The sequence below is a fragment of the Corvus hawaiiensis genome, chromosome 10 (genome assembly GCF_020740725.1).
Source record: "Corvus hawaiiensis isolate bCorHaw1 chromosome 10, bCorHaw1.pri.cur, whole genome shotgun sequence".
Taxonomy (NCBI): Eukaryota; Metazoa; Chordata; class Aves; order Passeriformes; family Corvidae; genus Corvus; species Corvus hawaiiensis.
In genome coordinates this window covers 16,108,014-16,250,531 of record NC_063222.1, presented here as the reverse complement: position 1 = coordinate 16,250,531, position 142,518 = coordinate 16,108,014, and the positions used below count along the sequence as shown (strand labels likewise).

General features: G+C 46.3%; 7 protein-coding genes and 2 long non-coding RNA genes across 15 annotated transcripts in view; 2 read left to right on the top strand and 7 right to left on the bottom strand.

Annotated features, from left to right (window-relative positions):
- Positions 1 to 4,431, bottom strand: part of LOC125331099 (platelet glycoprotein Ib alpha chain-like) — a 5,731-nt gene extending 1,300 nt beyond the window's left edge. The window contains exons 1-3 of one of the 2 annotated variants that reach the window (XM_048314983.1): positions 3,394 to 4,431; positions 291 to 1,905; positions 1 to 251 (exon numbers count right to left, since the gene is read on the bottom strand). The exon at positions 1 to 251 is cut by the window's left edge and continues 1,300 nt beyond it. In XM_048314983.1, coding sequence (XP_048170940.1) covers positions 1 to 251; positions 291 to 1,905; positions 3,394 to 3,476 — 1,949 coding nt within the window. In that variant the 5' untranslated portion in view covers positions 3,477 to 4,431. Of the gene's footprint in view, positions 1,906 to 3,393 lie in introns of both variants that reach the window. The other variant, XM_048314982.1, reaches the window with a different exon arrangement.
- Positions 4,432 to 5,446: 1,015 nt separating this feature from the next.
- Positions 5,447 to 9,286, bottom strand: LOC125330989 (carboxypeptidase N subunit 2-like). Its single transcript, XM_048314781.1, has 2 exons — positions 8,202 to 9,286; positions 5,447 to 7,275 (listed from the first exon to the last, which is right to left on the bottom strand). The coding sequence occupies exons 1-2, from the start codon at positions 8,214 to 8,216 to the stop codon at positions 5,659 to 5,661; spliced, it is 1,632 nt and encodes a 543-aa protein (XP_048170738.1). The 5' UTR covers positions 8,217 to 9,286; the 3' UTR covers positions 5,447 to 5,658.
- A 97-nt stretch (positions 9,287 to 9,383) lies between these two features.
- Positions 9,384 to 14,642, bottom strand: LOC125330988 (leucine-rich repeat-containing protein 15-like). The gene is made up of 2 exons (XM_048314780.1): positions 14,267 to 14,642; positions 9,384 to 12,657 (listed from the first exon to the last, which is right to left on the bottom strand). Exons 1-2 carry the CDS (start codon positions 14,283 to 14,285, stop codon positions 10,922 to 10,924), a joined length of 1,755 nt encoding a protein of 584 aa, XP_048170737.1. The 5' UTR covers positions 14,286 to 14,642; the 3' UTR covers positions 9,384 to 10,921.
- A 7,163-nt stretch (positions 14,643 to 21,805) lies between these two features.
- On the bottom strand, positions 21,806 to 28,286 carry LOC125330717 (platelet glycoprotein V-like). Its single transcript, XM_048314221.1, has 2 exons — positions 25,394 to 28,286; positions 21,806 to 24,565 (listed from the first exon to the last, which is right to left on the bottom strand). Exons 1-2 carry the CDS (start codon positions 25,455 to 25,457, stop codon positions 22,611 to 22,613), a joined length of 2,019 nt encoding a protein of 672 aa, XP_048170178.1. The 5' UTR covers positions 25,458 to 28,286; the 3' UTR covers positions 21,806 to 22,610.
- Positions 28,287 to 28,379: 93 nt separating this feature from the next.
- Positions 28,380 to 86,753, bottom strand: ATP13A3 (ATPase 13A3). Of its 6 annotated transcripts, none has more exons than XM_048314219.1 (33): positions 86,664 to 86,753; positions 65,472 to 65,565; positions 63,552 to 63,725; positions 62,840 to 63,010; positions 62,472 to 62,542; positions 58,775 to 58,855; positions 57,985 to 58,054; positions 57,014 to 57,148; positions 56,170 to 56,242; positions 55,292 to 55,423; positions 54,085 to 54,264; positions 51,084 to 51,241; positions 50,235 to 50,423; positions 49,254 to 49,315; positions 48,501 to 48,651; positions 48,290 to 48,406; positions 47,246 to 47,263; positions 47,001 to 47,154; positions 46,795 to 46,915; positions 45,495 to 45,619; positions 44,431 to 44,609; positions 43,853 to 43,975; positions 43,692 to 43,771; positions 42,962 to 43,004; positions 42,755 to 42,864; positions 41,817 to 41,913; positions 40,861 to 40,933; positions 39,881 to 40,058; positions 39,022 to 39,209; positions 38,503 to 38,591; positions 38,226 to 38,306; positions 34,422 to 34,511; positions 28,380 to 32,945 (listed from the first exon to the last, which is right to left on the bottom strand). In XM_048314219.1, exons 2-33 carry the CDS (start codon positions 65,520 to 65,522, stop codon positions 32,748 to 32,750), a joined length of 3,762 nt encoding a protein of 1,253 aa, XP_048170176.1. In that variant the 5' UTR covers positions 65,523 to 65,565; positions 86,664 to 86,753; the 3' UTR covers positions 28,380 to 32,747. The 6 variants fall into 6 exon arrangements, with proteins under 6 accessions (XP_048170176.1, XP_048170174.1, XP_048170173.1 ...); XM_048314217.1 differs by having other exon boundaries at positions 65,472 to 65,567; positions 86,626 to 86,720; XM_048314216.1 differs by having other exon boundaries at positions 86,619 to 86,710.
- A 2,525-nt stretch (positions 86,754 to 89,278) lies between these two features.
- Positions 89,279 to 92,904, top strand: LOC125331148. The gene is made up of 2 exons (XR_007205872.1): positions 89,279 to 89,692; positions 90,059 to 92,904. It is a non-coding gene; the product is annotated as an uncharacterized LOC125331148 (long non-coding RNA).
- Positions 92,905 to 108,048: 15,144 nt separating this feature from the next.
- On the bottom strand, positions 108,049 to 120,399 carry LSG1 (large 60S subunit nuclear export GTPase 1). The gene is made up of 14 exons (XM_048314766.1): positions 120,284 to 120,399; positions 120,092 to 120,209; positions 119,694 to 119,814; positions 119,033 to 119,119; positions 118,077 to 118,163; positions 115,912 to 115,972; positions 115,039 to 115,215; positions 113,539 to 113,958; positions 113,134 to 113,235; positions 112,178 to 112,321; positions 111,748 to 111,871; positions 111,059 to 111,138; positions 110,258 to 110,431; positions 108,049 to 108,965 (listed from the first exon to the last, which is right to left on the bottom strand). Exons 1-14 carry the CDS (start codon positions 120,362 to 120,364, stop codon positions 108,786 to 108,788), a joined length of 1,956 nt encoding a protein of 651 aa, XP_048170723.1. The 5' UTR covers positions 120,365 to 120,399; the 3' UTR covers positions 108,049 to 108,785.
- Positions 120,400 to 121,694: 1,295 nt separating this feature from the next.
- LOC125330935 lies at positions 121,695 to 137,285 on the bottom strand. Its single transcript, XR_007205764.1, has 2 exons — positions 136,672 to 137,285; positions 121,695 to 127,195 (listed from the first exon to the last, which is right to left on the bottom strand). It is a non-coding gene; the product is annotated as an uncharacterized LOC125330935 (long non-coding RNA).
- FAM43A (family with sequence similarity 43 member A) lies at positions 128,976 to 131,145 on the top strand. Its single transcript, XM_048314695.1, has one exon. It carries the CDS (start codon positions 129,156 to 129,158, stop codon positions 130,242 to 130,244), a length of 1,089 nt encoding a protein of 362 aa, XP_048170652.1. The 5' UTR covers positions 128,976 to 129,155; the 3' UTR covers positions 130,245 to 131,145.
- Positions 137,286 to 142,518: the final 5,233 nt, after the last annotated feature.

Here is a 142,518-nt window from a genome sequence, read left to right as displayed (position 1 = left end):
GGGGTGGTGATGGAAGCCTTAGGCATCTCAGCTGATGATGATGGTGTGGCAGTGGAGGCCTTTGGCAGCACTGGTGATGAGATGGTGATGGAGGTCTCTGGCAGCACAGCTGGTGATGAGGTGGTGATGAAGGCTTTTGGCAGCATAGTTGTTGATGGTGTGGTGATGAAGGACCTGGGCACACTGGTTGTTGATGGTGTGGTGATGGAGGCCTTTGGCAGCACAGTTGTTGACGGTGTGGTGATGGAGGTCTTGGGCTTATTGTTTGTTGATGGGCTGGTGATGAGGACCTTCTGCAGAACAGCTGGTGGTGGGGTGGTGACAAAGGCCTTAGATTGCTTGGTTGGTGACAGAGTGGTGAAGGCAGCCTCCACTGGCATGGCTGGCAACACGGCAGAGGTGACCACAGGTAAAAGAGTGGTTGGCAGTGTCCTGATGGGAAAGGCTGCCAATGACAGCATGGTTGGTGCTGCTGGGGACACAGCTCCACGTGACAGCAGTGTTGACATCCTTTGTGATGGCGTGGTGTTAAACGGCAGAGTACCTGGGCAAGTCAGGTGTTCGTCCCTCAGCAATGTTACTGCTTGCCCTGCCAGGTGGGGTGGGCTCTTGCAGGAGACTTGGGTGGACAATTTGACCTTCTCCCTGTTGGCCAGGATCCAGCAGTGCAGGTACCAGAGGTTGCAGTCACATCTCCATGGGTTACCACTCAGATACACTGAGCTGAGCTTCTTCAGGGGGTCTAGGAGCCCACGGGGAACACTCTCCAGCAGGTTCTTTCGAAGGTTCAGGGTTTTCAGATTTGGGAGAGAGGCAAAGACCCCTTCATCCAGAGCAGAGAGCTGATTTGTGTCCATCTGGAGATCCAAGAGCTTGCTGAGCCCAGTGAAGACTCCTCTTGGCAGGGCTGATAGCTGGTTGTGGGACAAGATGAGTTTGCCAAGGGATGTGAGGTTGACAAAGATGCCATCTGGAAGTGTGGCCAAACTGTTCCTACTCAGATCCAGCTCCCGCAAGTGTGGCATGGTGTCAAAAAGGCAGCAGGGGAGCTCCATAATATGGTTTGAACCCAGAGTCAGCAACTTCAGTTTGTTTAAACCAAAAAAGCCCTGAAGTGGGAGAACCCTGATGAGGTTGTTGTCCAAGAAGAGTTTCTCCAGGTGAGGCAGGCTCCTCAGAAGCATAGGTGGCAGTGCCCTGAGCCTGTTCCTCTGGAGGCTGAGCTCCAGCAGCTCCAGCTGACTGTCTAGCAGTCCCTCTGGGAGGTCCTGCAATTCATTCTCATACAGCCGGAGGACCTGCAGCTGGGTGAGTTTGCTAAAGGCATTCACAGGAAGAGTTGTGATCCTGTTTCTAGACAGGTCCAAAAAAGTTAGATTGACAAGAGAATCAAAAATGCCTTCTGGAAGAGAAGGGATTGCATTGATGTGCAGGGAGAGCTCTCTCAAACTTTCCAGCCCATCAAACAGGCCTTTGGGGATGGATCTGAGCTGGCTGTCTCTCAGCTCCAGCCTCTGTAAACTTGGGAGGTTTTGGAAAGTGTCCACAGACAGTTCTTCTAAAGAGGCACCAGAGATGTCCAAGTCCCTTAGCTTGTCCAAATTATCAAAGGCTCCAGGTTCAACAGTCTTGATTTTATTGCCAATAAACAAAATCTTGATCAGGTTGGGCATGTAGCTGAAGGCACCTTTCCTTATAGCAGTGATGCTGGTTTGCACAAAGATCATCTCAGAAACAAAGGGTTTTGCAATCTTTGGGATCTCTTTGACATCATTTTTTGTGCCTCTGTAGACCTCCTGGTGGTCTTTGGGCATTTCATATGGATCTTCACCCAGGATTTGATCTTGGCATTTATAGGGATTGAAGGAGAGGAGGAGAAGGAAAAGGAAATGCCAGTACATCATCCTGAAAAAAAAGGTTTCAAAAACCAGTTATGAAGAACAAGAAATCTCTGTCCACAGCTCATGAACTGTGGTACCACACTGTTGTTCAGCTCTCAGGACTCTTCTATTCATGTATCATGACTCACTTCATCAGAAAAGAGAGACTGGACAAGCAAAGATACACTGCATTTACACAAGTTCACTGCTGTTGGTACCAAGGGATGGAGAGGCAAAGCAAGCCAGCTCATGGCTTGCCCTGGGAGATGCTCCAGGAGGGACAAGGGCCGGACAGCCTGTTCTCTGGCCCTCCTTCTCACATGTTTGAACTGCAGGCTCAGTCTGCCTGGGTGAAGAAGGCAAAGTGCTGCTGCCCATTAGTGCTGCCCCAGTGGGTCCAGTTAGTCAGCAGGGCAACAGCCCATTCATGCAACAACAGAAGCAGTCAGCTCTGCACTTGCTAATGAGGGATCAGCAAGGCTCCCAGGAGCCAGCCAAGACCAGAGGACGTTGTGTCCTCAGAATTTCCACACTGTGCTGGGTAGACTTGCTATTTCATTGCTGCTTCTTTGAGTTCAGGGGGCTGATTTAAAACATGGTTTCTAAGCATCTCTTTTTCAGGGTTCTTGCTGATTGCACCGTATTTTGGCCTGGTTATACAGCTCTGTCAGACAGAAATAGTTAACCTGTGAACAGCAACCAAGCTTAAGAGCAAGGCTCATCGAAACCTTGGAATGTCCACAGATTAACTCTTTAATACCTAACATTTGAGGCTCTGATCTTGCAGGTAGGAAGTGAAGTCACTGATGCACACCTTCTAGCAGAGCCCACTACTTCCATGGAAACATTTGGAAACACTCAGCTAACACATTAGCTGGGGTTTAACTGCCATGACCGTATTTCCAACTTTTGATTCACAGCCCTGGGAGCAGAGAAAAGACATATGGGTTTCTTCTTGGGTGTCCATCAAAGCTGACCATGCAAAAAAACTTATTCTGGGAGGGTAAATTTGCTATGAAAAGTTATTTTTTTTAAATGTTGAGATGTCAGCAAATACAGGAGAATAAAAGCCACTGGGTTTGAAGAAAAATGGATGGGAGGTGACATCGGTTGTGCAGGCTGCCCCCATGGCTCCCAGGGCAGAAGCCACTGCTGATCTCTGCCTCTCCTCTCCCCAGGGAGACTCAGATGGGGGAGCTGGGGCTGTGGTTGTAGAAGTGCCTGCTTCACATCTGCTGCAGGGGCAGTGCAGTGGGTGAAATGTGCAGGTGGAAACGTCTGGGTATGTGGAGATGAAAATAGACAGTTTTGAATTGCAAAGCCCTTTTAAAACCCTCACTGTGGTCCCTTGCTTGTCCCCAACTCCAGCCAGGCAGAGTCATGGAGGGATGGTCCGAGCTCATGGCACTGCATCCTCCCCTGCTCCTTGCTGCAAGGAAACAACCAACAGCCCTCCACACCACCCCTCACAGAACATTTTATAGAGCAAACAAAAGCATTTTGCATCACTTACCTGGTTGAGCACTTGCAAACGAGTTCAGCCACCGGAGCGAGCCATGCCATGTGAGGAGTGAGGACACTGGATGGGGGTCTCATCACCTGGCCAGCCCTTTATCCACGTCCCAGGCACAGGGCTCGGTTTCATGTGAGGTCAGGACACAGGCCTGTGTGGGGAGATAAGGGACGGCCAGGGAGCCAACAGAGGAGCTGTGTCCCCAGTGCAGGGGGCCACGGCAGAAACCCCTTGGAGGGGACGCAGTCACGTACTCCCCAGGCGTTATCTGCTGGCACCACTTGACTCGTAACATCCAGGGAAACCTGAAGATCTCCAGGCCAGCCTGTTTTGCAGGCAATGGTCTCTGTGGTCTCATATCTCCACCAGGGTAACTCACCAGTTTCACAAACACCACCCCCATCGACACAACAGACAGCTGTTTCGTTCCTCAGTATTCGCCTTATGCAGCTAAAAGAGCAGTTCTGAAACCATTTTTTAATGCTTATAAACAGTGAAACATCTGTGGCTGGACAGATAAGACAACACCTGGGCTCTGTGCTCAGCCCCACAGCTCCACACCTTGCTGGCCCTGGTGTTGTGTGCTGCACCCCAGCGCAAGCCAAAGACCCTCCCACGGTGACACCCAGAGCTCCTGGCTGGTGCAGGGCATCTTGTGAGATGCTCTTTTTGATGCAAAGACTTAAACTGACAGGATATCCATTGCTTCCCCATGGGTAATTGCACTGATTGCATTTAAACATCTTCTTCTGTTTTCCTGCGCCTGCAAAAGCTCAGCTTCTGCTTGCTGGGTTTCATTGCACTTTTCCTGGCAAATCTGAAAACGAACTACTGCACATTTTCAGCAGCCTTACCCCTTTCCAACATCAATGTCGGACGCACCCAGGTGCCCACTGGGTACTCCCCCGGCTCTGCCGGGCCCGTGGAGCTCTGTCCCGACGGCCACGAGATGGTGCCGCAACACCACCACACCAACACGCACGGACACGGACAGACACATGGACGCTCACAGACATGCACTGACACGGACAGACACAGGGACACTCACAGACACACGTGGGCACGGACAGACACACACGGACACGGACAGACACAGGGACACTCACAGACACACATGGACACAGACACAGGGACACTCACAGACATGCATGGACAGACACAGGGACACTCACAGACATGCATGGACATGGACAGACACACACGGACCGGCACACACTGACACACAGGGACACAGGGACACGGACAGACACACACAGACACGGACAGGCACACACGGACACGGACAGACACACGTGTGCTCTTACACCCCTGGGTGTGCACCCACACTTGCCCTGCCAGGGGAGCACACGCCTTACCTGTCACCCCCTGGGTGGGCAGCGCTGCCAGGACTTTGTGCCTCATCTCCACAGGTCACAGAATCAGAATCCCAGGAGGGGTGAGGTCGGAAGGGACCAGTGGAAGTCATCTAGTCCAACCTCCCCACTGAAGTAGGGTTCTCTGGGTACCCAGGCTCTGTACAGATGGCTTTTGAGTATATTTAGAGAAGGAGACTCTACAACCTCGCTGGCCAACCTGTTCCACTCACCCTCACAGGAAAATTCTTCCTCTTGTTTATGTGAAACTTCCCACATTCCATTTTCAGGCTGCAGGGCTGCAGACTAAGCCCTGACAGGGTAGGGGGGCCCTGCCGGTGCACACCTGGGCTGGAGCTCACCCTGCAGCCAGGCAGCTCATGCCCCTTGCTGGGCAACCAGCAGCACTCACCCACACCTCCCCTGGACAACACAAACCTGTGTCCTGGGGGTTTTGCCAGGCTGCAGCTGGGCCTCTCTTCCCTCTGCAGTGCCAAGGGACGGTGGCTGCAGCAGGCAGACATGAGCACACCATGACCATGCCAGAGTGGCACCTACTCACCACCAGGCACTCGCACCTATGCCACACTATGCAGAGCCCCTGACAAGATCCCAGTGCACCACATCGACCTTCACTGCCTCTCCCAGACACACAGACAGTGGTGGAGGAACAGAACGAGTCCTCCCTCTGCCATGGGAACTGGTAGCACAGAAGTCATAGATACATTTTAATTATATTTGAAATACACAGGAAACACATAGCTGAGAGGATAAATACCAGCAGGCCAGCTGTTGTGGAGAGCTCGGTGACAGCTGGTGACCATGGCAGCGGTAGCAGAGCGAGATGGAGAGCCGTTTGTTTCCCAGGCTGGTTCAGAGGTCGCCAGTGCAGAAGCAAACGCCTGCCCAAGCTCTAGGGCACTGCGGGGAGACCTGGGGACGTGGCCTCGTTGCTGCTCTGTACTGTGACAAGGACACTGACCTGCAGCGTGCCACAGCGGGAGCGCAGCACCCAGGCACCCTGGTACGCTGGCCCCAAGCCCTGCTCCTGAGGGAGGCGAAGGCTGAGCTGCTGGCAGGCTGTGGCATTGCAGGCCATGCTTACAGTGCCCTCGGGGTTGGTGTAGGTGCACTGCCCCGGGGCGTCTCTGTCCCAGCCTTCCTCTGGTGGGACACCGTGTGCTCCTGGGCACTCCAGCTGCCTGCGGGGGACCTCCAGCAGGGACTGGCCCTGGAAAGCAGCTGGACTGGTGCAGAAGGCTTGGCCATGGATGAGGGGCTCAGCAAAGCTCTGGAGCCAGCGGAGGAGGTAGGAGAGGTGGCAGTCACAGACCCAGGGGTTGTCAGACAGCCCCACACGCACCAGTTCATTGTTGGCATCGAAGAGCCCCGGGGGCAGGCGGGCCAGGCGGTTGTGGTCCAGCACCAGGGCAGTGAGGAGGGGCAGCTCAGCCAGCAGCCCCGCTGGCAGGCTGGAGAGGTGGTTGTGGCTCAGCCATAGCTCTATCAGCCGTGCCAGCCCCTGGAACACCCCAGTGGGCAGGTGATCAATGGCGTTGTGTGAGAGTGCCAGTGTTTCCAGCACTGACAGGTTAGCAAAGAGCTCCTGGGGCACTGTCTCCAGCCGGTTGAGAGCCAGTGAGAGGTGGAGGAGGACAGGGGTGCCAGTGAAGAGGGTGGCAGGCAGGGTGGCCAGGTGGTTGCCCTCCAGGCTGAGGACAGTGAGGTTGAGGAGACCTGCGAAGATGTCAGGGGCCAGGCTGCCCAGGGTGTTGTGCTGCAGCTGTAGCCGCCGCAGCCCCCCTAGCCCAGCGAAGATGCCGGCTGGCAGCTCCTTCAGCTGGTTGCCATCCAGGTGGAGCTCAGTCAGCTGGCCAAGGGTCCTGAAAGCACCAGGAGGCAACCGTGCCAGCAGATTGTCACTGAGCTTGAGGACACGAAGGGCAACAAGTGGGGCCAGCAGCCCATCCGGCAGCTCAGCCAGGGCATTCTGTGAGAGGTCCAGGGCCTGCAGCTGCCGGAGCGGGTGGAAGATGCCTGGGGGCAGTGCCTCGATCCTGTTCCCCGACAAGCGCAGGTCCTGCAGGCGGCATGAGGCGGTGAAGAGCCCCGGCTGCAGAGTGCGGATGGCGTTGGCACTGAGGGAGAGCTTGCTGAGGCTGGTCAATCCTGCCAGCGCCCCAAGGCTGACAGCTGGCAAGGGGTTGCCTGACACCTCCAGCTCGGTGAGGCTGGGCAGCCCCTGAAAGGCACCAGCCTCCAGCTCTTGGATGTTGTTGTTGATGAAGACCAGCTTGGTGAGGGTGGTGCTGGAGCCCAAAGCCCTGCTGTGGATGCTGCTTAGGGCTGTCTCCACGAAGAAGAGCTGGGTGGCACTTCCCGGCAGGTCCTCCGGGATCTCCTGCATCCTTTCGTTTGAGCAGAAGACTTTGGAGGTGTCATAGCACTGGCAGGTAGGGGGGCAGGATGGGGGCAGCCCCCCCACCAGCAGGGACCCCAGCCCCAGCAGCATGTAGATCACCAGCCTGCACTGGAGAAGGAACCAAGCCTCACCCTATGCCCTGACACAGCAGAAATCTGCACCCACAGGCGGGCACTGCTGGGGAAAGGGCTTCTGCAGCCAGAAATACAGCAGGATCAACCTCTGGGACACCACCAGCACAGGCAGCTGCCCTGGCCATGTGGCATCCCTCCAGCCCCAGCTGCCAGCACCTCCCCAGCACTCCCCTTGCAGGAATGGGGAGCACTTCCCTCCCAGATGTCGCCCCAGGGTTTTTACTCTGTACCCCAGCCCACCCTATGAAAACCAGAGTGGTGCCACCCTCACCAAAGGTGGCGAGCAGCCACATCCTGCAGAGCAGCAGCTGCGGTGGGACCTGTGTTGGGTCCGTGGAAGTCTTGGGGGGAATCTGTACCCTTGTCAGACGTCTCCACAGGCACAAAGCCAGGCTCTGGGGCAGGAGAATATGTGAAACACAGGGCTGTGCTGCACACACTGGGTAATGGGCACAACCCTGCAGGGCTGCTCTGAGCTCAGTGGCAATAGGAGTGGGCTCCACCACTTGTATTTCTAATTGCCTGTCAGGTGCTTCTTTTTCCACAAGCAATCAGAGCAGCATTAAACCTGCTGGAGGGATATTCAGCCTGATCAAACACCTATTCCCAGCCCACAGAGGCACTTTTTGAGGCAGTGGCCTCCAGACCTCTGCCAGTCCCTCCCTAGCTGGGATACATGCCGGTGCTGCCTTGTGATGGGGGATATTGCCCGCCCCACAGCAATGCCCACCTGCAGACACCCTGTGTCAGTGGAGCTCTCCTGGACTTACACCAGCACTTGAGAGCAGCACTGGGCTTGGCATTTCCTTTCCTCTATCCCACTTGTGTTCACCAGAGCTGACAGTGGCTCCCATCCATCCCAGGCCCCCAAACTACCCGAGCAGTGTGGGGACCACTTACCAAGTGTGACATCATGGGGACGGTCGCCGAACCTGCAGCAGACTTGCAGGGATGCTGCTTGCTGGGACAGTGTTTTCTGGGGCGGATGGGAAGCCAGCCGAAGCCAGGGACAAGCTGTTCCTGCTGGGGCGGAGCTGCCCCTCACTGCTTATCGGCAACAACAACCCGTGTCCTTGGAGCACTTTGAAAAATAACCCGGCCCCAGGAGGACTAGAGGTGAGGCCAGAGGCAGCCGCCTGTGAGCATCCTGGCAAGGAAGTGGGGTCCTGGCCCCGGACATCCACTGGTGCAGGGATGGTAGCAGGATGCTGCTGTCACGGGTGGCTCCAGTCCCACACCAAGGTCAGCATGCTTGCTTCCAGAAGCCCCCTAAGAGAGCCCCAGGTCTTTATTAAATCTCACTGGGAAATAGTGCTCAAAATATCTCTGCCATGAGAGAAGAGACCAGGTGCAGCTTAGCAAGGCAGATGAAGGTTGAACTTGATGTTAGAGGTGTTTTCCAACCTTATGATTCTATGGGGAGGGGACTACTGTGGGACCATCATGGTGGTCACCAGGGCTTTTACATCCCAGCCAGCAGTGGGATGGTGAGGATGACTCGCGGATCAGCTGAACTCCCTAGGAGTTTCAACCTGCCTGGAGGAGCAGCACACACTGTCATAAGAGCTGCATTGCAAGGGCCTGCGTTGAAACAAGCTGGGCTGGCAGCAGCTATGGAGGCACCCCCAGGGGCAGGAGGAGGGATACTTTACTGCACTCAGTCAGCCTCATGGAGCAGATGGTGACACATGGAAAAACTCAGCTGACACAATCCAGTGGCAGCCAGCTCTGAAGGGAGCCAAGCAAGTTCCCTACCACCCCAGCAGGGGACTGTGCAGGAGGCAGTCAGTGTCTCCATCGAGAAGCTCGCTGAGGTCTCAGCTCATTCTCCAAAAGCCCACCCACTGCTGTTGTATGGCTTAGCCCTCCTTGGTCCATCATCCCAGGCTGGAGTCCAGGGACCAGCAAGGGCTCTGCAAAGACAGCCCACTAACCCTCTACCAGCCTCACCAACCCTGAGTCAACAGGCTTTTCCTCAACATGGTAAAAATCTCTGAGGAGTGGAAATCAAGTGCAGCCCCTGTCCCTACTGGGCCATTCCCTGCTGCACACCAGGAAGGAGTGAAAAACAGCTCTTGGCACTTGGAGTGGACAATGGCACTTTAATGGGAAGGTCACACATCAGCACCCAACAGCCCCGAGACACAGTCCTGTGTCTTCTGTTATCATGCAGGCCCCAGCCCAGAGGAGTGACCCATCATGTGCACCAGCATAGAGCTGCTTGTGCCAGCACTGGCTACTGAGGTGCTGTGAGCAGCCAGCACTGCAGGGTGGACACCAAACATGCACCTTGTCCCACAGCAGCAGTCCTCAGGCCGCCTGGTGCCACCACGCCACACATGGGGATGAGCTGAATCCCCCCATGGCCATGCTACAGCTGGAGAAGGCAGCTGGATATAGGTGCTGAGGGGGGATGGCGTGGCACCCATTTGCAAACTGCAGAGCAGCCAGCACTTGCTGACCCCCCACTCTGTGCTGCCAGCATCCACCTGCCCAAGGGCTGCCACCAGGCAGGGGCACTGGGCACACACAGGAGGGCACTCAAGGGAATATGAAGAGGATGAAAAAGCTTTGCCAAGCAGAGCAGGACCAGGTTGCTCACTAGCTGGCGGAGGGTATTAAGGAAATGGGAACCAGGGAAGGGGAGGAGTAGAAGCAGCCCCAACATGCTCCAGCAGCCCAGGGGCACAAGCACAGGAGCTTCTCCCAGCCCCTGCAGACACTGCACACCCATTGTCCCACTCCTCTAACTACCCTCGCAGTGGGGCCAGTGCAAGCCCCTGGCACCCTGTGGGGTTGAGGCAGGGCGCTGCAGGCAGGGGCACGGCCACAGCACGGTCAGCACCAGCATGCAGTGAGGGCTGGGAGGCTGCTCCTGCCCGTCCCCAATGCCAGCACCCTGTCCCGTGGCTCTCCTGGCTGCAGGTGCACGAGGGGAGCAGGCAGATGCTGGGACCAGGGGACGGTGCTGGCTGTGCTCTGGCCTGCCCTGCCTACAGGCAGGGAGGGCAGCTGGGACACAGCTGAGACACTCAGGGTGTGCCAGCCTGGCAGCAACCCAGCCCGGCGGGGAGCCCTGCCCAGGCACCCGTGAGTGACGGAGCAGCACGATGACATGCAGCTCTCCTGGGGCCAAGGTGCTCGCTCGGCTCCTGGCCCAGCATGATGGCTCGCACTGCCTGCCCAGGCAGGGGCAAGGGGGGAGGCATGGCGGGGGCAGAAGGTGGGGAAGAGGCAGGCAGCACGAGGGCAGCAGCACTGCAGGGAATGATGCAAGGTGAAGGATGGGGAAGTCCTGTTATTTGGGGTAAGCACCATCGTGGCCAGGCTGTGGCTCCTGGCTCTGCATCCCACAGCTTAGCTGCTGGACCCGGGCAGGGAATGAGCACAGAGGCTGCACTGGAGGCAGTAAAGGCTGGGGATAGTGGGCAGCCATGGGAGGTCACTCGGTGGGGAGGCCCTGCTGCAGACCAGGGGCAGAGCAAAGCAGAGCAGGACAGGGGTACACGCAGCACACATGGTGATGTTGTCCCATCCCAGTCAGCAAGGGCAGCTGATGCAGAGCCACTGTCATGTCCTTGACCCCACAAGCACCTCTGCTCTCAAGGTCTGCCAGACACTCAGGCTTCATTCGGAGCCTTCATCCTCATGAGCACAACGTGGCTCTTCTTCCTACAGCCGTAGACCACCAGTGCCACCAGAGCTGCCAGCAGGGCCACGCACACCAGCACAACGACTGCTATCACCACCCCACTCTGCAGGCGTGTCAGCCCCCACTGCCCCCTCTCTTCCTCCTCCTTCTTCTCCTCCTCCTCCTCCTGTGGGGAGGCTGGCAGCCCCATGGGGGGCTCCATCGAGGCATCCTCTGGGGATGCTGCCTCAGAGGTGTGAGCAGGGAGCAGGGTGCTGGGATAGGGAGCAGCAGTGGGGGGCTGGGTGTCGATGAACTGGTCCCGTGGCAGCCCGGCAATGGGGATGCCCTGCAGGGCAGGAGGCTGGGCACACAGCGGGGGTATCTCACCCACCTTGTGAGGGTTCTCCTCCAGCCAGCCCTGCAAGGGCAGGATGCCCTTGTCACAGCGCCAGGAGTTGTTGTGCAGCCTCACCTCTCGCAGGGCAGTCAGCGGGGAGAAGATGCCGCCAGGCAGGTACTCCAGGGCATTGGAGTGCAGCTGCATGTGCCGCAGCCCAGGGGTGGCCCCGAAGAGGCCCCGTGGCAGCACCTGCAGCTGGTTATGGTGCAGAGAGATGTTCTGCAGCTTGGGCAGCCCCTCCAGTGCCCGGGCATCCAGGCGGCGCAGGGCATTGGAGTGCAGCGACAGCTCCAGCAGCTCCCCCAAGCCCTGGAAAGCCCCTGGTGCCACCAACCGCAGATGGTTCTTGCTGAGAACCAGGAGCTGCAGCTGGGTGAGGTTGCTGAAGACGGCAGTGGGGAGGGTGGAAAGCTCATTCTCGTAGAGCCAGAGCTCCTGCAGGTTGGGCATGGGCCCAAAGGCACTGGGAGAGATGTCCTGCAGGCGGTTGACGTGCAGGGTGATCTTGGCAAGGGCGTGCAGGGGCAAGAAGATGCCGCTCGGCAGAGTAGTGAGGAGGTTGTTGGACAGGTAGAGCTTCTGCAGATTGGTGTTGTGTACAAAGAGCTCTGGGGACAGTGTCTCCAGCTGGTTCTGGTGCAGCCCCAGCTCCTGCAGCTCTGGCAGCCCATCAAAGGTGCCCACCGGGATGTGCCGGAGCCGGTTCTCGTAGAGCCGCAGCACCTGCAGCCGCGCCAGCCGCTCGAAGGCCCGGGGCGGCAGGCGGTCGATGTTGTTCCTGGCCAGGTTGAGCTTGGTGAGGCTGGTCAGCTGGTCAAACACCCCCTCCTGCAGCTCCTTCAGGTTGTTCCCGTGCAGCTGCAGCTCCTTGAGGTTGCTCAGATGGGCAAAGTGGGAAGGCTCGACCTGGAGGATCTGGTTGCTGGAGAGGAGCAGAGACTCCAGCTTGTCCAGAGGCTCAAAGACCTGCACAGGAAGCTCCTGCAGCTTGTTGCTGGCCAGGCTGAGGTAGCGTAGGTCGGGCAGGTTCTGGAAGGCCCTGGGGCTGATGCGCGACAGGGCGTTCTTCTCAACGCGCAGCCCAATCAGCAGGGAGGCGTTGCCGAAGGCGGCGTCGCCCAGCTCGGCGATGCGCGTGTTGATGATCTGCAGGGTCATGGCATTGGCAGGGATGGGGCTGGGGACCGTGGTGATGTCAGCACCAAAGCACTCCACCTGGGCGCTACGGACACACTGGCACTGCTCTGGGCACTGGCTACTGGCCAGCTGGATGCCCACTAGCAGCAGCAGCCACCGCTGCCATCCTCCCTGCTCCATTGGACCTGTAGAAAAAACAAAGGGGAGGGGTTCAACCCCTGAGATTTCCCAGCTGCCAGGGCCACTGCCAGGGATGGATGCTGCTTTTCCTCTGGAAAAAGCCACTGAGGCTGTGGCCATCCTGCTCCCAGCACGGCAACGAGGCAGAGGAGGACATGCGAGGAAGGCTGGGGGCAGGCAAGGCTTGGCACAGCCCAGGCAGGAGCTCAGAGCAAGACAGAGCTGGGGACCATGGTGCTTGGCTGCCATACCACAGCTATTAGTGGCATCCCTGGCGTCCCAGCTCTCTTGGCTCCTCTGGCAGCCGGGAGTGTGGTTTCCTGTTTTACAGAGTGTGGCGAGCTGCTACCAGCAGCACTGGCCTCCTGGCACCACCAAAGAGCCAAGACCTTCACCAGAGCTGGCTTGTGGCACCCACAGCGGGTCCCAGCATTGCCCCAGCACCCCAAGCACCCTCCTAACTCTGAGCTCCTGTTGCAAAGCCAAGAGCAGTGCCTGGGGATGCTTTAGCTCCAGTGCTGCAGGAGCCTGGGTCAACAGGACCCTTGCCAGCTCCCAGCAAAGGCTGGGTACTGGGTGGCCCTGTGTTCCCCCCATCCCCAGCAGGAGGTCTCAGCCTGGCCTATTTTTGCCATCAGTGTCTGATGTGGGCACGTGTACACAGGCTGGTGCCAGGGCTGGTGCCAGGGCTGGTGCCCAGGGAAGGGAGGGCCTTACAGCACAGTTCTCCATTACCCCACAAGCACAGATACCGTGGACACCCTCTCCTCCCTCCTCTGGCCTGGGAGCTTACTCCCTCCCTAGATTAAAGCAGCAGCCTTGTGCCAAGCGGGCATGGAGCAGCCCCCCTTAACAGCTTCGTGTGGCACAAGGGTGGGAGAAAACCTGCAACTCCTTCTGCTCTGAGCACAGCTCAGCCAGACAGGCGAGTCAGGCAGCAGAGGAGTGTGGCCACAGTGCCTCAGCTGGCACCCTGGGTGTTGGGGCACAGCCCCTGCCCTCCTCCCCGCCCTCCCCCCAGGGAACCCTCTTGCTCTCAGACAGGGAGGGAGGAGTCCTCCACAAGCCAGCATAGTTTATGTTTCCCATATGGAAACAATCTGCATCCAAGAACAGCTTTGTTTATAGCAAGACATTTATAAACTTCCCCAAAAGCTTGGCACATCAAAAGCCCTGTTCATGTCACTCCCTGCTAAGGCAGCACTGAGAGCACCCACACTAGAGCAACCTTCAGGAAAGGCAGCTGGAAACAATTGATCTCTCTTTTTCTTCTAGGGACAAGAAACTTACAGACCAAGAGGCTGAACATTCTCTACTGCTCAGCCCCTCAGCATCCCACTGCTCCTAACACTGGACCCCAAAATGTTCCTGTGCCCCACTTAATTTTCTCTGTTGATCATTGTCTGGGATACATTGCCTATGTAACTCTTTCAGCTCCCACAGCATCCAAGTGGTCTCACTTTTTCAGAGAGCCCTTGCAAGATAAACATCTCCATCAAATAAAAAAATGCTGAACATGCAGATCCCACCACTCCACCACCAACCCTCGGGGCTGCCCTGGGAGTCCCCGGGATCCGTGTCCACTCACAGGGGCAGTAGGAGAAGGAGACTTACCCGAGTGTCCTGCAGTCATGAGCGCCGAGCGAGCACAGCCCCGTGCTGGCAAGAGAGCAGAGTGTGGTTCATTCTTCCCCTCCCAGTATATAACCCGTCCAAATCAATGAATCAGCACAGGGGCAGTGGCGGGGTTAGGGAAAGCGCTGAAGCAGAGCTGCTTCCAACTCCTATTTCCTCAGCAAAGCAAGCATCTCAAGGATGGAGTTTTGGGTTTCCCCCTCCTGAACCCCAGTGCTCTTGTAAGAAGACAAGCAGAGGGTCCCTGTGAACATGCTGCTCATGTCAGCCAGTGCCCAGGCAGCAGCTTGGCCCTGGGAGCCCCCCTGGTCCTCAGTGGGACACAGCCAGGTGCCCTGACCCATGGGGGCAGACAAGGCAAAGCCAGAGCCCTGGGCACAACCCTGTCCTTCCCTGGCACGAGTTCGCACCAGGGCTGTTCCACGGCACTTCCTTGGCACAGGCACAGCTCTTGTGTCCCTGTCTATGGCTCCTGTAAGTGTTAGGACTTCTGGCTGTGCCCCAGCCCAGGGCCACCAGAGCAGGCAGACCCCTGGTGCACTGACCCTGCCCGGATCACACCTCTCATTGCCCCCAAAGCCACAGATGCCAACGGGCCACAAACCCACTAGCAGCCACTGTGGGCTTTGTCCTTTGGGCACCACAACCACCGCTGCCAGGAAGAGGGTACCACGCCAGGGTCAGCAGTTGCGTGAGTGCCAGCCACAGGCCAGGCTGCTTCAGAGAGCCCTCAGTAAGCCAGAGCATTGCCCATGAGCCATGAGGATCACCTGGGTGCTGAGGAACCCCCTTTGCAGGCATCCCTGCAACCCCAGAGCAGCACAATGGCTGTCTCCCAGTGGGTGCCACTGCTCTGCCCCCTCAGCACTCCTGACACACAGGTGATGGAGCCTGGTACCCAGGGGTGTTTGGAAAGCACCATCGACTTGTTCAGGGGCACCTGCTGCCATTCCTCCCCTGCTCCCTCCAGCCCACATCGGTACATTGGGGTGTCCTTGGGTCCCATCACCCAGCCCAGGTCTTCCCAGCTCATCCACCTCCTCAGGGCAGTCCCAGTCCAGCAGCAACCGGGAACAGATATTCGGGAGGAAGCAGCTACGGACAGTCAGCGTGTGTGGCCCCTTTGGGCTTCCTGGAGAGCCACTGCAGTCGCCTGCTAAGCACGGAGCAGCTGGAACTTCCCTGAAGGCATCTAATCCTGTCTCAGCCCACCCATGTTTCCGCTGGTTGCAGCAACCTCTGCTCATGTTCCGGATGGTACTGATGAGCTGCTCAGGATGGGAACAGCGTGGGGCTGCTCCTGGAAAAGGGAGAGGAAACGTGTCATGCTGTGAGAGGTGGGAGCGTGCAGGGCAGTGGAAGGGACAGCTACCTTGTTCAGAGAGGGGGCCAGACTAGAATAAACTGCAGGGATGGAGAGCAGAGTTCCCAGACAGTCTCAAAGGAAGGAGACAGGGATCGTGGGAACATGGTAGGGAGTGGGACCTCAGCTGGAGGCCACGGCCACCACTGTGTGAGATTGCATGGGAGGCTCATCTGCCATAGGACATGCTGGATGGCCACGGACCCCTCTCTGGCTGGAGAGTGAGTGCAGAGGCTGAAACTACCCCTGGCCGTGCTTCCTGCCTGCTCTGGGGCAACATCCAGGCATTTGGGCACAGAGAATGGGCATTTTGAAAACACCACTCACCAACTGCTCTAGTTCACACTCTATTGACACAGCAGTTCCCCAGAACCATTCTTCCCAAAACAATCTTCCCACTTCTGTGACAGCAGTGCAGCTGGAGGTCAGGCACTGGGCTTGGGAGCTGCGTGCTCCCTGCAGCCCTGGGACAAGAGCAGGGCTCTCACAGCCTCATCACCGGCTCTGTCTGCCCACTGCCAGTGCTGCTGGGCTCCTGCCCGCTCTGACTCACCCAGAAGCTCACAGCTTTTCAGCGAGGCAACACAGAAACTAAACCTCAGCACTTCCGATAAACCACTGCCCCAAGCCCAGTTCGTCAGAGGAATGTCAGACTCGCCTCTTTCCAAGCAGTGCTGCCCCAGGGCAGACAGGGAGGCAGTGGTGGGTACCTCAAACACCCTGCCCCAAGAGGGGTGGTCATCAGATTATGGCCCCTACCACAATGCAAAGTTTCAGAGCAGTAGAGGTAACAGTCCTGACAAAAACCCACCTGCCTCTACCCAGGCCTCAGGAAACTGGCTTTGTCTCCTGGCCCGAAAAGATTATTATTTTCAAGACATCGCTAAAAATAAAGAAGGGCTGGGTAACAAATGGCACAAGCCTGTGCACCATTTCTGCAGCCACTCCCGGAGGTGAGCGCATGGGAGCTCGCCCCAGGCTACTTACAAGGGAGAGAAACACAGTGCAAGAGCTTGGGACAGCAGCACGTATACACCCCGCACATCTGGAGGGGAGAGGCAGCTCCTGAGACAGCAAACGGATGTGATTGAGGGTGATAAGCATTTTGCAGGGAGAGGCTGCTCTGCAGAGCCAGGAGCTCACACGGTGCTGGATGGAGTGGGCTGGGTCTCATGCTGCAGGAAAGCTCCAGGTTCAGCATTGCTTGGTGGACCTTTCCCACCTCCGGCTGTACCAGCCAGAGGCTGAAGCCCCCCTGACCAAGCCCTGGATGGTGTGGAACCACTGTTGTACCCCTGCACCTTCAAGGAGACGATGGAGCCCCAGAACAGCAGCATCACTTATTGATGGAGATGTCTGCCTTGCTACAGGACAGCAGGGCAGTCCCGTGTCTGTCTGTCCCTTCTGGCACACCTCCAGCACATCCCCACGGCCAGGGTGGTGGATGCAGCAAAGCTGAGTGGCTCTGAATCACCGAGAGACTCGAGACTGCTTGGAAAAATTCATGTAATCGCTAAAATTAGCAGCTTGTGGGCTTGGCTAGGAGAGCACATTGTTCATCTGCCAAGCAGCTGAGTATGCTCACCCACGCCATGCAGACTCAGCTCCCCCCTTAGCCCCTGCTCCCTGCACACCTCCAGCTCCTGCCTGAATTGGCACCCTGGGCAGGATGGGACCTCCCCATGGCCTGCTGCTCCCTGCAGTGCAGTGCTGGGATGCCCCCAGTTACTTTGCACTGCTGCAAAGTGCCCACCCTGCTATGAGAAACCCCCCCAGTGCTCACAGAGACCAGCTGGTCCCAGGCATCAGGCCAAACACCTCCAAAGCAGAGAAGGAGGGTGGAGGGCTGGGCTAGGGGCCACAGAGGGGGTCCTCCCCATCTTCCAGCACAGGGGGACACCTCTGGGCCTGAGCCCTGCAGCAGGACCCACAGACTCAAGCTACGGCTGAGGGGTGAAGGAAGGGGCATTAGTCACTCAGGGACTGGTGCTGGGGCCACCTCCACCCTTAGAGAAGCACCAGCAGCCCCTGCCTCACCACGGGCCCACCCTAACCCTTTGAGGAACCCAAATGAGAGAGCTTATCCATAGGGCCAGTGATCCAGCCACAGGGACATTTTCCTGTGGAAAATGCAGGGCCAGGGCTGCCTCACTGCTCATGGCTAGATGATGCCATCATCTGCCCCAAGGGATGGGGACATGTCCTGCCTTCCCTGGGAAAGTGCTTATGCAAAGTGGGAACTTTGGGAGGGAGCAGCAGCAGCTTTGGTCCATCGAGGACGGTCAGCAGGTAAGGCCATCAGGCTAACCTCCATCCAAACACCAGCACCAGGCCCACCACAACCCTCCTGGAGCTCAAGGAAAATGGCATTTAGGATCTCGGGCTCCAGTGGGGCTCACCCCAGCAGCAGAACAGCCTCCAGGCTCGGCCCTGGCCCGAGCGATAGCAGCAGCACGCAGGGCTTGGCCCAGGCTCAGGGCAGCGCTAGGCTGGAAGGAATGTGGGGCCCACAGCCAAGTCCGCCTGCTGAGATAATCCGAAGCGGAAAGAGCTTGTCCTGTGTGTGCTGTTTAAGGGGGGAAGGACCAGCTGGGGCGGGAGGCGATGGCATGGGGCTCACACACTGTGAGGTATTTCCTGGATCAGCTTCATCTCTGTAAAGCTACCTCTGGCACCGTGAAGTGCCCCAAGCACCTCTTCCCAACACACAAAGGGAGAAGTGGCCTCATTTCTTCCCAGGAGAAGCCAGCAGAGGAGTGAACAGCAGGCTGCAGAGCTACTGCCAGCCATCGCTGGCTCTCTGCCCTGAGCTTTTTCCATCCAGAGAGACACAAAGGCACAGCTGGAAGTCTGGCATGCCAGTCCTACAGCAGCAGCAATGGCACAAGGGCTGAGCCCAGTAGTGGATGGCTCTGGGTGCTGCTGGAACAGAAGCCCCCACCCTGTAGTGAAGTAGGACTCACCCCCCTTGGCCCAAGTAAGAGACATGAACACCCACAAGGGAGTGTAAACCCAGAATTTGGCTACAAAAATGGAGGCATTACACCTCCCTAGTTTGCCGCTCCCTAGAAGGGACAAAGCAGGAGCTTCAGGCCTTCCCCTCACTGTGAGCCTGTAAAGAAGCCTTGGCCAGCGGGTATGTGCCTTTGGCTGCGTCTCCTCCCAGCTCTTCTGTCATCCCTAGGAAATGCTCTGATATCAGGGCTGCCAGATCAGCAGCCCCAGGCAAGCAGTACTGGTTGGAGGCCTGGAGGAGACACAGCCAATGCTCCTAACGTCAGGCAGAGGCTCCCAGGGCTCCTGCCTCACAGCCAGCAGCCGCATGCACTCCTGAACCACGGAGCACTGCTCGGGCCTTCTCCAAGCACATCCACCATCACTCGACTTCTCTTTGCCATCAGGAGAGGGAAGATCCAAGGTGCAGGCTCTGATCGTGCTGCTGTGTGCTGGAGGACTGAACTGCATTTCACAGGCAGCAGCCTGAGCTCACTGCCCTCTACAAGCAGTGACCAGGGCGGGCCCTCCAGCAGTTCCTGGTCTCACAGGGCAGAGGTGGTGGGATGGCAAGGACCAGGACAGCAGGGACACAAGGAAGGGATGTGTGTGCTGGTGACTCGGAAGTGCTTGCTGCAGCGGTTGTGAAATGGGCAGAGCTGCCAGTGTTTATGGCAGCAGTGCATTCATTCCCTCACCACCCTGTGCTTTGGGGACTCTCTGGATTCAAATCCCGATGAGCAAAGGAGAATGGCATTTGTAGTGACATCAAGGTGGAAACACAATGAATACTCCCATGGCTTGGCACAGGGTAGGTCAGAGCTCCCACTGCTCCAGGATTTCCTTAACAGAGAGAACAGGAGCAACTGCTACAGCAACAGGCATTGGAAAGGACTTCAGCGAGCTATGGCTGGGCTGGCACAGCTGGCCTAGTGGTGATGTACCCAAGCACTCCCAGCTAGGATGCAGTCCCGGAAGCAGGTCCTGGACTTGGAGGTCTGGATAACATGCAGGGCTGTTAACCATGACTCTGCACCCCAATCAGGTGCCAAGAGAGCAGAACCAACCCCTTCAGCCACTGTGTGCAGACGTGCTTTGCATTCACCCCTTCCCCAGTATCCAGGACCCGCTGGACCAGGAATTAAGTACCTCCAGTTTCTTCCAGGCCACTGTATCTTCAGCCCAGCCTGGTGACAATGGCTGAGCAGTAGATGATGCAAGCGTGGGCTGCAGGGACTGAGAAAATCCTTGCACACAAGAGAACAGTGATTTGAGGCAGCAGCGAGGCAGAGCTGCCCAGAGAGGGTCTGGGGACCAGCCTGCTGCCTTCCTGCTGGCCACAGCTGCATCATGCTGCATCAAGACTATCCCTTCTCCAGGAAAAACAGAAATGGGGTATAAATAAGGATATCCTTGGATTTCTCAGGCCATGGAGTTTTTCAGGAAGGGCTGAGCTCTGTTGGGCAAGAAGCAATGAATCAGAGGCAGCTCCAAACAGTACACCTCAGAGGAAGAGTTAGTAAACCATCCCAGGCACTCATTGCTCCAGCCTTTTGTTGTCTGATGACTTCACTTCCCCCGTCTGGCTCAAGTGTGGGGAAAGCCCGATGACAGCATGTGAAGAGGAATCATCCTGGGAAGAGGAATCATCCTCATCTTAGCACTTGACTGTACACAGCTCTGTGCCAGAGCCCCCACGTGCCAGAGCTGGAGCTCAGCGACTGCACTGGAAGCCAAGGAGCAGCATGGGGGCTCAGCTGGCTCCACTGCAGGGCTGGGGCAGCCAGAGCAGGGTTCAGAAAGGCAGCCGCTGGTGCTGCCCCCGGGTTGGACATCAAGGTGCCATACCCATGCCATGAGCAAACAGGTGCTTTTCCTTAGAAACCACACACTGTGCATCCAAGTGCCCAGAGCACACTTCCTTCACTGAGGGGAAGGATCACCAGCACGGTTTGTAGAACCATTTCCTCACTAGTCCTGATTATACTGATCTGCCTGCTGAGAGCAGATGCCTGCGTGGCACCGTGTGACAGCGCTGCAGCTGGCACAGCACAAAGTGGTCATTACAGCTGTCCAACCAAGAACCTAAATTTGTAACAAATGTCTCTTCTTCAACACTACATGCAGCCACCCAGAACCACCACCGAGAAAGCTCCCTGTTGGTTTTGTGCTTCTCTCATATATATTGCAATAAATATTCTGGAGCATCTGTTTATGAATCCAGTCACAGATTGCTTCGCACCACTTGCAGCGCCTCGCACTTCTGCTTCTTTAGAGATGGCTCTAACTCCCATTTAGCCAGGTTTGCTAAATTTTGTTAAACCTCACCAGCAAGACAATTGATCATTTAACACTACAGAAGCACATAACTTTCTTTTCACAGTCTGGAAGAGGATTTAGGCCCCACAGTAGAGCACCCTGGAACAAAGCAGTCACAATTTATTCTCAATGCCTAGAGTAACACACAGCAGGGAACCAACCATAAACCTGAAGGAAATGCAAGCTTTCTTCACCTCAAGTCTGTCATGTGTGTTTAAAGGACATCCAGGAAAATCCTTAATAGTTAGAAAGTCACTAAGGTTACAAAATGACTCCTGGAGTAGAGGCTCTCGAGCCCAAGGAGCCAAGGAACCACACCCAGAGGTTTTAAAGCATGTCAGAGCCTTTAAGGGCAAATGAAGTCCTATAATGTAGATAAAAGCTGATAGTTAAATCCAGGAGCTATTAAAGCACAGGCAGTCTGACAGCTACCAGTCTACTTATGAACTAAAATATCCATACAATTCAAAATATTAATATAATGTCAGTATAAAGACCAAAACCCACACTATTGCCTTGTAGTTGCCTTTGCACATCAACACTTGAAAGGGCTGGAAGTCAGGAATAGCTCTATGTAATAAGGTAAAAAACAGTGAGACTGAAAATGCGACTGAACACTCCAAGCTGATGGAGTTGTGTATGTTCCCCAGCCAACTTCAAAATAGAGGTGACACTTTGTGGCCCTCAGTTGAGGCACTCCCTGCCCCTCGGCTGCATGCTGCCGTTTTGCTAGCCAAGCCCAGGAGAGACCATTCCTTTCTCTCCTAGCTCAGTCAAGACCAGCTCTCAAACCAATTCACCCTTGTGGAGCCCTGGGCATCCACCTGGTACTGTGGTTTCAAGATTCCCTGCATCATGCAACCAGGAACACCTTATTTATTCAGACCACTGGCCAAAGCTTAAGGATCAAACTGTTTACTTAAAATTCAGAGTTGTAGTAACTTTACAAAGTTTCCAGAAAACCTCCAAGCAACCAATAAAATACATGAAGGTTATACTTCCTAGCTCAGCATCTTCCTCTGCTGTTAGCTTTAACTGGTACCCCTTCCTCACGCCACATCCTGGAAAGGGGCTGGGGACAGAAAGCAAAAGTTAAGACACTTGCACCACACCATTCTGCCCACATCTCCATTGTTTAAAGGTCCTTCCAAGCATCTCCTCCCAAAAATACCATTTGTTTTCTCAGCAAGGAGACAAAACATTGCAGGCAGTATAGGGCATAATAGTATTGGAGTACTTTGGGCAATCTCTAAAGCACAGTTGAAGCCATGTTCCTATGTGAGAGTATCTACATTGATGGCACTGCATCTGAGCAGTGAACACTCAGCAGGCAGCAGTCTCTGGCAGGGACAGGGCTGCCCTTCAAAGCAGGAAACACACAGTGCACGTGTAGAGGTGACCACAGATACTTTCATTTCGCCCTCTGGGTTCGTGCACCAAGAGCTGTAGCAACTCACAGTGATTACAGCCACTCTTGGCAAATGCTGCGAGGTGCATAAAACTCATTTCCATTATGTTGTAAAGACAAGGTCTTTATGGTCTTTGCTATGAAGATTTGTAATCCAGATCTGAATCGAGTATTAGCTGCTGAAATGTTCAAAAAGCATCCAAAGCAACACTTCTAGTTCTTTTCTGGGCTAGATTTCTCTATCTTCTTAATATTCTTATCAGAACTACAGGCTGAGCAGGAATATTTCTGGAGTGCAAGAGTTGCCTGGTTTTACCCATCACATACAGACTGAGCACAATGACTACAGTCTGGAGTGTTAAAATCAAACTGTGAAGGCACAAGAATATCTGGCAATAAGTCACTCTGGTATTAAAATAGGGTTGAGCACTGCTGCAGGCTGGAAACTCATCCCACCCGACAAGAGTAGTTAAATCTGTCCCTCTGACACTGTTGGTTCGTGCTATGATGCTAGGAGAAGTTTGGACTGGAACATCTGAGAAATGTAACCCAGGTTGTCCAACATCTTCAACAGGGGAGGAGGTAAAACCTGGAGTTGCAGGAGGAACCGATGTGGGTATGCTGATGACTTCCGTGTCGGATACTACTGTTACAGCAGTCTGCCGAGATGATGTGAAGTGCTCTGTCACAGGAGATGTCAAAGTCTGGGAATATGTTGAGCTGAATGTCTGATATGTCATGGCTGTGGTTGGCAGGCACTCTGGGTCATCGATGCTTAGAGACACAAGAGAAATATTCTGCAGTGCCATTGGGCTGTGGCACATTAGAGACAGCACATTTCTAACTATTGTCGTGCTCTTTTGGAGCCATTCTCGGAAGCCAAGAATTTGGCAATCGCATTTCCAAGGGTTGTCATCAAGGACAACTTCTTCCAGCTCAGGTAAAGCAGTAAAGAAGTCTGCAGGAAGAGACTGCAGGTTAGTACTATTCAGGTACACTTTCTGGAGGCGCTTGAGATTATGAAAGAGGTTTCTAGGAAGAACCCCAAGTCTTGTATCAAAGAGGGAAATGTTCTGCAGTTTCTGAAGGCTCAGAAAGATTCCCTCTGGCAAACTGGAAATATTACTTGTATGGAGAGAAAGGCCCCGCAGTTCATTCAGGCCACTGAACACATTCCTAGGAAGAACCGTAAGCTCTGGGTTAAAACTCAGCACAAGAAGCTCTAAGCTTGTCAAGTTACTGAACACAAAATCTGGTATTGTTGAGAGCTTTGTGTGATACAGCCATAGGCTACTAAGATGCCTCATTTCTCCAAACAATACCTCTGGAAGAGACTTCAGTGGGTTCCTGTACAAGGTCAGTTTAGACAGGCCATGCAAGTGCAAAAAAAGCCCAGAAGGCAAAACCTGAAGCCTGTTTCTGGAGAGTGTCAGGGTTCTCAGTTTACGAAGACAATGAAATGCATCAGGGGCAATGGAATGGATGTTATTGGAATGCAGGAAAAGCTCCTGCAGCTCCTTCAGGCTATCAAACATACCAGACTCTATTGAAGACAGCCTGTTAATATACAACATCAACCTCTCAAGCCTGGCTAATGCACTAAATATATTTCTAGGTAGTGCTGCTAAGTAATTTCTTGACAAGTTCAGTACTCTGAGTTTGGCGAGTTTCTTCATCATGCCACTGGGAAGTGCTGTTAGTTGGTTTTTGTTCAAGTAAAGCTCCTGCAAACTAGCCAGTTTGTCAAACAGATTTTCCTTGATCGATTTCAACCTGTTACTTTCAATGATCAGTTGCTGAAGCTGCACCATGTCATCAAATGCTTCTGGGGGAAGTTCAACCAGCTTATTATCCAGCAGTTTGAGGACTTTTAGCCTTCCCAAGCCTTTAAAAGCCATTGGTGAAACCAGAGCGATGTTGTTTGAAGACAGGATGAGATGCTGCAGTTCCACCATCCTAGCAAAAACATCCTGCAAGTATGATATATTAGCGTTTGTTATGTGAATTTCTGTCATGTTGCAAGGCAGATTTAACAACTCCAGGTCTTTTATGTGGGGGCCAGAGCAATGAATTGCATTTTTTGAAGAGCAGTCGCACTTCTCAGGACAAACAGATGCATCCAACTGGAAGAAAAGCTTGATCATCACTGACAAACGAAACACCAACATCCTTGTTGAAGTGCCAGAAACATTAGCTGTTACAAGAGATAAGAGAGAATCCGGATTTGATCATAGGTAACTTAGCAGCTCACAAAGATGTGTGATTACATCATAAAACCTGCAAATGTGTGCAAAATTGCCCTTGCCTTGAAAGCAAACTTCAAAATCTCTTTTATTGTTGACTGCCAATATTTCTAAAGAGCTCAGCTTACACTGAGAAGTACAGATAAATTTACTTTTGTAAATCAAGTATTTCGTGTTTGTATTTGTACTAGTTAACTATAATAAAAGTATACAAAAATCATGATGAAACAAGTAGTCAAAAGACATGTATTTATTTGAACAGAAAAGCATTACAGAAGGGTTTGGGTTGGAAGGGACCTTAAGGATCATCTATTTCCAACTGACAGGGACATCATCCACTAGACAAGATTTAGTATATTATACTAAATTACATGCCAAAAATATTTTCAAAAATTATCAAAAGGTCCTGCACTCACAGTGTTTTTCCATTGTAAGTTATCTGAGGTTTAAAAATAAAGTTTAGCCTGCAAAAATAGACAATGGAGGTAAAAAGGTTGTCCTGTACTTTAAGTGGTGAAAAGCAAAACAGCACTGTCCAGTTAAATCATGCCTCAGCATTTTCAAGTGATGGCTTCTTGGAACATCCCAGGAACACATAAGAAGGAACAGGCTATTTTTGACACAGCCTGAAATAACACAGAAGACCCCATGTGGCACAGGACAGTAGTGAGCCTCTGATAACCAACAAGTCTCATTTCAACAGCTTAACACAATACTGTGCTATCAGCAGTGGCATTAAAAGTACAGTGAAATGAGAGGAAAGAAGTGCACAGAATTACCTGGGAAGTTGTAGCAATAAAGATACATCTGCATGAAACACACCACAAAGCTGGAAAGTTGCATACATTTCTAAAGAAACAGGAAAGCAATCATTGTAGGTATAAATGGTAATATTTAAAAGAGAAAATCAAACAGAAACCCATAGTCTAGAAATACTTTCTCGATGAAATCAACAAGTCTAAGTGTATCAGAAACCTGGAGGCCAAGGACCTGGCTGAGCAGCAGAATAAGCAGCAGCTGGACAGCTGGAATAGCTACACAGCTTCCACAGACATAACTGGAATAGCTGACACCATCAGTCTTCTGCACCAGGAACATGGAGGGAGAGGAAGGCTCCATCCCCACCTACCCTTTTTCAGGGGCAAGGATGAAGCTCTCCCATACCAACCCCACAGACAGACATGGGTGCAACCCCCATCACTTAAAGAGAAGTCAGGAGGGATAGCAGAGCTTCTCATGAACCTGAACTGCTGACAAGAAGACACCACAATTGACCCAAAACTGCTGTATGTTCAAACCAGCTACTGCATTAAAATAATAATAAAAAAGGCAAAAGTGAGTGCTTTAAAAAATATCAAAAATTTTATTTAGGTTCAGAGTACTGAAGTCTAGTAAAATCTCCATCTCTCCCTCGGCAAGGGAAGGACATGGCATTTAGTGCTATCAATGACCAGCAACACAGTGCCACAAAGCAACATCTCAGTGGGCTTTCCACAACTCACTGAATGACATATGCATCGCCAAAAAACAGCATGAGGTATCACTCTTCCAAAGGTCTTTTACATGTCAAACAAGAACCTTTCAGAGAACCTCACCCACCTAGTAATCCTCCCCACCCCTAAACACTCTCTCATAAGCCAGTGATGCTTTTACCTCCACAAATTTCTAGCTCACCCTGTCCCTGATCCTACCTATCCCGATGAGCAGTCCTCCATCCAGAAACACATTTAAGAAATTTCTGTTTCAAGCCCTGACTGGCATCTCAACCTGCACCAGATTACCTCAAGACCACAGCAGAACTACAGGATTCAGTGAGACAAGAGAAGTAACGATCTAGAGAACCAAATGGGGGAAAAAAACCCAATTTATTATGCTAGAAACAGCAAAAGCAGGTCCCTTGGAAGGTATGACTACAGGCCAGTCTGTAAAATCAGAAACACACTAACACTAGTTTGTAGGTTAGTGATGTCTGTTTTCCTGGTCTTATAGCAAAAGATAAGAGAGTATACAAGAAGACAAGGTTAGATGCTCAGAAGTGCTAGAAAGCACTAGTTTTGACAAACAAGCAACAAAATGGTAGAAATTCTTTGCAAGATATGAAGGCTACAAGTGCTGGCACAAGAACTGGATAAGCTTACAGGTCTCAAACATCTAGAGCTGCTAACAGCATTTTTTGAAGAAATATTTAAAGATTTTAACAGTACAGAATACAGCAATACCCACAATAAAGATTGTAATTATATATTGTCATGCATTAAAATTTTCTTGAATGCTCACGTGAGACACCTGGCATTCCAGAAAAGGCACCAGTCTGTCTGGTCATTTACCATGGTCTGGTCTACAGCCCCTTTCCCTTTCAGCCACCCCTTAATATTTCTCAACTACAAAAGGATGCCAGAAGCAACGCATTAATACTGTTACTATATTAAAAGTCACAAATCAGTTTTGAACTTAGTTTTATAGAACACTGAGTACATGTACTGCTTACAGTGGTGCTTACCTCTTTTACTGTCTTGCAAGTTCCTAAACTCATACAAGCATGAAAAAGGAATTTTGAGCTGTACCTTAGAAACTTATCTGCTTTTTAAAGGAACTTACTAGGAGCAGAGCAGGCAATCAGGCTTCACCATGACACTGCACTTTAAATGGGAAGTAAAACAGCAAAACGCATCCTCTAGATAACACTTTCACCCGTTTTTCCCCAGTTACTGAGACAGGCCAAAGGCCAAACAATATTGTAAGCTTCAGAGCAGATTTTTGCCTACAATTGTGCAAGCAACCAACTCCCACAGGTTGTATGTAACTCCAAAAGCACAGCTTGAAGCTGCTCACATAACAGGAGAAAGTTTTAAGTCACACACAGAAGCACAAAACCCATTTGTAGCTTCTTTGGCAGTGATATTGGAGTACGTGCTTCAGGCAACCTGAAGCAAATCTGGGTCAAGTCAGAAATCCACATTTCAATGTGAGATGTGATCAGAAATTTCAAATTTGTTAATATAGTTCCACCAGTCTGCTACATAGGTTTTGAAGGAGTGGACACCTCCACTCTAAACAACCAAGTGCTTGTACCTTCACAAAGCTGCTATGACTTCTACTTTCTTGCAGAATTGAAGTCAAAGCAATTTCAGTAGGGAATGAAGGGGATTTTTATTTAGTGCTTTGGCTAAGCATTCCAAGGTTGACACATTTAGTTTCTGCTTCTCCTCAAAGTCTTCTGGACTGGCAGGCCAACAAAACCTAAAACCTGTAAGATTCTGAAAGAGAAAAGCTAAGTTTTTAAAACAGAAGCTGAAATTGAAAGATTAAGTTCTTGTTATTAAGTAAAAAGATATTTTAAGTATCTTGTCTTCAAGTTTAAAATAATGTGCTCTGCCAATGACTGTTTTGATGGAAGGTGAGCCACAGGATGGAAAAGATGTCTTCATTTCCACGTGATTTTTCTGAAGATGACTGTGACAATGGTGACAGCTCAGATCATGCCTCCCACATGCCCAAACAGAAGGAACATCTGAATAACTGAAGGCAGAAACAAGCTGCTGTCACATGTACAAGGTCTGGCTATAGCATGGCTCCCAAAAGCCACCAGGTAAAGCTGCAGTCAGTGTGATTCCCCTGCAGAACACCAGCACAGCATCCACCCTTCTCCACCCCCATCTGCAAAACATATCCATGCCATCAGAGGGAGTAAGTCTGTGTTCTTCAACAAACTTTGGATCTAATTCTATAAAGAATATTTAAAAACAATTTCATGAAACTAATGAGAAGAGTTAAAATATCCGTTCATTTTAATTTTATTTTCAAAGAGCTTCAGTCACAAAAATGATTTACAAGTCTATTTACAATTCTATTGTACAGTTATTTATGTATGCCTCTTGACAACAGGGTACCATTCTAGAGCAGCAATACATATTTTAAATACAAAGATGTAGTATCATTTCAGATTTAAAAATAAAAGGAAGCTGAGCTTCTAGAGAGCGCTGTAATGATGAACATTTTAATCTGTTAGGCTTGAGGAATTAATGACAAACTAAGTAGTTTCTGGTTCACATAATTATTAAACAAGCTGCAGTTTGTTGAAAATAGTTTTAAAAACCTGAAGCTTTACTGTATATAAAATCAACATATTCAAGACTCTAAAAATTGTCAAAAACCCACAGCTTTCCCTTAGACATACAAAACCCTAAGTTTACAATTCAGAATTTCACGGGAGAAATCCTACAGGACTTGAGCTCTCTCATTTTGTGATGACCAACATAAGCATTAAAAATTTGCAGCATAAAAAGGACTCCACATCTGCTTAGTATTATACTGCATACACATATACAGTACAGGATTATTTACCCAATTTGGGATGACTGTTCAGCACAACCTTCATGAAGAAAGAAAAAATAAATAGAATTAAAAATCCAACAACTTTTTTAAAAGTGCAACAGTAATAGTTTCCAATTTAAAGTTAAGATGAATATGGACAGTTCTGTGGGTTTTTTTAGCTGCTTCTATTCAAGCATTATTTGCAGCATTTTCTTTTTACAGTAGATTTAGCTCTATAGTACATGAAACTAGAGTTACTGCTAATTGAATCTGAAGGGAAAGGGAAAAAAACTTTAAAAACAACCCTGAGGGATATACAATTTCATGATCTTGTAATTTATTTCTAAAAAGTAATATTTATTATTTAGCAATTGCTTTTCTGGATAGACCAGTCCTTTAAGTATGTGCATAAATAATATTTAAAAATCAGTAATATGTACAAATCCTAATACATCAAAATAAAATACGTACAGATTAAAGTCTGCATACACAAATAATTTAATAATAAATCAAACTCCTCAACATAAGGCCAAAATATACAGCAGGAAGAAAATGTCTACCCAGTATCTAGTGGAGCTCACTAACTTGGTCTGTTCATCTGAATCTAGATTTCCAAGACGAACTCTAAAAGAGATTTTTTTCACTACGAAATGAATTTTACCTTACTTCAAAACAGAAACTGAATACACTAGTGCAGAACTAGTTTGCTGCATTTCTGAAAACCAGAAAAACTAAACTGCTCAAAATGAGAAAAATTATAGGTGGTCAAATTCAGCTCTTGGGCAGGAAGGCATAAATCCCAGTAATTGCAGAAAATGCAAAAGCTGATTTTGTGGCTGAACTTGCAACAACAAGACGGATTCTCAGAAAAGCTGATTTATTATTCTTGACTAAGCGTCAGAGCTCAAGCACGCAACCTCAGGAACATTTACCAACCCTGAACGCAGACCTGGAGGAAACAAGCTCCCATTTGCAAAACATTCAAGTTTACTGTGCTCATGAGCCATCAGTCACTCGGTTAAGTGGAGACACTTGGCAATTTCTGTTTTAGTAAGAGTTCCCTAAAATGTTCTCCAAAGACAAGCCCACTTTAATAAGCTGTTTCCTCCTCGCTTTCTAGGTAAGTCTAATAAACTAGAATAAGACTGAAAAACTAGCTTCAGAAACCAAACAAGCTGAGAGAAGTTATCAGGGAAATTATTAAGCAAAAGCATTTAAAAGGGGAAGACAAGTATTTTCTTTCAGTTCTCACGGAACAGCGAATCTAAAATGGTCAGTGAAATGGAAAGCAGAAGCTTATGCGTTTAAGGATAAGTCACAGCTCCCAGGTCCAAGATGCATAGCTTCACAACATTTTTCAACTAAAGTATTATTTTTGTTTAGATTTGAATACTACTTACGCAGCTAAGAATTATTCTTCATCAGTTATTCCATGCTACAAAGGTTTTGTAAAATCAACATCGGCAGAAATTAGCCAACTGACTCAGGTTCATGACTAATATATCCAAGTCCACAGTTGCAGACCCCTTAAAAGCTACCAATGTTGTTCAATGTTTATGACCGTACAAAGCCAGGATAATAAGAACATTGCTCTGTTGAATGAATGCTAAGAAAACCACTTCCCCCTTTCCCCCTGCTCCACTCCTCAAAAACAAACAACAACAACAACAACAGAAATCAGGAAAAGAGTTGACAGCTGGACTGGAAGATAGTATACCATATGCATACTATTTAGGAGGAGCAATAACTTCAACAACCAAGTTCTAGGAAAAGGTCTTCCAAACCATTTAGCACCACTTTTAAATTCCTTGTTGGCACAGTATATTCAACACTGCAGAAACCACAACATGATTGACATTAACATGGTTAATGGTTGGACTTCATGATCTTAAAGGTCTTTTCCAACCTTAATGATTCTATGAGCAGCAGGGCACTGTCCATACTGCCTTACAGAACAGCACAAGAGAATAAGGCTTGATCTGAAAAGTTCTGCTTATTAAAACAAGGCTGGAATGGAATTGTCTCCACAGGAATTTAAAAGAACAAAACAAAACAAGACAACTCAGAAAAAAAAAAAAAAAAGAAAAAAAGGAAACAAAAAACCCCCATTAACATCAAAACCTCAAATTCCATCATCAGAATATACACACTTCAAAACAATCCCAGCCAGCCATTGAGTTTGGGGCCCTCATTCCACAACTGCTCTAAAGGACCCGACTTCCTTCTCTAAAGGTTCTCTATCAAATCATGACTTCTTCAGACCCCAGATCCTCTCCCAAAGCTTGGAGGTGTCTGGACCAGTCATTTGCCTCTGGTCAAAACCAGACTGATCAAGACTTAATATTTATAATCTTCCCAAAGACACAAAAGAACACTTTTCCAAACATTTACAAAGTTGACAATGGTTTGGAGATCAGTAATTTGTGGGTTAAAAAAACCCAAAAAACCAAAACAACAAAAAAGTTTTAAGCCTTGCAAGTCAAAGCATTGTCTGCCTCTACTTCTTTGCAGACCTATTTTTCTAGTGGTCTTGTGTTCTGATACTGCGCATGGCAAAATGATATATGGCTACCCCTAATGCTTAAGCAGCATTAGTGGTGATACAAGCTTTTATTTTTTCTATTTTTCTTTTTTTTTTTTTTTAATAAATAAAATCTGCATAAGCCTTACAGTTCTGCAGCAAGACAGACTTTAGCTCAATTTTCTCTTAATTTTGTTTCATACAGCTACATGTAGCACTTAAGACACTGGCAGACTCTTTGAAATGCCCATGTCCTTAACGTGCACAAATCCCAAGCGTGGGCATGTGACAATAGACCTCCCTCCCACTCCCGTATCACTTGCAGCAGTAACTCTGGTCTTACCACTTCAAGGTATATAGGAAAATTATCTTTAGATTTACAAATAAAACATGGTCCACAAAGGGATAATCCAACCCTTCTGCTGGAAAAAGCAAGGTCTATGGAGAAATGCATAGCTAAATGTAATAAAACATGACATAGAAGAAAGTGTTTAGATTCTCCATCCTTCTTTCTCCAAAAACTTTAGAGTGTAGCCAAATGGCTCCTCCTCTGGAGGCCACCTAAGCCCTTCCTTGTGGTTAGCTAGAAAAGAAGTCAAGAACCCACATGAAAGCAATGTGCTTATTTCTTAAGGACAGAGCATATTGCTTCTACAGCATTCCCAATTCCTGCTGTGGCAGACTAAACAACTGAAATTAGAACCCAAACATTACACCTGGAAACACTCCTTACTAATAGAGACAAACTTAGAGGTACACACACACACACGAACTTTAGAACCGTTTGAAGACACAAAACTTTTCATCAGTCATATAAAAACCAACCAACCAAACAAAATAACCCCAACCAACCAAAAAAAACCACAAAAAACCCCAAAACCATGACAAGGCTATTATGCACCTCTAGTACAGCCATGAAACCATTACATCATAAGGTTTACATGAACACGTGCCCAGATAAGCAGGTTAGAACAACTATTAAGATACTCCAGGCAAATAATGTGAACCTGTTTTAACTGCCCTGCAGTTTAAACCTTCAAATGCATCTCATTTAGGAACAATGAAATCTGAAAGAAGGTGGAAGGAAACACAATCATTTTTGTTCTGCCTAAGGTGACCTACATTTTTAAAATGTATAGCCATAAGACACCTGGCTCTGAATTTTGTATTCAGAGAGACGAAACAGTTGGAAATATCTGCATTAGAATTTGACATTTAGCACACTGCAGTTTCAAATAAAGCCTTAAAATTACATTCTTCTGAATACTACTGAAGATACATGCCACCAAGATCCACTGCTACGTTACAGTGATGATTTGATATGAACCATTTTCTTGGGATGGTACTTTTGCTTCTGTTGTTGTCCTGGGTTTTGGTGGCCATTCTGGATCAACCAGCAGTTCCTGAGCTAGGTGCATATACTTGGCTTTTGGTGTCTTCTCTCTACAACCAAATAGGGAAGAAAGCAAAGAGACTCCACAGCGGTCCCCAGCCTCCTGCAGAAGTGAACAGATTTGAAAATTGGATTACCGTAAGAAGAAAATAATGTCAGTAACAATACAGTAAATCACTAGAAGAAAAACTATTATTTCAGTCTTTGATTTACTGTTTCATTACCACATTGGATTGGACCTGTAGTAGAGAAACTCTTCTGCTGTGTCATCTCTTCTATACTATTGTAGCAATGACATTCAAAAAACATTAAGAAAAAGCAAGTGTTCAATATTATCATAACATCTAAGACCACCAACAGTTTTTATGCATATTTTATAATCATTTCAATAATCACAGATAGAACAGGCAACATTAAATGATTTTACTATTGGAGAATAAAATCCTGGTCTAGAAAAAGCAAATTCCCCAAATCTCAAAACACTTCTTAAGCCATGAATTGTTAAACTGAAGGCAGCCAGTCAGACAAAAGTAGCAAAATTTAATTTGCTGATACTGTGAAATCTTAATAGTGCAGGTATTAATAGCTACTTAAAAATACACAAGTTATTGAACTTAAGTCTTCGTTCCTATGTTTCCTCTCCCAGTCTAATGCATGTAATTTAATTAGCTGGGGAGGAGAAACACTACTCCTCATTCTCGAGACTGAATCCCTATAATGTCTCAGAGAACACCTATAGTCTGCAGGGCTGACATCTTAATGGTAATATATTCTGTAGTTTTCATCATGCTCTAAATTTCAATTGGTGAACTGAACCAAATGTGAGCCTTGAGAACAATTTCCATTCTTCAGTGAACACAAAACAATTTGTTCTACGACAGCCTCAAACTGACAACGTTAAATCTGAAGTGAATACATTTAATAAAATTTAGTGCTGAGAAATAAACCATTGTAATTCTAGCAAGCACAAATGTACGATCACCCAAAAGTAATAAGCCAACAGGCTTAAAGCTAGTTTTTATGGGATTCACAGAGATTTCCTTCATGTATTAACAGCAGAGGGGCAGACCAGGCCAAAATTCATGGTCACCTGAAAAATCTTTCAGTGTCCTAAACCATCTGAAGTAGTAATAGTGTGTTTTTGTTTGCCATCTTGTTTTGTTTCATTTGTACATGCTAAAAATTACTGCTCTCAGACAATGACCTAAAACTCTAAACCAAATTAATTTAATTTAATTGCTTCTAAGCAAATCAAGATGTTCCCAGTCCTAACATGCTAACTTGTGACACCACAAATAAAATTTGCTAAAGTGGAAACTAAAGATAAAGTGAGAAAAGTCTTAAAGCAATACTCTAGGTTTGTGTCACAGTTCTTGCACACACACTAAACTCCGTAAGTGTCAATAAGGAAAAGAATATAAACCCAAAATCCTTTCCTTTCAATATTTTAGTTACAGAAATCTAATTTAAGCAGACTTAAGCTAAAGATAAGGCAACAGACACTTATAGATAATTAAGAGACAAAACTAAATGAATCCACATGCACTCAAATGATGACAGCAAAATACTCGTCTCCAACCTGAGGCGGCTGGGGTATGGTGAGGCGAGATTCTCCTTGTTTGTCTCGATTGAACACAACCTTCCAAAGGATCATATCAAGGAGGACATTCTGTGAGACATTACAGTGAGCGGGAAGAGTTAAAGAAACTAATGATCATTTGTTGTTAGTGTGCACATTACAAATAAAACCTGAAATAGTGCTTTAGGCATAACTAATTCAGTGGCAAGCAAAACTGAGTTTATGCTGCTTGCTGGTACTTTTGTGATAAACATTTTCATTCGTAAGTGCTCATACAAAATTTAAGAATATGAATGTGTACTTCAAATCAACAGCAAACTAAAACTGCATCCATTGATATGGGTAAAAATCATAAAGACACATTCTTAACGTGTTTCAATACTCTAAAAACCTGTGAAGCACCACATGAAGATACAAGTGCTTAGAGCAGTTTCCCCATAAACCATCTTTAACATTACAATGTATTTAATTTTGGAGCTATGCTTTGTTCACAGTCTGTTTTAAACCAGTGACATTCTCAGAAAAGCAGCAGTGGGGTAGCAAAGCTGAGCCACCAGCACGAATGAAGGAATTTGGTAGGCATAGTTCCAGGTTTTTAAAAGAGGGCAGAACTTGAATAGTATGTTGAGCACATCTGGTTATCCTCATACAGCTGCACAGGCGGACTCAAGAGCTTTGAGCAAATCTGACAACACAGGTGTGAACCTGTACCTTCCATGGCCTCAAGCCTACAACTCTGATCCTTGGACAGATTCCACTTCTAACATCTGACTAACCTCTGCCATTGAAAATGGGGAGCTGATTAGTCAGACTTTTGTAACAGATTTTTATAATGCTTATGATTTTGTAATATGCCAGAATTTGATAGTGCTTTTATAAAGCATTGGCCAACAAATCTTCAGCTTGTTAGATGTTCATTTTTGAAGCCGGTCTGGTTTAAGCATGTCTACACCAGGCATCAGGGGTAAGGAGGAACAGCTGCTAGGATCTGCCTTTGTTGTGCAGTATTTTCTAGCATCTGGTAGAAAGAATCTGCATGCTTTGTGAATCTAGTCTGGCACCCACACAGAAAGAGCAAAAGCATTTCAGAGCATTTCAGACAACATGTTTGGGACAACCACAGTCAGAAACTATTCCTGTTGTAGAAGCAAGGACAAAACTACATTATGACCATAGCGTGACACAAAAGTGTCATACTGGCAGGTGTGACTAAAGATCCAATTCCTCATGTATCTCAAAATTATGAGACTTAAAGAGGCAGTTCCTGAGGGATAGCTCTCAGCAGAACAAACTCTAGGTGAAATAGAGTACCTCGTTAAAAGATGGAAGGAGCTGCCACCAGCAGCCTCTCCCAGATTCTCAGAATGTGACATGTGCACCAAGTCTGTAGTGAAAAGTGTAGGAAGCAGAAAATCCAGCCAGGCACACAAGGAGAGAAAAACAATGAGATACTGGAAGTGAAGGAAAGAAATAGCCTGGGATTTTCACACAACACACTGGACCCAAGGAGCTGGCACCACATGGCAAAGCTTTAGGGAGTATGGAGTAACACTGCTGGAATTGGACAAATGCAGTTCAAGAGTTGGGCTGAAGTTATGGAAGGTGTATTGTAAAACAAGGTTTGGGGTTTGAGGATCACTAAACAACAGTCCTGCTCGGACCCTGCTGTACAGTAGAACAACTCATCTGCTGTAACAAAGCATTCACCTTACACTTACAAAGTGGAAGAAACTTGGTTTAAGACAAAGCATAACAGCCCAAACAATTAGGACCAAGAACTAGGTACTTCTATTTTATTACTAAAGTACAGGCAACAAGATAAATAGGGAAGTCTGTTTAAAAGAAATGTGCCAAATCACCCCTGCAGTTTTGGTAATGAAAGTTAAATGACTGAAGTGTAAAAAGATGCTAACTCAAACCTGCATAGGAAAAAGAGTGGGGTGAGGTTTGAAATACTGGGTGAAAGAAAACAGTCTCCAGGTAATTATATTGCTTAGGTGATGCTTAGTGGAAATTCACAAGTTTTCAGGCTGATGTGACGACCAGCAAGGCCCACAAGTGGAACTTTATGAACACGTATTTAAACCAGAGGAGAACCATTTGTCCTCAAGAGTGACGTGCTGAAACATGAATTGGCACACTGTACAGACTTTCTACTGGAGCCCTTACGCATCCAGAACAGAAAGAACACCAGATTCTATAAAAGTTGCAAGATCATCTGCACAACGAAGAAATTTTTCAGCAGATGGTAAGCTTATTTCTCTCAGTAATGTTTATCACTGGACTGAAAATTAAAGTTGCATAGGAAAAAGTATTTCTGTCTAGGAGGTTTGTTTTAAATTTATCAGAAGACAAAGAAAGCCATGATTCTGAAGCTTCAGAATAACTATTTTGTTTCAGTGGTAAAGACAGCAATATACATAAAATTTGACTTTTCATAAATAAAAGGAAGCAAAAAAACCCCACTATTAAGTATTCACTAATACAAAAAAATGAAAGAATTCAAGGGCATAAAGGAAAAACATCACAAGAAGGGTTAGAGTGCATACAGGATAATGTAAGAAAGGCACAGGAGCTTTAATAGTGGATAAACTTGTTAACAACAAGACAGAGGCCAAGAAAATTAGTATCTACTGCCATGTTTTGGAAAAGACACGTTGTCGTCTGTCATGTGAAAACACTGAAAAACATGTTCCAATAGGCAGCAACATAAGAACACATTTTGCAAATTCTATTTGGAACAACATTTTAAACACAAAGCCTTGATAATTTTGATTCAAGCATCTGAAAAAAACCTTTGAGTTAATTTCTACTGGGTCACAAATAAAAGGGAAAAACATGTTAATTGGACAGAATATTAATGCTGTAGTACTCTTTGAAGGCCAAAATTATATGATCCAAGCAAATATTATGCTGGTTACATTGACAGCAATCCCTCACATTTTAATGGAAATACTGATTAGAAGCTGTAGAAAATCTTACACAGTAAAAACAGATAATTGTAGTGTGCAAGCACTACATAATGTTGGAAGGCTTTTTCATCTTGTAGGAACGAAATGTGACTCATGACTGCAACCAAAACCCAAATATATTCAGGTTGGAAATGCCACCTCAGTTAACAGGGAGAAGAACTAACCACAGGAATAAAAACTGACTGTGAATCCAGACTTCTTCTGGAAGATTTATCTGTCAAACTTTGATTCTTGGAAACAAAACAAGGCACTCGGATGAAAGGTAGGGCATGTTTCTGCACACATTAACTCTGGAATTACAGCAGAAGAGGTCAACATCCAGAGTGACTGACTTTGGACAAGCTCAGTGATGGAAAAAGCAGATTTGCATGAACATCTCTACTTCTGAACTTTGATCATATCAGACAACTGAGTTACACAGACCTACATTATTCTGAACAATAAGCTATATGTACAATCCAAATGGAGTACAGGGGGCTCCCCTAGGGATTTTATATAGTTCTCTAGTACATTGTTATTCTGAAGTAACACAGAAAATAAAAATGGAGTATTTTAATATGAAATAGTTGAATTATTAAGTCTTTCAGCTCCCTCCCTGCTCCCATTTTTTAATAAAAAAAGATTTTAAAATTACACTTTTAACACAGAAAATCTTGACACCTTAAATCCAGCCAACAAGGACATTTGCATGTCCTTAAGAAATACACACTTAACAAGAAAACAGCAGCCACTCAGAGTGGCATGCTGTGAAGAGAGACCTTCTAAATAAAAGATGAACACGCACCCTAAAAAAGAAACACTTAGAAGCATTTTTTCCATTTGGATTTCTTACCTCCGTCAGCACAGATACAACAGCATTTAGAATAACGATGATGACAATTCTTAGGCGCCACTCAGGTGGCACACACACAAGCTGTGGAAACAAGTTGCCAGAGGTTAGAAACACACATGTGAAATAAACACACATCCAAAACAGACTCAGCATTATAAATTCTCCCGCCCCACCCAGTGACATGATGCTAAAGTTCTGCAGGGGTCACACCTGCCCCAAAGGCAACCCATCAGCTCCCCCAGGAAGCTGACACACCCACAGATCTGCTGGCTCTCACCTCAAGAAATCCGTCAACAGGTTCAACAGGATGCAACATGATGAAAAATATGAAGACATAAAGAACTATAACAGATAAAACAAACAGAACTGTAAAAGAAGAAAAAAATATTTTAATTGGACCATCTCACAATCAAGAGTTTTAGACAGTTTTAACAAGTATCATGAGTTCATCACTCCCTGGACACAACCTCTCTTCACCCTCTAAACCCCTTCCCGGCAAATTTTGGCAATACTAGTTGTGCTGATAGCCATAAAGAGACAGAAGGCCTGAGTTTTTCTCACTGGCTCACTTTGAAATGTATATACACATATACTTCTACAAACAAAGCAACTATTAAGACAAATTCCTCCATACAGTTTAGTATTTCATTATTTCTAGCTGTGATGATCAGAGGATAATTGCACTATGATCTCCTAGCAACACTACTGCTGCTGAATTGGCATAACAGAATTGTCAACAAATGCACAGTCACTTGGGAGTTTTATTTGGAACTCTAAATACCAAGAAAGGACTTACAATTTTTGTAGCATGGTTGTCTAAAGGGCTTTCCTTTAGAAAATACAATTGCCACTATGAGGTACTGAAAGCTGGATATAAAAAACAAAGTTGTGTTTTCATAATTTTTAATGTAATGTTCATCATGAATAGTCTCATTCCCGTGGTGTGCAGAGCTGGTGTTCTTGGTGTCCAACACATTACATGCACTACAACATAAAAGCATTGAACACTGAGCTATGGAGAAGAGGCAAATAAGGTCCACTTATTTACAAAAGTAATGACAGAACAAATTGCTACAGTAGCAAAAAAGCTTAAACTTGAGAACATATTACAGGTACTAAGAAATAACTCAAAACTGTGGCAAGGAGGTAGCAATTTTTTTGAATTCAGAGCTTCGAGTTCTGTTATGCTTCCAGTTTGTAAATTTTCCACGTGAACCGTTTAAAAACTGTCATTGTAGACAAACTTCAGAAACAGGCAAGAAAATATTGCAATCTAAAAAAAAAATTAAAACACGTCTTCATTTTCAAAAAAATGAATTTGATTTACTGTAACTCTTAACAGTAAAACAAAGCTTTATAATATGAAAGAGATAAAATAGATCTGAACCATTAATTTCAAACTTCTACCTCATCTGTCCTAAAGTTGAAGAGTCATTAGACCAAGCCATCTGACTCTGACCCAATTTTGCTTTTCAGCCACTGGGTAGCTCCCATATATTAGTATGCTTTTCAGAAGAAATCGGCAGAGTAAAAAGCTGCCATACAGAAGCTTTATTTTCAAAGTCCCCAAAGGGGGGCAAGAAAGAAGAGAGCAATTATTGCCTATAGCTTTCCAATTACTACTGTACCCTGCACAGAGCCACTGAAACACTTACTCAGAGTCTGCTGTCCAAGGCTCATACCAGGACTGCTGTTTGACCCAAAAGAACCCAAAGGTTTGGAAAGCAAGGCAGATGATGATCTGAGACAACACGGAACACAGAAGTGGACCTGAGATAAGACCTGATGGAGGCCTTTGTGCAACAAGCTCTGTCCAAGCAGGGTTCAGACTCACTGCAAAGAGAACAAAAAACAAATGACACATTACATCATTATGGTTTTCAAGAGTTATCCTGTTCACATTCTGTGGAATTAGAATGTCTTGCTCATGACATCACTTTAATATTTAGTCCAGAACTGCAAATGTGAAACTACCTTGAAAAGATCGTAAAGCCCTAGAACAATGCCACAGTGCCTTCTACAGGCTGCTTCCCCAGCAGCACAGCATAGCAGGGGACAGTAGCACCATGAGACTTAAGGAATTAGTAGTGTCTGGCCAAATTCCCTTTGTCTGGCCCAAGGACTTACAGCTTGCCTCCTCGGTTTTGGACTGCCATTGCTTCAATGAAGAGGTTTTTATTAAAACTTGAAAATAGAATTCTACTGCTAGCCAGTGAATTGAAGGCTAGGCTCATATGTGGAATCAAATGTTTCAATAGGCAATACTTTGAATGTAACATTTTGTGGACAGAAGTTCAAAGTAAGAATGAAAGGAATCAAAACATTTGAGCAAGATATTGCAATAACTCCTGTTTTGATTCCAAAACCAGCTTCCTGTACTGTGAAGACTTAGTTGCCCAAGATCGTGCCCATGTCCTGCTTCTTGTATGAGGACACTTCACAAGTTTCATATGAGTTTAATTCAATACACAGTGGTGGTTTGGGTTTCTTAATGCACAGATGTAATAGTCATAACATCTTCACTGTATGTCACAGTGTTTTCTCAAAACCACATGTAATTAGGTATTGAAGAAAATCTGACCAAGCAAAAAGTGGTTCACAGAAGCCAGCAATAGTCATTCAGTACAATACTTACTAGTGAAGACAAGCACCAAAATGATTGCCAAATCAATGAAGAGAAACTGGAAATCTCCCAAATTGCTCAGGATCTAGAGAGAAATCACAACTGAAACATTGGTAATTTCTTCACACCCCAAAAAATTTACAGTGATACTCTTACGGCATTAATTCTTTGAATTTCACTCTATAAACAAGACAGTGTCCTGTCAAACTGGCTTCCTTTACCTGCAGAAACCCTCAATACTCTACAATTCACGGAACAATTCCTGAAGTATCACGGTATGAAACCATTTCAAGATGGATAAGCTATTTGCAATTGAAATTTGTTTGTAATCAAAATTACATTATTGAATCTTATATACCAATGCAATAGCATCTTAGGCCCACAGTTCTTTAAACACCATAGCCTCACTAGGTACTCATACAGCTGTCAAAATTTCCACCTCAAAGGTCCTTTAATACTCTGCAGCTATAACTGACTCAGAATGCAAACTAAAATACAAGATTTCTACCACATGCCATTATTATGAATCCAATCATATTAACAGGAAATACTCCACTTTGCTTCACCCGCTGCCCCCCCCCAAAATCAGTACTTCCAACTTCTTTCAATTCTAACATAAAAGGAATGCATTGCCCTTTAAAAAATGTTAGGCTATTTCAAACTGCTGAAAGTTTTTACATAATTGAAATTTGTATTTTTGCTTTGTTTATATGCTTATCTGGACTTCCCACTGTAGAGACTTTCTTTTCACAGCCATTGGTTATTGTCTTTTCTAAATAGATACTACCATGTATTTTGTACAGTTAATACAAAAAAACCCAAAATACTAACAATACTTTTAGTCTAAATGTATTTTTGAATGCATGTGTTGTACTCAAAGGGACTTGCAACAATTTGCATTAAATATCTATCAACTTTCAAATTTCTGAATTGTGCTGACACTGCATAAGTATTTAGAGAATACTTACAGAATATAGCAAAGTAACAGTGATGTACTGGATGATGCTGTATAATGCCATGAATTTAAACACACAGAAGGAAGTTATTAAAGCAGCACGGCCTTCCCTGTCAAAATAGATGCAATCATGTAACTACAAAGCTTTCTCTGCAAGCAGTTCAGTTCTGCCTACCAAAACGTTAGCTGCAATTAAACACACCAGAAAACCCTTTGAGGGACATTAGGCTGCAGACAGAGAGAGAAACAGGAGTCAGAATGACACACTTCCACCAACATCAAAATTGTGGGCTGCCTTCTGAACTCAGCCACCACCTAACTTCAGTCCTCTTTGGACTTCGTGTGGCTTTCTAACAGAGGTTTTAAAATGAAGGTTTTTCTACAAAAACATCTATGAAGCATTAGTTTACTGCATGATTGAATGAACACAGAGTCAGCCACAGAGCTGCTGACTTCAGAAATGTTTCTGATAATGCATTACTTCATTAGTACCCCACAGATCCCCAGATTCTTCTTTGGCTGACCTTTATCCAAAAATCATTACCTAACTTCCAATTCAAGAGTAAAAAATTGGTCAAAACCTGTTTAGAAATTGTCTTCTACTTTGTATGGTGCTGAGCAATCACCTGAAGATTTTTACTGCTTGCAATTATAACAGCCTTTATGGAAACTAGCAAAGTCACTATGACAAAATTAAAGACTAATGTGTAGAAGTTTGGTCATGCTTTGAAAAATTAACTTTACATGGACAAAGGATTTTATAACAAAATAGTAAATCATGCTGTGGCAGGGTTATGCTCAGAGTACCTTCAGTACAGAAACAGAACCACTATAAATGTATGGATTGTTCTGTAATTCACACTGGTTTCTTACAACATCAAATATATACTAAAATAGAGCATGCAAAATGAGTTACACAGACACACTGAAGTTCACGGTCAGTGGCATTACCTGATCAGCTTTGGCACACAGGAAATACTGGGTGTCCTGGAAGTGAATGGTGATGCCACAGAAGCCTCAAGTTCAGACAGAGATATACCACCATGTGCCCTCTTTAGTGCCTGCCAGGTAACATTGAAATAGAGACCATTTTAGGACTTGCTTTCAGCTGTACAATTTAACTGAACAGTTCTGTATGGAAAATAAAAATATACTTACCCCACAGTCATTTGCTCCATCTCCACACATGCCCACATAGTAACTATAAAAACCAAACAGACATCAGCATTCTAGACCATTCTCCAACCACAGGCCATTTAGCTTATTTCATTAATTACTTCTATATTGCTTTGAGTTATTCAGGGTTTGCATAACATTATGTGTGATCATTAATGCTGAAATCAATTACTGTTGCTGTTATACATATAAGGAAGTAGACAGAAAAGTAACACGACTGACATGTCAATCAAAGCAATAATGGTGAATTAGCTCTCTATCAGACAAGGTGGTCTAAAGAACAGAACCTTTGCTCTAGGCAATGACACTTCTGTAGTATCTTGTAGAGCTGCAAGGCCTGACACCAACAGTCACATATTGATCAATGTGAACAGAAATCATCCTGATAATACTTCTGGTAATACACAGAAGATATTTGATGAGTTTGTTTCATAAACCAAGCAACTGCATTAAAAAAATATGTTAGTCACTTTATGCACATATTCCTCATTTAAAACTTCATGAAAAGTCTGCAACTTTCACAACTAGCCAGCAGATGGTACTACTCTCATTCTGTTGGATCAGCTAATAGGCTGATCTACCAACACAAGGAAGTTCCATCAGCCCAACCTTTTTCTTCAGGCACAACAGCTAGCAGCATGCATAATTTTTGTCTCCTATCACACCAAACACAGTCAACCCTCTCGCTTTCTATGCTTAAGCAAATACTTACTCTACATTTTGTAAAGCTTCCACCAACTGCGTTTTCTGATCAGGCGCCATGCGAGCAAACACGGTGCCGTGCAGCACGAGCTGGAAGAGAGAAGAGTTCTTAATGCTCACAGGGCAGTCTGTTCACCATTGAAAGTACCCATACTCAAGTAAAATGCTCACCTTGGGTACCAGGTCCTGAAAATGCTCCAAAATCACCGCGAATGACTTCCCATTCATTGCAAAATGGTATTTTGTCATCTGGAGATCCTCAAGGCTTTCATGGACCAATTTAACTGGAATATCCTATCAAAAGTAGTTTAATACTCCAGCTGTAATGCATTACACAGATACCTTGCCATTTCAAGCTAATACTCAGAGGGGTATTCCTACAGATCCCACACAAGCGAAGGTTTGTAAGAATGTCACTTGAAAAATCCTCATATAATGAAAACACTTACTTATTACTAAGAAAATGTGGTTTAATGTTTCAACTACAAGCAGCTAGAGCAGTCTTAACAGATTGAAATGTTGGGAAAAAGCCCTGTCTCCTGCACAAGTGAAATGTCAAATGTTATACCACAGTTGAAAAACTACCTCCCTCAGCTGCTTTACTAGTCTTTGGTATTTGAAGATCTGAAAGTTAACTAGTATATCAATTCTGAATTGACACTTAACAGAAGATTTATTTAATGGAATAACATAAGAAGAACAGTAAAACTAACTGCTTACACTCTAAGGGCATAATATAGTCATGTTACCTCTGAGTTTATGGCTGGTGATGAACTAGTGCATTTTGCGAGGGTATCTGCATAATGCCAGTTGATCCTGGCAGCCTGCCCATCCTTTGGAGGTAGTGCTTCAGCAATAATGACCTTATCCTGAGGTAGAATCATTCCACAGTCTCTGGCCACAGAGATAGCAGTTAACATGTTATCCCCTGTTAAACAATTGCATTTAAAAGGGCTTCAGTCAGAAAAGAATCAATCATACACTGATATTCCCCATAAGAGAAAAGCTAACAAAGCCAGTTTAGAACTAGAAGGAAGACTGCCCCACGTACCAGTGACAACCTCAGAGCAAACCAAGCCTACAGACAACAATCAAAGCCTACCAGGTAAACCCCCTACCCTAGAAATTTTGTGTGCTACTTGGAGTCATAAAGGTCTCTTATTGACCAAATCTTAGTGTATATGGAAAATCAGGCAGAAAACATGCAGCCATTTAAAATACTGCTTTTTACACAGTCACAGAACATGCAAACAGAGAGTTGTATTGCTAGCCTAGCAAAACACTCCAAAATCACACCACCTGTGATTTAAAAAGCCAACACATATTGTATGGAAAACACTGAGCACAGACACCTAGCACACTTACAAGGACCTAAGTCATTCTCCCCAAAAAAATCCAATGCAAAGTGACTTTTCATAGTATAAATCAAAATGGTAGGGACCCTCAGGACATCCAGTCCAACCTCCTGCTCAAAGCAAGTTCAGTCATAAAATTAGACCAGGACTTTCACTTAGCCTAATTTGGAAGACTTCTAAGGGTTTTCATCCTCCAATTCAGTATCAAGTAGCTTGTACACAGAGCTAGGGAGCAGAAACTATGAAGTGGAATTAGAACCTCTTCTGCTTTCTCTGACTTACCAAGCAACTTGCACCCAAAAAGAAATAAATTAGTGTCTGTATACTTTCGTAAGTTTCTAAACTTCCCTGTTGCTATAAACACAGTGTAAGCCTACTGACCCTAAAATTTGACTTCATACACCATATCAGAACAAGACCAAGAAGAGATTGACCTTTGAGTATGTTTACATGCTAACCTGTAACCATGACAGTGCGAATGTTGGCTTTATGCAAATCTTCAAGTACAGCAGGGGTTTCTTGCTTTAACTTGTTTTGCATTATAATTAACCCCATAAAATCCATGTTGCTTTCAATAGCATCTCTGATGAAAAAGAGACAAGGAAGAGATTATAAGATTTACAATTATTAGATGAAGCCTTAAAAGCCTGATTTTCTGCTTATTAAAGAAGAATGTGTGGTTTTTTAACCATGAAGTAATTTGCTTTATAAAAAGTGATGTGAGAGATACCATCACAATAACTTACACTTATTTCCCTTGTTTTAATTGAAAACCAGTGTGAGAAAATGTTGTTTCCTCTCAAGCACAATTTTCAGTTTCTTCCACAAGAATGCTTTCTAAAGGAAATTACAGTCTCAAAAAGGTTATAGCTAGAAAACATGCTCTGAAACTAACTGCATTCACAGGCCAAATATTAAGATATGTTTAGAGTGCACATCTTTGTTTTCCAAATTAGCTGAACCTTAACATAAAAGCCACCACATTATGTTACAAAGGCATGCAAGATTAACAGGCACTACCTAATTAAACAGAGAAACTAATTAACTTTGGTTTACATAAAAACATCAGCATATTTTACAGGTCTTGGCTACTGCTACTGTAAATTTTCACACCTGAAACTGGAAAACTCATTTCTCTGCTTTGCCAAATGTTCACCTTGTACACAGGGCTGATACAAAAGAACACAGTCAAAGCTGGCATTTTCATAGCTATGCTACACATTCAAACACTGTGGGAAAGACTACATTATTCACAAAACTAGGCTCAGCTGAAAAATAACTAACAGGAGGTTAGTTGAAGGAAGAAACCTTTCTACCTCCCAAACCTCTGACAAGCTCTGCAATGTGAAAATGGACATGCTGCCTTTAGAAGACAAAGAAACTGCATCAAACATGCACAGGAGGATTTCACCTACTTGCTATTATCCTTAATAAACAGAGATGACATAAGTATGTGCAAGTAAATAAATCAGATGAGGTTTACTGCCACAATAGTGTAAATTGGACACCATGAAAATAATATTCCAGTTCATTTCCAGCTTAAAGCTCATCCTCTGAATTCACTTCATTGCAGAAAAAACTTCCTTATCTTAAATGTCCAGGCCACAACTAAAGGATGCACAGAACTATGTATGTCAGGACAGAAGAAAGCTAAACAAGAGTAGTAATTGATTTAAACAAAAATACACATTACATATTAATTCAAAGCATGCAGCTTTTAAAGCCTGTTACTTATTAAAAAAGTGAAGTCACTCTTACCTGCTAATAGTCTGGACTTTATGCCACGTAAGCTTAGACTCCAGTTTTCTGTGAGCAAGAGCAATAACTCGGAAGCCCTGCTTAGTATATTCTTCCAGGACATGCTCGAAGTCAACAGGAACTTTAGAAAGATCAAGTTTAGAGTTATTAAAATATTCATCTTTCAGCTGAGCTATAGAAGAAATAAAAATAGTTTGCCCCTTTACCTGTTTCCTGCTTACACAAGCTGGCAATCACTTCTGGGGCACCTTTCATGTAAGCATCCATTCTCTTTTCCCCTAGAACCCTGGCTATTACACACATGCGCTGCAACACCGAGGAAAACGGAAACTGGCGCACAATTCCAATTTCATACCCAGTCTGTGTCACACAGGAAGGAAGGAAGAAAAGGGTTACATCCACATACATCTTAAGAAAAATAGGTATGTTCCTAATGGAAAAGTGCACTTACCGACAGCTCAAACAATTCCTGAAAAAAAAAAAAAAAAAATACAGTCACCCTAAATATCAATTTTAAGTATTTCTTCAGCTACAAATTATTTCAACATAAATCAGTAAATGAACCTGCACAGCATTCTTGGTATCAAGTCATATTGTATTTTCAATGGATTTCATAAAAGCTAAATATAAATATACTGCATCTGTTTAATATCCTTTACTTTAAGTGAGACACAGTAGAACTGCAGAGCTTGATTTCTTTATTAGAATTTGCAAGACCCTTCATAGTCCAAACTATCTGTTTAGCCTTTGTAAAAGACTGAAGTACAATGATGTTTCAGAATGAGGCCACGATTATTAAGTATATCCCCCAAAAAATCATGTAGTAAGTTTCAAGAATGTTCAGATGTCAACTACTGCAAAGTAATTGCTGCTGTGCACGTGACACTGAGCTCTGAACAAAAGAAAGACACTTTTATGTACTACAAAATATGACTCATACAGATGAACTGACCTGTTATACTCTCCCACTACCCTGTGATAATCTGGATATACATTCACATGCTTAAAATTTCCCTTCGTGAAATATTTAAAAATACTTCAAAATACAGCTAGAACGAACTTTTAAATCTGCTAAGTACATTTTGTTTTTTTACTCAGCACTTAATATATCTCTAAGGTACAACAGTGGCAGAATTCCACACCACACAGTGACGTTAACAAATGATTGTTGTAACTGAAACTGCAAGGTGAGCACACCTAAGCACCTCATTAACACAGTAGGAATTTGGTAACAACACCAATATTAAAAGGTGTAAGCTCAAAAAGCGTTTCTGTACTTTATAACCAGTCTGTAAAGGTAATAATGCTGACACTGTTTGCTCACCTTGAAAGTGGCATATACTGAACCACTACCTTCAACAACGGTTTAAACATGCTTGTTGTGTCTTTGCCATCAAAACCCTCACAGTTCTGATCCTGTTTCAGTTTTATCAGCCAGAACCACAGCATACAGTAAAATGTGTTTCTTTAAATCAATTGTTTTGAGTTTTTATACCATTTCTTGATCTGTTGCTTGCTTGGATTCTGGGGAAAGTTGTTTTGAAGGTCGAACCACTGTCGGCATGATTTGATTATGAAGGGCTGTTTCCTCTTCAGTTGCTTCTTCTAAAATCTGTATTTAAAAAAAAAAAAAATCAACTAATTTATACATTCATTAACTTTGACTTGTTCATAATGCAATTTTCAGGGAAAAAACCAGCACTTACCCATCCTATTGCTTCAAACATCTTCAAATCAAGCGGATCCCCAGAAAGTACCCCTTCAATTTTTGTAAGGGAATGACAAGTTGCCATGCAAGCAACAAACTCTGACTTCAGCAAGCTCTCACTGCAAGCCCTCTCTTCCGGCAAAAGGAAACTGAAACAATGAAGTAATAACATACTTAGGGCTGTAATTATTTATTATGAGCCATTTCAAAAGGTTTGTTTAGATTAACAGAAGAAAATTGACTGCACAAGTCCCTTCACTTGTATTTTCACACATCACAGAAAACAAATTAGGACTCTGGGCTGGAATCTTCAGAAACCATGACAACTTCTTCCTCCTTCAAACACTGCGTGTTCATTCCCTGTCTAGGTTGATGTCTCATACAAAGCCCTCTTATCACTTTGTACTTAACTTAATTAGCTAATTCAGCTAATAAGATAATTCATTTTAGCAGCCTGAAAAGTCATCGCTTAGGAGGACAGGATTAAAGAAACATGCAACAGTATCTGCAACAGTTTTGCAGTATGACCCTAATGAGGTCTCAGACTCTAACAAATAAAATTCTACCTCAGCTTTGCTGGGGAGTTGTAACTTGCACTACACCTAAACCACAGTTTAAGTGGCACCCCTACAGCTCATTACAGAAATGTAAACATATATGAGCTCACACTGAATTTTCTATTCTATTCTGCTGAAGCTGTTACACTACAACTGAGGATCATATTTACTATCAGCTCTGAGCTCATCCTTACCGAGCATTTTCCACCCGCTGAATTCCCCAAAGATCCAAGCCATCCTCAGTAAGTGTGCCAGTCTGCAAAAGAGACCAAGGGGCATGGCATGAAGAAAAAGCCTTCAGAAATAAATTATCTTCAGGCAAAGCAAAAATTAGCAGCTATTTAAGCTAATTGCACTTGAACAATATATTTTCTTTCATTTTCACATACAAATCAAGACTACGGGACAGAAAATACAGCGTAATACTTGCTTTTTGCTAGTAACTGAGTTCCAAGCCTGTTAAATAACTTTAAAAAACATTCAAAGCAGTCATGCCCCTCACTAGAGACAGGACAAATTAAAATCCAAAGATTTTAAGGGTCTGTTTAATCATCAGTATACATCATCTCAATATCCAGGGACTGGGGACAATGGAAAACAGGGACTAAACCATTAGTACTATCTTACATAGTTAGAACAGTAACTGAAATGTATTTACAAATGAAATAATACATTTAGTATCAGATTTTATCTCAAATAATAAGTATAAGGAGGAGAATGAATTTTATCTAGGAAGCAGCCAACAGCAAAGAATTCTGTCTAGCAGCATTACTCTTTCACTCATGTTTCGTTGAGGAATCTTAACAAAATATGCTCACTCAGCTTTTCATTGAAATGAGTAAAAATGAGAAAAAGTCTGACTCCACACTGAGTTCTTCAGAAGCTTGTGTTCTAAACAAACCTGTTAGTAAGCCTCTACTCTCACATTTCTGACGTGCCAGTAGTTAAGATGGGTCTTGGAAGTCTTAAGGTAAGAAAGCAGCTCTATTACAACATTTTAGAGAAGATTAAATTAAGAGACTTAACAGATGGTAAACACTGAATATCTGGAAGCTAACAGATCACAAGTGTTCTAACTTATATGAAAAGTAATGTGTTTTCCTTTTTTGCCTACACAAACTCCCTTTTCTAAGACAATGCCCCTCCAGGTGGCAAGTTTTCAAAATTCACCTAACCTTATCAAAACACACAAGGTTCAGCTGGCCACAAATATTTATCCTTTGTGGGCTGATGCAGAAGATGCCAATTTTTTTCAACCTTCTTTGTGCATAAACAATGCCAGCAGTCATAGCAGCAGGGAGTGCTGGAGGCACCGTGATAGTGATAATGTCAAGAGACTCGATGATGATGGTATGAGCTGGAACCTGCAACAGAGGTCAGAGTTAATGAACAAGAACTCACTGCTTACAGATTCACTATCCCACTGAAGTGCTACCAAGAGTAAAACCCACGCATTGTTTTCCCCAGTACAGCGTGTTCTGGATTGCCCAGAAATTTAGCACAATCTTCACCCAGCATCAGCAACCACAATAATCCAGTCCTAAATTATCCACAATGCATAACTTCAAATTTGCACTTTATCCCCTGGAAATATATTACTTTAAAACATTAGCTGAATAATGCAGAATTTTTTGAGACGAAAAAAAAACAAACCAAAAAAGTTAACAGTTATCAGGTTATTTTTTGATAAGGATTTTTTTTCCTGCAGCATGTTTTAGATGTGCTGTATCCTATTTTTTCCAACTGTATATAAGTCAGATAGTAATCTTACATATAACAAAGATAAAAATCTAGTAATTGGATCAAGAGAAATCAAGGTAAACTCAAATTTCTCTGTAAGATATTCAAATTCTGCTTCTGTGCTGAATTGTATTCTCAGTAACCTTGTCTCATTTCATTGATATAAAACAGAGCAAAAAAAAATCACTTTAAATCAAATTGCTTCTCATCATCTTAAGTGTGATGGAAGTCATGGTCACTCTTTTCTAAAATATGGCAATTCTGGACCAGAAATGAAAACATACCTCATTTAAGATGCTATTGACAATTGTGTAAAGAAACCCAATGCCTGCCACCACCACCAGAGACAGGAGAAACAAATAGGCATCTCTGTAGAGCTTGAAATCAGTTGGCTTTGGATACAGTATGGAACGAACAAGCTGTCCTTTAGCAGTACTAAAGCCTAGAAATAAAAAAGGAGTTAAGTTATTAAAAGTATAAACAAAAGCAAAGCTATTCAAATATATTAAAAACCTCAGTAAAACGCTCAAGCTACTAATTTCATTACAACTGTGTCTCAATATGCATAGCAGATGTTTTGCAATACTGTAATTAAGGTGCTTTAAAAATGTACATGCACATCCTACTAAGAGCTTCTCTCCTATGGCAAGGACATGCAGCTGATGCAAACAAACCCCTCAGCAGCAGCAGCAAATCCTCACATGGTTTGGCCTGGCAGAGTTTGTTGTAGTGCATTTTGTCCCTCACAGTGCAGAGCTAGTGGGTATATTTATTATCTAATTAAGCCAGTCCTTGCAAAAAGAAAATTAAGATATTCAGAATCCAACATTACATGCTTAAATGGCAAGTCTCCATAAGGTCCCTTGACAGCCAGAATGAAAGATTCAAAAAATCTGCAATGCAGGGAGTCATCTTCTGGAGAAATCTACCTCTTGATGGCATTTTGACAACTAAACTCGGAGACTACCCTTCTAAAGGTCTTACAGTTGAACAACCAACAGATATCCCAACGTCCTCCTTGAACCTTTGCCTCAATGGCTAAAGAGGCCAACATTAATGCCCAATTTTGTGTGCTCAAAACATTTTCCATCTGCTTAGACTTCGAAGTCTATTACTACAACCTAACATCAATGCCAGGTCTTCTGGCATTAGTAACAGCTCCCTGACAGCTTCTCAGTCTGCAAGCCACCATTGCAAAGGCTGAGTCCTCCACTCTGACATTTGGCATACAGGATTTTACCAAAACAGAGCAACTATGGCATCACTCTTAAAGTGGATGAGCTCATCACAAGAGGAAAATGCATGAAGCGTCCAGGCTTTGAATCTGCTACTGTAGAATACAAGCCATGGGCCTGTTCAGAGAAGTTCACCGTGTCTGTATGTACTTGAGAATTTAGCAATGAGTGTTTTGTAATTCAACATAGTGGTCAACAAAAAATCAGAACTATTTCTACTTTTTCTCACATGGTTTTGCAGAAGGTTCTGCAGCTACACAGGATAGAGCAAAACAATAAATGCAAACCTCATGGGATGTCTTTGGAACACACTGGATGTACAGATAACTTTAGTGGACAATTCTGTTCTCTAAAGCAAAATAACCAGTTTTGAATTCTTTTCAATTACAAACAGGAGCTACAATGACATCCATCAACTGAGTTTTAGAAGGAAAGAAATGAATACGTTTTATGTGTATTTCAGCTGTAACATCAAACATGTCAAGTTAAAGGCTTAACTTGAAGAGTACTATGAGTATAGTCCCAGCAGCTCAATCTTATATCCTGGTTTATAAAAAGATTAGGACTACATGCCTCTGCACACAACCATATAGAGTTCTGTTCTCCTAGATCTTTTAAGGACTAAATTTTAAAGTACCTTCAATTTTGTGGCATTTCCCTCCCTCATACAAAAGGATTTTTTCTGGTCTCAGTGTGAGAGAATTACTTTAGTTCTTACTATCAGACATCTTAGGAGCAAGAAGCTACAAGTGCTGTGACATCTATCCAGTTCTGTGGAGAGGGAAATTCCCTACTTGCCTAAAAACTGTTCCTGTAAACCAGACAGGAGAACAGAGGATTTTTTATCACTTTGCTCCTCTCTCTATACATAGCCACAGCAGGAAAAGCACGATTGTGCATACATAAAACCTGAATAAAGCCCATAGAGCGGAATTCATCCTGTTTACAACAGGAGCTAACTCGGACCTGCCATGGGCAAAGAACATTTTACCAACTTCCAATGTCAGGGCAGTAAGACTCAGTGTGCTGGGAGCAATTGCAATGCTCCTTGTAAGAGTTACAGACCACGGTATCAGACTTTAAAAAAAAAAGGTACTATCCTTCCTGCAGAGCAGAAGTAACAGGCCTTCAGCAGCTCATTTCTGTTGCTGTTTGGGCTCACTTTGTTGTACATGCACACCAGGCTGGGCACAGGAAATTTATTTAAGAAACAAAACAAGTTGAGATGGATATTATTAAAAGGCAGATGTGTTCAAGGGAAGGAAAATATCTCTTTGAAAGATAAGACTAATAAAAGCCTCAAGAAAGAGAATAAAACAAAAAATCGTAACTTTTACTTCTAAAGCAGACTAACTGAAGGTGAAAAGAATACACCAGAGTTAGGAAGCAGCTAATTAGGATGAAGTTATTTGTTGGAAAATTTGCTTTAAGTAGGAGTCTAATCAATGCAGTCCAATTTCTTCTATCTAATTCTATTGTACCTAGATTATAGCTTGCATTCATTTATTTTGTGGTAATTTTCTTAAGATGATCTTTGTAAAGCAGAATCCTACAATTGTACTGGCCTGTACAATTGGTTTTCATAGAATATCTGTATTAATTAACCCCAAATCTCTAACATATGAATTAGCATTTCTGTAGACAAATCAAATTCATTTTTTAAGCAAATGTTATGTACTTTGAAATAAGTATAGGCAAAGATAAACATTTGGCATGAATGTCTGTTAAAATAGCTGTTCCCCACTACCCACCCAATCTGATGGTATTTTCCAAGAGGCACATGCAGTTCAACCAATGCACTATAAAACAATATCAAAAGGACATGAAAACCTATTCAAATAAGTTTTAAATTGATGCTGAAGACTGATTCACTTTCTTGCTTACCAACTGTTAATCTTCAGACCATCATCTGGTTTTATTATGGTTTTAAGACTTTTATCAAACTATTTGGGGTATATTCCTTTACCCAAGCTTAGCAGTATCAGCCAGTTGACACACACCAACAAACGGGAGTAGTACATTAACAAGGGATAAACCCAACAATCAATACCTGTTCTCACTACCAGAGCTTTGACCAACTCTCCAGTGTAGAACCGGGTCTGAATGACATTGGTTCCACAGAACAGCGTGTGCCGCTTGTGCACTTCGGGACTGTAGATCTCATCTCCCACTGCTTTTGGATATTCCGAAGGATTTGGCAGATTAATCTTTGTGACAGGAACACTTTCACCTTAAAGGAAAGAAAGTCTCTAAGCAAGATCAAAGAACAGACATTTTTTCATTCACAACTCTGAGTAGAATAATATAATCTCACTCCACCAGCATGCAGGCAGAATTATGGAAGTAATCTTCCTTTCAGCATATTATTAGGTAGTCCCTCACCTATTAGCCTCAGCTCAGCAGAGTCCTTACCCAAATGCTATTTAACTCTATTCCTTATTCACCAATACAGCTTTTATGCCCCTTACTTCAAATCACACAGATGTAAAACAGAGTTCATTAAACAAAACCAAGACAAGCTTCCTTCTCTTGCTGAAAAGCATCACCCCATCTTTACTCAGAAAAACTAGAAGCTGAAGAAAATTATTCTCACCTCCTTTGGTGACCAAGTGCACTCAAGCTAGGGCTGCAATCAATTTTTATCAGTTGCTAGCAGCAGCAAGAGGATCAAGTATATTCAAAAAAACTGAATATGACAGAACACAATCTCTGAACTACAATCTTCTAAAGGCTGTCAATTTGGACAGATTATCCTAAGAGTAACAAGAAGTCCATTCTAGTCACTGAAGCTGTCCTTTAAATACATCAGATCCCTGATTTCAGAGTATGCAGGCACAACTTGAGATAATAATTTGTGGTTTTAAATACAGTAGAACATTCTACTCACTACCTTCATTTTTGGAAGAAGCTAAAAAGTTTGGGCAAAAATTTTCTGAAGAAGCAGGCTTCAGAACTCCGTCTGCACTGAGAACACCAAGTCAAGAGGCAGGAAGACAAACTATCAAGGAGAAATCTTTTTAACAAGAAACCATCATTCATTTTTGAAGTTTCCAAGCAGTATCGGGGTAGCTGTTGCAGATAAGCAGGACACAAGTATATAAGTTCTTAGGAACATGTCTAATTGTAAGAACATACACATTTCAAACAAAATAAACATATCCACTTCTGCTAAAACATACTTCAAGTAAGAAGCCACACTTATTTTGTATAAACTAATACATTTAGCCATGCAGCACTGTGTATCAAGTTTACTTTACCTGTTAGCATACTTTCATTTACAATGCAAGTCCCACTGAGCAGTACTGCATCACAGGGCATAATTGTCCCATTGGATGGAATCAACATGGTATCTCCAGGCACGAGGTCGGTGGAAAGGATTTCTTCTATTTCTGAATATTAAAACACAAACAAGTTTACTCGAAAACAGCCACCATCTACAACACCTGATAAAGATCTTCACATCCAAGATCCAGGTGGTGACAAATAAGACTATACTTCATTTCATTAATGGCATGAAGTGATTTTAAAAATATACAGAAAAAGCCATTGATTTGCTCCAATTCCACCACAGATTAAACTAAACTCCAGAGCACACGGATAGAGTTCATCAGGACAAATGAAAGGAATCAAGCTTATACAAAAGATATTAACAATTAGCTACAGTGTAACTTCAGTATAAAGACATGAGTCCAACAGAAATGTATGTCTTAAAAAACAATACCATGCATCACAACCTTTTGGATACCACACCTTTAACTGCTGTGGTATCCAAATCAGCAGAAGTTCAGAAATCATCTTGCAGTCTTTGTTGGCTAATAAATTGTAATGGAGACCCAACACATGCACATCTTTAAGTCAAGAAAAAAACTAGAATGACAATTACATAAGTGGAATGGTAGAGAATGAGAAACAGCAAAAGGACAAGCACCTAATCTAGAACAAACCTGACACTCACTGAAAATACCATCTAGAAGACTAACCCCGAAAACATTACACTAAATCCCACTTTGAACTCCTTTTCCCATGCAATTTTGCTAAGGAATGCAAGCATTTCAAGAACAGATGCAGAACCACTTTACACTCACACTTCACAAACAATTTAAATTCAACCTTCCAAGCCACCAGTGAAATTTACCTTGGTTTCCTCTGCAGACAGAGACCCTTACAATGCTGTGAGCTGCTACCATGTCATGTAACATAACATATTGCTGCAAAGGGGAGAAAAGTTCATTATTCAAAAGCACAGCTTATCTTCTTCTAAATGCACATTCTAGCTCCACAGTTAAAAGTGATGAGATTCTCTACTAATGTTCTTTAACAACAAAATGCTACTCAAAACATTCACTTGAACACAGTTTAGAAAACTTGTGGGCAAATAAAGTTTGAGTGCATCAACCTGTACAGGCTCCTATTTTTAACAGCATTCTGGAAGCAAATATGCACTGTCATGCAAAATCTTATAAAATCATTTGGTCATTAACATAAAAAAGTAAAAGCTGCAGTGATTGTATGAACTTGAATTAAGGTAAAAGTTGTTTGGGTTTTTTTGGCTCTCGTCTGAATTCAGAGATTGCAATTTAAGGATAATTACTACTTTGATTTCCATCAGCTAAGTCTACAGAGAAAATCGAATCACCAATTTAACAATCCACACATTTCACTGGTGCTCAATTCTGTAGGGCCTTTTCAAACAAGGAAACAATGCAAGATGGAATCACTACTGTCAATAAAACTTGGTTCATAAACTTGTGTCCGGGTTTTATTTAAGCAAGGTAGTGTTTCTGTTATCTGAGGCCAACCTATTGTCTGCAAAGGTCTCAAAGAAAACTATAAATCTTTCAGCTCCAAGAGGCAAAATGCATAACAATATTCTACCTGTATAGCTCTGGAAAATTCTTAAAGATTTGTAGGCAATTTCACAACAAAATAAGGCAATCAGTAAGAAACCAAAAAGATGCCTCTATTTTCTTTGAGCTTACCTTTCTAATGGTGTAGAGTGAGCTAACAATGGATATTACAGACATAATCACAATTGCTAATGCATAGTAGTGATACTCATCAGTGATCCACAGTATCACACTGAACAACTGGAAAATGTAAAAAGGGTTGAGAACCTAGAAGAGTGACAGAACATTCAAGTTAAACCAAAAGGTCACATGCGTTCTCCATCAGAACAAAGCTGAAATTACCCTCCTCCAGGGAGGAGACAGTTTTAGTTCCTTATACATAATTTTTGTTTGGTTTGCCAAAATGATCCTTTTTTTCACTACTTCCTCAGCCCCTCAAAAGCACAGTTCTCACTAAAATAATACACAAATACAGACTTTGAAGACTGCATGCATTTTCCCCTACACCTCAAAACAAGGAAATGGGAATATTGCATGCACCTTAAGTGACAATTCTTAAACCAACTGGGATGTTATTTTCTATTTCTTCTTAATAAATGCCCTGCCACCTTCAGTTCTTACTCCGCTTGATCAGATTAGAGAGTTTCTTTGTCCAAAAGTTCTACTGTGCATTATTATAACAAACCAGGTATTGAAATCCACCTAATACAAGGAAAATGGAACAAATCCAACAGAAGTATATACAACACCACATTTGATTTGCTGCGTATGTTGTAATACACAATCCCTGAGCTCCTCATGGAGAACACAGCAATTTCATGTTTTAAATTAACTACAAAAAATAAATAAGATGCTGAGCCTTTCAAAGAATTCTGACATGTTTTCTAATGTCCTTACTAAGGCACCAGGCGGTGAACTCTGGAGAGCTTGTAGCTGGGGCTTCTTTGATCCTTAGCTCTAAGGAGAGCTGGACAGCTCAAAAAAATTGTCCATATGATTTTGTCTTACAATGCTGGGCTCTAGGGGAAGGTTTCCAATTGCACTTGAAGCAACTTTCAGTGATATACCTTTTGTCTTTAATTTTGTTAAGGAAAAGATTTTACCTCCTTAACGAGAAGCTTAAAAATGGAAGGCACTTTCACAGCAATTTCATTTACTCCATAGAATGCTTTCCTGCATTAGAAAAGAAAAATACCAAAAAAAAGTTAAGATTTTATTAGGAGTCTTACTGATGTCAAAGTAATTCCACTAATATGATAAAGTATAACATGTCCTTAAATCTGTGACTCCCTTCTTATTTATCATAGTTTCAAAAAGTGCTTTTCAGAAAACATTTACCTAGTGAGATGTTCCAATACAAAGATAATCATTTTATACTTCAATTTAAACTGTACCTTATTTTCAGGTTCTTTCATAACAAGATTTCCCTGTAAACTCTGTATGGGTCCAATGTTATTAAATATGTCATTCTGAAAGCCAGTATGTAATTCTCATTAACTTAAGCCTAAACAAGTGTTAACTCTTACCCTGCAGTAAGACGCTGTTTTCAAGGTCCTGTATCTTAGTTTTATTCTTACAATGAAAAAAGGCAAATCCTGAAAGGGGGAGCAAGAAACCAAGCTCTGATGGGATCTGAGCTGATTAAATGACAGTGACATGAAAAAGCCCTTAAAATTATCTGAGGGGAAGGTTTTTATCGTAGAAAAACACACAAATTACCAGAAGATGAATTGATGAGCAAGCAGATGTTTCCACATTTGAACCTGTATGAAGGTCTTATTTTCAAAAAAATCAGACACTGATCACTCCGTTGTCTTCTGGGCTTTTTAACACTCTGAGCACAGGTAATGAAACATAAACAATTCTTCCCTTTAAATACTACTGCAATATTACCTGTAATCATGCATTCCCTTTGTCAGTCCTGTGCTGTGTTCGTTATGAATTGCAGAGCAGAAGGTAGATTCATCTAGACCTCTAAGTAAAGGAAAAATCAGTAAGTTATTTAAGAAACCTGATATTTATAATTAAGTTTTCAGTGACTCAAAAGAGCTAGGTCTTTGTGAAGAGGTATACACTGTTTTACACAACAACTGCACATACCAGTGAGACATTAAAAGCAGTCTTCTTGTTGATATATCTTACTCTGTAGGATAGTCATACCAATTTCATATAAAATGGAGACACTTAAAAAATTAAGTAGAATACTAGCATAACCAGTATTCAAAGGTCTCTAAAAAGTGAGCAAGTTTTATAAAACATTATACGAAATCAATAGAGATTCACATTTCTTCAAATTATCTTTATCTGACTCTAAGTAGCAATGGAAGTATTTTAGAAATAATTATTAATCAATTTATTAAATAAATCCATACCACAGCTATTTTGCAGCATCTTACTATCACAGTGTTATTCATGACTAGGAAAAATACATTCTGTATTTTCAGTTCTTTCTTATCACCAGAAGACTGATTTTCACAGGACTTCTCCACATGCTGTGAAAGCCAATGCTGTGCTTCAGGAAATCTGCAGACATGCAGAAGCACCTGAAACATCATTATGTTTACAGCTATGGGATTGTGTTAACTACGAAACTCTGTAAATCAGATGTATGCTGCCCAATATCCAGGCATTTTCTTATGGACATACTCTGGAAGCACAGGAAAATATCATCACCTCCCAAAAGGCTTTCACAGATGCCCTGACAAAACCAGCACTATTTCACACAAATCTTTTTTATATTGGATATCTATTAAGTTATCTATCAAAAATGATTCGGAGTCGTCCCAGTAGAAAGAAAAAAACCACCCAACTCTTTACTGTGCATATTTAGTAACAATTACTTCCATTCTCTGTAACACAAGGAAAGCTTTAAATATCCTCACTACTGCAAAGCCGAGGATCACATTTCCACCAACTGCATGTACAAGAACAGAAGACAAAAATTATGTGCCAACCTGGCCCTAGGTTTACAAAGTTTCCCTAAAACTTTTTAAGTTCAAGGATTGTAAAAATACTATCTTAGATTTAAAAATACACAAAACTCTGTTAATAGCTGTGTCTTTCCTCCCACTATCACAAAAAAAATCTTTCTTTTCCTGCAGGAAAAGAAATGTAACTGGATTTAAGGAGGGTCCCTAAATTTAAGTGCTTTATACACAAATATGCATACCTATGTGTGCAATGTCTATGTAAAGACAGAGCTTCTAGCAGGACGTTCTCTGCTTTTTTTTTTTTATTCAGTCTGCTACAGACTGAATTCCCAGGGCATTAATAATAATAATAAAAAAAAAATCCCTGTGTGCAGCATTTAGTATATAAAGCACTCATCAACCCACTCAGAAATTCAGTTGACAGTAGCTAAAACAAAACAGACATCCAAGGTCAGAGTTGCATCCTCTTTGGCTATGTGACCAAGCCTGACTTAGTCCAAGAACAATTACACGTGCATTTCCTGTGTTTAAAACAGTGATCTTAATATTATGGTAATATAAAAAGAATGATATGAAACTCAAGCTCTCATAACTGAATTAGTTGCCCAAGAAATCTTGATTTGCCTCCCTTCTGTGTCATGCTAAGCCTTTCATTATGTGATCAAACTGTTCTGTCTCTGGGTACTTGCGTAACCAGCTGCCCAAAGTGAATGTTCCTCATGCTGCAGTGTTGTGCTTAGACCACAACTACAGGCGTGCTGCCTGCCTTAAGGGTTTTACTATAAAGCCTTCTGTCTCACAGACTCTCTCTTTACAAGTATTAACTTGATTCTCTACCATGTTATTAGGTGATATCAATTTTTGGTTTATATATACAAACTGAAGAGCAGAGTAAGAAAACATATCTTGGAAAAGGACAAATTTTTTAAGACTTCAGAGCATTTATCATTCACAAGCTCAGATACTACTTTGCACATGGTATCTAGTACTTCACCACACAACCACTCCTTTAGAGAGAAGTTGTAACAAACTGGCATTTTTATCTGACCTTGTGGAAAAGTGACTTAGTGCTCTAACAGTATCCAGTATGTCTCGGATCCAGTTCTTTCTCCTCTTTATTATTCAATAGCTAAATAATCAGGTCCAGCTCAGTTACTGTACCTGACTAAACAAGTGGCCAGGCTCAGTCATGGTTAATACACCAAACAAATGAAAGTTTGGCTTATCAGCAAGAATGTGATTGAATAAATGCTCACATAACTTCACAGGCATATCTGAGATTTTTCCAGGGCTTACAAATTGGCTGAGTTATCAGAAGAACATCAAAAGGCACAGTCAAACAGCCACAAATGCCAAGTTTCAAGTCACTGCTTTAATGCTGAGGAACAACACTTTTTTCTAAACACATGGAGTAGTATGATTTTTTCCCAATACCTGTTCTTAACATACAAATACAGTTTCTTAATCTCAGCTGTGGGAACTATTCCCTTTGAACAGTTTAAACTAGGAGCACTATAGGCATGAAAACAGGAGCCCGCAATGCAAAATGACAAGTGTCGCTACCCACACAACTGTATTTCATGGGAGGCTTAGCAAAAAAAATGCATACAAAGCTTTTAATGATTTACTCAAGAACTGAGACATTTCCACCCTCCCAGATGAAGACTGTTCAGTTTTGTAATTGCTTGTGTTATAATAATTTCTTAAAATTGTTTTCATTGCTGATAACTTTCCATATTATTTGCACATACTTTTTTTGGAAAAAACAACATTGGCAAAGTATGTTTCTTCTAAGAGAAATTTTGGCTGTTTTGCTTTCCTTCAGCCACAGTCATGAATTTTTTCTATATGTAATGCTTGAACTTCTCCACATGATGGTTCAATGCAGTGAACACTGATTTAAGTTTAAAAGAGGTTATATTTCTGATCTGAATTTATCATTTTAATGTGCAGTTGCCAAAAGTGGACAAGCCTGTGCTCATTTAACTTGTGGCACTATGAGAAGGCCTTATCACAGAAAGAAAAACTTTCTTCTTCAACACTAACATCATGCAACAGTGCTGCTGGATAAGAGAAAATACAGTGCATCACAAGCTAGTACTGCCCACTAAAAGACCTTTTTTATCAGCGCAATAGACCTGGTTTTGTTACTAAAGAGTAACAAAAGATGGATCAGATCCAGCTCAACTGCACTAAAACATAGCAGCAGACCCACACAAAGATGAGCAAAAACGGTATTTGCTGAACTCCCCTTCTTCCTAGATACTCCTTACGGGTCTAGCTCAGCAACACAAAAAACATAAGTTATTCCATCATAAGCAAAGTTTTTGAGTGTTTATAGAAGCAGTACTACTGTCTATGAACGGGTGCTCTGATTCTCAAATAACACTCCAAGAAAAGGCAAAAAGCCTGCAGAGGCATGCAGCCTGTCGCCCTACACAACTCACGCTTGATAAAGGCAGATTAAACAAACACCTTCTTTCCAAATTCACACCGAGTTAAAATCACCCTGCACTCACTGTGGTTCAAACAAAGACTCAAAGAGCTAAAATAGCTGGTCAGGAAATAACACCAATTTTCAGCATATTTTTAGGCATGCTATTGTATTTTTTTTTAAATGCAGTTTGAAGCACAACGTATAAGAAAAAAGGATTTCTTACCGTACAACATCAAAACTTTGAACTGAATCATTCCAAAAGTACTTCACACTGTGATGTGTGAAGTAACGAATCTGTAAGGGCAACAAAACATAGATGTTAAACTGGTATCACTTAACACCTCTCTTCTGACTTTATTCTCAGAGGTGACAGAAAGTGAATTTAGAAAAGCTTCACTGAAAAATGAATACTTTTCTTTCAACATAATCTTTCAAGCTTTCCACAATTTCCAGAAACAGGTTATTGAGGAGATTTCTGTTCCATGAGTTAGCCTTTCAAACAAAAGTAGCAGCTCACATGTACTGCACTGTGTGTATTTATTCTCAATAGTACTTGAGAATTAGCCAGCATAGTATTGCAGGTTTACTTACAGGCAAATATTTTTTCGAATCATTTTTATTCTCTTCTGCAGCAGATTCAGAGAAATGAACAGCATGGCCATTTGAAACCTTGTGCACTAGAGGGTTAGGATTCCGTAAAGGATTGGCTCCCAAAGAAGGCATAACACGAACCTTTGCACAAAACCATATCTTGAATTCATCCTTAAAAAGAGGGGGGGAAAATGATCTAGTCAAAAGAGCATTTAAACAGCATTTTACTACAACAGCTGTAGCAAAATCACAGATAATAGATTAGCAGAGCCCATACAGAACTACAGAACATTATCTCCAAGTTAATATCAGCTACCTTAAGAATAACTTACTTTCTACAATTCTAAAAGCGTATTTTTTGCACTTGGGTCAGCAGTTAACACCTTACTTCAACAAATGTATCTTTGCTGAACAAGGGAGGGGAAACCATGTTTCAGCTTATATGAACAAGGTATTTGTTCTGTAACTTTTGATGACAACAGCATTCAAGTATTTAATTCTTAAAACTGCACAATAAACTATTTGCTATGCCCATTGCAAACAGCTGTCAGTCTTCCCACAGAAGCAGCAAAGCTACGCACAAGTCCCAGGGAGCAGAGTTCTGCAGTGCTGTAAAACACAGTCATGTCTACACTGCAAGGCAAGGACTGGAGTAATCTAGCAAGCAGAAGGACCTGAAAACAGGGAGAAGCACATCCCTCTGCACACTTACAGTTGTTCTCAGCAGAACCACCTCACAGTCTTTAAGCGCGCTCCTTTTGCACGTTGCTTTCACGCGCCACTGGGGCATCCAGTAGAGGAGGAGGAGGAGAAAGCCACCAGAACAGATCACTCCTACAGTAACTAGCACCAACTTCCAGCGACACAGATCATAGCCATAGATCTCCTGCATGGAAGTAGAAACAAGTAATGATGACTCTCTTTAATTATTCTGGCTCAGGATGCCAACATTAGTTTTTCATAATGTGCAGTATTTAAAGCAAATCAAATTTCAAAACCATTTCCTCTTTTTTCTTTTCTGGGGGAAGGAAAGATTTGAAACACTTAATACACGATGGAGTGGAAGCAAAAAGGAACAGTTTTGCTTAGTCAGAAATATAAACATCAATAAAAGCCTGACAGAGGCAGATCATCCACACTGTGTAAAACATTTCATGGCAGGACCTGTCTCCTCTCTGCACTGCTCCCTAAGGACTGACGTTGCTACACAACCTGCTCTACCTCCCAGAGAACATTTCTGACCATGACACAGCACAAGTTAGCTGAACGTTTAAGAGCAAAAGCATGTGGTTTTGCCAAATGCTAATTTTATGACATAGCATTTGATCAGCTAGCATTCACAGTGAATTATTACTGCAGGCTGAATTTTATACATTCTAAAAAAAACCATAAATACATCAAACACCACTTTTTAGTAGAGAATCTTGCTTATATTGCCTGCCATTTAACAAGAAATGCTACTTTACAAACTCCAAGCCACACTCAAAGGTTCTGTAACTTGCACCAGTTAGAAAAATCCTTCTCCCATTAAAAAAACCCCAAGTATTCAGCGTGCAAGCACCAACTTAACTTGATGACAACCAGGAACAGAAAATAATTTAGTGATTTACTGGATACTGTGTTACATTCCTGAGTTTCACATTACATCATCAGATTATATTTCCTGCTGTAAAAGGGCGATGAAGTTTCCCATTGAGTCCCACCCATTGTTCATATTGACATTAACTTCTCAGATTTTTTCACTTTTCATTAAACAGTGCTGGAAATTGTTTAAACTCCTTTCCTAAGAAAAGGCTTTTCAAAAGTTTGTTTAGCCACCTTCTCAGATGACAAAAAGCAGAGATAAAGTCCATTCTCTCTTGCCCCCAAAACATTCCTTAGCAATAAAAATAGGAGAGTGAAAGATGGTGAGAGAAGTTAATACTTCTTTTTAGGACAAAATAAAATTATTTCCTCAAAAAAATATTTATTTTAGTGATCAGGCCATAAGCATCTCCTGTTCTAAGATGCATTTGCTTACTCTCTGTATTAGAGCTGTCTAATGAAGAACTGCTTTTCCTAGCAGTGTGCACAAGGACAGAACAAGGACTTCAATTCACAGAAACCTACCATTTTAAAAACAAAAATCCCTACATATACCAAATGGGCTAGAAAAATCCCTATGAACCCCAAGTGGGCTAGAAATCAAAATATTAGCTGCTAGTACTTCCCTGTCAAAGCTTACTGCTTTGAGTCACATTATGAAGCATTAACCTGTTTTAACATTCAACAAAAAATCTCCAGGATTTGGAAGGAAGAATCCCCAATTTACCAAACAACAACAAAATAATAGTAATAATAAAAAAACCAAAACACAACCCGTTTTGTTTCCACTTTCATGTTTAAAAAAAGAAATGTTAAGCATCAAAATGTGTTATCTATTGGACTACTGACCTCAACAGAAACCTTTCCTATCCCATGACTAATTTCCTAATACCAAAAAATATTGCCAAGGATAACCTTATAAAATTGCTAAATTGATTTAAACTGAGACAATCCACTTCCTGATGTAATATGCCCCCCTTAAAACAGAAAAAACACCTGAAAATGTGTTTCTTTCATTATATAAAAACAGATTACCAGAATTCATTACCATCTCATCTTCCTCTGCTTTATTGACATATTTCTTTTCTTCTTTCTCCATGTTTAGTATGATATGGAACTTCTCAACTTGAGATATGGAAGACCTTCAACAACAAAAGAATTAAAAATTGAAGCAACAGTACTGATTTTATACCTAAGTTTTAGGTTGTTTCAAGTTACTTCTGGTAAATGCATCTACATAAAACACAACACTGACTCGGTATCAATATTTATCTTCAATTTGCACTGTTACTAGTTTCTAGAAGTAACTATCCAAGGAGTTCTATAAAGCTTTATGATTGAACATCAGATGAATACAAGTGAAATACTGCATAAACAGCAGGCTTTAAAAGAGGGGGCAGAAGCTTGTACTAATTTAACTTGGCTACATTCTACATGCAGCAAGCAGTTTTTGGTACATGCTACAAGCTTCATGATGGAAATGTAAATTAATCCTGTAAAACAAAAGCTTAAAAGTAGGTATCACTCTATATGTAGTAGCTCCAATCAGATGCTTTCAGAAGTCAGGCTATCCTTCAAGAGGAAAGGCACAGTACCCCTGAGATCTACACTTCTCATCTGAGCAGAAGAATAAATACATGCTTGAAAAAGTTTAGTCCCCAGTTTATTTCTAAATCAAGATATGTTTTTTGGTCAGTCTTTTCCCTTCTTTCTAATTCCTCTACTATTCAATTTGCATCAAAATCTCTCAGAGTTGCTAATCTTGAGAAGTGCTTTGAGGACAGATTATGATCACAATTTTCATGAATAAGGAAAGGAATGGAAAAAATATGGCACTGTCTACGAGATGAATGTAGTGCACACAGATACTTATTCCAAAAGGGGAGAACTACGAACAAAGGCTACAACATACTATGAGGCTTATCAGAATTTTCCTCATCACATAAGCAAGTAAAATCAAAAGTACCATGTCAAAAAGCCAAATTTTTGAAATTAAAACTGCATCTAACCTTCATTTGGGCACCCCTGTACCTGTTAATTGTATACAATTCATAATTAATGCACAGGAACAAACAACTACCACAGTTAAAATCACTAAATAGCCAGTGCTCACCTGCCAAGACATGGATTAACTACAATTCTCTGCACTGACATGGTACAGTCTTCAATTTTATTTACTACACATACATAGATCTCTTGGAAGACAGCACTTGCTACCACAGCTTATAACCAGTCCTCAAGTATTAAGTCACAGCACAAGCAGCTACTCTGATTGTCATTTTTCAGGCTGCTATTAGTATTAAGTAGACAGTAAGTACAATCACTACCAACTTCTCTGTCATTAACTCCCCAACATTTTCACAAACCAAATCACTGGACTCCAAGTCAGATCCTCTCAAAGTCAGCCCCCGGATCCATGCACTTACAATCACCAGCAATGCCAGCTTCAAAGGGTCCCTCCTCCCAACTCCTGCAGCTTATCAACAGCATCACATCCGCACGTGTCTTCTGCAACCTACCATCTCCTTTCCAGTTAACCCAATAAATGAAGCAGGAACCCAACAGGAAAGGTTTATTTTGCTACCCAGATCTGGATCTCCTCAGAAATCTATTCCCACTGCTGAATAAGGTCCTAGTAGAAGAAACACACACTCGGAGAGAACTGCATCACAGCACAGAACTGAGTCTCAGGTGAGAAGAAGCTCAGTACTTCATAAATTAAGTGCTTGATACAGTTTGCATTTTGTTCTGAATGGAAAGAAGCTAACGTGGCAACAACTGCCTCCTTTGATTGGAGCACCAGGTCACACTTCCCTTCCCTTGTTAAGCTGAAAATTTTCTATTGCTATACTATAATTTTACTGCAGATTTATTTGGAAATTAAGCCACACAAATCATTAAAGTTCTAAACCACACTTTTGTTTAAATTGCCACTTTTCTTAACTGAGCAGCTTTCTATTCTGGGAAAGATAGAGATAATATATAAAACCAGTTAAAATCTGTCCTAAATCTACACAGGATTGCTAAGAAAGCTCCTGAGGACAATCTTTCAATTAATCACATCAAACAACTTTATATACACCATACAGATCACATTTTCAATCAAGAAGCCATGCAGCCAGACAAAGTTCTGTGTATTTACAGAATTATACTTCTAATAGAGTTCACAGCTCCAGGAAAGAATTATTAGCTTAATCATACTTGAACTAGTCTGCGCTTAAACAAACACACACTTCCCCACTGTAACGTACAGTAACATCAAAAAGGGTGCCTGCAGGCAACTCTCCAACCTTGATGGACATATCAAGCAGGAACTTGATACAGGAAAGCACCAGGCAGAAAAATAAATGCAAATAGCTTCCAGATCAATGGATCTCAACTGAGATTTCAATATGGCCAATATGTCAGCACAGGGACCTTATGGAACATCATGACAGTATGAGAGAGAAGTGCAATTGCCTTCATTTAGGGTTGTTCCACTGCCAGGAAGGAACATCAAGTTGTGGGTCTGAAGAAGTACGAAAGGAAATCTCAGCACTAGCAATAATGCCTGTGATTCAGTAAGCTCTTTGAACAGCTGGGAAGAATCAGACAGGGAATACATGAGGAGAATTAGGAGGCTATTTCTGACTCACATCATTAGCTCCATCTGCATTATTTCATACAGACTCATTTACTGAACAACCTTCAACTAACACACATTCTCAACATGGCACATACTGCTGGTAATTTTCCATATTAAACTCAAATTCAAATCTCTAAACTTAAAAAGCATTATAGAGATAGTTTCTTTGTTGATGGGTCACGAAAATTATTCTTATTCCATAGCAAAGAACTGCACTCTTTTGCCAGTCTTATCCCTTCTGGCACACCATCAGCCCAAGCTTATCATCAAAAGCTCAAATGCTTAACTGCTTTGGGTTTGTCTCCCATTGCCCTGCTGAAAGTTGGGGTTGAACACCCCCACATGGACTCCCCAGGGCTGCCTCCTTGAGTGACTTCAGGCTGCTGGGTCAGACTGAAAAAACCTTACCAATACAGAAGAGACTTTAACAATCTGCATTTGAGTTTTACTTCCTTCCTTCTATAATATGATGGGGAATTAAACATTTATCTACTTTAACTTTTTAATTAAAGATTTAAATATAAACCTTGGACTTTTCAGACTATGAGAGAGTATGACATTTTACTAGTACTCAAATTGAAGTGAGGTTGAAATCCACTTGCAATAAGCAATATGAACATGGGAATATCCAAATATAATGTGCCTCTGATGCACATTACAAACCGCCACTCAGCCTCTCCCCAGGCCAAGTTCCCTGGAGTGAATAGCTAGAGAAATCCTCTCCCCCTTTAACAAACTGAGAATAGGAACCTTTTAAGGAAAGAACTTTTAACCAATGGAAGTGGTGAAAGTTACTATCATTACACTCATAATTTTTACTTACTGAGTTGCTATTGTATAGCTAAGCATATTCTAAAGTCAGAGAAGTCAGAAATACCAAAAGGTCTGTAAAAGAAAATGCTGTTTGCCACTGAGATTAACAGAATGAAATCACTTGCAACATTTTATAACAATGTAGGTATAAATTTAACAAATGGTCTAGAGATCAGCTGAACAGTGTCTGAACTGTAAGTACTTCTAAGAGCATACATTTGAGTCACAAGCTTAAACAGTAAATCTGCAACTTTGCAAAATACAGTATATCAAAATAAAATAGCATTTGAACAGCATTTCCAATTTGTTACTGTCCTGAAGAGTATGCAGCTGTGAGCAGGACAGCACCTGCAGCTTCAGACTTAAGTTGATACTATTTTGGAGCTAAAATAAATCACAAATGGGATCACTGAAGAAATTACAGCAGAGTACAGAGCTTAAAACTATACGCATCCCTCACAGTGAAGACAATGCTGCACCTTTTCTCAATTACTGCCCCACTCTGCATTTGTTCATCTATCCTGACTAAACAACGAGGATACCAAGCAACTGTACCAAAATATTTGTAAGTAACAAACATTTGTATCAACAGCATAAAAGGTGCAAGTGAACTCATGGCATGTTCATTAAGGAAATTGTTCTCAAAGCACCAGAGCAAGTCTCCATCAGTACACCTGAAGAGTTCTGCAAGCCACACTTTCGAAGGACTACTTACTGACTTACCTCAAGTCAGTTTTCAAACAGCTGGCATCATCAGCAAACTATTTCAGTGCACATTTTACCCTTAGAGTTTGATTTGGGGGGTGGGAAGCAAAGACAATCTTCCCTCGTTGTCCTCAACATTTGTCCCAATTCCACAATCCTTAAAAACTAATTCATACACACATTGTTGCCCTCTATTTATTCTTCCAGCTTTTCAACATAAGTGGAAGTTTCATAGCTTCAAGAGAAAATCTTTAAAGTATGGACAAATTACAACTACAAAAGAAGAAACTTTTGATATCTCCTGCAATCACTGGGTAATTTAAACCCCAGATGTCTCAAATTAAAATTAATTTTTAAAGATCAAGTCTTTAATAAAATCCATGTATGGATACACATAAAAATTATCTATTACTTTTTCTTATGCTCTTGTCTTCTGTCTGCTTAAAATGCATGAGTAAACTTACACATTTGTATCTTAAACACTCCCTATTTTCTTCTTTTCAGATATTTGTAAAAAGTCCTGTGATAACTAATAGTTTCTCTTACCAACAAGCAGTCCAGCAGCTGTCCTCTGCACTTGCTTTTGTTACCATGAGTTAGCGAGGCAGTTCTTAATAACAGAGACCCTATCTACAAGGGAAGTCCTGACAAATGAACTATTTTGTCTAAAATCTAAAAAAAGTCTCCAAGGGCTTTTCAAACTGTTATCAAAAGATTAACATATCAAAGAAAATTTGGCACTGCTTGGAATGTTGCTTTTTTTTTTCCCTCTTCCCTCCAGTGTGGCTGAACAATTGCAAGACTGTGGCCGGGCTGGCGCGGAGGCTGCGCTTCCAGGCATCAGCCGCCCGGTCCAGCTCCTTCTATTCAAACGACAAATGCCTCCCCAGGAGCCTGCAGACACTTGCAGGGCTATGCACAAGCCCTGATACTATCTGCTCAGCTAAAAGCATCTATGCTTCTGACCAAACCCTTCCTTGTATTTACAGCGGTTGCGAGAGAAGACAACAACATCCATACTGAGGAGCTCCAGGCAGCAGGTCAGAAACGCGCACATTTCTCACTCAGCATTTTGCAGTTTATCACAGTACATAATGAAGCGATCACACACACCAAATCAGACGACCTTTACAGACTGAGTGCTACAAAGCTAAAAGTGAACTTTGTCACTACCTGAACATCACAGAAACAAGGTACTTTTCTGTACAAGACAAGCCTCAACCAGCTCTGCTTTGACAAGAACACTAAAGGCAAATGAAGAGATGTAACAAGGCAGACAGAAAAAGCAAGAGACACACACATGAGAGGCCAAACTTCAAATTCACCTCTGTGCTAAGAGTCAATCTTCCTCAGCACCCTATGCAATCACTCTCAATAAATAAATCAAAGTAAACTAATACAGAAAGAAAATTAAGAAAAAAAAAACTTGACTGACCTGTCTAGAAAACAATCAAACACGATTCCTATTCCTTACATCTGAGATATTGTCCTAGCAAGTGACTCTCCTGGGTCCAAACAGGCTACTAAAGCACTAAAACTCCTCTTCCAGAACTTATTTACAACAACTGCATCCTCCAATAAGAGACATCTTACACCTCTGTGGTTAAAAATTAAGTTTCTAAATAGTTCAATGTCATTAAAAGCTTTTCAAATTTCTGAATAAAAAACACCTTGAAAGTCATCATCTTCAACTGTATCCCAACTAGCTGCCAAAACACAGGAAAAAAAGCGGGTTTTCTTCCAACTGGGAAGCCAAACATTATTTAGGTCACTCAGAAATTCAAAATTTCTGCACTTTAGAGCTATACTTTCAACAATTTACCCCAAGAAGAAATCAACCCTACAAGGGAAAAGACCTTACAAAGGCAATGTTTACCACTAGGGTAAACCACTAGGATAACCACTTATTCTTGTTACAGTACCATGAGATTCCCACACACTGAGATCAGTTACCAAACAGTCCATTTTTTCCAAACGTTATAGTAATAAAGTTTTCTTTGATTCATGCAATGGGCATAAAATGGAGGTAAAAGAATTGCTTCACATACACAAAACACCAGCTAATGCTCAATCTCTGCCATACTGGCAGTAATGAAATTAAAACTGAAGAAATACTCAAACTGGAAGAGCCATAACAGGCCAGGAAGAGGAATGAATGTATCTTCTAAGAAAATATTCCATCTGAAATACATCCGAATTCTTAGGAAAGATGAAAACTCAGCCTGGGTGATAGCTGACCATTAGCAGAAGAGGATGGCAGTTCATTTTCCTAAGTGACTGACAGAATGATCAAAAGTATATTCTTTTGCCCTGCCACAGAAGCTGCCTTTCTACATCCCCTTACAAGGGCTGTGCATCAGGTGTTGCACAAGACCATTTGGCACATCCAAGGAGACAGTTCTGCACTCATACATACCTCAGGCCAAATGCCAAGATGCTCTGAATATTAAATGTATTTCGAAATTCAAATGCTATAATATGCCTATCTGCATAAAAAACAAAGTACCTCTTACCTAAATACCAGCAGTAAAAAACAATGAAAATGCTTCTTCAAAATTATTCCAGAAGATTTAGAACTTCTTTTCCATGGGCCATGAAAACATTTCTAGGCACACTGAAAAACCCTGTTCTTGACCCAAGACCTCCTCTGCCATTGTGCTAAAGAGACCTCTTGGTCTGTACAACATTTGGCAGCACTGGCCATGCAAAGTTGCATTCGATACATCTGCTTTCAATGCATCTGCAATATTTATCCTCATGTCAGAACTGCCAGCAGGCAAGGAAAGAAGTTCTAGGTATAGCTTAGGAGACCATGATTCAGAAAAAGCACACTTTTAAATGGAGCTATAAAAATAGAAGGAAAAGTCTTATCAGCTATTACTACTTGAGTCTGCAGCTCCTGCCCATGCCAACTGCCAATGAGTTCCACATACAATACCTGAAAAGCTGAACCTAAAACACAAATTTCAATTAAAACATGCTGTAAAAATAAATAAATGGACAAGGACACAAGGTTAAGGAAACGTAAGGATCAGGAAAAAAATATTTACAAGCACATTCTTCTCAAAATGTATTTCATAACATTGCACATGCTAAAAATCAATCACCAAAAAAGCAAATTTGAACACAACATTGCAAGGGATGGAACCAAAATTTCTGCCCACAGTGTCTTGGACATAAGTCCTATATTTACGTTCCAGTCCTTCTCCTTTACTTTTTTTAGCATCTATAAAAATAATGTATTATTTCCTAAAATTTCTCCACTGGCAGCTTTTGAAACAGACGGGCAGAATTTGCAGCCACTCAGAATGAAAAAAGGACCATTTAATACACTTGCAATTAAAAATCTTGAAATCTATTTAAACAGCTATAATAAAGTCCTGCTAAAATGCACCTTATGACATCTTGTCACCAAACAGTCTGTAATCAGGATTCATCATTAGTCTCTCTACCTCCTCAAAGGAAAGAGTTTCCACGTTGTTCTTTTTGGTTTCTCAGTCTCCAAGGAGATTCTGTATACAAGTATGCCTCCACTCCACATTTTTTGCTTCTCTGGTATGTACCACTGTTGCAGGTACCCAGGACACCATGGTGTGTGCCAGGTGGATTTTGCTACTTGGAAGGATCCATATGTCTGAGCTGCAGCACAACGCTAGAGATGTCTCACACCACCAGGCAAACCTGATACCACATGTGAGAGCCTCTTTGCCTGTCCCCAAAACATAAAACCCATGTCAAAGACCGCCCTGAAACTCAAACAGATCCCTTTACAGGTGATACACCACTTAGTCAAAGGCCTGGGGCTATCACACTTTTGTGACCATAAAGGTTATGACTTTTACTTCAACATGCACTACCGTGAGCTTACACACATAGTTTAAATGCACCTGTAAAGCTTTCAGTATTATTAGAACGTATCTGTATTTTTATAAGCATGTGGTTTACAAACACAAGAAATACTCTACTTGAGAGGCACCCTCATCCTGAGAAATGCACCTTACAAATACGGGAACTGATGCAGTTTATGGCTCTCCAGTAACTTGCAGCTGAACCCTTAAATACAAAGCTATCCACATAATGTGCAACAGATGCTTGGGTAAGACATACAAACTAAAATAACTATGGAAGATCAAAAATCCTTCAACTATATTTTGAAAGGAGTTAAGGTTATAATTTGTACTACAAACAAAGCTTAACACTTTAGTCAACTAACCAAGCTCTAACAATAAGAATGACATAATAGTTTAATGAATACATGGAAATTTTACAAGTACACGAGCTAAATTTTAACAAAGCCCTCCACTCAATACCTATTTTATCACTTCCCATCTTAGGCTTTCTGTTATAATACAAGCTTTTGTTTCTGTGTTTAGGCTTAAGGAAGACCATTGTATCCAACAATCACCAAACCAAAATTGTATTTACATTTGTAGAGTGTATTCTTTGTAAAGTATACTTTTTGCAGGCTGTAATAGCAATTGCAATGTTTACAGTAGAGTACAGGCTACATTAAGGAAAGATAATTCTACATCTAACAATAAACTCAGTATGTCAATTCATCATGATAACAAAGTACTATAGCCAATACTACACTCAAAACTTACTTTCTAACCGGTCTTCAGATCATTATTTTCAGACCACTTAGAAATTTGTTATCAATGTAGCAGCAATGCAGAGGTTGAAGATAGGTTGGAAGAGAATTTAGGAAAGCTGTTGGTCATCTCAAGGACATTTAGTTAACCATTTTACCACCTAACCTCAGCATCTCATTTATTTTACTTCAAGCAGCAGCTATTCATATTAATGAAAATTTTAAACTGAAAAACCAAGCACCAAAAATCACAATCAACCAAAGCTTGTTCTTACTCTCAGGCTCACAGAAGCAGTCTTTACCTGTTTCCTTTCAGATCTGGATCTCTTACCTAGCTGCCACGAGGGAAAGAAGACACGTCCCACAGTCAGGGAATCCAACAAAGCATACATTTATTTTGGACGCTTGTTAGCTCTTTTCTCTCTTGGAAGAGTATACCAGACATTTGGGTTAGAATTCACAGACTGTGTTTTGTTTGTTCTTGGAAGAGAAAGTTAAACTGTTCCAAATACCTTGGGTAAGGCATGGCGCCATTACACCCAGCGTGAGTTCTCAATAGCTGAGCACTGAAGCTGTTTCCAAAGAAACGTTCCTTTCTCACACGAGGCGTGAACTTTACTCAGCCCTTCTATGTGATTAAATAACCAAGACTATTATGGTCAGATAATGGGGATGGCAAAGATGCCCCATCCCAGCACCAAGAGACCCGCAGCCATTCTAGAGGAGAACTGGGAGTCTGAAGACCTGGACCCAGCAACAATGGGTCCTTTCAAGGAAGCATTTCCCCTTAGGGGCCGTGCCAAGAGCCCAACCTTTCCTGTGTGGCTGCCGCCTTATTGTGCGATGTAGAGTATCTGTTTCCTGGGATATATTTGCTTTTGTAGTATGGATGCTCAATAAAAGGAGGCAATGACTTTTTTTCCTCTTCCTCTTATATTCTTGGAAAATACTTTTGAGGTTAACATAAGAACATTTGAATTAAATTTCTCTTCATCTGCAAGGAGATCATCAAGCACAACCAGACTAATCACAAGAGATGAACTTTCCTCTAAAGTTTAGACATTTAACTTTTGTTTCCTCAGAAGCACATATAGTGGCATACAGCTATGACTACAGCAGTCGTACTCATTGTAAGCAAGCAACTGGCTTTCACGTCTTCCTTTCCCAGCCTAATTATGACTTAGTACCTTTCACTGCTTTCAGCCAAGCATGCTCAGACAAAGCAGCACTATTTCTTCAGTTTCCTGAAGTCAAAATGTAAAACTAAGGGAGTCTTAAGTTCAACTATATAACTACTAAACATACACAACACAAGAGTATATTCCAGAATAATAGAAATAGCATCAAATTGTACTCATTTCTAAAAATGTATTCTGTAAGAGAATCTATATATTAAACCTGGGGTTTCTAATGCTTACTGAAAGTACAATTTTTTGAAGTAGTCAATAAATTGACAAAGTCTGAAGTATGTGGCACACTCACTTTACTTAGACCAGAAACACTTCAAGGAAAGAGCTCTTGTGTGCAAACAACTCGTCAATCAATAGAAATACTGTGCAAGACAGGAATCGTTAAAACTCTAATATCTAAATATCATATAACAACACTAAATATTCAAGTTAAAAGACTCTGTGAAAGACTTAAATTCAATTTAAGATGGCACATATGACAATTTATTTGTCTTGATCTCAAAGTAACTGAAATAATTCCCAGAAAAATCTGCAAAGAAGTTCCATTCCGAGACTGGACTGCTGTAGAGGACAATTTTCTTATGCACAGGAATTTATGGGACCTCACAGCTTAGCTCCTGAAGATGATTAATTTACTCTCAGAACTACCATATGAGGCAAGGGGGAAAACTTGCGCTCCCTGTTTCCAGGAAAAGAAGTTTGACAAAGTCAAGAACAGAACAGACATACAGGACTGTAACATTTAACTCTATGCTTCCATGCCTGTAATGTAAACCTTGTCCCACATCCATCTAGCTACTACGTCCCAGTCATTCAGACCAGTCCTACAAATCCAGAAGAGCTTTAGCGATTTAGTAAACAGTTATATTTCAGAGAAGGACTTCTACAATCCATGAAATTCAAATAACTCCCCGCATTCTACTACATTTCATCACTACCTTAAATAGCTCAATTTAAATGACACTGTGCAGTGCTTCTGTGCCCCTTGGGAATGACTTCTACAGCATCAGCAGTGGGAGACATCTCCTGTATAATGGAAACAGACTGCAGAAATCTGACAAGGAATATCCCTTCAACTGCTGCAATGTTCTCAGTCCTAATGACCATCAGTAAAGGTCTTGAGACTTGCTTCTCCCATATGTAATAGCTTTTGCTTATCAGTCCATTTATAGTTAACTTTCATCCTGCACGCTTACCTTAAAGGAAAAATTCTGCCTTAACATATCTTGTCTAGAGCAACATTTTTATCTGTTTGAAATACCTTTTTCAGAACTTTTCTCTCTCTCCTAGCCTATAAGATTTTTTATAACAGTACTAAGAGGTGTAACTGTATCCATCTTCTCTTTGTGGAGGAGGAAAGCTAGTTTCCTTAAAAGCAAGACTGAAATGTTTCAGGTACATGAAGTGTATCAAGGAGTGCTTTTTCCTCAAGCATTGACCTCACTAACTGAAATATCATCACTGTCTAGCCAAATATTCTGAAGTAGCCTCTTCCCAGATAGCTCTAATCCAGATGCTCGACTCAGCTTTCCCCCTTCAGCCTTGCTTTTTCATAAATGTTAGGTGAAAACAGAGGTCAGCTTCCTAAAGCACCACTGAGGACTTGCCACTTACGTTAAATGCCCAAGTAGCTTTAACTCCATACCCTTTGTATCAAAGCCACAGAAGAACAGAAAGCTGGGCTGAAGGCTAAGAGAGCAACAAAACAATAGGCCAGAAAGGTCAGATAAAACGTGCATTTCCCCTGCCATCAAGGAGACAGCACAGATAGAATCACGTAATGATGCTCCCCAGTGCACAATCTCCAGTCCCAGGGACTTTTAGTTCAAGAGCTTCATGAGCCAAATACCCTACCAACTTATTTAGTACTAACTGGACTTTTCCTGGGGTTTTTAAAATTATTTTGTGGCACATTTTAAGCCTGCCAACATTATACACAGAACTCCTGAGTTCATAGAGAAGGATTCATTTTTCCCTTATTTTGACCCTCAATCTATTAACTTTATGAGCGTGCACTTCGGTTTCTCCTTGGCTACAGCATTCGGAAAAGGAAACTGCCAAACAACTACTTAATCTGAATATAAGCAAAATAATAAAAAATGCTTTGAAAAAGACTGAAGCTCTGAACATTACCTTACTTCTATGGGAAATTAAGAAAAGAATCAAGCACAAGTCATTGTATTTTTACTATCTTTCAAGTTGATATTATAGGTACCAAGCCCTTTTTCATAGCTGTATATACTCCCACACTTTCAAAATTAAAAAACACTAACCCAGCTAAAATCAAAATTAGTATCCAAAGATCCAGGTTGTTCACTGATAGAGGGATGCAGAGATACAAAACACACTCTTCAGGAAACTAACATAGGTAAGATGGGAGGATAGAGCAAAACACCATGCAGATGATTCACCACAAAATACTGCCTCACAAGCTTAGCAAACTCAAGTGCCTGGGTATAGCTCAATGTCTGCACTACCAAAAATTACAAGTCTCCAAGAACAGTGAGCTTTACAAAAGGTGAACTATTTCCATTAAGCTAGGCCAACAAAAAGTTATTTTCTTAGGGTGCACACTAAAATATTCTCAACCCAATGCATTCTTCTTTTGCCAGTACCTCATCAACCAGCACTACTGTTTGACTATAGGCTGTGTGAGTTCTTCCACCACACCCATCCGTGTTACATACAAGTGTTATCACGCTTCAGCTACAACAGACAATTATGGCATTTAAGATACTGTTTCTTCACAGACATTATGCCAGCAAAGGATGACAGCAAGCAGAAAACTGAGAATATACATTTGTTTTAAATGCAAGGTGCAGACTACACTAATTCAAAACACCTTGCACTGAAACCAGAGCCAGACTCCTATGACCTGTTCCAGAAATGGACTTATGTGGAACAGCATCTCCAGCAAAGAGACAGCTGCTAGTTAACACAGCAGATAGTCACTACTGAAATGAGCACGGGCTAAGAACTGGGATTACAAATGCTAGCAGCATACCAGTACCATCTTAAGGCATAAAAATCCTCCACAATATACATGCTCAGAATGCAATTATGCCAACAGTCTTCCTACTGAAAAAACCTGTCTCTCTCTGGGGAAGGGATTTTGCTGGATAATGGAAAGGGTGGCAGAAGGAAGAGTTCTATAAGGACACCTCCATCTGCACACTACTGAGTAAGGACTCTGTCAGGCTGACAAGACTGTAAGCTATTTTTCATTGTGCTCTTGCCCTACAAAAGGCATGCAACTTGCATGGTGAAATTTGTGTGTTCCTACATTTTTGCCTGTTCATTACTAAAGTTATTTCTGCTGGAGAAGACAAAGTTAAAAAAAACCCGCAACCTATACTGCTAACAAAAATTAAAATTTGCAGATGAACTAAGGAAAATTAAGAAGTTAGGAGCACAAGCAGACTTTCAACCAACATTGAAACGCAACAGCAGTTTTCCAAGTGCTTCAGTTCACTCAGACACATTACATGTGCCTCTGCTCCAGACACGTCCTTCACCACAGGTTGATCTCACCCAAGCAGTAGAAAGCCATCACAGCAGTACAACCGTAACGAACAGGCAGAAGCTGTGTTTCATCCATACACTGTTGGCATTTAGAGTCTGGCTGTCCGAACTGGACTCAACACCATTACTTCTTACCACAACACACATCTTCTATACTCCCAGTATTACAGCCCAGTAGGCTGCCTCTAGCAATAAAGCATGGCAATGACGCAGGGAAGTAATGTCGAGACCCTCCCTCAAAGCACTACTTAAGGTTTTGAGGTCCTCACCAAATGGACCAACTGAAGATAGGGTTAATCTAAAGAATGCACTCTGCAAGACTGCACATTTGACAGCCCTTTTATGTTTCCATTTGAATTACCAGTTGGTCTGAAAAGGACTTTCTGCTGGCTTGTCAGCAGATCAGGAGTACTGCTCTAGTGACAGAAGCACCGCTTTCAGACAGCAGCACCCTCAGCCAAAGACCACTCAAGCCAGTGGAACAACCCTTTGAATTCACTGGGCTTTGGATCAAGCCTTCACAACTTAGTGACAACTGCAGGTATGTTAAGAACCCTCCATGCCTCTAAGATAGAAATAGTTCCCCTGATTGAGAAACAGACGTAAGAAAAATTATCCCTCTGCTCAGAGAAAAAAAAATTTCTAGCAAACAGTAATAGGACTTTTCAGGAAATGAACCTGTACACAAAAGTTCTACAGATCAATAAATATTATTATGGGGTAAAGGTAAGGTCAGGCAGGTAGTGTAACTTAACTGTACAGTCTCCCTGTTGGAGGCCAACCATTACCCCTGTCATTGACCTTTCAGCTCCTGCTATCTACTGCTGCATTAAATGTAGCCAGCAGAAAATAAACTCTTGCTATTGTTGATGTGAAACACCATGGCAGATCTTAAGGGCAGAGTTCATAAGGGTAACTGTACTTTTCTTCAATGATTTGGAGACGTGCGTGGTATGACAGCGAAATGCACAGGATTAATTGAAGTGTTTTCACACATTCCAGTTATGTTACAAATCAATTGCTGAAATAGAAGGAATAGCTGGATCCTTTGTTTTGTCATGCAGTCTACTGCAGACAATCAAAAGCAATTATAACAGTGCATAAAAATAATTATATATAAAATAGCATGGCTATACTTGCAGTTGGACTTTCCAGTTTGCAATGGGTCCATTCTCACTTAGGCTCCCTGTAGTGGTGAATATACCACGGTAGGGGAACTGCAAAGAGATCTTCAAAGCCAAAGGCAGATCTTTGTAACTATGGATGAGAAATATTATAAGATTATCACCTGAGTCTAAAGCAGTAATCTGAAAGCTACTAAGACTACTAAAATGAATGGAAACTCATCAGTGCTCTGCTAGGCTTAACTCGCACAGACATTGCGACCATGTAGTACCTTCACCATGGAGGTTTAGAACATCCTGACAGCACAAGAAAACTTGCTCCATTTGCAGGAGGCAGCATCCAAGAGAAGGAAGTAACATCCAGTACATCATACGTTTCCAAACCAATACAAGCACCACAGTTCTAACCATTTGAATCTGTACAAGATCTTCTAAACACACACGATACTACCAAGAGATTGACAAAAAGAATCCTGTGTATTTCTCCCCCATTGGCTCAAACTTGACATCAACTAAAACTAGAATCCTATAAAATGAGATTAAAGGGACATTAATAGTGAGTTTGTCTATTCTCCAACCTAAACCATATACCAGTCCTTCTAAACACACAAACTTGTTATTCATGGCCACAAGTAAAGACATCTTAAAGTACTATTTCTACTGTGAGAAATGTTAAAAGTATAATTGGTGTTTTCCATGATGAAACTTAATCCCATTTCAACCTGTCCATCATGGTCACTGAAAATAGCATTTCCTTCTTACAAATCTTTTAAATACTTGAAATCTCTTACATTCCCCCTAAACTCCTCATCTCTTGCCAAAATAACTTGGATTTTTTCCACATTTATGAAGTTGTTTCCTCGAACTCTGATCACTCACTTTCTCTACTCTGAACTCCTTCCAAGTGGTCCAAATTCTTCTTGAATCTTGGCACCCAAAACAGATGCTGTCTGCACAGACTGTACATCAACAGCAAATAAAGCCAACGGATTTAAACTTTACATCTCTCAGACAATACTCCTGTTTAAACTTTCCAGTAAGATATTTGTCTTCTCTGCAAACAGCATGACACTGACTCATGTTCAACTTGTGATCCAGTACACCCCCAGGTCCTTTTTCTAGTAGCTAACCAGTTATTCCTCACCCTGCATCTCCACAGCTGGTAATTTCTGCCTAAGTGCAGTACTCTGCATTTGCCCCTATTGAATGTCACACTATGTTTCAGGTTATTTTGAACTCTCATCATGTCCTCCAACACACAGGCCCTGAGAATTTAGTAAGCACATTTAATCAGCCAGTTGACTAATGTTTTCATTAAAGGCAACCATACCCAGGACAGAATCCTTCAAGATAACCTCTCACTTCAACACTGGATTGTTAATTACAGTTCTCCAGATAGGATCATCTACCTCCAGATCATGCCTTCATTTACTTATGAGGCCATTAAAATGAGGAAAACTTTATTAAATCAATCAATTAATTCAGGAGACAAAACCTCCACTGCCTCTGCTACAGCCACAGAGCCTTCTGCTCTGCAGTAAAAAGGTATTAAGACTTCAGACACAATTACTTTTCCCACAAATCAGTTCATGCTGCTGTATCTTCCAAGCACTTGAAAACAGAATGTTTGCTTATTAATCTCAACTGATGGAAAAAACTGAGACAAACTGAACTGTCAGACTGCAACTCATCTTCCTCAGCTCTTTTCCCTTGTAACTGAAGACTCATCCTTTCCCAGTCTTCTAGTACTTCTGCACAGTTCTAGATAATATTTTTGAGCTGTTTTGAGAATTGTACAGTGAAACTTATCAGGGCTAATAGACACAAACATCTAGTGGAAGTACGCTGTAGTGCAAAATACTACCTTGTCACAAATATTCATAAGATTAAGCACCTGCATGACACTGTGAAAGAAGACAAGCAAAATAGGCCCTAAGCATTTCAGATGTCCTGCACCTTCTGTAGATACATGTGCTCCCCATGAATCAAGTGAGACACTTCCCAGTCTTACTACTACTACTAACATGCTTTTACAGGTAGCTGGCTTTTATGTCTCTTGCTACTTGCCATTTCATTTGCACTTCAGCCTTTGTGATATCTGCCTCTACCACTCTTTTACACATGTTCTTCACAATGTGACTCACTTTCACACTATACATGTATTTTCTTCTTGCATCCCAAGTCAGTAAAAGCTTGCAATATAAGCTGCTCTTACTACTCCCTCTCTCAAAAGCCTTCCCATTACACTGTTCTGTCGCCTATCCTTTAAAAGAATCAGCTCTGATTTCACAGCCATTGCCATTTATCACCTTCCATTTTGACATCTTCTAGCTAGAATAAAATCTAAAGGAGCTGCCATTTTTGTTGCTGCATGTACCCTCTAAACTGAAAATATCACTGCCATATAACTTGGCTAAAGGTCAAAAAAGAAAGAGTTGGGTATTTTGATTTTGAAGGATGACCTTTTAATCTTAAATACCACATAAAAAAAATCTCAATCCAACTAAAAAGTAATGAACTTGCTACCAGTTCTACTACCACATCCTCTTCCAAAGAGCTGCTTTAAGATGAACCATGCAATGTCACAATTCTAATAAAGCAGAACCACACAAAAAAAAGGGCTAAATTCTTTCAAATTAAAAACACACAATGAAAAAATGAAAATACAGAATGAACGCAAATGCAGCTAATTCTGGTAAGTTTGACAGGATTACAAATGTGATTGATACTGCACCACTTCAGAGCAAGCAGCAAGATTCCATGGCCAGGGAGAATCCTTCCCAATCCCAATCCATGCCACAGCGCTCCATGAAGATGGTGCTGAAATGATACATTTTAGAAAAGGAGCAGCAAGACACAGCACTTCAGCTTTTTGTGCAGATCACATCCATAACTCCTGAACAGAGACTGTGAATCACCCATCCTTTTGTATTTAAGCCTGCTTTTCAGCCACCAGAAATTAAAGTTTACAGTCTTATTTCAATCAGGAATAAAGGTGTCAGACTTGGAGCTATAATACAAATACAGTTTACTATAAAATGAACTTTTGTTCTCTCCTATGCAGATTATTTAACAAAGGAAGCAGCTTTTTTATGAATGAAAACTATTTTTAGCTCATTGTGTAACAGTGAAAGGGAAACATTTTAGCATTACAGTTATTTAAAACATTTTTTTCCAAGTTTTATTGTGAAATTAGGATTTTTGAGCTAGGATTTGTCTTGTATGAACCCTCTCATGCTAAACATAACCAGATCCAAGCACTAGTCAAAATGTTGTGGTTTTTTTCACCACTGAAAGTCCACAAAACCTACTCATCTGTACAACAGCATGACTCCAGACCCAAAGCAGGTTTGTCCATAGTAGATGCCATGCTGTGGAGACCAGTAATCCCTGCCCAAAAAACATGCATTTAAATACAAGATCTGTTCTCCAAGGCAATTCTTGAAGACATTCAAAAGATGAGCCTGAAGACACACGGCAGAACCACGTATTTTCATGTTATGTTAATAAAGCTTGGGCACTGACTAAATCTAAGGAAACCTTGTATTTCTAATTTCCAGAACTCAAGAGTTTTAGAAGATTTAACTAAAGGACTTTGTTTCACAAGGCAATAAAGGAATGAAACATCTCTCCATGCTAGCTACCATCAGGTTCATACCACACAGACATTAAATAAGAAAAGTGTTACAACCATGCTCCCTGGTCTGCAGTTAAAGATGCCTGAGCACAACACTCAACAGAGACATTTATCACAACAGAAGTAATAATTTCTACAACAGACCTTGGACAAGCTAAGTTAAAGTAATCCCCTGTTGCAGATTTCTGTTGTGTACAGAAATAAAGCAAACGCTATCTGAAGGTTTCCAGAAAAAGGAACAAGGGTGCAATGGTCAAAATGCTTAATGAAAACCTGACCTTCCATGCCAGTTCCCAGTTCTAGTGCAGATTTCCTCTACAACCTGGACAATCCACTTGGATCTGGCTTTAACAATAAAAAGTTATTTTACTTTCACAGAATAAAAGGAATTTGTCTTCCTCCCACAGAAAATTAATGTCTTGTTGGCTGTTTTATACTCCACACAGAAAACAGTAGGATACTACCTCCTCAAGGCAAATGAGAAGAAATAATCTGAGGGTTCCATGTCAATACAGAATTTTTTTTAATTTCCTTTTCCAGAATAATTTATTAGGAACCCAGCAAAATAGCTTGTCTGACGACCCATGCCTGTCACATGGCACAGGAGCAGAACAGGCCTGAATCATGAAGTTTCTCAATCACTCAGACATCATGATGCAACTTCCCTTCCTGCTAGGCAGCCCCCACGCTCCATTGCAGACACTGCAAGCTTCCTGACCAGGCAGCTGGGACCTTTCACCCCTCTCTCTCCAGGTTATGGATGAATCAGTGCCTAACAATGCCATGAGGTCCTCCCCAGACTAGAAAGAAATTAAAAAGAAATACAGGAACAGATGCATGTTCTAGAACACAACTAACAAAAAAATGTAAGGGGGGAGAGCAAAACGAGTTCAAAGTCTAGAGAACACTACTGGAAGACACCAAACAGAGCTTGGAACAGCACCACTGCTCTTGGGAGGTATTTGGGAAGGCAGCAGCTGCTGTCCAGCAGCTCTGCTGGAGTCTGCAGAACTGCTCAGACCCTTTCACTGCTTATACCTCCTTGTGTCATGAACAGTCAGCCTTGGTCAAAACCAAAGTTAACAAGAAGATCTCCCTTACTCATTTTCTGAAGCACTTTAAAAACTGATAACCTTGCAGCACATCACTTTTTCATAGCTGACCTAGGTGCTCACACTAGAACACTCCATGTAGCCAAAAGCCAGTGTTCTTTCCCACAGGTGAGTACACCAACAATAGATGACATTTTTGTTTCACTAAGTCATGTTAATGATATGCTTCTTAGAAGTCAGGAGAGTTAGATCAGTACCAATAGATTTCCAAGTCAATTGTACAGTTCCAAGTTGGCAGAGCATATTTTCTTTAAAATTTGTGGAACTGTAATTAACCAACAAGAAAAAGCAGCTAACAAAAGCAGTAGTACACAGCCATCAATGTCATGCCAAATACCAAGACAAACATTTCCTCAGTATATGTGTAATAAAGATGCACTGCTTCACCCATGACACTGATACAGGGACATTAAGTTTATGAGGACCACACTTATACCACAGAGTAAATTTAAATAATGCCAAAAAAAGCCGTTTCTCCACAACATCAAGAAAATCAATATTCTACAGGATGTAACGGTGTTGTATATAATTTTAAAAAAAGGTAAAAGTGGCAATTCTTTCAAACATGATGGAACTGAGGGCTGAAAAATATTGCTAACCTGTCTGAAGAGCCAGTGTGGGGACAAATCTCATACATACAACAGCCGAGTCACCTACTACAACAAAAAAAAAACCGACAAAAAAACCAGAGTAATGAATAGGCTAAATGGAACATAATCTTGATTGCCCTTGCTAAGAAAACACCATACAATTCCAGTGACTGCATACAGCAAAGAAAACACACTAATGAATTCTAAAGCTGGTGCAAAACTCAGCAACCTCAGAAGAGAAAGCAGTCAGACAGCGTGGCCAGACAACTACCATCACTCATGTTAGAACAGTTTAGAGTTAACCATCTCCCACTGCTGGAGGCAATGCTGTCTCAGCTTCTTGAAGGGCTCCAAAAGTATCTTCCAACTACAGCACCTGCAGGGATACACTGATCCCAGCAAGCAAGCCAGAGCACTGATGGTAGTAGCAAGCTTTCAGAACCAATACTGTAGATACTCAAGTTTTTCTTCACCTTAAGTATCAATTCTGTTTAAATTCTCAATGTTTAATTCACCTAGTAGCTGTTTATCCCTGAACAAGCATAAACAGGCCTCCTGTTAGGGATGACGCAGTGGTTGTCAGAGGTGCTCACATTGCGAGATCCCCATCTCCATAGCTCAGCTGATAGAAGGTGCTCTATAACCTTCGTCAGCATCAGGAAAACGCACTGACTCATGTGCTGAATAAAGGATGAGACGCATTGAGTCCTCGTCTTGGGATTCGAAAGTTTCTCTTTGGTACACGATCACCAGCATTCCCCACCGACCCCGCCACTGCAGAACACGCTGACGTGTGCCCAGGCAGCGGAACGCGCGGTGTTCGGCAGCCGGGACCGCCGGCAGAGCTGGAGGCTGGGCTGAGAGGACAGAGGAAGCGGCACGGGAGAGCTGCCCGAGCTGCCGAGGGTGCCCGACAGCCCGCGGCGGCCCCGGGGCAGCGCGGGGGGGCGGCCGGGCCGCTGGGCCAGCGCCGCACGTGTCCGGACACCGGCGGCAGGGACACGCCGGCGGCAGGGACACACCGGCGGCAGGGACACGCCGCCGGCCCGCGCCCCCGGCCACGCGCGCCCCTTCCCCGGACGGCGGCGCTGCCCCGGCCGCGGGACCCGCTCCACGGCACCGGCCCCGCCACGACCCCCGCGCCCGCGCCGGGCCGCCCCGCGGGGGCTGTCGCGGGTGGAGAAGCGGCCGGCGCGGCCGAAGGGCGCTGCGGGCGGCCGCGCCGCGCCGCGCCCGGGGCGGCGGAGACTGCGAGCGCCGCTGGAGGCCCGCGGACCCTCCCTCACCTGCCGGGCCGGGCCGTGCCGTGCAGTGCCCGCGGCCCCACTCACCGGCGGCCTCAGCGCAGCCCCATCGCCGGCGGGGCGGGCGCGGGGCGGGCGCGGGACCGGCGCGGGACCGGCGCTCCCCCCCCACCCCGCCCGCCGCGCGCGCGGCTGCGGCTGCCTCGCGAGGCGCGAGCGGATCCGCCGCCAACCGGCTGCACGCGCCGGCCGCGCTGGGCGGGGCGGGCGCGGAAGTGACGGCGGCGCGGCACGCGCCAGCCCCGCCCCACGCCGGAAGCGCGGGGTGTCGCGCGGGGCCGGGGGGCGGGGCCGGCGGGGGCGGGGCTTCGGCGGGGGCGGGGCGGGGGAGCACGTGAGGACACGGCTGTGGGGACATGGATGTGGGGACATGGATGTGGCGACATGGATATGAGGGACATGGATGTGGGGACACGGCTGTGGGGACATGGATATGGGGACATGGATATGGGGACACGGCTGTGGGGACATGGATATGGGGGACATGGATGTGGGGGACATGGATGTGGGGGACATGGATGTGGGGACATGGATGTGGGGACACGGATGTGGGGACATGGATATGGGGACATGGATGTGGGGACACGGCTGTGGGGACATGGATATGGGGGACATGGATGTGGGGACATGGATGTGGGGACATGGATGTGGGGACACGGCTGTGGGGACATGGATGTGGGGACATGGATGTGGCGACATGGATATGAGGGACATGGATGTGGGGACATGGATGTGGGGGACATGGATATGGGGGACATGGATATGGGGGACATGGATGTGGGGACAGGGATGTGGGGACATGGATGTGGGGGACATGGATGTGGGGACACGGCTGTGGGGACATGGATATGGGGGACATGGATGTAGGGGACATGGATGTGGGGACATGGATGTGGCGACATGGATATGGGGGACATGGATGTAGGGGACATGGATGTGGGGACATGGATGTGGCGACATGGATGTGGGGACATGGATATGGGGGACATGGATATGGGGGACATGGATGTGGGGGACATGGATATGTGGTGACATGGATATGGGGGACATGGATGTGGGGACATGGATATGGGGGACATGGATGTGGGGACACGGCTGTGGGGACATGGATGTGGGGACATGGATGTGGGGGACATGGATGTGGGGACATGGATGTGGCGACATGGATATGAGGGACATGGATGTGGGGACACGGCTGTGGGGACATGGATATGGGGACATGGATATGGGGGACATGGATGTGGGGGACATGGATGTGGGGACATGGATATGGGGGACATGGATGTGGGGACACGGCTGTGGGGACATGGATGTGGGGACATGGATGTGGGGGACATGGATGTGGGGACATGGATGTGGCGACATGGATATGAGGGACATGGATGTGGGGACACGGCTGTGGGGACATGGATATGGGGACATGGATGTGGGGGACATGGATGTGGGGGACATGGATGTGGGGACATGGATATGTGGGGACATGGATATGGGGGACATGGATGTGGGGACACGGCTGTGGGGACATGGATGTGGGGGACATGGATGTGGGGACATGGATGTGGGGACATGGATATGGGGACATGGATATGGGGACATGGATGTGGGGGACATGGATGTGGGGGACATGGATGTGGGGGACATGGATGTGGGGACATGGATATGTGGGGACATGGATATGGGGGACATGGATGTGGGGACACGGCTGTGGGGACATGGATGTGGGGGACATGGATGTGGGGACATGGATGTGGGGACATGGATATGGGGACATGGATGTGAGGACACGGCTGTGGGGACATGGATATGGGGGACATGGATGTGTGGACACGGCTGTGGGGACATGGATATGGGGGACATGGATGTGGGGGACATGGATGTGGGGGACATGGATGTGGGGACATGGATGTGGGGACACGGATGTGGGGACATGGATATGGGGACATGGATGTGGGGACACGGCTGTGGGGACATGGATATGGGGGACATGGATGTGGGGACATGGATGTGGGGACATGGATGTGGGGGACATGGATATGGGGGACATGGATGTGGGGGACATGGATGTGGGGGACATGGATGTGGGGACATGGATGTGGGGACACGGATGTGGGGGACATGGATATGGGGACATGGATGTGGGGACACGGCTGTGGGGACATGGATATGGGGACATGGATGTGGGGACACGGCTGTGGGGACATGGATGTGGGGGACATGGATGTGGGGACATGGATGTGGGGACATGGATGTGGGGGACATGGATATGGGGGACATGGATGTGGGGGACACGGATGTGGGGGACATGGATGTGGGGACATGGATGTGGGGACACGGATGTGGGGGACATGGATGTGGGGACATGGATGTGGGGACACGGCTGTGGGGACACGGATATGGGGGACATGGATATGGGGGACATGGATGTGGGGACATGGATGTGGGGACACGGATGTGGGGGACATGGATGTGGGGACATGGATGTGGGGACATGGATGTGGGGACATGGATGTGGGGACGTGGATATGGGGACATGGATGTGGGGACATGGATGTGGGGACATGGATATGGGGACATGGATATGGGGACATGGATATGGGGGACATGGATGTGGGGACATGGATATGGGGACATGGATATGGGGACACGGCTGTGCGGGGCTCTGCAGGGCAGGACTAGGGGTCCTCTTGGGACGGGGATGGCAGTGGGTGTTGAGCTGCAGGACCCCACCTCAGGGTGGGAGTGGGGGTTCCCGGGGGTCCTCCAGGCCATGTGTGCTGCCCATGGGCTGTCCTGCAGGCACTGGGGGCCGGGCGTTGCCCCTAAAAGCTGCAGGACAGACATCTCCGTGGAGTCAGGTCCAGCTCTGCCAGTTACCTTGCAGCGGTGCCTCCGCTCCTCCATCGCCATGGGATGGGGAGCAACACCAGGCCAAGACCTTTACAGCTGCTGTTGGAGGCTTTGGCTCCATCCAGCACGAGTGAACACCATGGCAGGACTGACAAGCAGCAGAGGCGCCAGACGAGCAGCTCTGCACATCTACTCAATGTGACCACTAGGTATGTTATGTAGCGGTGAGAGAGGGTGGGGATCACCCTGTAAGGCATGAATGCCCTGGGGCACCGCCACAGAGGCAGCACCGACTGAGGGGCTCCATCGCAGACCCCAGCTCAGGTGTTGGACACCACCCCATCCCCGCAGTGGGTCACTCAGCTCCTCTTCCCCTCAGCCTCACAGAAGTGCCAAGGGGTCTTTCCTATTGTCCTATCAACATCTGCTTTTAATAACCCATCTCTGCTTCTGTCAACTGTCTGCTCAATTTTGAAGAGCACTGCAAATCGTTTAGGGGATTTTTAAGCTACAATAGGATCTATATTTATTTTCACACAGTACTATTTTTTTCCAGTAGTTCTTCTCGATTGCAGATGAATGTTACATCTCATTGCGTGCAACCCCAGCAGTGACTGAACGGGGGTTACATCCATCTGGCAGAACATCACATCACCCCAGCAGCTCTCTGGGCTTCCTCAGACAGCTCCAGTGACCCCACAGCTCTGGGGTGAGTCAGCCCAGCACAGGAATCCAGCTGGAAATTCTGACAGTAATGGAAAGAAAAGACATAGTTTTCTGTTGGTCCGGTGAGTTGAGCTCATTCACTCATGTGACCACTGTTTAAGGGAATGAGAGGGAAAAAAAAAGAGAAACAAAACTACCCCTTTTGGCAGCCACCCACACATCAGGCATAATACTGAGCTGCTCTGACTCAAATCAGATGGATGCCTTCCTCTACTCAAAAAAACCCTAGAAACACCTATTTTCTGTTAATGTGCTAACTCCAGTACTGTCACAGTTCGATTCTCTGTTGACTGCACACTTCATTGACCACCTCCCCACTCTTGCCAAAAGCTGGTGTCAGCCTGGCCAAGCTTCTGTCCCTGCTTACCTGAGACACACCAGTTACTAGGTTTTATGTAATGACTCAACAGTTACTTCCCCTAATTCTCTGGAAATCCAGTGATACAGTAATTACTGAGAAATCAGTCCTAAGGGTTTGGTGATCTTCTCAGGCAATTCTTAAAATACTTTTGCATGAAAGTTTTAAAGATGGGTATTAACCAGTGGTTTTCATTCACTCTGGTTACACGTGAAAGACAAACATACCTCCAATTAAATATGGTGACACCATTCTGTCCATTTTCCAAACAAAGAACAGAAAAAAATACTGAATAATTTCAGGGTTTTTTTTTTCATTGAATTGAAATTGTTGTCCAACATCCAGCCTAAATCACTGCTAGGATTTTCTCTGTGCCTCAAGGAAATGCCACTGGATGGTGATCAATGGTACTGGCCAATATATTTTCATTGGATTTCCCTAGCTAGTTACCTGTTTTGCAAACTGCTAAACTACCTATCACTATCAGCTTGCCAAATTCCCATCTATATATGTCTTTATTGTTGCCTATTTTTCCCTTTTGACCAAAATGTTTTGTTTTAAAACCAGAACAGCCTCCTTTTTATGCCACTGAAATTGTGAGCATTTGAGTCACCTAACAACACAATGATGAAGGACTCCCCCAGTTTCCATTTGGATCACACTGAAGTATTTCCTCAGGCTCACTTTTGCTCATAACTCCTCTTAGCCTTGCAAACTGCTAGCAGTGTCCCCAGTAGTGTCGTAGGAATGCGGGGAGATTGAAATGGGTACCCTTCTGCCTGGGTGTTGGAAAACAAGAGGTAAAACACATTAGTAGAAATAGCTTTCTAGGTCATACAGACCTAGAAATTACTATGATGAGGAGAAGCCAAGGAGATTTCTTTTTGGATCAAGCATTGACTGGTAAAAAGAGCCTACCATATGACTCAGAGGTAAAATATTATGAAGTTATTAGTGCTATTAAACAGAAGCTCTTATTCTGTCATTCCCTGTTAGTAAAATGAGGTAAAAGGTTTGCTTTGATACATACATTTCTATGTTCTTCCACAAAATTCCTTTAGTAATTTTCAATTAAAGATCAATTTCTCATCACATTTTTTAACCCATTGCATATTCTAATGTATTATCTTTATCCCCATTAGAAGGTTTCCCATAACACCTAATTGCTTTTCTTTTTCAGTCGCTGGCAAATTTGAACTCGTTTATTGCTTCACAAACCTCAAACCATGCAGGCTTTTATTAACTCAGAGATTAATTTTGTGGTTGGCACACTCCCTGCTTTCCAGCTCTCTTGGCATCACTCTGGTTTGTACTGCTGGAAGTGCCTGGCAACCTCAGCTCTCCTGCAGCATTCCTGGCTGCAACTTCCCTAGGGAAGGGATGGATCACAGGGCATCATGAGTTATTTCTAGGTATACACCTAGAAATCACAGCTTCAGTGCTTTTAAAACATCAGGTGTTTAACCTGGTAGAAAAAAAACAAAAGAAAATAAATTACAAGAGAAACTACAAGAAAAACAACAATTTTTCTCTGGTCAATTCACCTTAGAGAGATTGGTTAGCAGGAGGAAATGAGCCAGAGAACACAATCCAGCATTGTCAGCGCTTCTGGAAATGTTACGGCCGTTCACAGCCTGTGTAATTCCTCCAGACTTTGCTCAGTGGGAGGAGGTAAGCAGCTTGGGGCTTGAGGACAGACAGAATGGTAAGTCCTGCAGCCTTTCTTAACGGGCTTCCCATGACTATGTTGATTGCATAGTTACGTATGTTCCACCTGAACCTGAACTGGGTACAAGTCCCACAAGAAAACTTACAAGTCCTTTACAACTTTCTGTGACCAGAGCATATCTTACACATGACATTTCTCAATTGCTCCCTCCAACAACCTTTTCCCCAGTGTCAAGGGCATTTGCTGTTTTCCAGCTTTGCCCCACCAAACCCTATTCTCTCTCCCAAGTGAGGCACAAATGATCTGAACAATGCTCATTAAGTGAGTCTCAGACTGACTAATCACATTTTATGTGCTTTCCCAGTCTGACTGTACCCACTGTTATCTCTCATCTATAACAGTAAATCCTTCAGGGCAGAGACCAGCATTGTTACCTGATGTATATTACCTAGCTGAAGGAGGCCAAGGATTTTATATGCTTTGGCAATAAACAGCATAAATATCATTATGCTTTAAGAACAGTTGTGAAGTATTTCTCCTTTGTGCATGGTTTCTAAATCAGCCAGGACATGAACCTATCTGGAGACCACATTTGTGTATGAAATCTATCTTGTGCCAAAACTAAGATATCCAAGTAGCAGAGAAAATAAATCAAAACTTACTGTTTATTTATTCAGTCTCTTTAATGTGTACATATTAGTGTGTTCCACCCTGCCTTTTCTGGTAGGGCTGTATAAATATGTGCCTTAGCTCAGAGGAGGTTATGGGACCCACCTCCACAGTGTACCAGCAGCCAGCTGGCCACATGTGGTCCCAGATGCTGCAAGCACACCTCTGCTAGCCCTGTACCAACAAGTCCTCCCTGAGGACAGCTGTAGGGCCTCCTGTGGGACACCTCTGGCCCTGTTTGTTTGACTTTCCTGGCAAGGGTTTTATATAGGGGGTTAAATCCCCATAGCCCAATCTCTCTAATCCCCATACATCCTTAGGCAAACAAAAAGAGCCTCATAAGAAAAGGGGCTGAGAGAGGACAAGGCTCCATGCCTTGGCTGTGTGTGTGGACATGACATTCCTCCTCCTACCTTTATGTGTTTTCCCTGACCTCAGTTGCCTGCAGGCTCTGCCAGCTTTGATTTTCAAGTTCAGTAGGTTGGCAACAGCAGTGGTATCACTCTGGGCTCTCGGACACAGCCATGGGATCTGCATGGCAACATCTGACTCTAGTTCTAGAGTGCCAGAGCTCATGAAAGCATAGACAGGTATATGGTGACCCATTAAACGGTGGTTAGCAATTACAGTTTCACTCTTCAAGATGATTCACACGCAGTTGAAAGCCGAAAGTCTTTAAAAGTTTCCTTTGAAAGCTCGTTAAACTACTTCGGCAAGCCTGAGTTGTTGAACAATTTATCACTTCTGTGCCAGATGAGCTTGTGAAACTGCTTTAAGAGGAAATTGTATAAAGTGCCCAAGATTGTCACAGATTAAGTTTCTTTTCTCTTGTGCCACTCAATCCTTTTTCCCCCATTTCCCAGACATCCAGTTCTTCTTGGTTTAAAATAGGCTGGCTAGTTATTTCCATTACAACAGCAGCATATCTAATAAGTCGCATGTCTTCAGCAGCAGTCAGAGCAAAGGAGAATTCATTGCTCCATTTACTTGAACAAGATCTTAAAAAGTCACTTTTTATAGTAGATGAAATAAATAATACTGTGCTTTCCCATTCCTCTTGCTAGCCCCACGACTGCCATGGGAACCAGTAAAGGAGGTCACACCTGTCTCCACATTACTTCTCGGGTCCTTTGAAGACTACTCCCTCCACAGAAGTTACCTTCCAAGCTCCTCTCCTAGCTCCCTGCTGCCACAAAGCTGTAATGGAATCACTGTAGAGCTACTTGGCACATCCTTTTTGTTGGTACTTGTCCTTTCCCTCTCCCTTCTTTTTTTAAAGTAAGGCAGAAGTGTTTCAGTCAGTAGGACTGCCAGCCTTCGCCTAGCTCATGTCATACCTAAGGAGAAGTGGGATCTGAGTGCCTTTATCTGTTTTCGCACCTCCACCATATCATTTCTTAAAGCTGCCATGCAGCACACACACAAAAGCTCACAGAGGGATTGTGTCCACCGAGGACACCAGCTTCCTGATGGCTTGCACAGGGTTTGTCACATCCAGCCTACAGACTGGGCTGAAATCCCCGGGTACCACATCACCACTGGTGATGGTAACAGCAGAGCAAAAGCTGCCACACTATGACAGAGGGTTAAGTGTGGTAGCAGTTGTCCCAGCCACAGGGAGAAGTTGCCAAGGGAACTCAGTAGGTACCTGCAAAGCTGCTGACTCCACTGTGTTCCAGTTAACAGCAGGAGTTTCACCCTCACCAATGGACAGCATAAACCCCATACTAGGTAACCTATTTACAGCTAAACTTCCCCAGGACTGCTAAGAAAAATAAAGCAGCTATCTAAACAAAGCTAAAAACTCCCCACATACAAGCCTTGAATAAGAGACTCTTGAGAAACCATCACTTCTACCCAGAAGAATACAACAGGCAAAGGGCAAGTGTCTGTGCTTTTTATTATTTAGCTCCAAGTATTTTACTGTGAAATTAATCTGCTGCTCACTGCCCACCCAGCACAGAGGACAGATTCAAGCTCTCTGGCAACTTTCCTAGCTGAAGAAGGTGATATCCTCTCCAGCTGAAGAATGCACACACACCACTAATGGATCTCGCCATCTAGCAGCTTGATGTTTTGATTTCATATTAGAATTGCTTGAAACTAGGACCTTTAATATGTCTATTGTTGTACATTTCTCTCTCAAAGTACATTTAAAGGACTTAATCAGACTCATTTCCTTAATTTCAAGCATATCTCTGAAACTTATTATCTCAGGCTGATGGCATCAAAGAGTGAATTAGGAATAAAGCCAAGTGAATAAAAACAAAGATATTTCCTTTCAGTTACTGTGCAGCCTTCACAGGCTGCAGAGCATTAGAGCTGCTGAAATACCACTGTCACATTCTTCAAGTCTGTGAATTAGTGCCTTGCTCTTATACCCTTGGCAGGAAGCGAGGACACGATCCCTGTTACACTTCGCCTAACAAAGCTGTGCTGTGATGAGCAGCTTTAGATGTGTGGCACTGGAAAAATGTCTTTGAACTATTGCTGTTTGGGTTCCCAGTTTCTGAGGCATATTTATCACAGCAAAGTTACCTACTAAACAAAAGAAACCCCCAAACCGTGGACTTGATTTCTATAGCACATGAAACCCTTGATTTCACCTTCTGTCCTTCAACATCATTAGCAGAGAAGCAGCAGATCTTGCAGCTGTTCTGGGCCAGGCTGGAGGTCCACACAGGGCACTGTCCTGGCCATCTCTGATGGCACTAAGGAGCTCTGAAGTGCTGAAGTGCTCTGAAATCCAGGATGAGGAGATACCTTGCACACCCTCCCACCAGGTAGCCAAACAGAAATCTCTCTATTACAGCCAAGCCACTGGGAACTGCAACATGGGCAGGAACAGGGGCATTTGGCATCCACAGCTTCTCCAGGACTTCATCACAGATCCCATATCAAGATGCCCCTGTCCTGCCAGGTTAAGGAACAACTCATAACCCCTGCTGTACCTGGAAACTGGACACAATATTAGCATGGTCCAGCGCAGATCAAGCAGTTATTGCTGAAGTGATTTCTGCAACCTTGTTGTCACAGCACCTCCTGGGAAAGCACTCAGCAGACTGGCAGTCAGTGCTGTTACAACAAAGCAGAGGGGCTGGGAAGCCTTTCTTCTGCTTTGTGCTCTCCAAAGGCTCTGCTTTCAGAGAGGACAGGAACCAAAGCCTGTGTACAGCTCTTCTCCCTGGCATGGCGCCTCAGAGAATGAGGCGGGTTATGCTGTCTGGTCATTTGACCCACCATCAATCATCCTCAGTAACTTTTTCATCTCTGTTATTTCAACTAAATGGGCAAAGTCCATGAGTTTATTATGATCTGAGACACTGCTTCTGCAATGCCCTCTGATGTCCTGGTGGCTCCCCATCCGCCCTGCAGACTGGCGGCATTGCTGCCATCAGGACTGGTGTTCCCTGCCCACATGGCCCGGCACCAGCTGGAACAGGGCAGGAGCTTAATGTGCTGATGGACAAAGAACATCTTGTGCAAGGGCTAGAGAAGATCGGCTCACCTTCAAGACACTGAAAAGCAAAGCAGGGGACATTCACAGTGTGGTGGCCCAGTACCCCCGCATTGGGGACACTGGGTTTGCTGGTTGGCAGCAGCACCCCACAGTGCCAGGCAGGGTGGGCAGCAGGCAGAGCTGCACAGCCCAGGAGCCCCAGGCTACGGCCAGCCCCGTGCACAAACCAGCTTTACAAAGCACAAAGTGAGACCACGTCAGACTCATTTTGCTTTTCTGAAACTACCGACTTTAGAAGTTACCTGTGTTTCCTTTGCCCTCTGCTTTCCAAGCCATACTGCTCAGGCTCCCTCCATCTCTCCAGGCTTTCCTCGGCAAGAGCCAGGCCTGGAGCAGTGCTGTGAAGAAGCCAGGAAGGATAGTTACTTGCTGACAGGAGCCAGGGTTTGCGTGCTCAGCCGTGGCAGCACCCTGACAGACCTCGCAATGCTGCTGCCTGACAGTAATGGGCAGTTCCGTGCTTTTTCCTTTCCCAGCTCTCGCCAGAAGATGTTTTCCCCATGCTCTCTCTTCGACTCTGCAGTGTGGCAGCTCCAAAGCCACGACTTGGAAGTAGCAGCTAATGCTGAAAGAGAAGCCGCTGGATCCTTTCCACCATTCCTTGCCCTCTGGGGTCCTTTCTTCTCTATCCGTGAGGTTTTAGAATAAGAAAGGGCTAATTACTTTTGCAGCTTGTCATTACTTTTGCAGCTCCACCCTAACTGATGCCTTTTCCTGGTCTTAAAATCAAGAGGCATACACGGTTAGAAGGGGAAAAGGGATTTTACCTTGGTATTTATTCTCAAGGATCCTTAGGTGTACACGTCCAGGTCATATGCATCAAGATGTACCCCACCGAGTCTTTCCCTGTGTCTCTGTGTCTCTCTCCTCCCGTGTGTTTCCGTGTCCCCCCAACATTGGGTATAACACTATAGGCTTTTCTAATTAGCATATCTATCAAAGATTCCCCAATGAGAGGTTCAAGTGAGCCCCCCCCCAAGGAACCTTCCCCTGGATGGTTCTATCTTGGTTTACAGAATATGTTCTGGAGAGGACCTTGGGGTCTGGGGCACACGGATCCCTAGCTACGAAGCCTCTAAAATGTTTAGTCTCTTAGCTTAACAAACAAGTCTAAGAATGTAGGCAAAAAGCACTAGGAATACAGAAGCTGTAAAAAGGTATAACAGGGGTATAACAGGGGTATAAAAGAAAAGGCAAAAATCTTCATGGCATCATAACAAGCCAGTGCGTCTGCCTCCCCAGGACAGATCATGCCCTGACAAACACCTGGCTGCTTGATTGCTCCCCACAGCTCTTGGGGTTCTGCCGACACCCCGGGCTGAGTGTGCGGCAGGGTGCTCTTGGTGGCTGGGGAACCCAAAGGGAGGACGGTGCAAGGAAGAGGAGTGCTTGTGTGACAGCACGTCTCCCTCGCACACGTAGCCGTGCAAAGAAACTCACTCCTGTGTACTGCACTGGGGCTTCTCGGATCCTTCCCTAGAGGCAGCACAGCACAGAACGTGCTGATGGAGACCTCCCAGTGCGCCGTGTCCGCGGAAACAGTTCTTGGGGCCCTTGATGGCTTCATCCAAGACTGCCTGACTGCCAGGAATCTGGCTGGATCCTCCTGCCCTACTCTCCACAGCTACAAAACTGGCAGAGATGATCAACAACAGGGGTGTTTCCTCACATCGCAAAGCAGGTGAGCTCCAGTCACCCCACAGAGCAGAGGATACCCAGCAAACACGAAAACCACAAGGTCTGCCCAAACCTGACCTGGTGCCACCCCTGTCCCTGGCCAGGCTGGTGACCTTGGCTGAGCACATCACCCCCCACACACCTCTCAGGGAGGGGGAGTTGAACAGGCAGATGCATCTGCAGCCCCTCAGGAAAAGCCTCCTCTAAAGCTGCACCCGCTCAGAGCATTCCCACCCTGGCCATTGTTTTGGGAATGACTGGAAAATGTCAGCAGGGCACTGGGTGCGGGTGGGGGGTCAGGAAAAAGGAAAAAGAGATGATTAGATTTTTTTTTAAGTCAGCCAATAAATTATATTAACTTTTCCATTGACCTTTTCTGGGGTCACATTATCAGACTAGTGAATGTGGTTCACGAAGATAGGATTATGCTCAGATTTCAAACTGTGCAGAAAGTGCATCCCAAGCAACATGCCAAAATGGAAATGTCAGCTCTGCCAGATGGGTGTGCTTCTCATTATCCTCCCAAGGAAAGCCAGACCCAGCACCTACAAATATTGTATATGTTATTTAAAGGGTCTGGCTCCCAGGGAGGCTGGGAATTGTGTACGGTCTGCCTTTGTCAATAGTGCCGTTTACTCCTTTCCCCTTGAGACTGTGGTGGCACTGGAGCTGCCTGTGGAAGGACTGGCTTGCTGCAGGCATCCAAGAACACTTTCCTGCCCATGCTCAGCCAGCTTGCCATAGAGCAGACAGCTGGGAATGGGCAGCTTTCCTTGGCCAGGGTGTGAACACTGGCCTGGCGTCCTGCTGCTGCCTTTAGGATGGGATAATGTTCAAAGCATGGGGCAGGGCGGGGGAAAGAGTGTGAGGGTGCAGCTACATGTGCTGGGTGCCTGCAAGGGAAGCACTGCTGCCCATGGCTGCCCCCAGTGTCTGACAAGGCTTACCAGGTGTTGGCAGGGCTGCAGCACTGAGCCACATCATACCAGCTCCCTATCATGGAGCCAGCAGCAACAGCTCCTTCTGTAGCATCTTCCAGGAGTGCCCCAGAGAGGAGGAAGTGTGCCAGCCCACAGGGGCAGTGACCCTGTTGTCCGCAGGCTGTCCTGGTCCTCGGGGCTTAGAGAGTTGCCCTGTCCCTGTGGCCCCGGCACAGACAGAAGCCTCCTCTCACCCCCTGCCAGCCCGGCATGACCAAAATTAGCTTCCCCTTCGTGTGTGCTGGGTAGAAGAGCCACGATTGTATCTCGGAAAAGCATTATTGTATTCCTCAAGCCCTATCTTATCAGGGAAAGGAAAATGGGACTTTGACAAATTGCCTCTGCAGCAGCCGGGGTAAGCACATGATTTTCGGTAATCACCTGCCCTGTGGTCGCCAGTGGCCACTATTGTTCCCAGCCCCGGCTGTGCCCTGCGGAGTCTGGGCAGCCATGACCCTCCCGAAGGCAAGAGAACACACAAGCCCCAGCCACCCTCACCTCGGCTGCACCCAGTACATTGCGTTTGCAGGTGGGGATGCAGCTAAAGTCAGATGGATCCCTTTATCAGGAGCCTTCAAGTGCTGATAAGGTGACATCACCTGCATGGAGCAGGGACTTGAACTCTCTTGCAAGGGGAGATGGTTATCAGCAATCTCTGGCAGGGCTGTGCTGGCTCTGCAGCCTCACAGCTGGAAGCAGAAATGCGCTCTGAGCCTGGGACAGATAGGAAGGGTTTGTTTTGCTTTGCACAATGGCTGCTCAGATCCTGTCCAACAGCGGAGCAGAGAGCACAGCAGGGCATTTCAAAGGCACTTGGCCTAGTGCTGTCACCACGCGGGGAATCCAGCATGGCCAGTGGCCGTCCTGCCCCTGGGACAACGCTCAGCCTGACCCCAGGGATGGCTTGGTCCCTGAAATACCTGTTACAACAGGAGACATTGTTCCCAGTCCCAGGACAAAGAGGATCATCACCTGAAGATCTGATGTCATCTCACCAGGAAATCTAAGAGCCACCCATGAACCCATCTCTGCCTGCAAAGTGTCCATGCAGGGAGGAGAGCAAGGCACTCCTGTGATGTCTCCACTCCTTGCTGCTGCAAGGCCACCTGGAGACCGTCCCCAGCAGGGTTATGAGGACCAAAAACCTCTTCAATGAGTCCACAAACTACGTTCCCTGGCAGAGCAGGGAGCAGCAGGTGCTTGGCTCACATCTGCTGTGAGCTACAGGGCAGAAGACCCAAGGGCGACAGTGATGGCCAGTGGGACAGCCAGCATGATCCTGCAATGGTGTCCCACGGGGGACCCCTGCCTAGCCTGCTCAGTTCAGCTGCCTGGGAGGGTGAGAACAGCACTGAGGCCATGATGGATGCCTGCAGCCAAGCTCACTGCTTGTGCAATGCATTGGGAAGTGCTTCATCCCCCTAAGCACAGCTGTGGTTGCTGGTGGGGTGATCTCCATCAGAGGTGCTGATGCCAGTGGCAGCTCCCTGAATTCCCCAGTAGCAGCAGCCTGTGAGGGCTACTGGGAGTCGGCAGAAGTTACAGCAAACTCTGTACAACACCTGCCTGGTATTTTAGTGCTTTGTGCCCTTTTTTGCTCTGCTGCTGGCTCCTGCTTCCAAGGGCTGGATGAAGGGAGAGATTGACAGGTGCTGCAAGTGTCACAACCATCCCAGCAAGGCTGCTGCTGATTCCTGCATGTCTCCCTATACCTACAACTCAGCCCTCTGCTTTCAAGAGCTGGGTTGTCAGAGTGAAACCAAATGGGAAAACCCCAGGTGGACTCAATACAACATCTGAAAGGGCTGATGCCACTAATCTCCCCTTGCTGCACCTCAGGGCAGAGGGCAAGCGCAGCTGCTGGAAAGTTGCAAACCACAGGAGTGTGTGGTGTGCCCCAGCCTCTCCTGCACAGCTCCTCCCTTTGCCAGATCCCTGAAATGTCCCTTCCCACCAGTGTACCCCTTCGTGGCTCCCAGCCTGGGACGAGAAGGGACCAGGCACTGCTTGCCGAGCACAGCACCCATCCCATTGCTTTCTGAAGCACAGCTGTAATGATGGAACACCAAGGCAGCCCTTGGGACATTCCTCCAGGGCCAGAGCAGAGCAGGTCAGCACAGGGTGACCTCCTGCAGCCCACCCTGCCGCTCCCAGTGCCACAGCCTGGAGGCTTCCTGAGCCAAAGAGCCAGCCCTGGCCTGCCTCCCTGATCTCCTCTCATCATTCATCCCAGTCTTGCTGCCCAAAATAGCCTACAATGATTTCCGCAGTTAATCTGGGCCTGCTCTGACCCTGCAGGCTGTAATCTGAATTCAGCTCTAGCCAGGTTCATTTCAGGCCTCCCTGTCCCCTTACTCTGAGACACAGCAAATGCACTCATCCTTTCCTTTGCTGTCCCAATAGTACCCACCCCATCACATCCCCTCTTTGGGAGGACACTGCTGCAGAGGCTCACCTCTATCCTTACCGAGAGGCCATCCACCTGTGCCCCTTGCACCTCTTCTCATGGCCCGTTTAGCTCTGGGCACTGGGGGGTGCCCAGTGCTGTACACACATCAGATTCTCTTCCAGCACTTTCCCAACCAGCTCCCACACAGCACTGCTCCCATGACCAGCCTCCTCTTTGGCAGCACCTAATCCTGCTCCCAGCCCTGACCACATGGACACCACTCTGTCCCTGTCTCCCCTACTCTGAAACATAACATGTAACACATATAACATGTCACTCTGTCCCTCAGCCACTCAGCAATGCTTTCAACACCTGCCGCCAGCTTTGGGATGTTCATACACCCAATAGAAATGTACCACTAGCAAATATTGTGGCCTCATTTTCCTCAGCTCTTCCAAAGTGTTTAAAGTAAGATTTAAAGCGAGACACCAAGCTCTGAGATGCAACTGACAGCCTCGAAGGATGGGATATCATCCACAGGGACCTGTACAAGCCTGAGAGGTGGGTCCATGGGAACTTTCTGAAGTTGAACAAAGGCAATGCAAGGTCCTGCACCTGGGTTGAGGCAACCCCTGATAGCAGTACAAAACAGATTGAGAACAGCTCTGCCAAGGACTTGGGGGTGCTGGTGGATGGGAGGCTGGATACAAGCCAGCAATGTGCACTGGCAGCTCAGAAAGCCAAACATGTTCTGGGCTACATCCAAAGCAGAGTGGACAGCAGGTGAGAGAGGGGATTCTGCCCCTCTGCGCTGCTCTGGTGAGACCCCACCTCCAGTACTGTGCCCAGCTATGGGGTCCCCAACATAAGAAGGACATGGACCAGTGGGAGCAGGTCCAGAGGAGGCCATAAAGATGCTTAGAGGACTGGAGCACCTCTCCTATGAGGAAAGGCTGAGAAAGTTGTGGCTGTTCAACCTGGAGAGGAGACAGCTTGGGGCAGACCTTAGACTTACCTTTCAGTACTTGAAAGGGATCTACCAGAAAGATGAGGACAAATGTTTTAGCAAGGCCTGTTGTGATATGACAAGGGGTGATGGATTAATTTAGATTAGGTATGAGGTAGAAATTCTTTACAATGAGGGGAAACACTGGAACAGGTTGCCCAGAAAGGTGGTAATTGCCTCATCCCAAGAAACATTCAAGGTGGGGTTAGATGGAGCTCTGAACAACCTGATCTAGTTGAAGATGTCTCTGCGCAATGCAGAGGTGTTGGACTAGATGGTCATTGAAGGTCCCCACCAACCCAAACTATTCTATGATTTCTCTTGCAAGTGTATAAATGAAGGACGCAGATGGTCCCATGGGATGGAGCAGGAGCAGGCCAGGCTACCTGTTGCTCCAAGGCTTGTTGTGAAGCACCGAGAACACCGTGCCCGCTGCACACCCACCCCTGTGACAGCCAGCCCTGCCAGCTCAGGGGATCCCGGCTCACACGGACATCCTCCTGCGCTTTAGAAAGCAGCCAAGGTGCCCACCCCAGAGTCTGCAGCAGAGACTTTTGTTTCACTTGAGGTTATCTTATCGCCATAGGAAAGGCAATACAGCAGAAGAATTTCCTTTCCTTTATGTTTCCAGCCTTTCCATTGTCTGGCGTCTGGATTTCTGAGCCTTGCCACTCACCAATGTGCTCAGGCCTTTGGAAATATGAATGCAGGCCCTTCTTATCAGCAGGAGCTCTGCAAAGGTTCCTTTTGCTGCTGCAGGCAAACCAGGCAGGGTCTGGTGGCCCCAGGCCCCATCCTCACCCCATTCATGAGCTGTGCATTTTCCACTGCCCAAGGCAGGTGCCAGCTCAGCAGTTCATTCAGAGGGATGGCAGTGCCAGGCAGAAGAGCTTGATGAGAATTGACCAAGGCATTTAAACACCACGGTCTTCCATTTCTTTCTTCCTTACATGGCAGACCATGAGGGATGGGTCAGACCCCTACATAGAGCACTAACGACATCTCAACCTGCCGGATGGGTTTCTATCTCACTGGTCCATGGCTTGTGGTGCTAAAGTTAGCAGCCAGGGATGACCAGGAAGCATGGTGGCCACCAGTAGCGAGCCACAGTGGGGACTGTCCCTTTCTCCTGCCTTGCTGGGTGGATCAGCTGGCTTCAATTTCACTGGGCATGCTTGTAAGTCCAAGTGCAGAGGGAAACAGCAGCACAATCACAAGAGGAGACTGATGGATTTGAATCCAGCTGTGAGGCTGCACCTCTCCCAAAGCCCCAATTCCAGGGAAGGAAGCCATCAGTGGTGAGAAAGGGGGACCCCCATAACACATTGCAGCAGGACAAGGGTGAAAGATGCTGGAAGCTGTCCCTGTTCCACCAGGCAGTGCTTCAGGTGCAGCATGGCATAGCAGCCTGTGGTAGCACCCCAGAGCTTCTCACCTGCCCCTAGAGAGCCCTAAAGAAGTACCTTCTGCTGCTTACTGTTTGGCTGAGGTGCTTGAATATCCTGGAGGGACTGCAGCTCGTCTGGGCACAGCACAGAGCAAGGCTAAGCAGCAGGGCTCGGCTGGCTCCACTGCACCATGACATCCTCGAAGTCCCACTGTGAAGAGAAAGGAGCAGGCAGTGCCCCCCGAGGGTGCCAGGAAGCTCCAGGCAGCTCCCTGGGCAGCACAGGACCTGCACCACCTCCTTCCAAAAAGGCAAACTGGCTGCATTTGAAACTAGAAAGTATTTGGTTCTCTCTTTCCTCATGGCAAAGCAAGCAAAACGCAAAGCAGAATAGTGCTGGTTTCCATTTTTCTCACACACTTCCCTCCCTGCCCAGGCAATGTGAGGAGAGGGCTCAGGAGCACACAGGGGGTGGCCAAGCAAGATGTGGAGTGTGTAAAGGGTGGGAGAATCCCTTTTCCCTGGGACCCACACAGCAGTGCTTCCTGAGCATCCCCCTGCACTGCCCTGAGCACAGCTAGTTCTGGGAAGTTCCAAGCAGAGACAACTCTTGCTGAAAACCCTGTGAAATCCCAGATGAGCTCTCACTGGTCTACCAATGCTGGCCAACACAAAGGGGCTCTGCAGAGGCTTCCAGCTTCCCTTTGCTCTGGGCAGGCACCAAAAGCCTGGCTGCACTGCAGGACCTTCCCTCCTGGACGATGTTTCTGCTTCTTTGCCTCAACTGCTGTAACTCCCAAGTGACAAAGGGCTGGTGATATTTCCAGAAGGGCAAACCCAAGTCTGCTCCACCCAGCACACACAGTCCTCCTGCCCTGACACCACCCATGGGACAGACCCTTTTCCCACAGCCACAGCAAGAAAGAACACTGGGCCAGAGTTCCTCTGACTCAGTAGCAGTTTCTTTTCCTCTTGTCCTCACCATGACCTCTCTCCATGTCCCAAGATGTCTTGGGCACCTCAGGCATTTAGTTCGGAGAGATTATTTTCTGAGGTGTACTGGAGACCTCTTCCCTGCCTTTCTCCTTTTTCCCCAATATTTTTTTTCCTTTTGCAGCAAAGAAAGAAAAAACTCAGTAAAAAAAGCTGGACTAGAGCCACCACACAGGGAAGGTGAACAGCACAATACAGCTCCTCACAGACATGGGGTAAAGGATCCTGTTGGGGCCAGGCAATGGCATGAAGCTCCTCACAGGTGGGAAAGAGCTGTGACCAAAGAGGGGAAAAAAAAAAAAGGTTGCTTCTTACTTTAAAGCAACAGTGTCTCAGGACAATCAGGAAAGAGTTGCTTAACTTTTGTAGAAACAGTTTGGAAGGCCCTGGACTCAGCTGCTGCCTTGCCATGGCCAGAGCCATGCTCCCCACTGTGGTCCTGTGGGGGTCGTGGTCCTTGCCAGGGTGGATGGGAAGAGCAGCTCGTGAGCCACTCTGCAGGGGTGTGGTGGGGTGGGGAGTCCCCGGGTACCCACGCCTCTGCTGGGATCCTGAACTGGAGCAGGACCCAACACTGCTCCTGGGGGTGACAGGGCTGCTCGTCTGCCTGGGAAAGGCCGGCCCCTAACGGCAGGACAAGGGGAGTTCAGCCTCCTCCAGAGACAACGGAGTGGTTTTGGTCTGGGCGGTGAGTGCGGAAAACCAGCAAGATCCCACATGGCAGTCCCTTGCTGCAGAGTCCCTGGTGCAAAAGCCATCATCCCTTTGATCCTTGACCTGAGATGCTGGGAAAAGATCAGACACCTGACGCTGACAGCCCCACAGTCTGCAGTGGGGTGATGGGCAGAGGACTTGTTTGTGTAGTGCTGACTCTGCCAAGCTGAGGGGAGCGAGGCTCCTACATCACCTGCCTCCAACTGCAGTTAGAAGAGCCACAGCACACACAACAGAGTGGCTTAGGGATTTGCATCCTGGCATCCCCCTCCCCTCAACTGCTCACCAATGATGTTTCAGGAACAGAGTAAAAAATACTGCTCTTCCTCAATACAAGACTGCAAAACACATTTTTGTAGTAGATAACCTAGATGGCAGCTCAGATGTGCAATGCTAAGTCCTGTGTGTGAAGCAGAGCTCCAGCTTTCTGGACCTCCAGGGCCGAGCTGGTGATTCCACCACAGGCTGCCACTGCTGCCCCACAGGTGTGGCAGCCAGTGCCACGCACAGCACAGACCCACCCGTGTGGCTCCTGGGACACCACACGCTGTGGGAGAGACTGCAGGCTGGTGTGAGGCTCCCTGAACTGGGCACAAGAGACCTGCAGGGAGAACTGTAGTTCACAACGCAAGATACCATAGAAGGCCAGTTCAGCTCCAAACCATATTCTGTTTTTGCTGCATGTATCAGTGCAGGAGGTAACAACATCAGCCTGGAAAACAAGCTCCTTGTATTATAAAGCAAAGCTGCCTAAAAGGGGAGGCAGAGCACTAGGGTGCTGGAAGCGATGTGGATCCCAAAGAAGAGACTGGAGCCAGTTGCAGCCTGCACACTCCCTCTACACACACCAGACATTTGAAGAAAACAGCACTCCCAAATGGAAACTAGCCTTCTCCAGAAAGCAGTGGAGCAGAAGCTCATTCACAGGTGGCCAGGGCAGAGCACAGTGTCTCCTTTGTGCTGGCTCTGACAAGTGAGCAGTGCCCACATAGCCTCACGCCTGCCAGCTGCTGCCATGTGCTGTACTGAGCTGTCAGCAAGGCCCAGCTGGCATTGCCCAAGGAGGGATGCAGTTCAGCAACAGACCAAACCACCACAGGAAAGCATCAATTTGCCTCTTACCTATTTTGCCCACTGCTCAGTAGCAGCATGAAATATTAACAGGTCTTCACGTCCTTCTTCTGTTGAGGCAAGAGTCCTTTAGCACAGCAAGGAGCAGCTTGCATTTAACACCTGAGCACACAGTAATTGCTTGGTCATATTTACATTATCCTTCATTCACTCATGCAAACACTGCAAGTTGCTTGGCAGGTCTCAGGGCCAAAGGTTTCTGCAAGCAACAAGCAGTTGTCCCAGATCTCAGGCCCTGGGGACTTCTGTCACTCACTGGATTTGGAAGGGTCCACATCAGGACACAGCCTGTCCAGCAAGGAGGCTGATGGAGACCCAGCTAACAGGAAAGGCCAGACAGTGCAAAAGAAGAGAACTTGGGTGCATGCAACATGGGCTAAGAATTCAAAATGCTTTGAAAGGAGAAAAACAGAACACAAAAAAATGTTTTACATCTTCAATAAAAGATACTCCAACTTCAGTTTGACAGGTAATCTGACAGGTAATAGCTTCACAGAAGACAAAAACAAAGGAGTGTTTCTGAGCAGTCAAGTCCCTAAAGGGACAAAAGCAGACACCTTTCCTGCAAGGAGGGTAGAAAAGTCAGCTCAGAATGATTTGGCTAAGGCACAACCTCACAACCTTTTCAGGAAACAAAGGCAGAGATCACCTTCTCCAGGAGAACTAAATTAAATAGTCTCTCCTGACAATCTACTTTCTGCTACGGTACACTGATTTAAAGTATCATTGACCATATTAATTCAGTGTAATTATAATTTAACTTTACAGATGGCAGGGAACTATCTTCCCTCCAGTGATGTAATTAGGAACTCAAGAGCAGGGACAGCAGGGGAAGCAGGAGCTGAGGTGAGAGCTCTGCTGTCAGGGGACCCTCTGCACCCACAGTGCAAACTGGCTGTACAGGACACACACAAAGGATCACAAAACCAAAACCAGCTTGGTTGCACACCCCGCATCTGCTGTGGCTTTGCTGAGCAGTTGCTTTCATCTCTCCATCCACATTTAAGGCCTGGAAAGTACAAAATTACACGACAGCAATCCCTTTTTTAGTATCAAAGAGGCCAGCATCCTGTGTTACTCCACCACCTAAAAACAAAGCATGACTCGTCTTTGTGAGCTTTTCAGTCCTATCATTACTCTCTGTGCTGATCTAGGAATGAAGAGCACTGACCAAGTGCACAAACATTTTCACAGTAGGGCAGCTGAGAAGTAAATCTCACTTTAATCTGACCCCAAGTAAGTAAAGTCTTTTTAACATCAAATACTCAGCTACTCAATTAAAATCTGCTAACAGACAGTTCTCTGACTTAGAGCAATGAGAAAGAACATGACAGACACATAGGAAGTAAAATCTCAAATATATTTAAGGACAAATTAGCACCAGATTTTTATCCAGTCACATGGAGCCAATGTTTTAAAATACCAGTGGGAAGTCACACAGAAAAACAACTGATACCAGCTCAGTGTAAAGGATATAAAAGCAACATTTTCCTTGCATGATGTGCTGTGCTGTGCTCAAGCTGGGAAACAGGGAGTGGTTACAGATTCTACAGAGTAGGGCTGGTATAGCAGAGAAGGAAGAGGGCAGTAAAGATCATTTTACCTCATTTATCAACACTCTAAAGCATTCTGTCAAATCAACAGACAATCAACCTTAAAGACGAAAAAAAAAAAAAAGCACAATAGTGTCTCAAAATGTAACAAATATCACTCATTGAAATTCAACTGTTTCAAGATTTTAGTTTTACAAGGCTTGCTTTGATTGCAACAGCTATAAAATACATCCTTTATGGAAGGAAAAACATTCCTGCACAGCTCCATCTGCTCCCATTGAAAGGATGTTTCAGCAGCAGTCAAATGTCTGGGCTGGTTTCCAGATAACAAGAACAGCCAGGTCTCTTTTGTTCTCAGAAGGGATGAACTCCAACCACCAGAGCCCACTCTCATCCCCTGCCAGGCCAATCCACCGCAGAGAGCTCCCAGGTGAGCTAGTCATGCCCGCTTATCTGTTCTTTCCCCCTCAATTAAGGCCTGTGGGACAGTGCAGTCCCTGCCCTGAAAAGGCAAGATACTGGTGCCACAGCTAAGCCTCCAGGTGCTTAGTGATCCTGCGGATTTTCTCCTTCTTGTTCCGGTTTCCGTGTTTTTTCCAGGGCTTTCCTACCACATTGCCAGGATTGGATGCAGTCACAGGCACGAGGCCGCTCCCAGGCCGGTACCCCATGGCAGCCCGGACCCCTTTCATCAGGGCACGGACATTCTCCTGGAAAAGGAGACACAATCAGCAGTGACTGAGGAGAAGATACTCAACCACTGCAGTTTGTCAGTAAAACCAGACACAGGCAAGCTCAAACCCAGCAGGGCCTGCTCAGCCCCTGCTCCAGAGCTGCAGGAAGGTCACAGCAGGCAGCCAGAGCCTGCCAGCAGCACCAGTTCTGCCGAGCTGTGCCGGCTCCCCAGCGTCCACCACTGACACGACACCGCGCCCTGGCCGGCATCAGCTCCAGCACCAGGATGGATCCTCACAGCCTCTGCTCTGCACACAACAGATTGTCTTCCCAAATAAATCTGGCACCCGGGAAAGCCACAGACCAAAATTGGTTGCTCAAATCTGGAGCGTGGGCAGCACTGACGGGGCTCGCAGCTCGTGCCAGTGCTTTGGGCAGACAGAGCAACAGTCTGGTAATCCCAAAAATTCTTTTCAGGTCACGGTTTTCTGAAATAGCTCACTTTTTTTTTTTTTTTTGAAAAGAGCCTGAGTGCTTGTTTTCAAAATGCATGATTATCTTTAGCTATGCTAAACAAATGGTGTTCACATCCAGCTAACCAAACAGAACGGAACATGCTATCTATGACCCATCCTCTTCATGGCTAAAAACATGTTCTAATTCCTGTCAGGTATGCAGATCTAGTCAGTTATGGATGTCATTAGTACACTTTTTCAGTAGTGTAGGGGCAAAACAGATCCCTGTGGGATCTAACAAGAATCATAAGTTAAGAAAAATTCCCATTTTCCACTTAATTTTGGGATTTCTTGACTGGATTTTAAATCAGTTTGTATTCTACTCATCTGATTTCAGGTTCTGAGTCAAAACTCCCAGGTAGTACTAAATCAATTATCTTAAAAAAGCTTATCACATCCTCTAAATATGTCAGCTCAGGAAAGGAATGTTATTTTGAAGGACCTATTAGTTCAAAACCATGTTCTGTGTCAGCTGCCGTGTCATTCCTCCTTGTCTTTCTTCCCAGTCACCCTCCTGTTTGCTCAAGATTGACGTTCGATCCATAATGACAAGGGTCACCCTGCTGACCTCTAAAAAATCAGCTATGCACATCTCATTAGCAATCTTTCAGTCACCTAGGACATTCCCAGTGATTTAGGAGATAATGAAAAGAACAGAGAGCTCTTGGGTAGAAATTATGTGCAGATCCCACTGCATCAAACACCATTAACTCAACCTAGCACACCTCCATCCTCAAAGGTGGTTTTCCCCCAGTAACTACAGATGAGTGCTGCAGCAAAAACTCCTAGAACAAATCTCTTCCAGAATTTACCTGATGGAAAAATGTTTTGTCCACCACATTTTCAATTTGTTTTGCTTTGGTATTTTTCTCAGGCTTCACCCGTCCAGTGGCCTGCACAGTTCTACTTTCAGGGCATCTTTGATGCTGGTGCTGAAAATCATTTGGGTCAATACCAGGAGGTGGGTGGCAGTATAACAGCTTCCCCTGTGAAAACAGTGGGACAGAGCTATTACAAAAGAAACTTGGAGAGGAAAGAAAACAACTCCAAAGAAGGGCCTGAAGTTTAGGGGCTCACAATGGCAGACGACCAGTACACTTTATTTCTTCTCCCAGGCAACAACTGGCTTGACTTCTAAGTTAAAGTACTGTTCTACCTCTACATCAAAGTGCCATTTGCAGCTGCAGTGTCCAGCTGCAAACACCACAATGCAAAACTCCCAGGAGCACTGGGGGATCCTATTAAGAAATTATCAACAATAAATTGCTGAGAGGTGCTGCAGAAGCATGCAGTATTACAACACTCAGAGCAACAGTCCTTAGTGCCAAATATTGGTCCAGCTATACATTATGGGTTCATTTCCTGAATATCTGCTAGCTATTTTAGAGATATGATTATTTATTTAGCTGGCACCATATTTTTAAGCAATCACATTTCTAAATTAGCTTAAGAAATTCAATTTATTCTTTTAAAACATAAAAGCAGCCAAATTTAAAGTCTTTTGATACCTGGTGATTTTATCCAGAGAAATATAATTTACTTTATTGTGCTCCAGTACAACCTTTAATTCACCTCTGAGAAGGGAAGAAAACCCAGATGTAGGATGCACTTACACTGACATAATCTTTTAACACATATCGAGCTGATCGCGGCTGGTCTGGCTGTCCATGAGCTGTCATAAAGCCTCTCATATCTGGAAGAGAAATCCAGAGTATATTCTGTGTAAGTACAAGAGAATGTTAGTATGTTCTTCTCTGCTTCCTAACTGCACATTTGTATCCTTTCTCAAAAAACAGTCCCTTAGAAAGAGGCTTCTGTTGGAGAAAGCAGGAAAAAAAAAAAGGGAAGAACTTTGGTGACTGTAAAGGTACTGCAGAAACATCCTGACCTGAAAGGAATTATAAGAGCTGACATCTCCCTACCAGCAGAAAACTGCTGGGGTTTTATTTTTGTTTTAAAGGCAGAGAATGAGAATTCACTGCATTCTTCAAAGTCTAATTCAGACACAGATGGTGGGAGATATCTGACAGGGTAAGAGAACCACATTACAGACTGGCAGGGCATTTCACCAATATCCTCCACACCATCACTGCATCTGTCAGATGAGACTGGCAAAGCACCACTGCAACATACACAGGAGATGAGCCATTACCAAAGGCCATTCCTGAGAGGAGGGCAAGTCCTATCAGATCCAATTCACAACAAACCCAAGATGGGCCTAACTTTACAACATTCCCCTAAGGCCACGTTCAGGACCATGCACACAGTGGATGTGATAGGTTTTAAAAGGATCATCACTCACATCCATATGCTGTTAGCAGCTCTTCAGCAGTAGGCTTTCTATCTGGGTCCTCATCTTCCCTTGGCCTTATGATATTTATTCCATAGGTTGCTTCCAAAATGTTCCGTGGGATATGCTGGCAAACGTAAGCTAGTGAAGGAAACCACCTGGTGATTTACAGCTACACAAGTAATCTTGCCCTTGTCACTCCAAGAGCACACACAACGATTTTGGATTTTGTTGCAAACCAGAAAAATAACATGAGTCTGACAACAAGACAAAGTTGAAATGAGATAGGAGAAGACCAACACAGCAGGATTGTTTTATCCAGTATGTCCCACCTCCCTCAAAGCATGAGCACATGTACTGCTAGCAGGGCTGGAACATGCTACTTGGCATACTCCAAACTGAACCCTTGCAAACACTCTCACAAACCCCATGCAAAGGATATTAGAGAAATAGGTGGAACATGGTCCCTCATCTGATCTATAGGCAGAATTCCAGAACAAATCATTTCTGCCTTGGTAGAGACGAAAGATGGCATCACCAGACCAGGGCAATCACAAAGGCACAGGCCAGGCTCCACATACAGGGTCTACGTGACAAATAACCCATTAGTTCACTATGGCAAGTCAGTGTCCATGGAGGAAAAAGGAACAAAAAAATAAAAATTCAAATGCATAGATGAAACATGGATGCAAATGACAATAAGCAGAAATTCTCCTAACATAGACACCTGCCAGGCTGGCCCCAGCCAACGAATTAAGAAGATCAGATGTGGAAGACAGCAGCACTTTCAAGTTCCTAAATATGGTGTCCAGATGGGGGCAGCAAGATCTAATGGGTCTAATGGGAGAGAAGAAAGCACTCCACAAAACTCTGTTGGACCTTCTGAAACAGCTAGGAGATTAAAAAGTACAAATCCCACAGTGATCCCACACTATAGCATTGGAGTTGGCTACCTCAAAATCAAAGCTTGATCAATATGAAAACAGCAGCAAAACTACATTTATTCACAGCAATGATGTAGACAAGAAGAGTGGTTTGAAACCTTGACCTTAAGCTATTCAGATGAACACTCACTTTAAAAAGTTTCTCTCCTCATGACTGGTGTTGGAAAAAGAAGGCACAAGGTAAGTAAATAAAATCGGGAGATGGAAAACATCTCCCATTGCACAGCAGCTCTTCTGAGTGACTCAAAATGGAGCACGAGTTTAGAAGCAAGAATTAAAGTTCCAAAATTACACACATCAATACCACCCCTCTCCAACCTACTCTGCTGGCCAGAGAGTTCAGGCTGGCATAGTTCTCAATGAGTGCAGGTGGTTGCAACTAGGTCATAATGAAGCTCTCTTCCACCAGGGAAAAAGAAATGATAAAAAGATTGATGTTATTTGTTAGCAATACCTGGAAGTGTTTTGTACGGCCTGGTGTAGCAGACACTGACACCTTCTTATTTCCAAGGATTGTGTTGATGGTTGAACTTTTGCCAACATTAGGGTAACCCACCTAGATGACAAAGAAGTGGAGTATTAACAGTAGTATCAGGCAGGGTACTGCCAAAAGACTGACAGAGCTCTGACACACAAGTTCTTTAATAAAATGTACTAAAAAAACAGGGCAAACAGTGGGGCACACTGAGCTCCAGGAACTTCAGTATTAATCTTTGCACAAAACCCACAGTGCCTTGTGCTTCTAGTTTTTATACCCTTATAGGAAACCAGGCTACAAGATGGAATTTTTCCCACGGGGGGCACATGGAATTAAAATTTAGATTAAGTAAGTTCAATTTAAGCACAAAATCCAACTCACCAGCCCAACATTTACTTCCCCATCCTTCACCCTCGGTCCATCATGCATAGTTTTGAATATCTCCAGAAGCTCATTTCTCTGTACCAGGTGGCTGAAGTTTCTGACATTCCTGTTCTTCTCCTGCACTCCATGCTGCACTGCAGCACCATCAGTCCTGCTTTCCATCCTCTCTGGAGCAAAAGCATTTATGTTGTCACCAGCTTCATCTTCAGAACATGTTTGCCAGTCCTCCTCTTCATCTTCCTCACAGTCTTCATATTCATCACTGCTGTTATCATCACTCACCAGAACCTGGTTTATACTTTTGCTGCCTGTGGATGCTCTTTCTGTGCTACCTTGTGCTGTGTTGTCATCATCTTGACTGGAGCCTTCATCCTCAGAACCACTCGGGTGCTCCACTCCCCCTTCAGCACCCAGTTCCTGTGGGGACAGCAGTCCAGAGGTGAAATGCAAAGACAACACCAAGCCTTGCTGCTGGCTGCAGCTGCTGCAGTGCAGACAACTGTATTTTCATCAGCCAGATCCCAAGAGTTGACAACTCAGTGTTTACATCACACAGGGGTTTTCTAGAGATCTTAAGTAGGATGTAGAACAACTAGCCCATTTCAGGAGAATGACAAAAGTATTCCAAGAGGGACAGTTCACAGCTTCTCTGTGAAGTCATTACGAAGTTCGTCTCCAGAATGAATGTGTGCACACCCATGCTAGTTTTTTTTATTTATTAAGTGTTCCTAGTAAAAGGAATGAATGTTACTCTTTCAAAATGTTCAGAACACAAACCCATTTTGTTTCATGTCTAAATATTTCATTAAAATAATTTTAAACTGTTTTATTTTCAGTCAACTCTACATTTCTTCCCTGCAAAGAGTTTACATTCAAAAAGGAAGATCTTTTCACAACAACAGTATTTTGACCTTTATTCCCAAAAAAGAGAACAGAACTAAAGTGAGACCTTCAGTCTCACTTTTAAATCAGCCTGTAAAAACATTTTATACAAGGACTGCAAACCAGCTGGACAGAGTAGGTATTTTTGGAAGGAGATAGGGGATATCCCACAGCTGAATGGTCATAACAGAAGAAAGCGGCACCTATTGATAACATGTAATTTGGGGTAGCAGCTCATTTTGTTCCACTGGCTAAAAATGACTTTCAGATACTTTAGGTTCTCCAAGAAACACCTTCCCTCTCTGGGAAAGAAAAAAAATCTCTGTACAGATAACCCCATCCCTCACAGTATCCCTCTTGGAAAGGTTTCCAATTCTTTCAATGAGTTAAGAGTTTGCAAGCAGGTCTACAAGGGCTGTTTCTGTGTTTTGCACTTTGTTCACCATTTTACTCCCCTCACTTTTGTCTCTGAATTGATCATTCAAATGCTGTTTTATAGCTGCACAGGTCTTTAAAATAATCCTTTTGTGCTCAGGTATATCACAAGAATAGCTGCAAAGCAAGTTACCAGCTGCAGCCAGCACAGATCTAGTTTGAACTGGTCTCCTACAGTACCTTTGATTCTCCACACAGCCGTTCACACTCTGCCAGAGCTGACCAGAACACCACCTTGACACCCTCTTTCTCAAAGAACTGTGCCCAAGCAGCACGTTGCTCCTCAGTCAGCAAATCTGCTTTGTTGATCAGGATCATGTTCTCCTTGTCATTACTGACCTCCTTAACGTAACTTTCCTAAAGAAAACAAGAGAAGGATCAGTTTGTACTCTGGTTTTGACTCCTCTTCCCCCCAAGATAATGCAAGAGCAGCAAGACAAGTTACTCCATCCTGCTGCACACGAGCGTAGCCAAGCTTACAATCCCTGGGTTGGTGGAAATGCTGTTCAGCAGACAGCTACAAGAACAAACTGGAGCATGCAACTACCACAATACAGCTTGCTGCTGGCCACACGTGCAAACACCTTGTCTGCTTAGAGCTGTGACAAGATATTAATCAGCACCCTGCAGCAGGAGCTCCTAAGACAACTATTTGAGCAATTCCACATCTCACTGATGCAGGGTTCTATAGTCTATCATTACAAACTTGTCACTTCTATAATTCTTGATCGTTTGTAATCCTTACTCACTTTCATTCCACTACACTTTTACATAAAACAGTTCCTTTAAGTGAGGACACTTCTAGTGGGTAATGAGGAATAATATAATATCTGCAATGTAACATCTGCAGAAATGCCTCTAAATCCTGTGTGATATACCAAAAGACAAAGAAAAATAATTTCATGCCAGAATACTTGCATAAATTAATAAGATAGCCACTTAGGCACAACAGCAAAACAGCTTCAAGGTGGCTGAATGCATTAAACAAAAAATGTATCATGTAAACATTAAGAAATAAAATGAAGACAACATTCAAGAAAGTGGTTTACTTACCAGATCTTGACATCTAAACAGAAGGGGGTTTCTGGCATCTACTATCTGGACTACAATGTCACTGCAAAGTAAAGGAAAGCCCCATAAAGTATTCCTTCTTACCTGGCCTCAAAGGAAGCAATAAGGCACAGCAATTATTCACTTCGAGATTTTGCTTGGAATTTTAGTAGCTTTAACTGTATTATCCTACTAAAACCTTTACTGAACATCAGAGCATCTCAGCAGCCCACCTGCCCAACAGAGCCGTGCTTGTGCTACAAGCCAGTACTGCAGTACAGTGTTTACTGCTCCCTTGGCTCATTCTCCTGTACAACTGTACAGCCACCAAGGGGGAAGAAAACACGCCAGTTTTGACAACCCATCTACCCTTCAGAAATGCTCAGCAGGCAAGAACCACAGTAGTGGTACTCCATTTTTTAGAATGGTACTGAAAGCTGTGATAATGCAACTTTATTTCTATCTATTCTCATCCTCAGCTGTGGCAGGGTGTTTACAGAGAGAAAGAAGAGGTGGTTTTCCTACACAGCAAGATTTTTGCATGGAACAAGATGTACAAAGTCTCTCACAAATTACCTGCAGATTTTAAGCATTTGATATTGGGCATTTTCAAAATTTTCTCAGTGCTCTCTTTTTTCACAAAAAGCACAAAACAATGAAAAAATAGCCTTAGATTTCAGGAAAACATATTGCTCCCCCATGCAAGCAAGGCATTGAGACATGCTTTTAGGAAATACCTTCCAAACCCAGACACCAAATTGCCACCACATACATGAGCAGGGCTCATTAGTTCTACAGAGTAATTAAATGCAATGGCTTCAGGTCCCAAAGGCATCCATGCTTCTTTTGTCAAAAGGATGGGGAAAATTTAACTACAGCCTCTTCCACTAGAGCTTCTCCAGGCAGGTAATTTAAAATACTGCCACATGTTACCACATGCTGATTCTATTTGTTTGACAGGGATTTCTGTTAAGTCAGGACAGCTTCAGAACACTACGGGTTGAATGGAAGAATTTCAAGCCTCACTAGGCAGTCTGTTAAGTATTAAAAACAAATAAAAATCAATAATCCCCCCAAGGGAATAATTCAATAAGCCACATGGGTACAAAGAAGGACTGCACAGTTACAGACATTCAAAGATCAATACAAGAGAAAGCTGACACCATGGTACTGGGATGGGATACAGAGAAGTTACTGAATCCCACTGCTGGGAACTAGTTTGAAGCAAACACATGGAAAAGGCTGATAACAGATCAAATTATCTGGGAAGGTTAAAGGACTGAGTGACTTTTCCATTCACTTCTGAGACAGCATCCTCACTCTACATGAAATAAAAAAACTTCAACAGGAGCAGAAAGGCATTAATAACACATTCTAGTCACCTCAAAACACCTAGTACAGTCACACTGCACATTATGATACCCTACAATGGATGCTCCTGACCAGCACTCTCCCAGCCAAAGGCCCAGCAGCCCTCAGTACAAAGCCCCTTCTATGAAAGGACCAGCTCACCATGACCTCACTGGTGAAGTATTTTTCAATTTTAGGAAAGTGAGATGAGATGATCTCAAACTTAATTACTAGTGAAATTAAATGCCCCAGTTAGATTAACATAGCTGATAGCACTCTTATTGTATTACAGCTCAGCAGAGCAAACAAAGCTATTCCTGTGATATGACAGCCTGTTGTCTCCTGTGCACTGCTGCAACTTCTCTATGTGGCAAAGGCCCAAGGAGCCTTTCCTTCTTCCCCAGCATTATTTAGTCCTTGCCTCCTGCCCATGAACATCAGCTGCAGCTGTGTGGTTGGGAAAGAGGGAAAGGGGTTAACCTTGGCAAGAGACCGCAAAGACACTTCTCAAAGGAGGCCTCCCACACAGAGTTACTAGAGGAGGCCAAGAGCAGCAGCCTCTGAAGAATCTTCAGAGACTCACAGTGAACCACCTGCAGATCACAGTGCTGAGAGCTAGCAGGCACCACTAAGCAGCTGCCTTTCTTCACATCACATTTTGATCACTTCCAAACAAAATCACTGCAGTACTGATAATAAAATATTACTAACTTAATTATTTTTCCTGTGCTCAGACACTTGAAACTTGTCCCAAAGCTGCAATTCATGAAAATACATTCAACATCACTTTTTAAAAAGTGGATAGCAAAAGACTTTACCTTCTTTCAATGACTCTCCAAAGCTGACGCCAAAATTCCAAGTTTCTTTCAAATGGGGTTAGAATTAACTTTTTCTCTTCCTCAAGACTAAGGCAAAACAGAAAAAAAAAAGTCACATTTAGTCCATGGCAGGCTGCAAGCTCACCACCAGCTCTTCCCTAGATCCAGAAGGCTTTAGTTTCACAGAGAGCAATCAGACCAAACTCATATATAGGTACTATTACTGATGTTTTTTCAAACAGATCAAGCACCCAGGTAAACTGGTATCAGTGGCACTGTTTTAGTGCTGACAACATGGCTCCTGAGCTTGCCAATGGAGAAGTGGTAAAAGATGGAAAGAACAAGAATTCATCAAGAGTCTGCTTGTGAAATTTGAGAGCCACAATAACAAATGAGAAAAGTTATCCCAGTTGGCAGCAGTTGTTTCTTAATTGAGTACCACTTGGAAAAATTAATGAAATTTGGGGATGGTACCTGGAATACCTCTATACAGCCTTGAACTTGGTGTTATCACCACCTTGAACAACTTTACTCAGGGCAAGCATGGGTTTGCAGGGTGTGAGCAGATACCACTCAACTCTCCAAGCCAGTGGATGCAGCACAAGACCAGCACAAGCTGCCATATGCAGGCTGGCAGCACTGCCTTCTATTCAGAGCAGCACTGTTGCTCTTAAAAGACACATCCAGTAACCCTTTACTTCACAGGCAAATGGAGAACATCACATGCCATCCTAAAGTATTTTAAAAAAACATGCACACACAAGACAGCTTTGCAGAGCTGACCACAAAGTGACACATCTGGACTGTGGCTGGGATGTCCAACCTCCCAGGACAAGTACAGGCAGCTACTGAATAGATGTTAGTTTTATTGGTCCAACAAGGATAAGTACAACCCACTGTTTCCTGTGTCACTAAATGCCACCAGCTACTTACCCAGCCACAAGCAGCATACTCACTGGGCAAGCTGTCGCCTCCACTCGAGAAAGCTCTCTCTCTCTGCTTGCTTCAAGTCCTCTGCACTGGTTGTCCTATCCCAGTGTGGCCTGTAACAAGCATATTTTCAAGTGAGTGGTCAGAAATAGCTGTCAGTCCAGCTACATTACTTCAGTAAACATAAAGAACATAAACACCACACTTTCAGCTATGCTGAGGTAATGGGTCAGATGTGCATGCACCTGTTTTCAGCAACTTTAAGTACACCTTCTTATCCTTTCAAATTCCACTAGCTGAGAGCATGTAAATCAAATACCCCAAAGCTGTTTTCTTGAGCTAAGGTTTGTAGGGTCCCTAAGATGGGGGATTAATCTCTCTGTTCGCCATGCACAGAGCTTTGGAAAGCCTTACCAAGCAGCCTGGATGCACCTGTTCCAGCAGTGCTAAGCTTTGGGCAGGAAAACCACACCATCACGCCAGAGAAGCTGGCACTGGCAGGACTCACATGGCAGGCAGGCACCCGTGCTGTGGGTTACAGCCGGCTCACGCAGGCTAGTTAGAGGCTTCTCCAAAAGCAGGGTATTGCCAGCCTGAGGGCTGTCCTCAGGCTTGCAGCCACGGAGGGATCAGCCATGGAGCCCCACCCAGCCAAGGGGCATCCAGGTCCAGCCCTACAGAACTCACCTCCGTGGGATGCGCAGGAATTGCTGATTCTCCTGGTGCAGCTGCCGGACGCGCTGGGCCTCCTGGGCTGTGAGCAGCCCCGTGCAGCTCTGGGCAGACACGATCTGGGCATTCAGACGCTCTGCCGGAAGGGAGAGACAGTCATCCAAGGCCACCCGTCACCAGCCCTGCTACCCCTGCCACCGCATCCTGTCTCTGCTGACCCCCAGCCCTGGCTCAGGGCCTCACCACCTGCCCCCAGTTCCCGCCCGGCCACACCCACTGCCAGCCCCCGCTCCCACACACTCATCCCAGAACCGGTGTCGGCCCGACCCGGGTCCCCAGCCCCGAGATCCCTCCCCAGTCCCCGGATCTGCCCCCGGCCCAGCCGCACCCCCGGGCCCATCCCAGCCCCTCACCGGCCACGAAGCGGGTGCCGGCCAGCTCGGCCGTGGCCAGGAACTCCTCCAGCGGGCTCTGCTCGGGCGCCGACCGCAGCTCCGGGCCGCGCTCGGCGACCACCTCGCTGACGTGAAGCTGCCGGCACAAAACACCACCGTCAGTCCGGGCCGCCCCGGCCTCCCTCCCGCCTCCCTGGGCCCCCGGCTTACCCATGAGGAGGCACCGCGGCGCTCCAGCCCGCGCTGCCGCTGCAGGGAGCGCCCGAGCCCATCGCTCCGCTTCTTGCCCATGTGCCGCCGTCGCCGCACCGCCGACGGAAGGGGCGGGCCGATCCCCACCTTCTACCGCCCGCTTCCACCGCCCCTTCCGCCGCCCGGCCCCTTCCGCCGCGCCCGCCCCGCCGCGCCCAGGCCCCGCCACCAGGCGGTGCCACCGCGCCGGCACCGCTCTGAAGCTGCAGCACGGGAGGTTTAGGTTGGACATAAGAATTTCTTCACAAAAAGGGTGATTAGACGTTGGAGTGGACTGCCCAGGGAGGTGGTGGAGTCACCGTCTCTGGAGGTGTTTAACGATATGGTACTTAGTGCCATGGTCTAGTGATGTGGTTTCGGACTCGATATCAGAGGTCTTTTCCAACGCAGTTGGTTCTGTGTGATCATCCATCCATCCATCCATCTATCCATCTTTCCATCCCTCCCACCCTGTGGTGGTCAGCATGGACACACATCTCTCTGGCACTCTCCTCCTCAGGCCCGGGTCCAACCCCCTCCCTCTCACAGCCCCACCACTAATGAGCCCGGGGACACAGCTCACTCCCCCCCGAAGGTCGGTGCTGCAGCGGGAGGCCCTGGCAGTGGGGTGACACGCAGGGCTGCCAGCCCCAGCCCAGCCCGTGGCAGTGCTGGCGGCAGCGGGGCCGGTTCCACTCGCTGGTTCGGCCTGGTGCAGATGCTATCAAACCACACCATGTGAAACCCTGCCCAGCAGCCAGCCATGGGGGCAGGGGTTTGTGTGTCCCTGTGCAGAAAGCCACCAGCTCCTGTGGCTGAGGTTGGCCCTGTGCCCTGTAACACACCCAGCCTATTGCAGGTTCCCCTTCCCCAGTGTCCATCATCCCAGTATAGCAAACAGTGCATGCGAGGAATGACAGTGGCAAAGTGGGATCCTGGACGCAGCAGTGGGAGGTATGCTATGAAGTTGCTGACAAAATCTAGCCAGAGTCTGGGCTTCTTTGCCAGACAGAGGACATTGCATGCCCAGCCAGAGAACTACTGAATGGATTTCGGCAGCAGCCATTGTGGCTGATCCGGGTCAAGATGGGAGAGAAGGTTAAATTAATAAACAACTTGACCTGTACTTGCTCACTGAACTGATTTATGAAGCATTTCTCCTTTATGGGTGTTGGGTTAAGGCCAGACAGTTTTCACTATAACTCTGTAATGTGTATCAGTTGTAATCAGAGAATAACCTGTCTAATCCCTGGAAAAAAGAGGCAGGCAAAGCTTAACTTCAGGAGCTGGCTACCAACAGCATCGCAGCATGCACAACTGCCTGGGCAGGAGTGCTCTCTTCTCTCTTCTCTCTTCTCTCTTTTCCCTCTTCTTTCTTTTTTCTTTTTTCTTTTCTCTTGCTCTGTGATGCCTCCCCCTGATAAACACCCATTAGGAAGACACAGTTTTTCTTTTCTTCTTCTTTTCAAAGCTAGCAACTGTATGGCATAAATTTCCCAAGTACGTCTGAACCTCTGCCATGCTCATCCCAGGCTCTGCCACCACCACCAGCCTGGTCTGGCCCCTCCTTTGCTTCCTAAAGGCAAATAAGAGAGATGAAAGGGGACTCAGCAGTCAGCTTTTCATTTAGGTGAGGTGCTTCAATGGAAGGCTGGTGGGCTGCAGACAGCAGGCAGAGATTTAGTAAAATCATTTCTAATCAAGTCATCTTTAATAAAACCATCTCGAGTCTTTATGTGGGCACTGAAGCAGTAATGTAAGTGCTCATTATTGTCTTTCTTTTGTACTTCAGTTAAAAGTTACCTTCCCTTTACAATGCATGATCACCAGCCAGATCAGCCAGCCAGCCTGGCCGATCCCCACACCTCAGGTCTGGCAGCACTTCTAACCCTGCAGCTGAGGCACGTGCAGTGCCATTCCCAGGCTGCCTGACCACAGGCAGAATGCTCAATAATCCCATTGGCACAGCCCTGGCAGCACAGTCTCGGCACCACTGGGGTCTTTGGCTGAGGACTCTGCCAGTACAGAGTGCGGAGCTCGATGGACCTCCATGGGGACACTTGCAGCTGCGTCCAGTGGCATGAACTGGAAACAGACACTCAGGGACAGGCAGAAGTGCTGGTGCAGTGGGAAAAGGAGGCTTGCTCTGCCACCTGCAACCCATCCTGGGGCAGGGAAGTTTGAGGAAAACATGAACAATAAAGATCTCTGAATTTAGATTGGGATGTTTTTCCCACATGTTGCCCTTTTCCCCCCCACCTTTCCCCATTTCCAGACTGAAGTGCTTCAGGGACCAGTTAACTGCAGGTATTTTCTACCACCTCTGTGCGACCTACTTAAGCGATGCCCAAATTGCCCTCATTCTTGCAACAGATACATTTCTGAGCACTTCATAAACACCAAGGAATTGTTTCTGTCTGATGGTGCTAGCAGCACTGCAAGGATCGCTTTGAGCAGAGCAGTGCTGAAGGAGATACAGACTGCGTCATCCAAGTGACAAAAACATCAGAGCTAGAGTAGCAATTGCATATTTCTAATTGCCATGTTTCTCATCCCTCTCCCATTGCTATGCTGTGCCTACCTGAGCAAGACAGGCTGCTACTGGTCTTACCTGACTGTGACAGCCTGCTGCTCCTAGAAGATGTTTATGCATGGCTTAGTCACACACAGTGGAAAGGGACACTGAGGTACAGATGCTGTCCCAAGAGCTGCACAGAGGCAGCTTGGCACCGGAGTGTGCATGCCAACAGCGCAGCCAGGCAAGGAAAGCTTGGAGGAGAGGGGCATGCTGCTGTGAAGTGGGATAAACCTGTTGATTTGCAGCCCATTCCCATATGATGCAGCAGCTACCACAGCATGCAAAATGAACACAATTTTTGCTGCTGGGCTTTGTTTGTACAACTCAGCTCTTTGAGAGGGGTACTTGGGCTGGACTGAGGTGTTCTCCCGGGAGAGAAAGCATCCCTGTGCATCACCAAATCTCTCACCACTCCTTTGAAATCCACTGAGTGCCCAGCACTGCTGGCTCTTTGGAAGGTGGACACAGCTTTGGGAATTCTCACAAAACCATTGCATAGACAAAGTAAAATCTGCTGTCCTTCCAGCACACTGTAATCATTGACTTGGGCTTCTCTCCCAACTTCTTCTGCCTTGGAGCCAAACCACTGCTCCAGTTTTTGATGCAAATCCTGAGAATTATTTAGCAGCAGCAGCTCTTTTTCAAAAGCCAATGATAACAGTGTGTTTTTGCCTAGAGGAAACATCATTCTTTCTGGACAACTTTTCCTCCATTTTCCTTTAAGGCAGCACTGGGAAATCTCAGGACTGTGTCTCTAAAATATTCATGTGATGGCTATTCATTATTCATGTAGGTTCACAATGCTCAATTCAGCGGTACTGCCAGCCTCAGCCTGACAAGCAGACCCATTAAGAAACCCTCCCCACAGCAGCCCTGCAAGAACACCAAGACAATTTTGCTCTGTGCACAACTGCAGCTGCTTGCACCCCCTTCTTTCCAGCTGTACTCCAAAGCAGAGTGGCACTGCAGGAAAAGCAGGAGCTTGTTCTGCAAGCTTCCCCATCTTTTGGTGAAGGTCTTGCTCCTCTTTAGAAAGAGCAGCATGCTGGGGAAACTCAGAAGCAGGGCTGCCTGGCCAAGGCTGAGCCCTGAGAAGGCACCAACCCCGCTGAGGCCCTCGGGCAAGTTTTTTAGACTCTGCTTCTTCCACCAGCCCTATGAAGATAACATCGCCTCCTTGCCTGGCAGGGTGGGGGCAACTTAATTAGAGAGAGCTGCCTGCCTCTTTGAAGGCACAAAGCACGGGATGGGAAACCGATGGGATTTCTCCAGCTCCGTTGTGCCAGCTCTGCCTGGGAAGACTCACCCGCGCTGCCCACTGCTGCCCCTCCACACGGCCCTATGGTGGCAGTCCCCAGAATGGAGCGTTGAGCAGAGGATGCTGCCCCAACACCACCTCTGTGCCCCTTGACTGGCAGCATGGTGCGAGGACGGGTGCCCCGCACCAGCTCACCCAGCAAACCCCCGCCGAGAGTGCCGTGACACCCAAGGGAGGGCTCTGCTCCATGGGACACTGCCTGCCCTTCTAATTACAGCAGCGGGTGCAGGAAGCGCCGGGGCCGCCTGTGCAGGAAGCAGGGTGTGCCGCTCTCGGTGCCTGAAAAACAACCGCAGCAGAGGTGTGCCGATACCACCACGGCCTCGCCGAGCAGCAGAGCCCCGGCCCCAGGGGTGCTCCCGGTCTTGGGCACCCTGAGCAGCACTGGCATCATCCTTGGTGCCCGCAGGGGATCCAGGACTGCCAATGCATGCACCTCCCACAGTCTTCACATGGCCCCAGCATCACCTGTGCTCCCAGCCCCGAGCCCCCGAGCCCTGCCAGGGCACACCCGCTGCAGGATGGGGTGCTGCTCCTCTTCAGAGAGACAGGAGGCAGCAGGGGTGGCATGCGGCTTCCATGAAAGGCTGTTAAGGACCCTTCTCCCTGAGCAGCTCATGCTGTCCCCTGCCCTGCCAACTCGTCTCAGGCTGTCCCCGCTCCTGGTGACAGGCAGCCATCCGCACTTGCTGCTGCCCAGACCTGGATCACGGCTGGCGCGGCTGAGGGCCATGGCACCCTGCCTTCCACCACTGATGGCCTGTGAGGCCCAGGAGCCGCTCAGTCTTTCCGCTTCATGGAAAAACTTGACAGTTCGGCATTTCCTTTGTCCCGGTTTGGAACAAAGAGTCAAAACTATGACATGTTGCATAGTTATAGAAACTCTGAAATACTTTGTTTTGGAACATATTGAAATGCCGCTTGCAGTGTTTCACTTTGACTGTGTCACTTCAGCTGCTGCAACACAAGAAGTTCTATTGCTACCTGGGGGGAGGAAGCCTGACATGTTTTCATACAGTGACAAAATCAGTACATTCCCATGAATTATTTTGGTCTTGTCATATCAACTTTCCCCAGCACCTTTTCCCACCACTCTTCCCAACCAGAGATCCAATTCCAGCTGCTGGCTACAAAAGCCATCCCTGAAGTGGGGCTGCTCCCTGCAGGGTTTCACCCTCTGCCATCAGACAGACCCTGGCATCTCCCCACACTCCACAGAGCGGCCAGCATGGGCAACCTGGCAGTTCCCTCCAACAGAGGTGTTGGGCAGCCACTGCCTGTCTGTGCCCCAGAGACACCGTGCACTCCAGAACCTATGGGCTCGTGGTGGGGTGTGACCATGGGCTGCAGTGCAGACTGGAGTGGCCAGGGCAGGAGAGGGATGGAGTGGGGCAGGGAGTGGGGTCTGCCGAGGGCCAAGTGCAGCACTCACCGTGCTGCCGGCTCTGGGCCGCAGGGCAGAGATGGTATCTTACAGATTTTCCCACGCCTCACTCAGGATTTCCATGCGTGCACGCAGGGAGGTGATGCTCAGTAGCTGCTGGGATATTGCATAAATAGAGAACAGGCTGCTGCACTCCCTCCAGGCTACAGCACTGTGCAGATAAGCCCCCAGCATGCAAGTCCTACACATCACGGGTGCTGCCGGCCTTGCAGGCCAGGAGGGAGCCTCGTGCTCACTGGGAACCAGGCAGCATGCACTGGCCCCACAGGGCAGGCTCCCCTCACTGTGCCTCAGCTTCTCCTCTCGGCAATGAAATACAGACATCCAACACCACAGGAACAGCCTCAAGCATGGAGCAGGTGCCCCAAACTTTACTGGGCTGCTCCCTTCTGCCAGACTTCACCCAAAGGCTGTGGCACAGCTCCTCAGCCCAGCACAGGACTCAGAGCATTTTGTGCGGGAATTGCCATCACAGACCACCATGATTTGCAATGTGCTCTTCAGCTGCTGAGGCATGTGGCATAGAATTCAAGCAGTTGCCACACAGCAGGGAAGACATGGTCCTGAACTAACCAGGCCCATTAATGAAGCAAAGAAAGCTACAATGGTCTGGCACACCAACTGGCGAGCAAGCATGGCGAGGAACTGAACCAAGACAGATTCCATTCTCAAGCAGGGATGTGACCACAAGACACCTTCCCTGCTGCTGCACTTCCAAGTGGTATGGAGGCAGGTGTTCTGGGGTGCTGCTGCTCCCTAGATACCATCTGGATCCCCCAGCGGGTCTCTGAGATGCTGATAAGGAAACCTCTACCCTGAGAATGCAATCCAGAAATGGCAGTGCTTCTGCCTTGGGACTGGGGAGGCCATGAGGAGGACAAAGGGGTCAGATCTCCTCCTCACATTACACACCACTGGAGTTTGCAGACAAATATGCCCAAGGGCTGTTGGAGAGCCATGGGGCTCAGCAGCCTGCATGAGCCATGCTGTGAAAACTTAAAGTCTACATTCCTTATCACAGATCACTTCAATCGGGATGGCAGAGCCCAGCTTGACTCTGAAAACACCTCTGTGGGCATCGTTATCAGAAGTGTCTGTGTACCAGCACCAGCCCCCTGCTCTAACGTCCCTCCAGAGGCAGCACTGCAGGAAGGTGTGTGGGCCTCCTTGCTTGCTCCATCCCACCCAGAGCAAACACCTGCCTGCCGAGCCGCCAGCCCAATACCCAGAACAGGCTCCTCTGCCCACAGCTGGAGGCAGGCAGGGTTTTGGCAAAGCAACTCCCTCATATGGAGAGACTGCTGTGCCCACGCGTCTCAAAGGAGCAGACAGGGTTGCTCTCGGCCTTGCAGCTCACAGGCACTGCTCAGGCAGGTGGCAGCCACTGAGCACGGGGCAGGCGTGGATCTGAGGAGCTGTGGTTCAGCAGGACACCTTGAGGGAGAGGAGGCAGATCTTCAGGACTGCAGGAGTGCCACACCATGTGTGGGTGTCAGATGTCACCTCAAGCCATTGGATTTGTTTTATTTAAGCAGCGTTTTCTGTTTTCACCTTCCAAGACAAAAGAAGACAAAAGAAGAGCACATTGAATGCTACTTGGAGATAAATCAGCTGTACAAACCAAAGTCCTTCTCCCTGCCATGCAGTGGGATGGCAGGAGCTGTCTGCCACAGGCTGCAGCATAGCACATAGTCCCTCCTGCCCCCCACACCAACAGCAGCATGGGGGCTCCCAGTGGGCGCCCAGCACCCAGTCTGCATCAGGGCTGAGAGCAGAGTTCCCCCACTGCAGCTGCTCCTGGGCATTGCGTCCGGGGCAGACCTCAGCCCCTCACCTGCCCTCCTGTGAGGTCTCAGTGGGGTTTTCCCAAAGAGACAGAGGGCTTGGTTCAGCATGGTGCCGAGCCCAAATGTGCATCCCAGTGGGTGTTGGGCTTCACGCAGAGGGACCTGGCTGGTTTGTCCCAGCCCTGGCCGTGCCACAGGTTGTGTGCACTGACTGGTGTGCACCCAGCCCATGCAGCTCTCCAACTGAAGTTTTCTCATTGGAAAATGGGAGCATTAACACATTCACTTCTCAGGGCAAGCTACAGCCTTCCTAACACTGTCAAAGTGCTGTGTTAGAGCTGCTGAAGACAGGAAATGCAGCATGTTACTGACCCACACCTACCACTGGCCTCTGGAAACCATGGCTGCATCCAGGCGTCCCCTGGTACCAACTGTGGCGGAGCAGTCTCAAGGGATGGTGCTGACCACGCTGCCCTCCAGTGGGGGGGATTTTGGAAATACAAGCAAGTGGGCAAGTGCTTTTTAATAGTTTGATGATGATCACTGTGGTTACTTGCAATTCCCAAGCAATCTGCTAGATGGCATGATGTAATAATAGTAACAACAACAACAACGATAATTATCTACTGGTTTAATTGATCCAAATTCTAGAAATGATTTGTCAAATAATTCAGGCAGGTGTTCACATATTTTACTGCACGAGTACGTACTGTCCCACTTTTGTCGAACATTTATCCAAACCCCGATGAAGTGCCATTATCTGCAGCACTGGAATTTCTGTTCTTTCTGGCAATGATATGATACATGACACAAGAAGCTATAGTAACTAACAACACAGAGACCAACTTTCTCATTATGTCTGTGAGTGTACTCAGCAACAAGAAATTACAAGACAACTTCTTGTTCTTCGGCTGCTGCATATAAATATGGAGCAAAGGATTACTCATACATAATAACTAGTATTTGCTGCAGGCCCTTCATCTCTCAGGGCCGGACTAACCAAACCAAAGGAAAGATCATGTTGCAAGAGCGGGACTTGTCCATGGCACACCCTGGCCGGGCAGGCAGCTGAGGCTGGGGCTCTCCCGGCCGTGGGATCTCCCAGAGAATATGGTCCCGCAGTGGCCTTGGGATTTTTATCGGTTTAAGGGGGTTTTGGGCAGACGGATCCCGGGCGGTGCCCTCTCCATTCTCCCCGCCGGTGCTGACGAAAGCTGCAGGAGAGCGCTACGGCACCCACCCTCCGAATGTGGCCGTGGGGAGCGCCGTGGGGCGCACGGGGGTCCCCGCGCTTCCGCGCCAGCGCCGGCACCGGCGGGTGTGCCCCGCTGGGGGCCGCGCTCCGCTGCGAACGGGGAGGGGACAGTGGCTGCCCGGCCGGGCTGGCACCGCCCCGTGCCCGCCCCGTGCCCGCCCCACGGCGCGGCGGGGCCGGGGCCGGGGCCGGGGCGCCGCGGCGGGCGGCGCAGAGCGGCGGCGGCGGGCGGGCGGCGAGCAGCGAGCCGCCGGCTCGGCGGGCCCGGGCAGCGGGCGCTCCGCCCTCGGTGCGCGGGGCCTCCCCTCTCCGCGCCCGCGGAGCGCGGCGCCCGCCTATATCTACGGCCGCGGCGGCCCGGCGCCCGCAAGGATGTGAGGCGGGCGGGCAGCCCAGCCGCCGCCGCCGTGGCATGCCCCCCCGCGCCCGGAGCCGTCGGCGCGGCGCCTAGCCGCGGCTCCGCGGGGCCATGCTGCCCTGGAAGCGGAGCAAGGTGGAGCTGGCGGCGGGCGAGGCGCGGCGGCAGAGCAAGCCCAAGGGGTACGCGGTGAGCGTGCACTACTCGGCGCTCACCTCGCTGGCCCGCGCCTGCCCCGAGAGCGCCCTGCACCGCGTGGGCAGCATGTTCCGCTCCAAGCGGCGGAAATTCCGCGTCACCAGCGAAGACCCCACGTACACTGTCCTCTACCTGGGCAACGCCACCACCATCCAGTCCAAAGGTGAGGGCTGCACCGACCTGGCCGTCTGCAAGATTTGGAGCAAGAGCGAGGCGGGCCGGCAGGGCACCAAGATGAAGCTGACCATCAGCGCACAGGGCATCCGCATGGCCCACGCCGAGGACAAGGGGCTGCGCCGGCCCGGTCACCTCTACTTGCTGCACCGGGTCACCTACTGCGTGGCCGACCCGCGCCTGCCCCGTGTCTTCGCCTGGATCTACCGCCACGAGCTGAAGCACAAGGCGGTGATGCTGCGCTGCCACGCCGTGCTGGTCTCCAAGCCTGAGAAGGCGAAGGCCATGGCCCTGCTGCTCTACCAGACTTCGGCCACGGCACTGGCGGAGTTCCGCCGGCTGAAGAAGCGGGACGACGCGCGGCACCAGCAGCAGCAGCTGGTGGGCGAGCAGAGCATCCCGCTGGTGCCGCTGCGCAAGCTGCTCAACGGGCAGTGCTGCTACAAGCCGCCGGTGGAGCGGAGCCGCAGCGCGCCCAAGCTGGGCTCCATCACGGAGGACCTACTGGGCGAGGAGCAGGAAGAGCGGGCCATGCACTGCGACTGCGAAGACATCCTGGAAGCGCTGGGCGAGCCCGAGGGAGAGCTGCTGCGCCCCGGCAGCGGCCGCGGCGAGAGCCCAGAGCTGGGCCAGCTCCTCCGCGACCTGGGCGAGCTCAGCCTGGGCAACGACCTGCGCTCGCTGCGCGCCGACCTGCGCGTCCGCCGCCTGCTTTCCGGGGAGAGCACGGGCAGCGAGTCCTCCCTGGAGAGCGGCGGCACGGACGGGGCCGCCCCGCCCGGTAGCGACGCCGAGCAGCCGCCCCCCGGAGACCCCGAGACCGGCTGAGCACTCGAGCCCTTTCGGGCGTGCGGGGTGCCGCCGAGGCGCACCGGGTGCCCTCCGGGAATGCACGGCCCTGCCGGGGCATACCGATTCCTTCTGACCCCTCCTGGAGTTCTCGGTCCCTGCCGGGCGTGCACGGCCCCAGCGGGGCGTACCGGGTACCCTCCGGGAATGCACGGTCCCTTCCGGGCGTGAGCGGCGCCGCAGGGGCGCACCGGGTTCCCTCCGGGAATGCGCGGCCCCGCCGGGTCGCACCGGGTTCCTTCCGGCCTCTCCTGGAATGCACGGTTCCTTCCGGGCGTGCACGGCCCCACCGGGGCGCACCGGACCCTCCGGCCCCGCCGGTTCCCCGCGGTGCCCTCGCGTCCCGCAGCATCCCGGGGAGCGGCCGCCACTCCCGTGCCGGTGCCGGTGGCTGCCGGAGCCGGGCCCCAACTCGCCGTGGCCCGAGGAGGGGAGGCGGCCGCGGGCTGTTTACCTCCGGCTCAGCCCTTGAAGATCTGCCAAATTCCTGGAATAGCTTTCCCCGGGGAGGGCGGCGGGAGGGAGGTGTTGCGCCTTGTTTACAGTCAGAAATCTCACATCCGAGAGGGCCCCCCGCTGTTTTCTCCATTAAAGTCACTCCATCGTGCTGTCGTGTCCGAGAGGTTTGCACTGTTGTGAAGTTGGGGTTTTATTTTTATTATTATTTTAAAGTTAGACCTTTTTTTTGGGCCTCGGTCCTGTCCCCAGTCTCAATGCTCTAGATCTTTTGCTGTGCAAAAGAAGACTACTTGTGGCTGTTCACCTGTACATAGGGAAATGTATGCAAATACATTTTGTTATTTTTAAGAACACCACCATTGCGATCTCCTCTGTTTGCACATATGTGAAGAAAATAAAGATAATGGTAACTTAAAAGAAACTGGGGTCACTGTGGCAATTTGGCCTCTGTGTGTGGATTCCTGTAAGGAGTTGGGGGGGAGAGATCCCTTGGGATGCGTTGTAGGTGGTTTCAAGCATCAAGCGTGATTCCCAAGCTGGCTGGGAATGTTACATTACGGGGAAACACACTGGGCGCTTAAGGACTCTTACAAGACACAGGGATGAGGTTTTCTCTCTGCAGCCTCTAACCATGGGCAGGAAAGTGCGAGAAACCTCGTCAGGGTACTCTGGCTGGGTCCTAGTCTGAGGAAACCAAACTGTGGGGCCCTGAGGCTTCCCTGGGGTGATCTGTCCCTCGCCTGGGCACTGGGGATACTGCACAGCTCTCATGTCGTCTGCATCCAGGTGCTGCAGCTGGTCCCTCGCTGCTCACAGTGCCAGCCTGAGACAATTTCATAACCTCACCCAGGGTAAGCAGCGAAGTTGATTAGCCACGGGACTGCCGCGGTATTTTTAGCTGTAAATCTGTTTGTAAGTGGCAGGCTCCCAGGGCAGGAGAGATGTTCCGGTTTCATTTGTCCCCAAGTGGAGGTATCAATTAAGAGATAATTAATCTGGCATTTCTGATGTCTAAATGTTTTCCTCTGTGCCTGTGCTGCAATCGGTGAAGTCGCAGGAATGTCAATGAAGAGCCCAACCAGCTGCCAGGGCCAGGCCACACTCCTTGTGCAAGGAGTCCGCCTCGGAACTTGTAAATACCTCATTAAAACCCATTGCAAAATCTGCCACCCCGCCAGCGAGACTATTGTCTCAGTATGAGTCAGTCAGAGGAGGGAGGTACAGTGGTGTGGCTTTCATGGGAAGGGGTAATCGGGAGAGGGAGGAATCCCCTCAGAATGGGCACCTTCGTGCTCAGGTGACAGTCTGCCTGTGACGGGCAGCGAGATGCAGCAGGTGATGGTGGCCACTGCTGGATTTGAGCGCGCTCAGGCTGGCACTGCTGAGACACACCTTGCTAAAGAAATAGTGTCTTGCTGCTTTTTCTCAGGCAAAGCTCCCTTTGCCTTTCCCGGGGAGGGAAGGGTCATGAAGGGGAAATGAAACACCAGGGAGAGCTAATCCCAAAGTGCTTTCCCCAAGATGGGGCTTGCCAGACTGCCTGGCTGGCAGCAGGGAACGTTCAGGGCCCTGGGCTGAGGTGAATGCCCCAGGTCTATGCCCAGCTCTCTCCCGGGGCAGAGGGAGCAGGCAGTGCTTGGAGCAGGGAGCAATACAGCACCTGGGGAGCAGAGCCGGCACGCCAGGGGAGTCACGGGGGTTAGTTAACAACCCCGCTTGTTGAATGACCTGGTGGTGTTTGCTTTACATCCTCCGTGTGTGCTTAAAAGTGGTTAATGGCCTTAGCTTAGTCAATGCCTTTCCTCTCTCCAGAAGAGCCATCATGTCTGCAACAGTGAGAAAAGGTTTTTATCACACGACAGAGCTTAAAAGCACAATTCCCTGAACAGCAGCAGCAGCAGCAGCAGCTAGGGCCTGAAGTATTTCCCCTTGAAGCCATTAGCAGGGCTACTGTGCAGTTTCCTTAGAGGCCTGTATAGATCATTAGCTGTAGTCCAAATCCCTTTGTGCCTGGGATATTTTGGTACTAGAACTGTAGAAAAAAATGTGATATGTATGTGTGCAGTGCTGGTGTGAGGTTATTCATGTGTGCTTAGCTGCCCTGCCCCTCCCCATAGCAGCATGCCTGGGTCTGCAAATGAGAACAAGTGCATGTGAGGAGAAAAAAGTAATTTTATTTTCCACACAGCAAGTTTGAAGTACCATCTTCCTAGAAAAAGGAGAGGAGGAGAGAGCGAGAACTTCTCTCCAACAGATTTGAGTAAAAGGCTGAGCTGCTGCTGTTTTTTCCTTTTAAACAAGTAGCTGCTTGCTAAGCTGAAAAGCCTGCTGCCGGCTGATGGGCTTGTGTGGGGAGGTGCAGCAGGGCTTTGGGAAAGGCCTGCCCCCATGCCTAGAGGACAAACTGCTCTATGGTCTCTGCTCAGTGACAGGGCTGCTGCCAGCCCCTGTGCCAGGGCTGCTGCCCGCTGATAGTGTCCCACCGAGTGTGGCACAGCCCTTGCTCGGGCTGTTGGCAGAGACACGTTCCCTGTCGACCAGGCTCCATCCATCAGCACTAACTCAGCCTTACAGCTGGGGATGGTGAATCAGCCCCTGATGCAGTGGAGGCGTGAGGGCTGCGCAAAGAGCAGCACAGGCTCTGAAACTGCTCCCCAACAGCCGGCAGCCCCATCCCACTGCTGCTTTCCCGGGGACAGGCAGGCAAAGGGAGAGCAAAGGCAGCCTGGTAGCTCTGCCAGTAGGTTTGAACTGTGTGGGAAGAAGTCAAATGCAGGAACAGATGTTTGCAGAATTACATGTGAAGCCCTGCTATCTGCCCCTGGTGCAAACCACTGCCCTGCCTGGGCTTGGTGGGCCAGCCAAGGAGGTTTCCAGCACAGCAGGGTTGAACGCTGAGCTTCACACATCTCTGACCTAGCAGGCAGTGTGGGATGAATTGGCCAGAAAATACCTATAACAAACATCACAACACCAGGAAAAGCAGTGATCCTGCTCTGAACCTGACACATGGGGCTGATGCTTTGGCAAGTCAGGTGCTGCACCAGGTGCCTGAGGTTCCCCGAGCGTGTTATGGCTAAATAGAGCATGTGATTATTCCAGGCAACAATGATGGCTCCCAGAATATGAAGAGATTAAGGAGAAAAGAGCCTTTTTTGCTAATACTATTTATTGACTGTGTATTTGCTGTTGTACTACAGATTTTCTCCTGAAAATGAGGCTGAGGGGGGGGGCCACACAAATCTGGAAGTGTTGGCAGGATGCCATGTACAACTTCTTGTTTTTCTCTGCCCTTAGCCTGCCCTTCTCCCATCCTTAGGTCTTCCTCATCCACAACAGGAAAAAATATCATGTGCAACCAGAAAAATTACCCAGTGGTCAAGTGGAATGAGCCAAGTCATGAAATGACTTTTAGCCTAGACTGTAGTACTGATTTAGATTCAGAATTATTTGCAGTTTAGTTTGGAGATGTGCCTTGCACAGGATACATCCAGTTTGCCTGACCAGGGGTGATGATGTGGGAACTGCTGGCTGAGGGGCTGTTTTGGACTCCTGGATGTGAAATCTGCTTGAATGGCACCAGGTTAGTGGTGAAAACCTTTTCCTTTTTGGGGGCTACAGGCAATACTTAGTATTGAGTACAACCTTGGGACAATTCCAAGTCACCTTCAGCACACACACTGTGATTCACAGAGAAGCAGGAAGACGTCAGGATTTCCTCCTCGGCGGTGTGTTGGAGAAGAGTAGCTGACCTGTCCCACTGCTGTTAGTCTTTCCCAAGGCATCACAAGTGTCCCATTGCCCAATTCTTGGCCATCACACCAAACCCTTTATTATTCAGCGGGGAAAAAATCCCCAATTTCAGCCTGCAAGGAAGGCACAGGGCTGGCAACCTATCATCAAACTGTCCAAGGGGTTGTGGGTGACAGCACTGCACAGCCCTTGGTTTTCTTGGGTGAGGGTGGGCAGGGTCCCACTGATGATGAAAAAAACTTGTGTGCTGCAAGCATGGTGCAGTGCCAGCCAGCTATGCCTCACCTCCTGCTTCTCCTGGAGCTGGGAAGAAAAAAACCCTGCATTTCCAAGGTCGGCAGCAGCCCCAGCTCCCGCAGAGCTCATGTGCTATGAAGGCGTGTCCCCCTCCTCACCCCAGCCGCTGGTAGCAGCAGGGGCTATTTTCCCCAGCAGCTGGAAGGAGATGATGTGCAAGGACAGGAATGTGAGGGCAGGCAGCCAGGGCAGCACAGGGACAGCGTGGGGTCCCAGAGGCCAGGCCAGGTCGGTTCATCCGCGGGGCTCAAAGAGCCCCATGGAGGAACTGAACTGATCTGGCCTCTGAGGTCCTGCTTCTCTCCACATTTCCATCACCCACCCCAGGCACCTCCAGCTTGCTGCCTGGTGCCTTGGAGGGGTCTGAGTCTTGGTGAATGCCTGGCAAGGTGTGCATTAACTGGAGGGAGCAGAATTGTCTGCTGCTACAGCCCAGCAGGAAATCAAAGCTATGCATTCAGAAAACCATGACATTCCCCCTTGCCGGTGGGGGCTCTGCCTGGCGGGAGGGCTGAGCACTACGAAAACACTTGGAGAAACAGTTATATAATGAAGGACAAGGTCCCAATCCAGCCCTTGGCTCAACAAGGCAGCTCTGCAAGGAGCTGAGCTCCAGGCTGCAGCTGCCCAGCACCCTCCAAGATCCAACCCTGGTCACTGCAGTCCATGCTGCTGCTGAGGGCTGGAGGTGGAGGAAAGGCTGCAGAATGCTTTTTCCCAAGCGGGGTGATGTTCTGCTTGCTCAGACTTGGTAAGCCAGAGCACAGCTCCCATGTGTGGGTTTAGATCAAGCCCCTGTGATGGTAGGAACTGGGCGAGGTCTGGGACAGGATAGCCCAGGACTGGTGAAGGTCAGGGTCTGCTAGCTGCAGGCATCTAGGCTTTCATGCCACTGTCCAGATGTCTTGGACCCAGTGGTGGCGCATCGTGGTATACATCATCTGTCCCTATGCCCCAAAACAGGGGCATATGTCCTCAAACATATGTCCTCAGCTCGGTGGGAAGGATCCTGGAGAACTAGTCACAGTAAAGGGCTTTGCCTATAGAGCTCCTCCCTTACTGTCCTGCTCCAAAATGGGAAGCAGCTGGGCAATCTGCCTCCCGCAGCTGGTCCTGCTGCCACCCCACAAAGAGGGGTGACATGCTCGGTGTCGCATATGGGTCTGGAAATCCCTGCTGCTCTGGCACAGGCAAGCAAGGGGGGACACAAGGAAAAGGCTCTGGGATGGAATTCATCACTCTTCCCGCAGCACCGTGAAGTTGCACGCGGTCTGCTCGGACCCATGAACAAGCTGAACTGTGACATTAATTAGAGCTGACAGTGTTCCTGGAGGGAGCTGGCAGAGCAGCAGCACCAAAGCTGCTGCTGCTGGGTCTGTGTGCTGAGCCAGGCCCTGCACCAGGCTGGCCTGGCTGTGCCATGGCCCTTGAGTCTTGCCACAGTGGGATCTGTGCTCACTCCAGCTCCAAAGATTACGGTGGGAGGTACACTCTCAGCCCCAAGGGACAGGAGAGGCAGTGCCCAAATCCAGCCCTGCTGAGCATTGCTCTGCCCTTTTCAGGCAGCCCAGACTGCAGCTGGGCACTGCCTTTCCCAGTCCTGCACACTTCCCTCTGGCTCTCCTCTCTTATTGTGGCTCTTTGCCCCCAAAGTGCTCAGCCCTCAGCATCACTATTTCTCACATAGCTCTTTTCCCATCCCAATTTGCTGCTGAGTAGGAACTGCCATGTGCTGCTGTTTCACAAATGCCATTGAACTGGAACACAGTGCAGGCAGGGAACAGTTAAGGGAGTTAGGATGAAAAGTTGATATAAATAATTTGGTAGCTCCTGTAGGAAGATTGCAATTTAGCTTAATTATCATAATTACATTTTCAATCTCTCTGCTAATACTTACGAAACAATAGAGTCAAGTGTGAATGCAGATGCCTGCATTTCCTACCAGTGACTTCTCATTCTGCTGCTTGAAACAGGTCCATGGGGATGCTGAACCAGGCATCAGAGATGGCAGGTAGGGAGGTGGTATTTCCCCAGCACCTTGTTTTGGGCATTGGGATGCCTCATTCCCCTCTGGCTGGCACAGGGATTTTAACTTCAGCTCCAGGATCAGCAATATGGTTGTCTGAAACCCACTTTGGTGTGGCATCATCTCTTCTGCTGGAAGTGGAGGAAAATAGTCTGGAAATATTTCTTTCTGAGCAGGGACACCTGCACTTTCTCTACCCAAGCTATGGTCGATGACCCCCAGAGGCAGCTCTATCCGTGTCCGTGGTGGCCCAGGAGATGAGACCAGCGCAAGCGGAGAGCCAGGTCTAGACAGCTACTGGCAGGAACGTTCATTTGCAGTAGCTTGTCAAAGCTGAGTGTTAGCAATAATGACTTCTGAATATGGCCAAGACCATGTTTGCCCTGCAGCCTGCTCCTGCCTTTTCTCACCTGGGAAGAAATGGATGCTTCTCAGCAGCAGAGGCAGGTCCTGGGGTCTGTGCCCTGCCCACTGCCTTCTCTGGGGTTCCAGGAGAGCCTGACCAGAAGGTGCCTTGCCAGGGCCCCGGCAGCAACAGGCACCATGGCCAGGAGGAAAATGAGCAAGGGGAGGGTGCAGCCACAGAGAGCAGAGTATGTGCTGCCTCCCATCATGCACAGATGCCTGAGGAGCACCCAGGGCCATGGCAAGTCCTTCCCCATCCCACCATTTGCCTTCATTTGAGATGTAGCACACAACACACAGGTCTCTGCCCTGCTCTGCCCTTGGCTCAGCAGCAGCAATTCCACCCCATATCCCAGTGTCCCCCCAGGCATCCCCAATACTGTCACACTGATCAGAGCAGGGCTGGGGCAGGTCTATGAGCTTGGGCTCCCTCAGGGCAGTCTGCTGCTATCCTTGCAGGTGACACTGTGTCCTGTCCTGCTTCCCACCTGCCACAATGCTCTGGCAAGTTGCAGGATGAGAACTGAGCTGCTTATCTTTAGTGCTGCTCTGATCTAATTTTACTTTCTTAAGCAATGCCCAGGCTTTAGAGAGCATCTTGTAATGGAAAGTCTCTGCATGGCAAGGAGGGGATCCCTGCACTAATACAGCAGTTATCCCACATGTACCAGTACAGCAGTTATCCCACACACCAGTGCAGCAGTTATCCCACACACCAGTGCAGCAGTTATCCCACATGCACCAATGCAGCAGTTATCCCACACCAGTGCAGCAGTTATCCCACACCCCAGTGCAGCAGTTATCCCACACACCAGTACAGCAGTTATCCCACCCCAGTACAGCAGTTATCCCACACCAGTGCAGCAGTTATCCCACACACCAGTACAGCAGTTATCCCACACCAGTGCAGCAGTTATCCCACACACCATTGCAGCAGTTATCCCACACACCATTGCAGCAGTTATCCCACACCATTGCAGCAGTTATCCCACACCAGTGCAGCAGTTATCCCACACACCATTGCAGCAGTTATCCCACACACCATTGCAGCAGTTATCCCACACCAGTGCAGCAGTTATCCCACACCAGTGCAGCAGTTATCCCACACACCAGTGCAGCAGTTATCCCACACCAGTGCAGCAGTTATCCCACACACCAGTGCAGCAGTTATCCCACACACCATTGCAGCAGTTATCCCACACCATTGCAGCAGTTATCCCACACACCAGTGCAGCAGTTATCCCACACACCATTGCAGCAGTTATCCCACACCAGTGCAGCAGTTATCCCACACACCAGTGCAGCAGTTATCCCACACCATTGCAGCAGTTATCCCACACACCAGTGCAGCAGTTATCCCACACCAGTACAGCAGTTATCCCACACACCATTGCAGCAGTTATCCCACACCAGTACAGCAGTTATCCCACACCAGTACAGCAGTTATCCCACACACCATTGCAGCAGTTATCCCACACCAGTACAGCAGTTATCCCACACCAGTGCAGCAGTTATCCCACACACCAGTACAGCAGTTATCCCACACCAGTGCAGCAGTTATCCCACACACCAGTACAGCAGTTATCCCACACACCATTGCAGCAGTTATCCCACACCAGTACAGCAGTTATCCCACACCAGTACAGCAGTTATCCCACACACCATTGCAGCAGTTATCCCACACCAGTACAGCAGTTATCCCACACCAGTGCAGCAGTTATCCCACACACCAGTACAGCAGTTATCCCACACCAGTGCAGCAGTTATCCCACACACCAGTGCAGCAGTTATCCCACACCATTGCAGCAGTTATCCCACACCAGTGCAGCAGTTATCCCACACACCAGTACAGCAGTTATCCCACACACCATTGCAGCAGTTATCCCACCCCAGTACAGCAGTTATCCCACACCAGTGCAGCAGTTATCCCACACACCAGTGCAGCAGTTATCCCACACACCATTGCAGCAGTTATCCCACACACCAGTGCAGCAGTTATCCCACACACCATTGCAGCAGTTATCCCACACCATTGCAGCAGTTATCCCACACACCAGTGCAGCAGTTATCCCACACACCAGTGCAGCAGTTATCCCACACACCATTGCAGCAGTTATCCCACACCAGTACAGCAGTTATCCCACACCAGTACAGCAGTTATCCCACACACCATTGCAGCAGTTATCCCACACCAGTACAGCAGTTATCCCACACCAGTGCAGCAGTTATCCCACACACCAGTACAGCAGTTATCCCACACCAGTGCAGCAGTTATCCCACACACCAGTACAGCAGTTATCCCACACACCATTGCAGCAGTTATCCCACACCAGTACAGCAGTTATCCCACACCAGTACAGCAGTTATCCCACACACCATTGCAGCAGTTATCCCACACCAGTACAGCAGTTATCCCACACCAGTGCAGCAGTTATCCCACACACCAGTACAGCAGTTATCCCACACCAGTGCAGCAGTTATCCCACACACCAGTACAGCAGTTATCCCACACCAGTGCAGCAGTTATCCCACACACCAGTACAGCAGTTATCCCACACCAGTGCAGCAGTTATCCCACACCAGTACAGCAGTTATCCCACACCAGTGCAGCAGTTATCCCACCCCAGTACAGCAGTTATCCCACACCAGTGCAGCAGTTATCCCACACATCAGTACAGCAGTTATCCCACACCAGTGCAGCAGTTATCCCACACATCAGTACAGCAGTTATCCCACACCAGTACAGCAGTTATCCCACACCAGTACAGCAGTTATCCCCCATGCATGGCTTTGCTGCTAAAACCCTCTGGCTGCAGCGCTGGCCCAGCGAATTCCTAGCAGAGCATACAGCATGGTACAGCTGTGTAAGAGACCCTAAAATCCACCAGGGTCTTCTGGAGCTGGTAAAATCTGCCTCCTCTCTGGACTCCCAGGCCAATCTCATAAAGACCTTTTGGTTACTGCTGCTTTGAAGTAGACTGAACCCCCTGGCTCTTCACAGCTCTCACTGCTGTTACCAAAGAGAGAAACACCAAGGAAACCAAACCCTCCAGGCTACCACCAGAGAGGCAGAGGAGCAAGGACCACTACAGGCACAGGGTATTGCAAGGGCCTGTTGTGCAGCAGTAGTAAGACTGAGAGTCCTTATTGCACCTCTGGGCTAACCTAGAGGTGAGGTTCATCAGCCAGGCCATTGATGTTCATTCTTTCTGCTCCCCAGTCTGGGCTTCCAGGACTTGAGACATGACCTGAACTCAGGTGCACTCCATGGCCATGCAGCCTCCCTGTGAAAGCAGTTTCATGTACACTTTCACTCACGCTGCCCCTCTGTAAGTAAAGCTCTGCAGAGAGCTATTTCAGGACCCAACAAGACTCTCCCTGATGTCAGGACCAATTAGTTATATCCTGCAAAGGAAAAAAAGTCTACTAAAGCCAGCTCTGGTGGGACAATGACATTAAGGTGTTCCAGGTGCTCATCTGGGTTCCCCAAGAGAACCAGGAGCTAAACATAGCCCTGGGAAAGTGGCAGGAGGGGGTGGCTGCTGTCCTCTGCACTGAGGTCTCCTAGGGCAATAATCTCCTGTATGGGTCATCCCTTCTCTTTTGTCCTCTGACCTTCCCTTGCTCTGCCCTGGGGAGAATATAGCACCTGCACTAGGGCTATAGCTGAGATCAGTCTGGGCTCATCTTGGTGGGCTTAGTTCAGGCTTTATCCCCCTCACCCAGGCCATCAAATCTCACTGTCATTTTCCAAGGAAATACACATTTGAAGGAAAAAGAGGAAAAAAATAATTAGTCAAAATAGTGAGAGACAGAGAATTTTAGGCATTTCATATTCTCATTGTCCTCCCCCACAATAGTATTATCCTTCTCTAAATAGATGCTGAGCTGAAGACATAACAACACCCTACTTCCCCCAAATAGCTCAAGTGAAACAAATGCAGGAAGTTTGAAGGGGTTGGAGCAGACCTGTGGTCAGACAGGAGCCTGGGCACCCCCGTGGGCTCCTTGGGGCCACGGGGGCTTCACAGGACTGACAGCTGAGCTGCAGTGAGCCAAGATCTGGGGTCTTGCCCTCTGTGAAATAGGGGGTGCTGCCCTCGCACTGCAAAAGAGCTGACATGGAAGGTCCTGGCCATCAGTCCCTGTGTGTTTTCCTGGTGCTGTCCCCTGTCCCTAGGAAAGCACCAGCAGGGCAGCCCTGAAGTATGGCAAAGGCAGCAGCAGAGACACAGACTCCACAGCCCATCACAGCTCGGTCCTAAAAGCTGGTGGCAGCGGGCTGGCCTGTCTGCTCCTGGCACAGCCCACTGGGAGCACCTGCCGGCCAGCACAGCCCCGGTGCCAGTGCCTGCCATGGTGTGAGGGAAGGACACCAGTGTCCCCTGGTTGGGTGCAGCTGAGTTCTGCCGCTGGCACCGGTGCCTGCTGCGTTTGGGGAGCCCTGCTGCTCCCACTGTGCCATGCGTGGGGGATGGGGACATCCCAGCCCTGAGCAGCTGCCACAGGGAATTGCTTCATATGGGGGCTTGAGGTTCCCCAGTGACACCTGTGCGCTGTGGGGACAGCCTTCCCTGCCCTCTTCCCAAAGCAGGGGTGACATTCTCTCTCCCAGGCAAGTGCCAAGCCCCACCAAGTACCTGGGACTGTGCTGGGACCCCCGGAAGGAGCTGTTTTATCAGGACCAGGGTTAACACTTGCGAGGGCAAAGCCTCTGGCAAGAGTCACACAGAGACAGGCAGACATGGTTTGTCTCCGGGGAAGAGGCAGCCCCTCCAGACAGCATCTGCCTGCAATCTCTGAGAGCCTTGACCCCGTTCAGCTCTAGAGCAAGGCTCAGTCGCTGCTGCTGGGAGTCACAGTACTTCAGCAAATTTTCACAATTGTCTTTAATGTCAGAACCAGCAGTAAGGCACTCGGAGGTGCAGTTAGACCTCCCCTCCCTGAGGAATACGGTTAACTGAAACCCAGGCACAGAGGCAAGGAAATTGCTGGATGAAGTAGTTTGGTAATTGTGAAAAAGAAGAACTTGTTTTCTTTGTCTTGCAACAGCAAATTGCACAACATGACCTGCAATGGCTTCAGCTCAGAAGGTTTTCAGGAGGAGGTTGTGGGTTGATTTAAAATCCAGACAGTGAGGAGGGAAATGATTCCGAACCTGCTATGAACCGTGTGGTATCCATAAGGAATCTGGCAGTGGGTGACTGAGGTGGCAGCAATTGTGTTTGGTTTGCTATTCAGGTGCCCTACCCTACATGGGTGAGCTCTCCTCTCCTGTCTGGGGGCCACCTCAGAGAGGACATGGCTCAGCCT

Bases quoted from the DNA above. Each gene is read 5' to 3' on its own strand.
- LOC125330717 (XM_048314221.1), bottom strand. From the start codon at position 25,457: ATGCAACTTTCCAGCTTTGTGGTGTGTTTCATGCAGATGTATCTTTAT. The intron at 24,566-25,393 runs GTAATTCTGTGC...CTCTTGTAACAG, and splicing joins TTATTGCTACAACTTCCCAG to CTAATGTTTCTGGCACTTCA.
- ATP13A3 (XM_048314214.1), bottom strand. From the start codon at position 85,379: ATGTATGAGATTTGTCCCCACACTGGCTCTTCAGACAG. The intron at 55,424-56,169 runs GTAAATTTCACT...TTTAATATTCAG, and splicing joins TGTCTGCAGAGGAAACCAAG to AAATAGAAGAAATCCTTTCC. The intron at 54,265-55,291 runs GTAAAGTAAACT...CTTTCCTTTAAG, and splicing joins AAATGAAAGTATGCTAACAG to GTGAAAGTGTTCCTGTCACA.
- LSG1 (XM_048314766.1), bottom strand. From the start codon at position 120,364: ATGGGCAAGAAGCGGAGCGATGGGCTCGGGCGCTCCCTGCAGCGGCAG. The intron at 111,139-111,747 runs GTGAGTGATGAT...TTTCTCTTCCAG, and splicing joins GCTGCTAACAGCATATGGAT to ATATGAGAGGCTTTATGACA. The intron at 108,966-110,257 runs GTAAATTCTGGA...CTCCTTTTCCAG, and splicing joins ACAAAACATTTTTCCATCAG to GAGAATGTCCGTGCCCTGAT.
- FAM43A (XM_048314695.1), top strand. From the start codon at position 129,156: ATGCTGCCCTGGAAGCGGAGCAAGGTGGAGCTGGCGGCGGGCGAGGCG.